This window comes from Hemiscyllium ocellatum, chromosome 20 (genome assembly GCF_020745735.1).
Source record: "Hemiscyllium ocellatum isolate sHemOce1 chromosome 20, sHemOce1.pat.X.cur, whole genome shotgun sequence".
NCBI classification, from domain to species: domain Eukaryota; kingdom Metazoa; phylum Chordata; class Chondrichthyes; order Orectolobiformes; family Hemiscylliidae; genus Hemiscyllium; species Hemiscyllium ocellatum.
In genome coordinates, this window is record NC_083420.1 from 48902635 (window position 1) to 49046813 (window position 144179).

Below are 144179 nucleotides of genomic sequence, written 5' to 3' on the forward strand. Positions count from 1 at the left end.
TTTGGACATTCAGATTCTTGAATTGGCCCATGAGACAGAGTCTCTTATTTTTCTAGGCCTGCAACAGGATTTCATTCAACTGCATGCTTGTCAATTTTATCATCAAGAAGCTTACTTTTCTTTTGGTGATCTGACCTATAATTCCCGATTCAGAGTACATTCTGAGGGTTCCTGTATTCTCAGGCATCTTGTGTACTATCACAGTAATTTCAAAGATTTTCGGAACCCTTTTGATGCAAGATATGCTGCTGCTTCACTGTGACTTTCTGGCATTACCCATCCAGTGTTATTGTGATGTCCAAGATTGAGGTTGTCAGCAGCATCTCTTAGCAGCTACATCTGAAATTTAATCTTAACTTTTAGAAGCCGACTGATTTTTCTGCTGCTCCCTATTTTCAGTCTTGGCTTTTATTTTAAAAATAGTATTGTAGATTGGTACAACACAGAAGTCCATTTGAGCTATCATGTCTGTAGCAGTTGCTGAATTAAAGTTAGCAGTTTTGAATGTGATATGCCATTAATCCCAGTCCCCTGCTCATCCCCAAAACCTCAGCAAAATTTTCCTCCAAGTATTAAGTCTATACGCTTTCACACATTGAGTTTACTTGTGCCACTCTTTAAACAGTGCATTCAACTAAAACACATTCTTCAAAAAACAAAATTGCACACAGACTGTAGAACTTTTGAAGAATCTTATATCCTTTGTAAAATTTAATGACTGTATTGGCTTAATTAATTTTGAATTAATGAGTAAGTCCTTTTGAGTAAGATCTGCTGAGTGCAAATTGTCTAAGAAAATGTTGCAGGGAGTGTGGGAAACTGATTTCTACAGAATGCTTTGAAACTAATTTCTACTTGTCTGAGGCTGGGAGCAAGGAATTGTCGTACATATTTAATTGTCAAGGATTAAAGATGTGTACACATCCGGACTGTTTGCATCCAGTTAAATCTCAGCTGAAAATGTGTTGCTGGAAAAGTGCAGCAGGTCAGGCAGCATCCAAGGAACAGGAGATTCAATGTTTCGGGCATAAGCCCTTCTTCAGGAACCTTCATAAGCCCTTCCTGAAGAAGGGCTTATGCCCGAAACATCGAATCTCCTGTTCTTGGATGCTGCCTGACCTGCTGCGCTTTTCCAGCAACACATTTTCAGCTCTGATCTCCAGCATCTGCAGTCCTCACTTTCTCCTCAAGTTAAATCTTACACAACTTCAGAAATCGGTTCAGGGAACAAGTTAATAAAAAAGTCTGGAACACATCTGCAGCAAGATTACTTTAAAAACAGTGGTAACTGGATAGGGAAACCAGTTTTTAAATAAACATAATCTGCACATTTAAGCGTATTTATGGTCTGCTGCTGCAACAAACATCTCATTGTCTGATATTTAAGGACTAAATATTCACTATATAACAACCACGTAATTTCAGAATTTGAGTTCAATGTGATGCTATATCATTACAATTGTCTTGCTATCTAATCCATAATGTTAAAAATATATTTTGGGTTGGGATGAGGTCACCAGAACTTCATCAGCATTGGGGAATTTTGTTTACTCCCTCTTTGTGAACCCTTAATGGGAATAATGTCAAAATGCTCTGGTAGTAAGTTTTATAATTGTCAGAGTAACGTTCAAACAGGAGAAGACCATTCAGCTCCTTTAGCTGGTTTATGCCATGATGTGAAAATGCAATTGAGTTGTACCTTAAATCCATTTACTTACCTTTGATCAGTACCTATTGGTACCCTTACCCAACAAAACTCTTGGTGATTGCCATCTTGAATATTTTAATCAGTTCTGATTGGCCAAACCTTAAGGGATAGGGTTATAAATGCAATTACTCTATCTTGTTATATACCTACCAATTTTAACCTGCCTCGTTTAAGTTTTAAACCATATCACTTTGTTCTTGATTTTGCTTCTCTATTTCAACCTCATTAGTTTTAAAAAAAAACTAAAGCTGTCATATTGCTTACCTGTCTTCTAAACATAAGGGAATAACAGCCAAGTTTTGCAACCCAATCTCAATTTAACCCTTTAAAGCCTTCTTTAACAAGCATATCTGCACGGTATCCATTTTACAGCCAAAATACTTCAGGGTTTGGTGCTGAAAACTGAACACAGTAATCCGTCAGGTGTGACTAAAGCTTTATACAACAAAAACAAACTGTATTCCATTCACTGAGATAAATGCAAACTCACTATTACCTTTTTGATTATCTTTTATAGCCAAGTGTCAGCTTTGGGTGGAGAGAAAGCAGAGTTAACATCGAGTCCAGTGCCCCTCCTTCAGAACTACCAATCTGGTTAAGTTTCTCCAACAATTTGGTTTTGTTTCAGATCTTCAACGTCTACGGTTTATTTATTAGCTTTTAGTGAAGTGTACTTGCACACACAAAACCCTTTGCTACATCACAGCTTTTAGTTTCTTGTCATTAAGAAAATAACTCTATTTGTCATCAAATTGAGGAGAAATGTTTTAGTCAGCTTGTAAATCTTTGGAATTTTCCATTTCTGAAGGTTGCAGAGTATTGAATGGTTGCAGTACAAAAGGCCATTCAACCCATTTTGGTACTGGCTCTCCAAAGCAAATCACATATGTCTACGCCCCAGGCTCTGCCTGTCCCTTTTTTTTTAAAATCAGATGCTCAGAACATTTAGAAAGTTACAGCACAGGAAGCCACACTGTAGCAGCTGAAAAACAGACCAGCCAACCAAATCCTATTTTTCTGCACATGGTTTATATCCCTGGAGGTTATGAGACTTCAGGAGCACATCCAGACACTTTAAGTAAGGTGAAGGTTTCTGTCACTCCTCCTTTTCCAGGCAGCAAATCCCAGACTCTCATCACCAACTGAATGAGAAATGTTTTCATCTCCCTCTAATCTAAGCCTTATACTTTATACCCAGTCACTGATCCCTCTGCAAAGACAAATACATCCTTGCCATTGACACAATTTGGGCTCTTCACAATCTTTTGCACCTCTCTTACCATAATTTTCCAGATCTGGCAACATCCATGTAAATTTCATCCATACTCTCTCCAGCAGAGCTCTATAATTTCTACAATGGGGTGCCCAAAAGTACTGAAGGTGTATTGCTATACTGCAATACGTAAGATGTGGTTTAATTTCAGCATTACCTTCCTGCTCTTATACTTTTATGCCTCAGCTAATAAAAGAAAATATTCTACATGCCTTCTGAACCATCTTATCAACCTGACCTGCCACCTTCAGGATTTGCACACCAACAAATCTGATTTCCTCTACACCCCTGAGAAGAATACCCAAGTCATTCCATGAAGATATTCAATACTGGTTGTCCAACATGCAGTGTAACTAGCCACCAAATTTTCAAACCTCGTGCTGAAATAAATCTCACCACGGCAACCACTCCTGAACGATGGTGACAGTCCTACCTGAATGTTCTGTGGTTGAACCTCACCAGAAGGGTCACAAAACACAAACACAGGAATATCTCACCCAGAGATCGAGCTCCCTGAAGCTTACACCTGTGGCTCCAGGAAACTAAGGAGGACTCAGTACAACTCAGACTCTTAATCAGAGTTACTAGCTCCAGTACACATGTAGCTAGGGCCCACTGGTGGGGATGGAAGGGTAAGACAAATATTAATGTGCAGTGCCTCATCTACTGTATTTTAATTTGTTTCATTGCAGGCACAATTCACATAACCTAAACTAAAAGGACAGAGAGAGATTATGAGCTGGTTTCAGTAAGAATGAACAGCGATTCAAAAGTTGACCACTGGCTTCTTGCAAGTCATTTTTGTCACATCAATATGAACTGGAGTGGGTCAGAGAAATTGCTGAGTTTAATCCTTGAACAATAACTAAAGTGGGACTGTTAAAACAGGTAGATATGTTCAATCTAAATTAGTTGTTTTAGGATCAAGGATTTTGGAAAGATTTTTAATCCTATTTAAATTCCATTCCTGGATATGAACATCATATATTGTCAGCTCCCACCATGCTGTTTAAGCTGCTTGTGGAAGTGCTGCAGTCTGTGCACTTATTGTGTCCCCACACTAGTATTAGGTACGGAGTTACAGGATATTTATCCAGAATCGAAAGCTACCAAACAACTGTTTTAAGGAATACAATAACAAAAAAAATTATTTTGAAATACATGCTGGCAAATTTGACAGCCATCCGTCACCGACTACGTAGACAAGCAAAAGAAATTCAGTCACCCTATTAAATCAGTGTTCAATACAATGATGAGAAAGAATCTTAATAAATTAGCCTTTTCATTTGAAACTTGATCATAAACATGCACAGTTCTGTTGTTTTAATTACTAGCAAGATAAGCATCTAAGTCTCAGAGTCAAAGAGATGTACAGTACGAAAACAGACCCTTCGGTCCAACTTGTCCATAGCAACCAGATATCCTAACCTAATCCAGTCCCATTTGCCAGCACTTGGCCCATATCCCTCTTAAACCCTTCCTCTTCATATAACCATTCAGATGCCTTTTAAATGCTGTAATTGTACCAACCTCCACCACCTCCTCTGGCAGCTCATTCCAGACATGCACCACCTTCTGTATAAAAACATTGCCCCTCATGTCCTATCCATGATTTTATAAATCTCTAAAAGGTCACTCCTCAGCCTCCGACACTCCAAGGAATGCAGCCCCAGCCTATTCAGGCTCCCTATAGCTCAAATCCTCCAAACCTGGCAACACCCTTGTAAATCTTTCCTGAACCCTTTCTAAAATTCACTTGCTATCCCTCCAAGACATCATTCTGAAATGGAGTTAATGTTGGTGTTCAACTATGATCTTATTAAGTTAAGAGCAACCTAAAAGATGTTGTATAACTTCACCTATTCCGTACTCCCACCATGTTCATCACAACCCCTCATTAATGACATTCTAGCCAGAAGAAAGCCTTTCATCAGGCACGTGGCCAATTTCTCAATTTTAACTATTCATCAATATTATTGTTTATCACCTTTATTAACCAACTGCTTAATAGTTATGGTGCTTGGATTATTCCCTTAAGTAAAATTGAGACACTCAACCTCATCAGTATAACTGATATCTTCAAAGAATTTTGAAATTTCATTAGCACTTTTCTGTATCACTAACTTCCAGAATACAGATTGTGCCGTTGTTACACATTATAGCCAATTTGACATCACCTTTTAACATTTATCAGTTGTGGTGCAGCATCCTTCTACATTACTTCTGCAACTCTTTCACTCGCCTTTCTAAATAAAGGCAACATATTGTTCTATTATTTCATCATTCAGTTATACAAAACTGAAATAGAAAGGATGCTGCAAATATTGTGTCAGTCAGGCAGTATATATGCAGAGTTAAATGTTTCAGGTCAATGATCTTTGATCCAAATGGAGTTCTGATAAAGGTCACTCACTGAACTGTTCATTCTGTCACTCTCTTCACAGATGTTACCTGGATCTGTTCAATATTTCTCACATTTTTAGGCCATTATTCAATTATTCTCTCCTGTAAAAGGTCTCCTTCATCCCGTAGTGGCTATCTCCCTAATTACTAATTCACTTCCAGTATGCTTCTAAGTCTTACAGAATACCTCCCATGTTAGCTCCAGTCTTTTCTGTGCGCATTCTTTTTAATTAACTCCATTATCCACATGTTTAGTCTTGACAATCAAGTAAACCCAATTGAAATCTTTTTTAAACAAAAATACTGGATTGCATACAGTGCTGTACTTTCCAAGCACTTGGGTTACCCTGCAAAAATTTAGATGCAATGCAAACATTTTTTAAAAAGCTGAATTCATTCATTGTCCTTCCTGTACCTTCATAGCTTCCATTTGGCAACATCAGCTAAAAACAATGTCATGTTCTACACTGGGTGTTATTGACATTACACCCAATTCCAACTTAACACCAACCACCTTTACATTACCTCTGATTATTCACGTTGTTTGTGACGAATTTAGTATTGGATGGGCAGAATTTTCCTCCAATTAAAAAGGAAGACTGAACCAATCGCCTTTAGTCCCATCACAAACATTTTTCTTGGCCACCAATTCCATCCTTTTCCCTAACATTTGAGGAAATTTCATTTCTGTTTGACCCTACCCTTGGCTGAGCTACTGAACTATACCCTCATTGCTGGGACCTCTCAAATATTCTGCATGCCTACCCAAACTCAGCTTATCTGATGCTCAATCCATGATTTTGTCATCTCCAACTATTAACAGTGACAGACGGAACAGGGCAAATGAGTTCCTGTGCACAAACCCAACTTCCTGTTGCTGCAATTATTGGTCACGCTTCTGTTAACACATTCCATTGCAAATCCCAATGTTAACATTTCTGATTACATTTTGTCACAGTTATTCGGTCTTGGTCTCTGGTTAACTCTTAGATTAGGTTTCTGAAGGTTCGTTCTGCCATGTTGTACGTATAAGAATGTACATTAATCAACACACTATGTTCAGGACACATGCAATTTACTTACATAAAAATAATAAAATGCTGCTTTATGGATGCTGAGCTGGAATGTCCGGTTTCAGACATTTTGTCACCATACTAGGTAGTGAGCCTCCGACGAAGTGCTGGTGTGATGTCCTGCTTTCTATTTGTATGTTTAGGTTTCTTTCAGTTGGTGATGTCATTTCTGGTTCTTTTTCTTGGCGATTGGTAGATGGGGTCCAAATCAATGTGTTTGTTGAGAGAGTTCTGATTAGAATGCCATGCTTCTAGGAATTCTCGTGTGCCTCTCTGTTTAGTTTGTCCTGGGATGGATGCGATGTCCCAGTCAAAGTGGTGTCCTTCCTTGTCTGTATATAAAGATACTAATGATAGTGGGTCATGTCTTTTTGTAGTTAGTTGATGTTCATCGATCGTTGTGGCTAGCTTTAGAACAGGCCCTTTGGCCCACGAGGTTGTGCCAAGGATTAATCCTAATGTAAAATAAAATAACCTAACCTACGCACCCTCAATTCACTGCTATCTATGTGCATGTCCAACAGTCGCTTAAATGCCCATAAAGACTCTGCTTCCACCACCACTGCTGGCAATGCATTCCATGCATTCACAACTGTCTGCGTAAAGAAACTACCTCTGATGTCTCCTCTATAGCTTTTTCTTAATATCTTAAAACTGTGACCCCTCCTGCCAGTCAATCCTGTCCTGGGGAAATGTCTCTGGCTATTGACTCTACCCATGCCTCTCATTAACTTGTATACCTCGATCAGGTCACCTTATTTCCTCCACCTTACGTAAGCTGCCTTCTTCTTTTTGCCGAGAAGCTCCTCTGTTCCCGTCATTCAAGGCTCCTTAATCTTACCCCTTCTTGCCCGTCTCAGAGGAACAAATTCACGCATTACTCGCAACAACTGCTCCTTAAACACAGTCTCCACGTGTCTGCTGTGCCATTTCTGTGGAACAATTGCTCCCAGTCTGTACTTCCCAACTTCTGTCTGATAGCTTCGTAGTTTCTTTTTCCCCAATTAAATATCTTCCCTTGGTTACTGCACTTTTCCTTCTCCAAGGCTATGGTAAAGGTGAGGCAGTTGTGGTCACTGTCACCAAAGTGTTCTCCTTTTATGAGATCTGACACCTGTCCTGACTGATTGCCGAGCACCAAATCCAAAGTACCTTCTCCCCTCATCGGCCTGTCCACATACTGAGTAAGGAAACCCTCTTGAACAGACCTGACAAAAACGGTTCCATCCAAGTCACCTGCACTAAGGAGGTTCCAGTCGATACTGGGAAAATTGAAGTCACCCATAACAACAATCCTGCTACATCTACATTTTTCCAAAATCTGCCAGTCTATCAGTTCTTCAATCTCTCTAGTGCTATTAGGGGGTCTGTGGAGAACCCCCAATGAGGTGGCTGCTCCCTTGCTGTTACTAACTTCCACCAATACTGACTCAGTAGACAAACCTTCCTCAACAACCTTAGTTTCTGTAGCTGTGATGCACTCTCTGATTAGCAATGCTCTCCTCTTTTTCCACCTCCCTGTTCTTTTTAAACGTTCTAAACCCTGGAATATCTAGCAACCATTCCTGCCCTTGTGAAACCCATATCTCCGTTATGGCCACAACATCATAGCCCCAAGTACTGATCCATGCTCTAAGTTCATCACTCTTACTTCTGAAACTCCTTGCGTTAAAGCAGACACAGTTTAACCGATCCCTTTGTTTCATCACGGGAGAAATCTTCCTGATAGATTCACTACATCTCCTGTCACTGCCCCATCTACAACTACCCCCCTCTCAGATGTGTAGCTCTGATTCCCAACCCCTTGCCAAAATAGTTTAAACCCTCACAAATCACACGAGCAAATCTCCCACCCAGGACATTTGTGCCCCTCCAGTTCAGGTCCCACTTTCCACAGAAGCCATCCCAATGGTCTAGGGATCTGAAGCCTTCCCTCCTGCACCAGCCTCGCAGCCACGTGTTAAGCTGTATTCGCTGCTTGTTACTCATCTCGCTATCTCATGGCACCGGTAGCAAACCTGAGATCACTACTCTATTCATTCTGCGCTTCAGGTTCCAACCTAGCTCTCTGCAGTCACTTATCAGATTCTCAATCCCTTTCCTAGCTATATCATTGATGTCAATATGTACCACGATTTCTGGCTGCTCACCCTCCCCCTTCAGAATCCTGTAAACCCGACTGGCTACATCCCGGATCCTGGCACCAGGAAGGCAACATACCTTGCAGGAGTCCCGTTCCTGACCACAAAATCTCCTGTCAATTGTTCAAACTATTGAGTCCCCTACCACTAACGCTTTTCCATTCTCCCCCTCTTCCCTTCTGAGGCACAGTGCCAGAGACCTGACAACTATGGCTTTCCCCTGGTAGGCCGTCCCCACCATTATCCAAAATGGCATATTTATTGCTGAGGGGAATGGCCACAGGGGATCCCTGCTCTATCTGTTGGTTCCCTTTCCTCCCTCTGACTGTAACCCAGCTGTCCTTATTCTGTGTTCGAGGAGTGACCACCTCCCTGTACATCCTCTCAATTTCTCCCTCAGCCACCCAGATGATCTACAGTTCATCCAGCTCTAGCTCCAGTTTCCTAACTCAGTTTTCAAGGAGCTGGAGCTCCTGTTTGTCCAATGTAGTGTTTATTACAGTCCTTGCGGGGTATTTTGTAAATGTTGTTTCTGGGCGTGTTTTGTCTGCTTGTTTGGGTTTGTCTCTAATGTCCTTTAGGGATTGAAAGCTGCCATCCTTACCTTGTCTAGCCGACATGCGACTCCAGACCCACATTAACATGATTGACTCACAACTGCCCTCCTTTCAACTATAGATGAGTAATAAAAGCTAGACTAGCTAGTGACACAAATATCCTCTGAAGAAATTTAAAAAACATTTTATGCACTTGACGGATTACCTCAAATTGATAGTAAGTATAACTGAGCAGACTCAGGATTGTTCAGCAATTGCCACCCAAAATACACAATCACATCTCACAAGAGACTTTTTTGAGTTTTCAAAGGTGCCCTGGTTGAACACAGTCTCTACTCTGCTCATTACAAAAACCAAAATGCGTGTTGTTTAACTGAGTCTGCAGGGATGTGCACCTAACCAATCTGTATCTTTTTCCAATGTTGTATAGATGGGTGCAATATTTGAAAGTTGTATTGTGTTTGCCATAAGTTTAATATGTCTCTTTTCAGCAATGTTCAATTTTTGCACAAGTTTTAGTCAAGAGATCCATTACATGGCGTCTCCAAAAGAGATTGTGACATGACAGTTTTTAAAAACAGTTACAATAAATTCAGAACCCAGCAGTATCACAGGTTATGCATCTCACACAGCACAACAAATTACTTCCATTCATTTGATTCACCTGACATTCCAAAAATACTTAGTCATTATAAGTGAGATACATTAAATCTGCATTGAACATTTAAAGGAGATGAGTCCCACAGTGCAAGAGTTAAATAAATTTATAACAGACTGGGGAATAAATTCTCTCTAATCACATGGAAACAAAATTATTTTGATCGACAACTTTATGTTCCAAGACAAGGAGAAAAACAAGGGGGAGAAACAAAGAATCAGATTACGGTAGGTAAACCTCATGGATTTGGCCTGATCCAAAATAAAATCTCTTTAGCAATATACCAAAGTGCTGCTTTTAATTAATTACCCAAATTTGTATTTTTTCTTTGATTTGTCTAGAGTCAGACAAGATAGGCATTAATTTATCACTGTACATTAAAGGCAGAGTTTTCTGACCTCCATTGCCAATCTAGATCAGACTAAATGTTGCCGTCTTACCTTTGCAGTTTTTCAGTTCAACTTCCAGGTCAGGAGCTTTCTGAACCAAAACAGCATAGAGGAATCCAGGGATACTTGCAGACAACTGGTCAAAACTGAGACCATGGCACCTTTTCTCAGGATGTAGGGTGCCAGGTGGGGTAAGGGTAACAAGTCGCTAAGGAATACTGGTGCTGGAGCTGCAAGGTAGGTGGATGATGGGTACATATGCCAGGTTAGGTGGGTGAGGGGAAGTCAAGTCTCATTTGAGGACATTGGGTTTGGGCGAAGTGTTAGGTCTAGACAGTCTGGGTTTCCTGGGAATTCAGTTTCCAAGTGAGTTTTGGTAGTTGGGCGAGGCAGTTATGTGTGTGTGTGTGTGTGTGCGCGCGTGCGCGTGCGCACACACGTGCATGTAGGAGAAATATCTTGCTAGGTCAGTTCAGTTTTATAGTCACCCAGCAGTTGGAGCAGGTTTTAATTCCTTTTTCTTCCCGAATTACTATCACAAAAACATAGAACCTCCTGATGTATCGGAGTCTAACCCAGAGTTGTGGATATTTTCGGAGATTTCAGATGCTGGGTAACTGCCCACCAAAAATGTCAACTTTCCAGGCAATTCTTGCAGTGTCAGCTGTCTCAGAACCTCTAGATGGCTCTGACACCTAATTGCTGACCTTCCTGTTGCAAAGGTAATCCACCGATCAGAAGATCTGCGACATAGTTTCCAAATTCAGCCACTAGAAAATTCTCATAGGTATCATTTTCACTGGAAAGCCTTCTGCTGGTATACAAACCAGAATTATGATATTCATTAGAGCACTAACATGAGGACATTTGAAGTACAGTGGAAGGATGTCAGGTTGGTTCTCTCCAGATTCCAATAATAAACTATCAGATTGTGTCTTATACTTCTGTAGATCTACACACTCGAATATCAGGTTAACAGGATGTTGAATCACCCATCACCAGGAACATCATGTTACACTTTGTACTCTGACAGTACAGTACTCACCTCTTTTAACACGAGTATATAGATCATTCTCCAGAAACAAGCACACTTCCTTCAACTGCTTCTTCGGCAACTTATTGCATTTGCAATATTTAAATGGTTAAAAAAAGAAGCACATTAACAGCCAAGTTTTGTAGTGTTTATTTTCTAGCAGACACACTACATAAAAGTCCCCTTAAATTAGTGTACATAATCACCCTTATTAGGGCATGTCCCTCAGAATGCCGTAGAAACTGCTTTGAAGGCAGCTTTAGCTAAGAAAAAAGGAAAAAAAGAACCCACTTCAAACCAATTCCTTTAAAAACAAAACAAAAAAAACAATTCCCAGAATGATAAAGCGGTGGAGCATTGATTTCAGTATTTTTCAGTGCCTTTCCTGATTTCCTTTTGAGGATTTTCTCACCAGCCTCTGGTCAGCTGCTGCTGGGAGGGCAGGGGGGAAGCTCTTCTCATGTGTTTTGTCTTGCTAGATCACAAGGACTTCTGTTCACATGATTCGCACACCTTGGATTGAGGATTCCAGAGACTGAAAGCAAATAAGAGTTCAAAGTAAGTGCAAGGTTGCAGCAGACAAGAACAGCCAGATAAAATTGTTGAAGAAGGAAGCACAAAATTCAGAGTATAAAATTTGCCTGTGGTGAGGGAATCCTAATTTGAAGAGAAGGATGAGCAGGTCAGCAGTATAGCATAAAGTTAAAGATGTAACAGCTCAAAGAATGAAGCTTAAATGATTATATCTGCAACCTGAACTGTCACTTGATTTCTGAATCAACACTGAAATCTAAATGAATCCCTCCCCAATATAGTTTCTTATCAATTATGTATTTACAATATTTACAGTCCCTCAAGTATACTTCAACATTCCAATTATACTACTGGATAGTTGCCCATAGAATCATTAGATCTGCCTTCTGGTCTCCACCAAATCCATTTGGACTTGTTCCAATTGTAGGATTGAGTTATTTTCTAATAACAAATAATTATGATGATGAAGCAAATGAAGAATTATTCTATATTTTGCTGAATTGTGGATACTTATTATAGACTCAGTAGGAATGAAAACTATTTGGGCCAGGTCATATTAAGGGCTTTGCTTTAATGGATGCTCAAGCTAAAACAAACTTAGGTGTTCTGGGGTAAAAAGGCTTTTACTCAAAGAAACAGCTGTGCTTTAAAATGGTAATGTACATAATAGGCTACCATGTATTCCTCTGTCTTGAAAGTCTGAGCTTTGTTTTAAGCATTAACAATTATTGTGGTTTCACATGGTTCTTGCAGGTAAGGAGAATTAATAGACTTTGAGAAAATTCACATGCATCATTTGGGATGATAATTAATCAGTCAGCGATGATACAATATAATCTAAGACAACATATCAATATGGCGGCACATTGTCTTGGTAAAGAAACATAGAATTGGTAAAGTTAGAGGCACAAGCTGTTATAAAAAGAGATGATCTTACAAAAAAGAGCATCAGCATATTAAAAAAAATAAGGAAATAGTAGAAAGTGATATGAAGATGACGAGTACTTTTAAATAAACTAATCAGGAAATCTGCATAGTCTAGCTAGCTAGCCAAACCAATGATGACTATGGCTTATTCATACATAAACAGTTCAATTAGCATTCAAGATGTTTTTGATCATGCACAGAAAATGGTGTTTATTGAGTGTTAATAAGATCTGGGTTTTAATGGTTCAATGCACAAGGAAGATCTAAGACAAAAGAATTTCAGTCAGAGGAACAGGACTCCTGCCCCCAGCCAAACCAGTGTTGTGAATTGATGTCCTAACATGGATAGGCTGAAAAGACTACTTTTATTTCTTTCATACTGGTTATGATAAACAAATTCTGTAAACTTGTGAAAACACCTGTTCCAAGAATGTGTCTTTAACTAATCAATTGGCTCTTTTAAATCCATCTATAATTGTAAATGATTTAGGTCCTACAATTAAAGTGAACCTCAACATTTTAAACAAAGCTCCCTCCCTTTGTAGGGAAGTCATTCGCCTCAACCCTAAATCAGCAAATTAATCACCACAGGACACACAAAAATTCAGACATGTGGTTTAAAACATTAATTCTTGTTCTTTCAGAAGTTGCCTGTGTGTTTAGACAGAGTGCCTTTTCTGATACTTTTAATTCAATTTCTTTGAGTAGTGATCACACTCCCAGTCAAGTTACAAGGTCAAGACCCACACAAAAGATTTGTGAACACACACTAAGTTGATCAGTGATACTAAAGTACGGAGGGACCAGGTTGTACTTGAGACAGTAATTGATTTGAGGCCATGCCTCCTTGTCAGGTAATGCAAAAGATTTCATGGCACTGCAAAGCTCAGTACCAGTGGGGAGTAGTGAACTGCCTAGTCAACCATCATCTAAACTGATTAACTGGACTGTTTTATAACTGCTTGAGGGATTCTGTGAATGAACTGATGGCTATGTTTGTCGACAAAACAAATGTTAAAAGCACCAAAGTAAGCAACTTGCTCCAAAGTGCTTTCGGACTGTCTAAAGACAGTCCACCTTTCTTCACTCCATTTTTACTTCAAAGAAGTTATTATTCGGAACATTTCAATCTCTTAGCTGTCCTTCAAAATATACTTGTCAGAATGCCAAGCAGTTCCTTTCTATCCTTTAACATCTGTAATGGATACATTTTCAACATTGTCTGTCTGTTTTAAGATTTTGGGCACAAGACAAACTTGATTCAAGTGAAAAAGAACTGCACACAAAAGTTGGATGCTTAGTGTGTCAAGGATGTCAACACAATTTTAAGGTTAATACCCGACACTTGTTAAATCAGTCCAAGTCGCTAAAGTTTATTGCAATTCTGAAGAAACTGGTAACAGTGCATTTGAAATGTTTTTTTTATCAATTCCAACTGCACGAGTTTTTAAAAAATGCACGCATTGTAAACTGCCTATGAACATTTCTTACATGAATCTACACTACTTGAAATAAATATGACTTCACCTTCAAATCCCAAATTGTCATTGCGCCATCAATACCAGTAGTGCAAAACTTCCGACAATCTCGTTTATCACCTTCATATAGCGAGACTTGGCTGGGGAGAGAATAACAGAATTCAAAAGAAATAATACACACTTTTCAGTCCAGTTAAAAATCAGGAATCTGCAAATAGCTTTTTTTTTTACTTCCAATACAGTGGGCTTGATGTTACATTTGGGCACACGGCACAAACCCCAGCCATTCAACTCAACAAATCCATATAGTAATGTTCCAAAGTGATATCACATCTCATCTCACCTTATCTAACTCAATCTATTAAGTTACTGTGAATTGTACAACACGGACTAACTAGCAGAGTATTTTAGACATAAAAATGTGCAATGAGATAGGATTAATTAATATTCTCAGAATGAAAGATAGTTTGTTTCACTGCTGCATAGACTAATACATTTAATTAAAGTTGAAAAACTTGAGCTCTAAATTAGTTTTGTAAACTTTTAAATAAAGATAATTAGCCAACTGTGCCCTCACATTTTTTAAATGTGATCTGGGAAATAGATTAAAAATGTATACACTGTGGTAGACATTTCAAGAGATGGGGTAACTGAACACCTTGAAAATTTTCAATTAATCAAGGACAGCTGGCATGATTCATGACGGGTAGGTCATGTTTAACAAATCTTAGTTTTACTTTTGGAGAGTAGTGGACGGGCAAATGTTTATGAACATTGTGTATATGAACTTGCTGAAGACATTTGATAAAGTCCCACTTAACAGACTGTTAACTAAGATAGAAGCCCGTAGAATTGACAGTAAATTATTGACATGGCTGGAAAATTGGTTGAGTGGTTGGTGATTGAAAAAACGGATAATGGGTACTCAAATTAGCAGGACGTGACTAGTGGTGTCCCGCAAGCATCTGCGTTAGGTCCTCAATTATACATGATTTATTAACATCTTAGATAATGGCAGAGAAAGTCATATATCCAAATTTGCTGATAAAACAAAGTTAGGTGGCATTGTAGACAGTGTAGATGAAAACATAAAATTACAAAGGGATATTGCTAGACTAAGTAAATGCAAAATTATGACAGTTGGAGTTCAATGTAAGTAAGTGTAAGGTTATATCTATTTTGGACCAAGAAATGATAGATTGGGGTACTTTCTATATGGTATGATGTTAAATACAGAAGATGCCTAAAGAGCTTGGGAGTTCAAGTGCATGGATCTTTAAAATGTCACAAACAGATGCAAAAAAAGTCAAGCAAGCTAACAAAATGCTGACCTTTATATCACAAGGACTGGAGTATAAGGATGGTGAAATTATGCTGCAGCTACATAAGACCCTGGTTAGATCCCACCTGCAGTACTAACAGCAGATCTGGGTACCACACCTTAGGAAGGATAGCCCATCAGACAGCACCCTGCTTCTCGGATGCCGCCTGACCGGAGCTTGGTGTAGCTTCCTCTACTCTGACCAGGCAAGCCATGCGCTTTGGCCATGCTCCTGCAAAATTAGACCTGGTTTCTCTGGAATTTCAAAGGTTAAGGGGTGATCTGATCAAAGTCTTCAAGATATTGGAGATATGGTTCATCAGTTTGCAGATGACACCAAAATTGGTGATGTAGCAGACAGTGAAGGTTACCTCCGAGTACAACGGGATCTTGATCAGATGGGCTGAAAAGTGGCAGATGGAGTTTAACTTTGATAAATGTGAGGTGCTGCATTTTTGTAAGGCAACCCAGAGCAAGGTCCTGCAGAGTGCTCCTGAACAAAAGATCTTGGATGCAGGTTCATAGTTCCTTGAAAGTAGTGTTGCTGGTAGACAGAATAGTGAGGAAGACTTCTTGCCATGCTTATAGTGCATTGAATATAGGAGTTGGAGGGCAATGCTGCGGCTGCTCTAGGACATTGGTTAGGCCACTTGTATGTTCAATTCTGGTCTCCTAGCTACAGCAAGAATGTTGTGAAACTTGAAAGGATTCAGAAAAGATTTACAAGAATGTTGCCAGGGTTGGAGGATTTGAGCAAGAGGTAGAGTCCGGGGCTATTTTGCCTGGAGCATCAGAGACTGATGGGTGACCTTGCAGAAGTTTATAAAAACATAAGAGGCATGGATAGTGTGAACAGCCAAGGTCTTTTCCCCAGGAAAGTGGAGTCCAAAATTAGAAGGCATAAGTTTAAGATGAGAGGGGCAAGATTTAAAAGGGACCTAAGGGGCAACTTTTTCTTGCAGAGGGTGGTGTATGTGTGGAATGAGCTGCCAAAGGAAGTGGTGGAGGCTTATACAATTACAACAGTTAAAAGGCATCTGGATGGGTACACAAATAGGAAGGGTTTAGAGGGATATGAGCCAAAGGCTGGCAAATGGGACCAGATTAATTTAGGATACCTGGTCAGCAGGGATGAGTTGGACCGAAGAGTCTGCTTCCAGGGTGCACAGCTCTATGACTATATTAACAGGAAAGTCAGGATAGATAAATTGTTTCCATTGCTTGGATATTCTAGAACTAGAGGACAGTGTGAGAATTAGGGGTAAACTGTGCACAAGAGATGTTAGGAAGCAATTTTACACACAAAGGGCAGTTGATGTGCAATCAGTTAATGTTAAATCTGAAAGAAGTCAACTTTTGTTAAGCAAAAGTATTAAAGGGGTATAGGCCAAATGCAAGGGAAATGGAGTTAGGCCACAGATCAGCATAGTCTCATTGAAAGACAGAGGAGGCTCGAAAATTGAATGGCTGGCTCCCAAACCGAAAGATACATTTCATTGAGAAAGAAAGATTCAGAGAAGGATAAATCTGTGGTTAACAAAGGACCTTAAAGTTAGTATGAAATTGAATGAAAAGGCATATAATGCTGCAAAGATTAACACTAAGCTAGAAGATGAAAGATGAACAAAACAGCTTCACTCTAGTGATAAAATATAGGACTGCTTTTTGAATTCCACCATTTGATTTTAATACCTGGGAACTTCACGGATGAAAACAGTTTTAAGGAAGAAAAACAGAGACTTAAAATCGTTACAGCAATTAGCTGACCACACAGGAGTCAAGCTTCACAAAATAAACATGGAACAAAAAAAACACTTTCATTAAAAGACACAAACCCCAGCCAGTTAGTCTTAAAGAAATCTTTATCTCGCTTCATATATTGGAGATGAAGGATATTACCTGCAATAAGTAAGCTTGGAAAGAATGAACTCAATTATACAAATGCGCAAACAAGCCTGTATTTCATGGACCAGTCTTTGACAGAGGAGGGGGTGGGGTGGGGTGGGGTGGGGGGGGCGTAGATAAGTGACCGAAGAACTCTCTCGCTAAGGACAAAATACCTTATGGCAACAAACATCTGACAGAAATATCTGGACACCAAAAACTTTTAGAGCTACAATATTTGCTACAGTTGAAGGTGCAAGGCAAGGTATTAATAAAACAAGAGTGGTTTCACTTTAAATCCTGCTCTTTAAGATATGTATTTTCATCTTCCTTTTGTACTGCACACTTTTTATATTTCAGCCAATGCCTACTATTGTTCATGCCACTTTGAATTCAATCATCAGGGTCCTGGCCCAGCATGTTGAACATCAGAAAAAGTTAATTGATTCCCCTAAAACCTTTTTCATGCATCCAATTACAGGGAAAATCTAGTGATCGAAAATGGATTCACGGGGTATGTCTAAATCTCTCTAACACTTCAGTTAGAAATATGGAATAGGAAAGAACTGGAGCGTCATCCAATACATTCCTGTCAATCTAGTTAATTCTCCATGGATTCAATCACAACCAGCTCTTCATGGAAAAAATGACTTGGTTACAGAACCTCAAAGATGTTTAGTAAATTCCAAAAATTAAGTTTCAACTTAAAAAGTTGACTTGAAACTGCTTCTTGTACAAATAATTGTTTGTTTTGCCTGTTAGCAGTTGAAATCCATACCATTTATGACATTGGGTGCCTGAATATTGGTCTTACAAACATATCTTGGAACAGAAGTGAAGACGACAACAATTGAGCACTCATCTTCCTATGACGCAGATCTGATTGTTTGCTCATCAAAAAAGTTAACCATAAAAATTGCAAAGGTTTCAGTCTACATATTTTTGCAAAACTTAAGTTTTTAAAAATAAATTTGAAACTTTGCTATACATTTCTACATGCAAAAGTTTTTATTGACGTCATCGATAGCATTCCCATGTCTGAGCTAGAAGCTCGGATTCAAGCCTCACTCCAGGATTTAATGGCTAAGGAACATATGCTTGTAACACGGCTAAACTGATTGAGTATCAACTTTCGACATTCACCAATTGCAAGCAGTAAGGGAGAGATTCCTGATCAGTAATGTGATGGAAAGAAAATTGGAATCATTAGTATCACTACTCAGCTCTGGAATGAAAATATGCATGCAAAAGTCAGACTCGTTAGGGGACTGGTTAATCGAGCTGGTTGGTTGTCTGGTAAGGATCAGATTGGAGCCAACTGATCAAACTGCGGATGCTGTAAATCAGAACCAAAAACAGAAAGCTCAGGAGGTCTGGCAGCATCTGTGGAGAGAAATTAGAGTTAGCATTTCAGATCCAATGTGACCCTTCCTCAGAACCGGAATTAAGTCTGATTTCTCTCCACAGATGTTGCCAGATCTGCTGAGCTTTTCCAGCAATTCCTTTTTTTTGTTCCCATTTCAGTTCAGTTGGATTCAGGACTTGTCTCCTTACCCTACTTGTACTAGACATTATGGCACTGAGAGTGCCTGCAAGCAGAGAACTGACAATCATGATAATGGACACTGATAATTTGGGTAAATCCACAAATAAGTAGTCTAAGCATTAAATAATCACAATTCTATTTAAGAGGTCCAGAATTCAAGTTAGAAAACCCTTTCTTTTGGTAATCTCAGTCGCCCCTTCAAATTTCTGTCATTTCTCTCATCTGTGTTCCTATCGAAATACACATTATAATCAAACTAGCAGATAAAAGACGGATAACACAATCTGCTCCATTTTAATACAGTAATGCCAATATTGCCAGGTATCAGTTCCATGTGTAGATAAATGAGACAATGTTGTATATTGCTTGATGCCATCTCATGGGCTCTGCTGAGCTGGAGCAACAATAAGAACAGGTGAAACTCAACATAATTGAAGTGAGGTGTTCTAGCTGATTAGGTTAGATTCCCTAACTGTATGGAAACAGGGCCTTTGACCCAACAAGTCCACACCAACTCTCCAAAGAGTAACCCATCCTGACCCACTCCCCTACCTGAAATATATACCCCTGACTAATGCAGCTAACACTATGGGAAATTTAGCATGGCCAATTCACCTGATCTGCACATCTCTTTTGGACTGTGGGAGGAAACCGGAGCACCCAGAGGAAACTCATGCAGACACAGGGAGAATATGCAAACTCCACACAGACAGTCTACCAAGGCGGGAATCCAACCTGTGAGGCAGTAGTGCTAACCACTGAGCCATCCATCTGGCAAGGAACTCGTCAAACTGCTGGAGATGATATTTCTGAACCATAAAACATCTATAAACATTTCATAGTGGATGGAGGAGATACTCAGGAGGTCAGGCAACATGGGGATAGAGAAACACACAGAATTAATATCTAGAGCCCAATATGACCCATCAGAATGTGAACATGACCTGAGTTTCCAGCATCTTAAGTATTTTGCCTTTATTAGGACCTATAAGCACTTAGACTCAGATGTACAGCATGGAAACAGACTCTTTGGTCCAACCTGTCCATGCTGACCAGATATCTCAACCCAATCTAGTCCCACCTGCCAGCACCCGGCTTATATCCCTCCAAACCCTACTCATGGATGCCTCATAACTGTTGCAATTGCACTAGCTTCCACCACTTCCTTTGGCAGCTCATTCCATACATGTGCCACTCTCTGTGAGAAAAGGTTGCCCCTTAAGTCTCTTTTATATATTTCCCCTCTCACCCTAAACCTATGCCCTCTGGTTCTGAGCTCCCCGACACCAGGGAAAAGACTTTGTCCATTTATCCTATCCATGCCCTCATGATTTTACCCCTCAGTCACCCCTCAGCCTCCAATGCTCCAGGGAAAACAGGTGTAACCTATTCAACCTCTCTGTTTAGCTCAAATCCTCCAACCCTGACAATATTCTTGTAAATCTTTTCTGAACCCTTTCAAGTTTCACAAAATCTTTCTAATAGCAAAGAGACCAGAATTGCACGCAATATTTCAACTATGGCTTAATCAATGTCCTGTACAGCCGCAACATGACCTCCCAACTCCTGTACTCAATACTCTGACCAATAAAGGAAAGCATATCAAACACCTTCTTCACTATCCTATCTACCTGCGACTCCACTTTCAAGGAGCTATGAACCTGCCCTCCAAGGTCTCTTTGTTCAGCAACACTCCCTAGGACCTTACCATTAAGTGTATAAATCGTGCTAAGATTTGCTTTCCCAAAATGCAGCACCTCACATTTATCTCAATTAAACTCCATCTGCCACTTCGCAGTCCATTGGCCCAGCTGATCAAGATCGCATTGTAATCTGAGGTAACCCTCTTCGCTGTCCATTACACCTCCAATTTTGGTGTCATTTGCAAACTTACTAACTATACCTCTTATGGTCACATCCAAATCATTTATATAAATGAAGAAAAATAGTGGATTCAGCACTAATCCTTGTGGCACTCCACTGGTCACAGGCCTCCAGTCTGAAAATCAACTCTCCACCACCACCCTCTGTCTTCTACCTTTGAGCCAGTACTGTATCCAAATGGCTAGATCTCCCTGTATTCCATGAGATCTAACCTTGCTAACCAGTCTCCTATGGGGAACATTGTTGAATGCCTTACTGAAGTCCATTTGGATCACGTCCAATGTTCTGTCCTCATCAATCCTCTTTGTTACTTCTTCAAAAAACTCAATCAAGTTTGTGAGACATGACTTCCCACACATAAAGCCATGTTGACTATCCCTAATCAGTCCTTGCCTTTCCAAATACATGTACATTCTGTCCCTCAGGATTCCCTCCAACAACTTGCCCACCACCGATGTCAGGCTCACTGGTCTATAGTTCCCTGGCTTGTCCTTACCACCTTTCTTAAACAGTGGTACCACATTAGCCAACCTTCAGTCTTCCGGCACCTCACCTGTGACTATTGATACAAATATCTTAGCAAGGGGCCCAGCAATCACTTCCCTAGCTTCGCAGAGTTCTATCCACTTTTTAAATTAAATGTATTTTGACAAGCACTATTAAAAACTCAGCTTAACAAAATATTATATGCAAATGGGGCTTCAAGGGAGTTTAGTTGCAAAACTGATAACTTGACTTTCTCAAACTTACGTGATACTGTTCTGGTGGAGAGTCTCAAGCGTGGTATTTCGATCCTCTGTGGTTGCCCTTCTATCCAGATTGTGGAAGCGCTGCATGGCAGACATGTTGCGCTGAATGCTCTGCTTTGGAATGTCTAGCTTGGAAATGTAGGTCAAAGAACCACGATCATCATACATGAACAGCATCGGACAGCAATCATGGCCCTACAGAGACACAGAAAGCTGTAGAACAAGCTATCCAATGTTATGCTTAGCATGGACAAATGTGCATTATTTTAGAATCCAAAATTAGATCCTCTGTGCTATCACGTGAATTTACTTTAATCTGTGTTCAGTAAAGCAAGTAGAATCTTATTAAAAACAGTCAGGTCAATTTGCTACACACATATTCATGTCCAACAAACTTACTTTAAAGAGAGCACCGATAAGCAATACTGCTAGTGGGATCACAGTGCTTCCTCCTCTTCCTTAGTTTTCTCACATTAGATGTAAAGGTTTTCATCTGCGCTGGGATAAGGTATCCCAAATGGTTATAGCCTTTTGGTTATAAATAGTAATGTGGAAGCCTAGACAAAAACTGTCATTGGACTTCTTGTCATGGGTGACATCCTGGCCAAGTGCAAATCAAACACCCTATATAATATGAGATGACATGATACATATATATGATACATGATGTTTCCTTCTCCTAACAATACAACAGGCTAAATCTCTTCACCCTCACTGCTTTCCTCCCTGGTCCAGAGACCAGTGATGAGTTGTATACCCTAAGGGATATAATTTTCCTTTGATTCATCCATGTCAAAGAGACCAAAGAGTCTGTTTCCATTGGATCTCACTCCAACTTTGATATCCCAGTACGAATAAGTGGACATGCTGGCAAAGACTATACTCAAGACTTTTAAGAGAGTGTGCAACTATACAATGTAGAAGCTTGAGTCATTCTCAGATGTTTGTAACATGAAGTCAGGTTGTACTCACTGCTGCCACTATGTTATTCTCAGAGACAAAAATCACACTCAAGAGAGGGAGAAATTCGGTCTTCGTTTGAGAAACCCTATAAAAAAAATACAATTTAATTATATACTTCTTTAACCAGTACTTAATCATCTATTTCCCTTCTATTCTCCATCTGAAAGAATTAACACCATTTTAGCTAAAACCATTCACCTAACTTTTCTCCTGAAGGTACAAGCCCTTATTATGATAGCAATCTGAGGACATGGCTAATCCTCTGATAACAGTGTAGCCAGGTAGGATATACTAGTTGATTATTCAGCTAAGGAAAACGTCACAAAGGCAACATTCTGCTTTTTGCTAGGCATACACACATGCATATTTTCCTACTGAGGTCACTGGTGTGTTCAGGAGCAGAAGCTCTGGCTGTTTTTTCTCCTGTCTCCAATCAAGAGGAATTGAAGATAAACGTAGACAGTCGAACCACTGTTTCAGTCGATCTTAGGTAATTCAGGACACAACAGGCACTTGCTAGTTTATATGACTAGACTACACTAGGAAAACATAATAAAGGACCTAATTGACATTTCTTTAATTTCAGCATTGAACCAAACAGATCAGTCTCATATTAAGAGTCTGTTAATATGATTCTGTTTTAATAGAATCAGAGAATCCCTAGTGTTGAGACAGGCCATTTGGCCCAACAAGTCCACATCGACCCTCCAAAGAGTAACCCACCCAGCCTCATTCCCCCACCTTATTAGTCTACATTTCCCCTGACTAATGCATCTAACCTAAATATCCCCGAACACTATGGGCAATTTACCATGGCCAATTCACTTACGCTGTACATCTTTGGAGTGTTAAGCTCTGTGATTGCATACAGATGGCAAAAAGGTTGTCTTGCTTGTATTGAACAAAGTTATATTCCTGTCAAATATTTTAATTTAAAAATAAAGTTAATTTTAATCATCACCATCAATGAGATGGAGACTCTTGAAGCAGAATCTCATTCTCTGCCCACCACTCAAGTGATGTCACTTACAAAAATTGCATCATTACAAAGATTTGGAAGATGAGACTTTATAGTAGCCTTACAGATCCTAGGAACAATATTAAAAGACAGACTGTCAATTTTCTAGCCTGCAGCACGATTATTTAATGTCCTTCATTGTGCTAAAGCTGCATTGACTATTGCTCAGAATGGAATGACTCTTGGGTTTAAGTTGATACTTTAAACAGCTTAGAAACAGGTAAATAAGAAAGAAGAACCTACTTAAAGAGTTTAAGATAAAATTAAAATTGCTTTTTCAAGTTCATATCTGGCATCAACAGGCTGTGCAAGTTTACAAGGCATTCTACTGACACCATGTGGTACAAACATGAATTACACATGAACAAACTAAAATTCAACAATGCAATTCAAAATCAATTCCAATACTTTGTTTGGGAACACGGAAACAGGAAGAAGAATAACCCTCTGCATTCAAAACAAACAGTGCAATTAATGCAGATTTACTTTGCAGAAACACATTTTCTTTCCATAATTGCCAAACTGAATTATAACAGCCCAAATACAATATCAAATTTGACTGCAGTTGAATCCTGCAATCACATGCAAAGTAACCTCAATTAATCAATGCAATGAAACACTATGAAGGATGCCAAGATTGACATTACAAGACACAATTACAGTATTGAAGTATCAAAATCGCTATGCATGTCTGAAATAAAACACAAAGAAGTGGCGATTCACAAAAAAGCTTAGATTCAAAGCCTATTTTTCTGTTGCTGTCTTTAATATTCTTCAAAATATGGTTTTGGAGGCTAGTACGATCCTTCTTTTACTGGAAAATCAGAGACACATTGGCACTTACGTCATATTTTTAGCAGCATCGACAACAGATACAGTGCTATCGTGGCTGACCCATGCCAGGCGATTTCCTGTGGCAGAGAAAGAAACACTGTGGACCCAACCACCACTACCGGCACCCCCAAATTCTGCCATCATCTGTCCAAAAGGCATTTTGGAACCCCAAGGTGTGGAAGAAGGCTTTGTGTCTACTTCTTTGATGTAAGCAGAAAAAACTCTGAAGAAAACAGAAATGGAATTGTCAGAAGGATTGCTGAAGGAGGGTTAATCACATTCTGCATAGACATATAAAAGGTAAAATGGCATCAGAAAATCTACTGATGCATTACAAAGTATTTGGTGCAAGTCAGATTTGCTTGTAAAATAATGTGCTCATAAAATGCAAGTGTTTACTGTAATGCATCCTTGCTCCTGAATGTACTAATGGTCCTAAAATCTCATTCTCATCTTTCCTAGAATTCCATGTTTGGTTCCTTTTAATTAGGATTATGCCCCTGCCATTATACCAGAAATGGTACTGGTGACTGGTTTCAACCCTGGTGACAAAGGCAAATGAACCTTCCTCATCCTTGTACACAGTATTCGAGACAGGTGGTCACACAATCATGGGGGTTTCTCTTCTTGCCCATCTAACTTCTTTTCTAAATCCCCTTCACTACCACCACTGTAGACCCCCTCCAGTGTTTCAGAGCTAAGTTTCGTTTTGTAATGCCTGTGAAGCATCCTGGGAAATATAACTACTTTAAAGGTGTTACATAAATACAAGTTGTTAATATTCCTGCTTTAAGTAAGTAGGCCAGATTGGGACTGAGATAAAATATAATATATGAGATCACTGTGCTTGTGGAAGGGCTTTTAGAAATTTTCAACTAACGTTACCTGTTAAACTAGTTTTCACTGATTAAAGGTATCAGAACCCATAAAAGTCAAATAAGAGCAATACCTGTATGAAAAATTTGCAAAATTAATTTGTCACTTCTGTTAAAATGTTTAGTCGCTACTATTTAATCTTTTCCGACTCTTGAAAAGGATGAAACAGCAGAGTCTAATGGTTACAACTAACAATATATTAAGTTTGTTGTGCACATCTTATTTGGATATCAGCATTCACTCATTCCTCCATATAGGTTTCTCAGCAGGAACTTCCCAGTTTTACAGCTGTAACACGGTCACAATTACAGCAGCACAATTCACTTGCAGAGAGACTGTATAGACACAAATGCTTGAATGGCTTACTTCTGTCTCAATAACAACAGCATCACTAAAACACTGGAGAAAATTTGCTTTGCCTTGACTCTGAAATCAACACCATGAGAAACTGACTTGTGCTGATTTAAATCTTAAACATTGTGTATCGGGGCGATTTAAACTTTCCCAATTCTAAATCTTTAAAATAAAAACTTAAAAACCCTTTAATATTTCTGATGCTATAATTTGTTTGATAACTCAAAGCACTAATTTTAGTAATATCACAAACTTTTATAATGTCAACATTTAAATTGAAAAATTAGTTTAAAATATTATTCTCTTTTTCCAACACCATCATCTTTCTGGCCAGTCCTGGTTTTGAATACATACTTAAACACAACAATGTCATGCTGCAGGTGGCAAAAATGGTAAAGGAGGATATGTCAAATGTGAAGTCTTGTGAAAGATGGAATTCCAGCACAACAAAGGGGGCATAAATTGAAAATAACTTTGAGTTGATTAAAAAAACAATTTAGGAGGAATTTCTTATAATGTCTCCAGGAGGGAGAAAGAAATAAAGAGTTAAGGGGCAGGCTAAGATAAATGGAATAGGAGGACGCTTGTGTGGATTTTAAACCACAATATAACATCGTAAGATTTAGGAGCAAAATTAGGCCACGTGTCCAGATGAGTTTGCTTATTCTATCATGGCTGATATATTTCCCAACCCAATAGCCCTGTAACCCTTGGTCTCCTTACTAAACAAGAAGCTCTCTGCCTTAAACACACAATGACCTGGCCTGTGCAGCCTTCTGTGGTGATGAGTTCCACAGATTCACTACACTGACTAGAGAAATCCTTCATTTCAGTTCTAACAAGTTGTCCCTTCAGTGAAGCTGTGCTCTCAGGTCTTAGTCTCTCCTACTTGTGGAAACATCTCTACATTCACTTTATCCAGGCTTCTCAATACTCAAGTTTCAATGAGATCCCTTTCATGCTTCCAAACTCAACTGAGCAGACCTAGAGCCCTCAACCACTCCTCACATGAGAGGCCCTTCATTCCTGGGATCATCCTTGCAAATTCCCTCTGGACCCTGTCTAGGGGCAACATATCACTTCCTTAGATTTGAAGCCCAAACCTACCTGACCAAATTAGCTGCTTCTATGTTTCCAAATGGTAAAGGGACAAGAAAGAAAAAGATGATTCCAGAAGAGGTGTAAATGAAAAAAGCAGAATTATCCATAGCTGTTTTTCAAACTGGATGAGTTTTGTTATTTAGTGTCATGTTCTGCTTTCAGTTACTGCTACCTGTAATTAAGCTGCCATGAAATCAATTAAAGAATGGTGCATCCTACCTGATCAAGTAGGAAAAGAAAAAAACTAATGCATAAGGAGAAACTAGTTAAAAAAATGAGGGAGACAAAAAAAAGAAGTTTGTATAGGTTAAGCGAGAAGAGGAGGAGCAGGAGTGAGTTCACATGTAGCATAAGTGACATCGATCAATCAGGCGGAATGGTCTGTTTCTGCGCTACACATTTTACATAATTCTATGGAAACCACAATCTTCGAGGAAAGACATAAAAAAGTACCAAAAATAGAACGCGTACTGCTGAGGGGTTGAGTGTGGGGTGCTGGAAAAGCAGAGCAGGTCGGGCAGCATCGAAGCAGCAGGGGAATGAAGGTTTCCGTTATAAACCCTTCTTCATCTTGGGCTTATGCCCGAAATGTCAATTCCCCTGCTCCTCAGATGCTGCCTGACTTGCTGTGCTTTTCCAGCATCACACTCTCGACACAGATCTCCATCATCTGCAGTCCTCCCTTTCTACTACTGAGGGTGTAAACCATAGTGAAGGAAATGAAAATCTTTAGTGAAGAAACAGGAAGACTTATGCGATGCACAGAGAAGGTGGTGCCATCAGAACAGACATATAGGACACTGAAACTGGAAGAATGGCATAAAAGCTGAGTGAGTGGAAGTATAGTGAAGGCAACTGAGAGTTATTCAGATTATCATGAATATTAGTTGATTGCCTATGTTCCTAAAAGAAGAGAGTCATTAAGGAAGGGAAATGTCAGAGATGGGTCTTGTGAACGTGAGGAAGAGTGGAAATTAGAAGCAAAGCTGATGACTTTTTCAATTCATGTTGAAAGCAACACCACATTCAATTTGGACAGCAGCTGTTGGTAATAATTTTGGTTTCTCCATTTACTTCAGAATCAATTTAAAAGGGACCTAAAGGACAACTTTTTCACACAGCGGGTGGTGTGTGTATGGAACAAGCTGCCAGAGGAAGTGGAGGAGGCTGGCACAATTACAACATTTAAAAGGCATCTGGATGGGTAAATGAATAGGAAGAGTTTAGGTGAATGTGGACCAAATGGGACTAGATTTATTTAGGATATCTGGTCGGCATGGACAAGTTTGACCGAAGGGTCTGCTTCCGTGTTGTATATCCCTGTAAATATCTTGTTTGTTTAGTTGTACCATTACTATCTCAATTTGTCATTTAAATCAGTCATATGTTACCCTCTTTCTTGTTCCTTCCTCCTCTGTCTCTGTTTAGAGCCAGCTGTAGGTTTAACACCTTCCAGTTCTGGAAGATGGTAACAACTTGAAATGCTAATGCTGTTTTGTTCAGTTTCCACAGATGTTATGAGATCTGTTGGTTGTTTACTGCATTTACTGATCTCATTTCAGATTTAAAGTAACAGATTTCAGTTATTAACTTTATTATCACTTTTCCATTCAAGGTACTCAATATATTAACTTCTAATGCTCATTAGAAATAAAATAATACTTTCTCAATCTAATGTACTTTCAAGTGAGTGGTAATACTGTATTAGATAATTATCAAGTGATGCACAACATTAGATGTTGTGTGAAAAAGTCAAAGCATCTATTTATCCGTTGTTGTGGTTGTGTTCGCCGAGCTGGGAATTTGTGTTGCAGACGTTTCGTACCGTCTAGGTGACATCCTCAGTGCTTGGGAGCCTCCTGTGAAGCGCTTCTGTGATCTTTCTTCCGGCATTTGTAGTAGTTTGAATCTGCCGCTTCCGATTGTCAGTTCCAGCTGTCCGCTGCAGTGGTCGGTATATTGGGTCCAGGTCAATGTGCTTATTGATTGAATCTGTGGATGAGTGCCATGCCTCTAGGAATTCCCTGGCTGTTCTCTGTTTCGCTTGTCCTATAATAGTCGTGTTGTCCCAGTCGAATTCATGTTGCTTGTCATCTGCGTGTGTGGCTACTAAAGATAGCTGGTCGTGTCGTTTCGTGGCTAGTTGGTGTTCATGGATGCGGATCATTAGCTGTCTTCCTGTTTGTCCTATGTAGTGTTTTATGCAGCCCTTGCATAGGATTTTGTACACTATGTTGGTTTTGCTCATGCTGGGTATTAGATCCTTAGTTCTGGTGAGTTGTTGTTTGAGAGTGGCTATTGGTTTGTGTGCTGTTATGAGTCCTAGTGGTCACAGTAGTCTGGCTGTCTGTTCGGAAATGTTCCTGATGTATGGTAGTGTGGCTAGTCCTTTGGGTTGTGGCATGTCCTTGTTCCGTTGTCTTTCCCTGAGGCATCTGTTGATGAAATTGCGCGGGTATCCGCAAAACCCTAGCCAGAGAAACAATAGCCAACCTGCTGGACATACAGAACAGACAACAGGACGGTGAACGTATCAACAAAGACGGCATACTTAAACTACTGGACCTGTGCCTCATTACACACTTCACATTCAACAATCAAATATACGAACAAATCAACGGCACATCCACGGGCTCACCCATCTCTGGACTCATAGCGGAAGCAGTAATGCAAAGGTTAGAACAAAGAATCTTACCGCAAATTCAACCCAAACTCTGGGTCAGATATGTGGATGACACCTTCGTAATCATTAAAAATACAGAAATAGAGAACACACACTGGATCATCAACACCACACTCACAGGAATCCGATTCATGAGAGAGAAAGAAAAGGACAACCAACTCCCATTCCTAGACGTGATGGCATGATGGTACAGAGAACACTGAACGGAGAATTCACCACAAAGATATACAGGAAAGCCACATACACAGACCAAGTCTTGAACTACGAAAGCAACCACCCCAACACACACAAAAGAAGTTGCATCAAGACACTATTCAAAAGGGCCACAACACACCAGAACTGCAAAAAGAGGAAGAAGAACACCTATACAATGTATTCGCCAAAAATGGATACCTGCGCAATTTCATCAACAGATGCCCAAGGGAAAGACAACAGAACGAGGACATGCCGCAACCCAAAGGACTAGCCACACTACCATACATCAGGAACATTTCCAAACTGACAGCCAGACTAGTGCGACCACTAGAACTCAAAACAGCACACAAACCAACAGCCACTCTCAAACAACAACTCACCAGGACGAAGGATCCGACACCCAGCATGAGCAAAACCAACGTAGTGTACAAAATCCCATGCAAGGACTGCACAAAACACTACATAGGACAAACAGGAAGACAGCTAATGATCCCCCACATCCATGAACACCAATTAGCCACGAAACGACACGACCAGCTATCCTTTGTAGCCACACACGCAGATGACAAGCAACATGAATTCGACTGGGACAACATGACTATTGTTGTGGTTCTGTTCGCCGAGCTGGAAGTTTTTGTTGCAAACGTTTCGTCCCCTGGCTAGGCAACATCATCAGTGCTTTGGAGCCTCCTGTGAAGCGCTTCTTTGATGTTTCTTCCGGTATTTATAGTGGTCTGCCCTTGCCGCTTCCGGTTGTCAGTTTCAGCTGTCCGCTGTAGTGGTTGGTATATTGGGTCCAGGTCGATGTGTTTGTTGATGGAGTTTGTGGATGAATGCCATGCCTCTAGGAATTCCCTGGTTGTTTTTTGTCTGGCTTGCCCTATGATAGTAGTGTTGTCCCAGTAGAATTCATGTTGCTTGTTGTCTGCGTGTGTGGCTACTAGGGATAGCTGGTCGTGTGGTTTTGTGGCTAGTTGATGTTCATGTATGCGGATTGTTAGCTGTCTTCCTGTTTGTCCTATATAGTGTTTTGTGCAGTCCTTGCATGGTATTTTGTACACTACATTAGTTTTGCTCATGTTGGGTATCGGGTCCTTCGTTCTAGTAAGTTGTTGTCTGAGCGTGGCTGTTGGTTTGTGTGCCGTTATGAGTCCTAAGCGTAGCAACTTCATCAACAGATGCCTAAGAGAAAGACCACGGAACGAGGACATGCCACAACCAAAAGGACTAGCCACACTACCATACATCAGGAGCGTTTCAGAACTGACCGCCAGACTACTGCAACCCTTGGGACTCATAACGGCACACAAACCAACAGCCACGCTCAGACAACAACTCACTAGAACGAAGGACCCGATACCCAACATGAGCAAAACTAATGTAGTGTACAAAACACCATGCAAGGACTGCACAAAACACTATATAGGACAAACAGGAAGACAGCTAACAATCCGCATACATGAACATCAACTAGCCACAAAACGACACGACCAGCTATCCCTAGTAGCCACACACGCAGACACAAGCAACATGAATTCGACTGGGACAACACTACTATCATAGGGCAAGCCAGACAAAAAACAGCCAGGGAATTCCTAGAGGCATGGCATTCATCCACAAACTCCATCAACAAACACATCGACCTGGACCCAATATACCAACCACTACAGCGGACAGCTGAAACTGACAACCGGAAGCGGCAAGGGCAGACCACTATAAATACCGGAAGAAACATCAAAGAAGCGCTTTGCAGGAGGCTCCAAAGCACTGATGATGTCGCCTAGCCAAGGGACGAAACATTTGCAACAAAAACTTCCAGCTCGGCGAACAGAACCACAACAACGAGCACCCGAGCTACAAATCTTCGCACAAACTTTGAACATGACTATTATAGGACAAGCCACACAGAACAGCTAGGGAATTCCTAGAGGCATGGCACTCATCCACAGATTCAATCAATAAGCACATCGACCTGGACCCAATATACCGACCACTGCAATGGACAGCTGGAACTGACAACCGGAAGCGGCAGATTCAAACCACTATAAATGCTGGAGGAAAGATCACAGAAGCCCTGCACAGGAGGCTCCCAAGCACTGAGGAGGTCACCTAGACAGGGGACGAAATGTCTGCAACACAAATTCCCAGCTCGGCGAACAGAACCACAACAACGAGCACCCGAGCTACAAATCTTCTCCCAAACTTTGAATATCTAATTATTCTTTGTAACCTATTTATTCCTAAAACAGTGGAAACCTTCCACAGTAGTACACATTATGACAAGAAAAAAAAAATCAAAATTAAGAGTTTAAATCAGCAATTAATGTTCATCATTATGCTTCGAGACATAATGCAGGAAATAAGAAATCTTAAGCAATTAGATGGAAAATTATGTGAAGCATATATTGCAAAAATCTCAATAGAACTGTTTGACTCCTTTAGTCTGCTGAGAATCTAAGAGTCATAAGAAGCAAGAGATTTATGGATAATGGATAATAGGCTGAAAGAAAACAAACTTAAGTTTCAGCTTTACATACAGCTGTTAGTGAAATGGTAGAAGCTATTATTTATGCCACTTTGGGAATGATATTGGGAAATTATAACAGGTCATAAGATGGTGCAACATGTATTCACAAATTGTAACAGGTATGAGATGATTTAGTTTGATGACTATGTTGCATTCACTGGAGCAGAGACGTTTAAAGGGATCTCAGAAATATTCAAAGCTTTGAAAGGGTTTGAAGAGTAATGGAAAGAGTTATTTCCTCTCTGATAAGTTTATGCCAAGAAAATAACAGGGAGACCAGGAAGATATTTATTGTATGAGAAGTGGTTACCGAAACAGGCAATGATATTTAAGAGAGAATTAGATAAAGAACAGAAAGAATTAGAAATCATACAGAAAAAGAGAACTGAAATAGGATGACAATAAATAACTGTGAAGGGAAAATCTGTAACGCAGGCAGAATGGTAGAATCATTTCAATCTTGCAAAGTTTCTATGGACATCAAGGGCAAAACTGTTCAGATTTCTAGCGACTGAATGATCTTTTCTCCTAAAGGAAAATGTTAAGTGATTATAACACTCAGAACTTGACTCTCGAAACTTGGGACATAAACTTGATTCTTAAATTGGATTGTTCTCTACATTTAAAGCTTTTCATACAAAATATGTATATGTTTCTTCAACATAGACAAGAAGTTGTAAGAAATAAACTTTGGTACAGTATTATATTATATGGCCAAATTTTAAATTAGTAAGTTATATAAAAATCTTAAATAGAACCTGCAGCATCTCTCACCTGCACTTGAAGTCACACGAGCCTGCTGCCAGTAAAACATTATTGGGATGCCAGTCGAGGCTAAGGATAGTAGAACGAATTGGCTTCTTGATGTGTTTACTCACCCACCTAAAACAGAGAACTACAGCTAATTTTGTTAACACTTAGCAGATGCATTGTTGCTTAGATAGAGCATAAATTTTACCAAAAATGAAATTAAAACCTTGAAAGTTCTATTCATGGGTCTAGAAATCCCTCTGTGGCCAGAATTCCATTGCCTTCAATATTTTAGAACAGATAACTTAAGAGGGCAAGATACAGCCAAGACCAGAGGACAGATAGGCTCAATTCCCAGACTTTAGCCAGTGCTGGGCAGGCAGTGAAGACTTGATCCACAACAGCCTCAGAGATTAGCAAATAAGTAAAATACCCTCAATTAGTAAAGCATATGTGAGCTCAGCATCTTTCTTTGAAGGCGAATGCAAGAAAACCTCTGAATAATTGCAGACATAAACCCATATCAAATCATGATGCTGTGCAGCAACACAATTTATATGCTGTAAATTATCCAAATGGAACTATTTATGAAACAAATCAGTAGGAAACCATGGTCTCATGTTGGGCAGACATGATGTCAAATTTGCAGTGATGGGGCATAATTGCAGAAGTAAAACACACAAAAGGGCTCTGTTTAAAAATAGCAGAGTTGATGACCAGAAGTCAAGTAATGAGAAGAGAAGGAAAATGAACATAATAGTGCAAAACTAAATTCTGCTAAGATACAACACATAAACTGGATCTGAAAGTATTAATGGATAACTCATTGCAATCAATAGTACAGTGTGTTCATCAGTAATAAAAGTTCATTAAATCTTCAGGTAAGCACCAAGAGTTTTAAAAAGGATATGTAGAAGGCATTTCAATAGCTGCAACCAAAAAACAGTGTAACTCCAGATTGTGTACCATAGCAAGGATATCCATAATTTGCAAACAGTACAGAAAAGGGTAACTAATTTGAAATTTTTTTTTAAGATACTGGATCCATGAATGAAGACAGAATTCCTTGGGATTATATGCAGAAGGCAGGTTTCTATGGTGGTATTAATTAAGCATTTTTAAGATAATAAAGAATTCAAGCTACCATTATACATTTGAGATTGCCACAAACTCCAGAACTGGATGTGGGCTTAAGATGGAATCTAAACTGCCCACAGAGGAAGGCGAGTTAGAAACTTTTCAGGAGAAATTGGATAGATACTTGAAGTGAATGTTGATTGAGAAGTATTCACTTAAAGGGATCAGACAAGTGGACTACAGCTTCTTTTCCATTCCTATACTTTCGAAGAACGACTAACATTAGATAAATTTTGATGAACACTTCTTAGATTGCTTAAATAGATAAGGCAGTGAGAGAGCTGCACAAATCAGGAAGGTACCATATTTGATCAGTGCCTGCTAGTAGAGTGCTATCAGAAGAGCATGGTGGCACAGTGGTTAGCACTGCTGCCTCACAGCGCCTGAGACCCGGGTTCAATTCCCAACTCAGGCGACCGACTGTGTGGAGTTTGCACATTCTCCCCGTGTCTGCGTGGGTTTCCTCCGGGTGCTCCGGTTTCCTCCCACAGTCCAAAGATGTGCGGGTCAGGTGAATTGGCCATGCTAAATTGCCCGTAGTGTTAGGTAAGGGGTAAATGTAGGGGTATGGGTGGGTTGTGCTTCGGCGGGTCGGTGTGGACTTGTTGGGCCGAAGGGCCTGTTTCCACACTCTGAGTCTAATCTAATCTAATTGTTTACACTATACACAGATTTGGTTAACAGAGGATCAAAAGACGGCAATAGATTTTGCTGCAAAGTGCACGCCTATGAATGAATATGATTTAACCGGGACACACAGTGGTCAAATATTCCACCAACACTCACTGTATTTATGAAGAATATAGTGATGGTGGCCACCTAGTATATATGAAGCCAGCAAAGGAAGGAGTCAGTATATTCAGAAGATGAGCTGGAGAGGTCAGCACAAATGAGGAGAAATATAAACAAAGTGTTTTAACAAAAATATTTAAATACTGCTCTATTTGGGAATCTCAGTGTTCTGTAATGTTGTATTTAGAGATCCTTCTGTTTACAAAGTATTTTTCCTACACAGATCTCAACAAAAAGCTAAGGAAATATATTTAAGCAGTTTAAACTATCTTTGTTTAAATTAGTTCGGAAATTAAAACTAACCTGACCCAATTTAAAAAAAGCAATGAAAATAACTCTAACTAAAAATACATTTGACATTGAGGCAATGTCACCCATCCTCTGCAGATGACCTGAATAATGAGTGAATGTACACACTGTAGCTCATCTGTAATTGCTAACAGAAAGAAAAAGGATCCAATTTTCTTCCATTCATTTTTATGTCAAATAAAGGTCCCTCTGAGGAATGCAAAACAAATTTTGATGAAGTGCCAGCACATGTAAATAATATGAATGAGTAAATACTTAACTCAGATTCACTCAATTAATGAAACATCAGTATCCAGCTACAGCTCCAATAAATTCTATTTACAGTTTTTATACCTAATGATTTAGATGAAGAAACAGAGTGCAACACTGCTGACTACAAAGTGACATGGGAAAGTAAAATGTTGGGAGGATCTAGAGTCTGCAAAAATATACAGAGACAGACTAAACAAATGGAAAAGATGGCAGAAGAATAATGCAGGGAAGTCTAAATTAAGAAAAGCATTTTGTTTAAAATGATGAGAAACTACTCCATCTTAGCTTTCAGTGGAATTTGGTGTCTGGTTCAAAGTTTCAAGAATCAAAGTTTACAGGTACCGAGGCTTAGCAAGCAATTAGAAGAGCAAAGTATATGTTGACTTTTATTGCAAGAAGGTTAAGATTCAAGATGCAAGATTTGTTGCAATTGTATAGGCCTATGATAAGATCGCACTTGACTTGGTACAGTCTTGGTCCCCAGATCGAAAGAAGATGGATCTGCCTAGAATGGGTTCAATGATGGCTCAATCAACTGATAACCAAAACAAAAGGATTGTCTTATCAAGAGAGATAGGATTCGCCCAGGATTTTGAAGATTAAGAGGTGATCTCAGCAAAACATTAAATACTGAGACAGTTTAAAGGCCAGATGCTGAAAACTGTCTTTCCTAGTTAAGATTTTCCTGCTCCTTGGATGCTGCCTGACATGCTGTGCTTTTCCAATGCCACACTCTTGACCCTTTCCTAGTTAAGAGCCTAGACTCAGGGATGATAATGACAGAATAAGGTTATGGCCAATTAAGACCGAGATGGAGAAATTTCTACATTCAGAGTGGAGTGTCGTTTGAATTTTCTCATGGCTATTGCACATCTCGACTACAGGAGAAACAAAATTGTCGCCTTATAAATATTTTTTACACAAGGATGTTTAGTGTGCATAATCCAATTCTTTAGAAGCAACATTCTTGTTTCATCAAGTACTCACCAATCATTTTCTCCTTCAAAATAGCATACGGAGATCAGCCGTGCACCACTACCTACAGCAAACTTATTTTCCTGAGGTGACCACTTCACAAATGTTGCAGCACGGTTAATTCTTAAAATGACCAATGTTGGCTTCCACACTCCGTCTTTCTGACTCCATACATAAGCATTACGGTCAGCACCACAAGTTACAATACGATCGCTCTGGGGAGCCCAGTCAATGCCTGTGCAGAAAGTACATTGATGAATTAATATGAAAAAAAGGAATAGCAATCCTAGAACCAAAACATACGACAAATAGCACATAATTTGCAAATTTTATTCATGCTGATAAACTTGTTTCACTTCAAGTATCCAAGAAAACATTGTCAAAATGCATCTGGTCAAAACAAGACAGTTTCATACTTCAGCACTAGAATTACAAATAACCGAATCTTTGTTGCTGTTCTGTTCGCCGAGCTGGGAATTTGTGTTGCAGACGTTTCGTCCCCTGTCTGGGTGACATCCTCAGTGCTTGGGAGCCTCCTGTGAAGCGCTTCTGTGATCTTTCCTCCAGCATTTGTAGTGGTTTGAATCTGCTTCTTCCGGTTGTCAGTTCCAGCTGTCCATTGCAGCGGTCGGCATATTGGGTCCAGGTCAATGTGCTTATTGATCAATCACAGGAAAGATCACAGAAGCCCTACACAGGAGGCTCCCAAGCACTGAGGATGTCACCCAGACAGGGGACGAAACATCTGCAACACAAATTCCCAGCTCGGCAAACAGAAGCACAACAACGAGCACCCGAGCGACAAATCTTCTTACACACTTTGAACCTAATCTTTGCTAGTTAATCAAATATAATCACCAAAATAGATAGCTTCCATGGTGGTGATATTTATCCAAATCTAACTTAAAAGGATGCATAATAGAACTTGACTCCAAGTATGACAAGTTTAATTATTTTTAGCTCTAAATCACCAACTACAAATTACTCACTTCCCGACTCCTCAGAGCCTGTCCACTACCTACAAGGCACAAGCTATTACTTCCTCTCCGCTTACCTCAAGGCATGTACTCCAAAATTCAAGCAGCTCAATATTGTGCTGAGACAAAGCTGCATGTTCAATTAGTAACCTTCAACTTTCACTCCCTTCACCAACAATGCACAATGGCAGTAGTATGTATCACCTACAAGTTACACTGCAGCAACTGGCCAAGACTTTTTTTTGCACCTTCCAGATCTATGACCACTACCACCTAAAAAGTGAAAGGCAGTAGACGCATGGGAATACCATTATCCATGGATTTTTTTCTAAAAAAAAAAGGTAATTTAAAAAAAAATCAATTTTAATTCTTTCACAATCAATATTACAGAATGCTTTGTTCCAGGAATTACACACTTGTAAATCACCTAAGCAATTTACATTTGAATTCCAAAAATGTTACACATTCTTCAATTGATGATGATAACCAAAAAGGAAAATAAACCACAAAAGTTCCAAACACAAAAGAATGCTCAAACTAGTCAATAACAGTTGTTCTGCTGTAATGTGTCCATTTCTGATGAAGGGCTTATGTCCAAAACGTCGAATTTCCTGTTCCTTGGATGCTGCCTGACCTGCTGCGCTTTTCCAGCAACACATTTTCAGCTCTGCTGTAATGTGTGTTTCGTTAACACAAATTCGCTATAACACGATTGACAAATTGGGGACACTGTTTCTAAAGCATGAAGTTTTAAAGTGTGTATTGGTTATAAAGTGATTCCAGCCCCATTAGTTTAAATGGTGCTGCTATTATACGATTTTCTTATAACAGGATTGTACGAGAATGGAACTACCGCGTTATAGCGGAACTGACTGTAATTGTAAGATATGCAAAGCACAGAGAAGTTAGCTGACAAAATACAAGTTGAGTTAAAAAAAAATACAGAACACTCAACATGAAAAGTTCTGTAAGTTAGTACACTTTTGTCAAAGAAAATTGAATGTCAATTCAAAGAAAAACATTTGCATGCAAGTGGTTAGAATCTGCAAGGTACTGCCTGAAATATGGTGGAGACAGGTCCAATGGAGCCTTTCAAAAAAGAGCTGAATAATGTTCTGAAAAGAGCTACAGGGAAAAGCAAATGGAGCAAGCACAGATATGACTAGTCAAATGTTGTAATCATTCTCTGATTCTACAACTTAGGATGGTCACATACACTCTATAAAACACAGCTTCCACATTTGCTAAAATATTTAATAAGCTGAGATAATTAAATATTTCAATGCCACAGATTGTTAATTGCAGTAACATCCCTAAATAGCGGGGAATTGAGCTGAAATCTTTGCACAATGTGAGGATGTAGCACAGAAAACTGGATGAAGACAGACAAGACTTAACCCTCATCTGTAAGCAGCATGTGGAAGCTTTTGACAGCATAGCTACATAATTTGGGAGAAGATTTGTAGCTCGGGTGCTCGTTGTTGTGGTTCTATTCGCCGAGCTGGGAATTTGCGTTGCAAACGTTTCATCCCCTGTCTAGGTGACATCCTCAGTGCTTGGGAGCCTCCTGTGAAGCACTTCTGTGATGTTTCCTCCTGCAATTATAGTGGTTTGTCTCTGTCGCTTCGGTTGTCAGTTCTAGCTGTCCGCTGCAGTGGCCGGTATATTGGGTCCAGGTCGATGTGTTTGTTGATAGAATCTGTGGATGAGTGCCATGCCTCTAGGAATTCCCTGGCTGTTCTCTGTTTGGCTTGCCCTACAATAGTAGTGTTGTCCCAGTTGAATTCATGTTGCCTGTCATCTGCGTGTGTGCTACTAAGGATAGCTGGTCATGTCGTTTCGTGGCTAGGTGGTGTTCATAAGCACTAGCTTTCAGAGCGCCGCTCCTTCATCAGGTGGTTGGCTTCAGCACTTGATGAAGGAATGGCGCTCCGAAAGCTAGTTCTTACAATTAAACCTGTTGGACTGTAACCTGGTGTTGTGTGATTTTTAACTGTGTCCTTCTTTGTCTGTATATATAGAAACTAGTGGTAGTGGATCATGTCTTTTGGTGGCTAGTCGGTGTTCATGTATCCTGCTGGCAAGTTTTCTGCTAATTTGTCCAATTTAGTGCATGGTATTTTGTAAATGACCTTAGTTTTGCTGGTAGCATCTAATGGACCCTTTAGATTCATCAGTCGCTGTTTAAGTGTGTTGGTAGGTTTGTGGGCTACCATGATACCAAAGGGCCTGAGTAATCTGGAAGTCATTGATGTGAGGTAATGTGGCGATAAACCCGACCCCACAACTACTAAACAGTATCTCATCCTTTTTAAAAAGTCCTTTTAGAAATCAGGAGAATTAAACAGAACAGACTTTGAAAATATAAACCAAATGGATCAAACACACCACACTTCTACAGATTATGAAAAATTCAGAAACTTGGGTCCCCCTCAGACCCATAGTCTCCCTACCTGGTACACTAACATGCAGACTAGCCAAGGAGCTCCACCAAAAACTAAAACACCTAATTGAAGATTCATGTCACTCCATCCAAGAATTCTTGAACATCAAAAGACACCAAGATAGCAGAGGATGAAATAATGGTCTCCTTTGACATTATAGCTCTTTTCACATCAATTAACATCCACCTGGCCAAAGAAACACTGGGCGGCACGGTGGCACAGTGGTTAGAACTGCTGCCTCACAGTGCCAGAGCCCTGGATTCAATCTCCGCCTCGGGCAACTGTCTGTGTGGAGTATGCACATTCTCCCCATGTCTGCGTAGGTTTCCTCCGACAGTCCAAAAATGTGCAACTTAGGTGAATTGGCCGTGCTAAATTGCCCCCAGTGTTAGGTGTAGGGGGGGAGAAATGGGTTTGGGTGGTTTGCTCTTCGGAGGGTCGTTGTGAACTTGTTAGGCCGAAGGGTCTGTTTCCACACTAAGTAATCCAATTAATCTAATCCATTACTGTGAAAACCAGGACAACAAACACCAGCAACCTCATCAGCAATGACAGCATTCTCGCGCTAGTGGACCTGTGCCTCACCACCCACTTCACATTCAATACCAAAACCTACAAACAAGTCAATGGAACACCCATGGAAATCACCAATATCAGGTCTCATAGCGGAAGCAGTAATGCAGAGACTTGAACAAGCTGCCCTCCCACCTATACAACCCAAACTCTGGGTCCGCTATGTGGATGACACCAAAACTGAACAAATTAGAGGAAACTGCGACATCACCAACAATATCCTGACAGGAATAAAATTCACAAAAGAGGAGAACGGCAACAGACTCCCATCCTAGACATAAAAGTTGTACAGTTAATGGAGAGCTTTTAACCAGCGTCTACAGAAAAACAAACACAGACCAAATATTTAACTTCAGAAACAATTTGCCCAACACCCACAAATGGAGCTGCATCAAGATATTATTTCAATGAGCTACATCACACTGCAGCACTCAAGTACTACAAACAGCAGAAGAAACATGGTCATTTATAAAATACCACGCAAGAACTGCAAAAAAATCACTAATTCAGACAAACTAGCAGGAAACTTGCCACCAGAATATATGAACACCAAAAGACACGACCCACTATCACTAGTTTCGATACGTCCAGACAAAGGAGGACACCACTTTTGACTGGGACAACACTCACAACAAATTTACGCACAAGAATTCTCAGTGGCATGGCATTCTAACCAGAACTGCATCAATAAATACATCGACTTAGATCCCATCTACCTTCCCTTGAAAAAAAAACTGAAAATGACATCACCCACCTTAAGATACCAAGACCAAAACTTATAAATAGAGAGGCAGGACATACCACCAGCGCTTCACCTAGACTCTAACTGATGAGGTTACCTAGTCATGGTGACAAAATGTCTGAAAACAAACCTTCCAGGTCAATGAGCTAACTTACTTACTTACCATCAACCTGAGCTACAAATCTTCTCTAAAATTAGAAAAGTAAATTAGATAGTGTAAAATGGGTTGCCGATTCCTTATTACTGGTTTTGCACTGTCAGTCAAATTTCAAATCCTTCACCTTACTCAATGAAAATCTTGATTTGACTGAATTATGTGTAAGCAGAAATTATTTTTTTAAAAAGAACAGAATAGATACATTATACTCAACTAATTTAGTTGTCCAAGAGCCAAAACCTAAAAAATTACATAGAAGAACTTCAGTTTGGTTATTACTTTCTGCTTGGCATTCGTAAACCTGCAATCAGACTGAAGTATTCTTAAAGAAAATTGATTAGCTGTTTGCCTCACCCATTAAACAATGAACATTAGTGTTTAGTGTGCAATCTTGCAGGTAAGTCTCAAAGGTTATTTATCTTCAAGTAGTTAAAAATCACACAACACCAGGTTATAGTCCAACAGGTTTAATTGGAAGCACACTAGCTTTCAGAGCGACGCTCCTTCATCAGGTGATTGAAGGCCGAAGGAGCGTCGCTCCGAAAGCTAGTGTGCTTCCAATTAAACCTGTTGGACGATAACCTGGTGTTGTGTGATTTTTTTTAACGGTGTACACCCTAGTCCAACACCGGTATCTCCAAATCATATCTTCAAGTATGGTTTGTCATTAAGTCTTGGACAACTTTAACAATAAAAATGCCCAACATTAGCACTTGAAAATGAAACCAATTTGGTTTGTCCCATTTAACTTTGAATAATTTTATATCAATAGGCATGGATTATCCAGCTTATTAGGGGTTAAAGTCATCTTAGCCCCAGAGGAATATAGGGTTGCTGTTGGGTGTTGGATTAATCTTAAAGTCATGACACCTCAAGTGAGGAGTGAAATTGAGAAGCAGGACCTTCTTGATTACGTAGACTGGGAAAGGAGAGATGTGAGAAGGATGTGTAAGAGCAAGAATGAAGACTTTTAAACTGAGGCAGTCAGATGTGGAACTGGTAAAGGTCAGAAAATACAAGGATGATGAGTGAATTAGATTTGAAAAGAGTAAAGATCAGGCAGAGTTTATGATGAGCATAAGACAAAATTAGGTACAAAATGGAAGGCTAACCAGGGAAGCATTAGAATGCTCAAGTCTCAAGGTAAAAAAGGTATGGATGAGCATTTCAGTCGCAACACAAGTAAAGAACAAGCAGCCATGCAATATTGCGCAGGAGAAGAACATGCAGCTTTGCTGACTGAATGTGCGGTTAGAATCCTAACTTGAGACATATTTAACTGAGGAGGTTCTGGACATTTCAATCAATTTGTATAATTAAAAAGATGGAAATGGTGTACAAGAAATGGAGTTTGTGATGAGGACCTATAACATTAATTTCCCAATATTTAGTAGCAGGAAATTTTTGTTCATCCAATGCATGTTAAATCGTGACACAGAGACAATTGAAAAGGTCAAAATATACAATTACATCCATCTACTTGTATCTTCCCTGACTTCATATTTACCTTAAAGCATCTTTCCATTCATTTATTTTTGAAAAAGAGCAGGTTTAACAATGAAGTGCATTGCCTATAATTCTTTAATTGGTATAGCCAAATATCACCCTGAATGGCTAAGATGCTGTTCAAAGATGTTGGACTCAAGGGAGGAGTGATGAAAGACACACAGGAAGGCGTAGGGTGGGAGGGGGAGTCATGACAAAATAGAGGGAATTAGCGGGGTTGAGAGACAATCAACAGCATGGGGGAGAGAAAGGTCAGAAAGGAGTCAAGGGAAGGGAAGAGATGGGAGAGTCGGCGGAGGAGTTGCAAAAGAAAGAGGGGGGTGTGGCAGAAGGGGACTTCAGGGGTTAAAAAGGGACAGTGTTAAGGGAGAGGAAGACTGCAAGGTAGTTAAGGTCGGGAGAAAGAGAAAGCAAAGTTGAGGGGATAGAGAAAAGAGTTCTTCTAATGATGACAATGGCATTAAGAGTGGGTTTGAGTATTGAAATTTAGCAAATCATTAAGTAAGGTGTCATGAAGATCAAGGCCACATTTTGTTCTTTAATTTTTACAGTCATTAAGGCAACGTACATCAGTGATTCCAAAATTTATTCTTATTGTGAACATGAGCATCTTTGCTCACATTCTCATTTAACTTTATATCTTCAATGTTAAATGTAAATCATGCCAATTTGCAATATAACAAGGACAGAGAAAGGACGTTCAGAGAACCCAAGATTTTCTGCTTTTTTTAATGCAAATTGAAATTTACACACCTGCTTCACTCAGCTCAACACCTAATTGCCTAAATCACAACAAAATGCTACTCAGTTTTAGACAGAGCAAAATCTTGCTCACTTGGTGATAGTAGAGACATAGACTTAACTTTTTGCCACTCTCCTGTTGTATAACTACCTGTGTTTAAATATAAGCAGGCAGGGATTCATTTGAATTGCCGTCAATAAGCACAGATCAAAACTCATGCCATTGGACTTAGAGCCGGTAATTATAAACTGTGTAAAGATCGGCCTAAGCTCTATCCCTCACCACTGGCTTCTGGGATAGTCCCCAGAACACATTTCCATCATTTTTGTAACAATAAATTTGTAAAAGTTTGAAAATATGCTTGATTTTAGACAAACAATCTTAACAGTTCTACTTTAAAATCAATAGTGGGAAAACCGCTACATAATCAGCTTATTGGGTTGTGGGTTCAGTTAGCTGTATGGGTGGTTTATGAGGCAGAATGATGGGAACAGTATGGCTTCAATTCCCATACCAGCTGAGGTTGCCCCAAAGAGCTCTCCTTCTCAACCTCTCCCCTTGCCTGAGGTGTGGTGACCCTCAGGTTAAATAACCACCAGCAATCTCTCTAAAGAGAAAGCAGCCCTATTGGATCTATGGCAACTTTACTTTTTACCAACTTAAGAACGTTTCCAACTTTCAGTTTAACATTTTTATCCTACATTAAGTGTTAAGAAGGAGGAAGATGATTTTAGTTAAGTTTTGTTTTGAGGAGTTTTTAGGAGCTTGGTGTTGGAGTGTGCAGAGGCCATGTTTTTTTTAGAAACATTCTTAATTGGGCTTTATAATGTTGCAGTAAAGAAATACTGGTTAACAGATGAATGAATTATAAACAGATGAATGTTGTGCTGTTGCAGGGGTCCAGGGACATAGGTACAGACAAATCTAGAAGTTAGTCAGCTAGGAAGTGGGTCCAGATTAGAGAAAGACCGCTGGACCAGAATTTAAGAAACTCATGTCTGTTTTGAAATTCAGGTACAGGCAGTCCCTAGGATTCAAACAGGCTCTGTCCGAGTTTGTTTCCAAGTCAATTTGTTCATGTGTCAGAACACAGTGCAGGACGAAATAAAATAGCCATTTGAAAGTTCAAGGAAACACTCAAGCCTGATCTTTAGAACTAATATTAATATACCCCTGCATAGGAATGCACTCTTAGGTGCAGCATTCATAAATCAGGGACCTTCTGTCATAGTGAATTTAGTTTGTTTTACGTATCTCAGGGAGACATACCAACTGAAGCAAAAAAGGCATCTGGTGAACGGGCAGAAAGTCGCTGGAGGAAAACGGGTTTCAGCTATGCGAAGAAACCTTGTTTATATAGATAGTAGCATGTCTTCGCTGGAGTTTTTGATGTTTGTACAGGTATTGCTGGCATAAAATGAATAGTATAAATCTATAGTGAAATACTTCCAACCTTTTGCTCAGTGTAATAGAGTTCATGACTAACTTGTTTAATAAACATTTTACTCTGTGTTAATGTATAGTGGCAGATTCCAGCGCATGCATTTAGTCACAAACCACCCATGTTGAAAAGAATTATGCATCCAAATCTAGGTTTCACTCAGATCTGATTTGTCCAGTATTATCAGCAGCTGAGATCTTAACAAACTGCCTTTATTAGTGTCGATATTCAGTAGCATTTTTGAATGAAGACACAGTATCAGTTTAAGAGGTTGATGCAAGTTGACATGCAATATCAATACTTAGCAACAGTTTTGCTACATTAGTTAGAAATCCCAATTCTTCAAAAAAAAATTGGGAGTATGAATATTTGGATCCAGAAATATTCAAATTGTTTTTGTACCTGTTATTCGACCATTATGCTCCTTCAGTTCATGATTCTTGATCCACTGGTTTCCACTTTTCTTATAAATATGAACCTCGTGGTTATTAGGGCTAAGTGCTATCTCTGTAGAAATCAGAAAAAACAACTAGTAAAAAAAAGCACTGGTAATCACCAATTCAATCTTTACTGATAAGAAATGTCCTGGAACTTTCAATTCAAGATTTCTCACGATAATTTAATTATTTTAATAGATCAAATCAAATGCTGTCTCCAAATTGACCTGGTAAGTTGCAGATTTATCCTAAGAGGTAAAGGTACAGTTATAAACACCTGGATTTCCAATAAGTATGTAATTGTAATAAATATTAGATCATAGGAACTCAATATTCAACTTTCCAATGATAGAGTCGAGATAATCACATAATATGGTGAAGTTCAATTTCATAGACCCAGGATCTATCATCGGAAATCATACAAGCATGGTTTGTTTTGGAATAATACTATAAAATATTGTGCAATAAAGTCTTCCCTACAGACAGGACACAAGGCTTGTGGAACAACTTTTGAGACTCAAGGTCAACTAAATGAAAGTAACCCTCTGTTTTTATTGATATCCTTGAAAGTGTAAATGCAGTTTACAAATACCATTTTGATTACAAATCATCAGAATGTACCACATGCTGCTCCAAAACTGTATCATAATGATCAATTCTAAGTGGAGTTTATCAATCATCAATGTACTAGTGGAGACTTCAGTAAAAAATTTTCAACCTTTAGCCTTTGTTGAGATAGGAAACTCAAATCCATTTCCATCTGGCCATTAGCTTTGATACATGCGCTGAAAACGTGTTGAATGGGTGGGGACAATTCGTAAACCAACAAAGTATCAGACAGTCATAGAGATGCAGGGAAACAGACCTTTTAGTCTAACCCGCCCATGCTGACCAGATATCCCAAATTAATCTAGTCCTATTTGCCAGCACTTGGTCAATATCCCTCTAAACCTTTCCTATTCATATACCCATCCAGATGCCTTTTAAATTTTGTAACTGTAGCAGCTTCCACCACTTCCTCTGGCAGCTAACTCCATGCACGCATCATCCTCTGTGTGAAAATGTTGCCCCTTAGGTCTCTTTTAAATCTTTCCCCTCTCACCCTAAGCTTATGCCCTCTAGCTCTGAATTCCCCCAACCCAGGGGAAAGACCTTGCCTACTAACTCTATCCATGCCCCTCGTGATTTTATAAACCTCTATAAGGTTACCCCTCAGCATCCTTCAGATTTAAACTTTCTCTCTCCAAAGCTGGAAATGCTGAAAAACTGAACTACCTGTCCATCATTCAAGATTATATATCCATCACAGTGTGGTGCTTTGTTTCAGGCTAACATACCAACTTCAAAAATCATCCTCTTTTCTGCCAATCTCTTGCAGAGACACCAATTTAAAGTACTTATTCAATATCTATCTAAGTTTATGATTTTATTCTAAACTAGCATTCTCTTATTGCAGGAATCCTACCTTGCTTTAACAATTATAAAGTTATCAGTAAATTTGAAGTCTATGTCCCTTTCAATTTTCCATCCCCCCCATCTCCCTGTGCCTCCATAAATGGAGATTATTTCCTCATTCTTAAATCCTCAAAAGGCTCCTTATTTTAATTAGCTTCTAACTTCTAGTTATCAGTGGGATCTTGAAGGCAATAGTTTAGTAAACTGCTTTACCTGAAAGCAACAGAAATTATTCATAAAACATTGTGCCAACAAAAGCGCAACACAGGAGTGACTGACTATTTTTCCTACAATTTAAAAGGTGACTCCACTAAACGATATTAACTGTAAGCACATAGTTTGAAACGTACTAATTCGTGCAAATGCAACAACAGCATTTTCTTAAGGAAACTGATACTATAATCTTGAGCAGTGGAAATACTCCTAATGTGTGATTAACTCACCAGGAGTCATACATTTCTCTCTAAATAAATAAAGGTTAGCTCAGAAGAGTCATACCAGACTCAAAACATTAACTCATTTTCTCTCTCCACAGATGCTGCCAAACTTGCTGAGTTTCTTCAGTATTTGTTAAAGGTTAGTGCAGAAGTAATTAAATATAGCCTTTTAACTTTTTAATATGGATTTAACAGGAATGTTAACAGTCAGTTACGCAATAATTACCTAGCGTTATCAAGGGCCTAATAGTAATTATCACTGGACAGTTAATCCAGAAACCCAGGTAAATATCCTGGACACCTGAGTTTGAATCCCACCACAGCCAATGCTGGAATTTGAATTCAATAAGAACCTGGAATTAAGAATCGAATAGTAACCACAAATCCATTGTCAATTGTCGGAAAAACCCAGCCACACTCAGTGGGCTGAATGGCTTACTTTTGCTCCTGTCTGAAGATCTTATTTACCTCTTGGATACAAGAGTTAGCCAGTACAAAGTCCATGTTTGATAAGTGCCAAAGCGTAATTGCTTTCAACATAAAAGCACCAACCTAAGAGCATAATTAATAATCTATTTTATCTTAAAAATAGGTTATTAATGCTGGTTTAGAAAAACATCTCGAAACATAACTTACGTGTCCGATCTTGATTCCAGGCATGGCAGGTGATTGGCTCAAACAAGAATTGATGACGAGACATTCTAGTGTCAAAATTTCCGTATGACTATCACAGAACCTGTAAGTTTATAGAGTGAAATAACATTTTAGTTTCAAACACAAACCTACATCATGAAATGAATGCTACTCGTGAAAGGGTTTTAATTAAATGAGTATTTAAACAATGTGTCCAAATTATTACAATGAAGGTTGTCACACAAAATATATATAAAATATCACTTGTGGCTTAAGTTCAACAGTATATAAGTAAACAGTATTGACTATAAAGGAAGAAATTTTTAAAAAAAAAAGCATGTGAAAAACAACTGTTATTTACTCACTTCACATTAAATGAAAATCCTAACCATACCCCTTTGAATACTGGACAGTTATTTTTGGAAGGAGGCAATTTTCAGCATTCAAGATTTTCTGAGTAAATTCATGATGCATTATTTCTGGTTGTAAAGCACTTTAAGATTTCCTGAGGGTCAGCTAAATTGCTTTCTCGTCTCCAACTGAATAGCAGCCCTATTGCCTCTGGAAATATCACTAAGGGGGAAAAACGATATTCATTATAGAAGCACAACTAGTCAACATCCTGCAACTTTAAAAATTTTGATAAAGCTTAAGACCACATCACTGTGAAAACTGTAGGTATGCACTTGTCTTATAATCATTGCGTTCAAAGGGTGGGTATTCTGGAATGGTTCACTTTAATTACTCCAGAGCAATCAGCCAAAGCCCCTTTACAGCCTGAAGACATCAATGAAACACAAAGAATTCAAACATTTTTCTTGTGAACTCCAAAATGTTTTGATAATTATGTACCTACCATTTCACACAAGCACAAGAATGTAGACAAGAGAGTTAATCACACTTTAGGAGTATTTTCCTTGCCCAGTGTACTTATTGGTTTCAAAGTCTGAAAAACAGTTCTACCTGTACAACTTACTTACACAACTTTTAGCACTGAAAAATAACCCAACTCCTTTTGAATTTGAAGGTGACCTGTTTCATATATTATGTAGCAGTGTGCAGACCAAAAATAGTTAAGAGCTGTTTCTATTCAATCCTTTCTGATCAAGGGTAACTAGGGAGAGAACAGGTTCTCTCAAAGATCAGCAAGGTGGCCTTTGTGAGGAGCCACAGAAAATGGGGGAGATAATAAATGAATATTTTGCATCAATATTTACTGTGGAAAAGGATATGGAAGATATAGACAGTAGGGAAATAGATGGTGACATCGTGGAAAATGTCCAGATTACAGAGGAGGAAGTGCTGGATGCCTTGAAATGGTTAAAGGTGGATAAATCCCCAGGGCCTGGTCAGGTGTACCTGGGAAGCTAGAGAAGTGATTGCTGGGTCTCTTGCTGAGATATTTGTTTCCTCTATAGTCACAGGTGAGGGCCAGAAGACTGGAGTTTGACAAACGTGGTGCCACTGTTTAAGAAGGTTGGTAAAGACAAGCCAGGGAACTATAGACTGGTGAGCCTGACCTCAGTGGTGGGCAAGTTGTTGGAGGGAATCCTGAGGGACAGGATGCACATGTATTTGGAAAGGCAAAGACTGATTAGGGATAGCCAACATGGCTTTGTGCGTGGGAAATCATGTCTCACAAACTTGATAGAGTTTTTTGAAGTAAAAAAGACTGATGATGGCAGAGCAGATGTAATCTATAGGGACTTCAGTAAGGCGGTCGACAAGGTTCCCCATGGGAGACTGATTAGCAAGGTTAGATCTCATGGAATAAAGGGAGAACTAGCCATTTGGATACAGAACTGGCTCAAAGGTAGAAGACAGAGGATAGTGGTGGAGGGTTGTTTTTCAGAATGGAGGCCTGTGACCAGTGGAGTGCCACAAGAATCAGTGCTGGGCCCTCTACTTTTTGTCACTTACATAAATGATTTGGATGTGAGAAGAAGAGGTACAGTTAGTAAGTTTGCAGATGACACCAAAATTGGAGGTGTAGTGGACAGCAAAGAGGGTTACCTCAGATTACAATAGGATCTGGACTAGATGGGCCAATGAGCTGAGAAGTGGCAGATGGAGTTTAATTCAGATAAATGCGAGGTGCTGCATTTTGGGAAAGCAAATCTTAGCACGACTTATACACTTAATGATAAGATCCTAGGGAGTGTTGCTGAACAAAGAGATCTTGGAGTGCAGGTTCATAGCTCCTTGAAGGAGGAGTCACAGGTAGATAGGTTAGTGAAGAAGGCATTTGGTATGCTTTCCTTTATTGGTCAGAGTATTGAGTACAGGAGTTGGGAGGTCATGTTGCAGCTGTACAGGACATTGGTTAGGCTACTGATGGAATATTGCCTGCAATTCTGGTTTCCTTCCTATGGAAAGATGTTGTGAAACTTGAAAGGGTTCAGAAAAGATTTACAAGGATGTTGCCAGGGTTGGAGGACCTGAGCTACAGGGAGAGGCTGAACAGGCTGGGGCTGTCTTCCCTGGAGCGTCAGAGGCTGAGGGGTGATCTTATAGAGGTTTACAAAATCATGAGGGGCATGGATAGGATAAATAGACAAAGTCTTTTCCCTGGGTTTGGGGAGTCCAGAACTAAAGTCATAGGTTTAGGGTGAGAGGGGAAAGATAATAAAAGAGACCTAAGGGGCAACATTTTCACGCAGAGGGTGGTATGTGTCTGGAATGAGCTGCCAGAGGATGTGGTGGAGGCTGGTACAATTGCAACATTTAAGAGGCATTTGGATGGGTATATGAATAGGAAGGGTTTGGAGGGATATGGGCCGGGTGCTGGCAGGTGGGACTAGATTGGGTTGGGATAACTGGTCGGCATGGACGGGTTGGACCGAAGGGTCTGTTTCCATGCTGTACATCTCTATGACTCTAAGTGAACCAATCTTCTATACAGATGACTGAGGGGCAAATCAAGTGTACTGAAGGTCATCGAACACTATATAATAGCAGGGAGTACATTACACTTTGCCGACTTCATGGATGCAGACGAACAACTAGCAGTTGCTTAGTTTGCCTCAACAGTTGAATATTAATTAGGCAGCTGTAATTAGGAACATTTCACTCTCCATATCATGGCTCATGTTTTTGACAAGTTTTGATGAAGTAATTCCATTACACTTGCACCTTTTAGCTGTATTAACTGGAATATATTTTGATCCAAAACAACAAGAGACTGATTGTTCTACATTTAAGCAAATGCTAGAACCGAATATTCTGTTTGTCAGAAAAGTATATAATAGAAATGTACAGTCAGTTCTGCTATAAAACAGTAGTTCCATTCTTGTGCAAGTCCATGTTCTAAGAAAATTGTGTAAAAGCAGCATTTAAACTAATGGGGCTGAATTGCGTTATAACCAATACATACTTTAAAACTTCATGCTTTAGCAATAATGTCCCCAATTCATCAATCGCGTTGTATCAAATTTGTGTTAATGAAACGTGCATCATAGCAGAACAACCTGTACTGTGTATTTGGGAACCATCTCAGCTGTTGTCCAAAGTCCAAATGAAGGTGCTGAGAAAACTTTAAGCTTCTTCACAAATAGAAATGTGACAGTATTAAGTTATACATTTATTTACAGAAGAAAGATATTATTAATGGCTATAAAGCACATCAGCCAAATATTTGTGAATCTTTTTTACAGCAATGTCACTGTGGCCAATTCTTCAAGCTTTCAAACATTCCCAAGTAAAATAAAATTTACTGGAGTTCTTACCATTAAAGCTACCATTTTAATGAAGTTCAACTCAACTACTAGGCTAAAAAAAGTTAATTTTGAAATCAAATCAAATATACTAATTTCCCTATTAACAATGGCAGACAACACAAGAGATTGAAGATTACCTGCATAACAGAATACATTCCATCTGAGATGCCAAATTCAACATCTGCTTTAGTGTTGGTAGTACATTCTGACTTTAAAATGTTAATGCTTATTATGAATTATTACTATGTTTTTCATATCTAGTACAGAATATTCAAGAATTTGGGACAGTGGACATCATTCACTGCAGAATATACTGAAATATTCTACATACCAGTCACTGAAGTTAATCCTTCATCTACAGTATCAGAACATTAGGATTGCTAGTGACAAACTGAATCTCAGCACTTGGATTAGACACATTTGGCACTGAATCTCATTTGAAAAGGTAACTGAAATGCTGATTAGCAAAACCACACAAATAGAAACCTCACATTCTGCCAGCTAGCTAGGATTAACACTTCCAATCAAACATTTCAAGAATTTGCTTGCTGCCAATTGTAGTTGGCTGGTTATTTGATTAACCACAATTAAAAGGTTAATTGAAATATTCATAATAGATGCATAGATAACTTCAAAATTTCCAGATGTTGAATCTGCAAGATTGACAATACTGCATCACAAATAAAACCCACTCAATTCCTGCTTCCTACACCAATTAATGACACAATAGTATGTCAGTAACAGAAGGAATAAGAGCTTTAGTGTTGCCAAAATGGTAATTTGGAAAATAAACAGCAGTTTATATTGTGCAGTTTGGATTGGATTTTTAAAAAATGGACTGCAACATAAGACACTTTTGAGATTTTTTTTATTCGCTAGAGGGACGTTGGTGTCGTTGGTTGACCACCATTTAATGATGGTCCCTATTTGCCCCTGAAAGGTGAAGGAGAGTGGCCTCGAACTGCTGCAGTCCATATACTGTAGGTAGAGCCACAATAATCTTAGGAAGGGAAAGGCAGGATTGTGACACTGAAAAATGGTGACATATTTCCACGTCAAGAGGGTGATTGGCTTGAAGGGGAACTTGCAAGCAGTGAGGTTTCCACATTTCTGCTGCACTTGTCCTAAGCCTAAATGGAAGTGGTTGTGTCTCTGGAAAGTGCTGTCTAAGAATCTTTAGCAAATTTTTGCAGTGCATCCCATAGATAGTACATACTGCTACTGAGCATACCTGGTGGAGAGAATAGATGCAGTGCCAATCAAGCTGGCTGTTTTGTCCTGGGTAGTGTCAAGCTTCTTGACAGTTGATGTAGCTGCATTCAGCCAGGCAAGGGGGAATATTCCATCACACTTTTGACTTGTGTCTTGTAGATGGCGGACAGGTTTTGGGAAGTCAGGAGGTATATTTCTAGCATCTGATCCACTGTTGTGACTAATGTATTTACATGGTGAGTCTAAGCAAATGTGAGGACTGCAGATACTGGAAATCAGAGTCTAGGTTAGAGTAGTGCCGGAAAAGCACAGTGGCCCCCTGCTCCTCGGATGCTGCCTGATCTGCTGTGCTTTTCCAGCACTACTCTAATCTAGACACATGGTGAGTCGAGTTGAGTTTTTGGTCAATAGGATGTTGATCGTGGTGAATTCAGTGACGGTAATATGGAATTTCAAGGAGCTGAGGTTGTAATGTCTCTTATTGGAGATACAGAAAGTGAAGACTGCAGATGCTGGAGATCAGAGCTGAAAATGCATTTCTGGAAAAGTGCAGCAGGTCAGGCAGCATCCAAGAAGCAGGAGAATTGACGTTTCGGGCATGAGCCCTTCTTCAGGAATCAGGATTCCTGAAGAAGGGCTCATGCCCAAAACGTCAATTCTCCTGCTCCTTGGATGCTGCCTGACCTGCTGCGTTTTTCCAGCAACACATTTTCAGCTCTTATTGGAGATGGTCAATGGCTGGCATTTTATGTGGTGCAAATGTTACTTGCCACTTGCCAGCCCAAGCCTGGATATCATCCTGGTCTTGTTGCATTTAACACTACTTCAATATACAAGGAGTCACAAATGGCACTGAACATTGTGTAATCATCAGCTAAAATCCCAACTTCTGACTTTATGATGAAATAGCTGAACGTGGTTGGGTCTAGGACACTAGCCTGAGGAACTGCTGCTGAGATGACTGACCTACAACAACCATAACCATCTCCCTATGTACCAGGTATGACTCCAACCAGCAGAGTTAGCCCTGATTCCCACTGATTCCAGTTTTTCTAGGGCTCCTTGATTCTCCTTCCACCACTTTACTAATGATCAGGAGTAGATTAATGGGGTGATAATTGGCTGTGTTGGATTTGTCCTGCTTTTTATGTACAGGACATGCCGTGACAATTTTCCACATTGTCAGGTAGATATCAAACCACCTGCAACTGTACTGGAACAACTAAGTTTGCAGCAAGTTCTACATCACATGTAACCTATTTGTAAATGAAAACATACAATGACAAGAACAGAGCAGGACTTGACCCTGCTCTATTCAATTAAATCATGGTTGATCTGCAATCAAAATTGATTTGGCCATTTTGCATTTGGTTTAGAAAGATTTAAAATGTTCAGTTGAACTAACATGACCCATATAAGTAGACAGTGAATGTTACTTCAAACAGCGTGAAGCAGAGAGGGAATGGGAACAGAATGGCTTTTAACTTGAATGATACATCAGAAATTTGGTACAAGTGGAAATGCTGCACTTTATTCTTTTTATTTTATCTTCAGACAAGTGTGTGTAGCTTGAATAATTTTGGCTCAGATGTTTTGACCTGGAGCTCAAGCTGCAACTGCAAGCTGATAGTCAGAGACAGCAAAGTGTGAATTTGAGTCAAGGTAGCATTGGAATCAAGCATGGAGTGATAGAAGAGTCTTATCTCTTGACTTCAACTAACAAGCATGAGGTCTAAGCAGACAATTAAAAATTTAAAAACTGTTTGGATGAGAACAAGGACCGTGGGATAAATAGACAAACTGACCATAACACCATTACGCAGGAACCCATTTAAATGAACTCACTGATACCACTCCAAAACTGTAGCAAAGGCATTTTTAAACATAAATACATGTATCTATAGTAGAAATGCAACTATAGGCAGTTTCTTTTGCAGCAACGTAAATAAGAATATTGAGCAGATTAGATTTGAAAATTTTAACAGACTGCAGCTCCCATTTATGGTGGATTAAAAACTATTCAAATTGGTTAAAGTAATGCTTCAACCCTTGTAGCCATCAGAGGTCACCTGGTCTACTCAATGTGACCCAAATCAAGCAGGGAAGTTATTCCCATGAAAATATTGCCTATGTAAAAGTCAACCTCATGGCTTCTGATTGGGTTTTCAAAACTAATTTTGTCAATTTTTAAACTAGTATATACACTATATTTAAGACTTGCATTCTGAATGAATAGTCTTTGCTAATTTCACTTAAGATTGGTCCAGCTCTAACAATTAGACGGTACACTTTTAGCACTTAAACTAACCAGTTTAAAATATCTATCTTGTCTATTCATCTTAATATGAAACCTTTAATCAAAGAGAAATAATCAGAGTATATCTGCAAATTATTAAAAACTAATTCATGGAATAAATTGAATAATTTTAAACTCAGAATACAGATCTATAGAATTTCATGCTAAAAACAAACGTTAGATAATCTAAGATCCAGCCACATGTTTATGCAGACTTCCATTATTTCATACCATTTCCTAACAAGAAAAACTTTGAGAGACACTTTGAAGGAAGCATTGTCAAATATCAATAGAGTATAAAAACCACTGAATGAACATCCATGTTGTACTTTGTGGTTTTCTTGACAGTTAATGGGCTTTGATTTAACTACTGTGCAACAATACAAAGAATACAATCTTATTTTTGCTAAGGCAGATTGTTCTGAAACACAGATTAACAGTGATAATATGAAAAGGTTGAAGTGCATCTCTAGAGGTTAGTGCCACCCTGAGTGGAAATACTTGGGGACCATTTGTCATTGAATTGCAGTCAGCAATTTGTCTTTTAAGTAATGCCGGTAGTCTTTGAATGCGCAGTCAGGTGGATTTAAATATTGACCCAACACTCTGCTTCCTGTCTCTTTTAATCTAGAATGCAATATATTATTTATAGAGATTTTCACTTTTAACTTAATTGAAACATTGCATGCAATGAAGAAAAAGACAGTGGACATAAAGGACTCAAGGCTCATTTGCTCATTCACTGCCATTATATGTAGTAAGGCTTTTAGAGTATTTAGTATAATATCCATAGGTGATGGAGAAAAAGAAATCACCAATAGATCTCAAGACTGAATGATAAATTCATTCACCTGTAACTGCCCCAGTAACAAGCAGATTTATAATACAGTAGGACAAAAATCTGGAGTTGTACTATGAAGTGCTTTCCACAGCCCAAGCAGACAATGAAAAATTCACATTACTATAACATTTTATTAATAGAGAAAGAAACAGAGCTAAATCTAATATCTTTGGGTAGGATTTGACACTTCTGGAAAAATGATAGGATTAATGTCAATTTACAATGTTGCTCTTCCCAATATTCCAGCCTTTTGTTGGTAAGTATTACCCATTACCTAAATGGATTCAAGAAAGCAGGAAGATGAGGCTTGCACCCTATTGGCACATAATCACATTTTCTAATGTTCAATGTCGAAAGCATTTCAGCATATTGCTTTTACATAAGAACTAGGAATAAGATTAGGCCGTCCAGCCTGTCGAGCCTGTTCCGCCATTCAATAAGCTCACGGCTGATCTTTTCGTGGACTCAGCTCCACTTACCCGCACTCCCACCATATCCCTGAACTTTATTTTTTTTAAAAAATCTATCTTAGATTTAAATGCATTCACTGAAGTAGCATCAACTACTTCCTCGGGCAAGGAATGTCATAGATTAACAACCGTCTGGTTGAAGATGACATTAACAGGATGCTGGGTAGCAGCACTTTAATAGCAAGATCAAATGCATTAAAAGGCCTGAGAAAATATACTGCTCACAAGATAATTAAAATCAAGTAATATTTTCAATTGATTAAAAAAAATTGAAATATAGATTACAATATAATTTTTTGACTGAGCACAGACAAGTGTGGGAAAGTAAGGATTTGTATTTGTAAAGTGCATTTTGAACCCTGTGGGTGCTCCAAAGTGCTTTACAGCCAATGAATGACTTCCACAGTGCCATTGCTATTGTTTTAGTCAATAAAGGTGCAGCTTGCAAACATCAAAACTGTACAAACAACAATGAGATAATCACTGGTTTATGTACTTTAATGCAATTTGAGGGATGAATGCACTAGAACATCAAGATCTTGATAAAGGCCTCTGTTGTATTCTGGAAAGCCAATTGGTGAAGGTTGAATCAGAGCAAATCTTTTACAATTTTAAGTATCTACTTAGCTTCAAACATACACCTAAGTCAACACAGTTTCAGTCGTTGTCTATTGACAGGGGACACTGAATGCCCAGTTAATGGTCACCACTTGCATGCAATTAAACAGTTTACATGAAATTAACAGATGCCAGCTCTAAAATTAGACTTCATTTGTCCAATCATGACTTTTAAAATTAAATCAAAAACCTCCAGTATTGGAACAATACATTTCAAGATCATTCAGGATGTTCAACAGTTTGTGACGTAAGAAATGCATGCACAGGCAATTGCTTTGTAGCCACCCATTTTAAGAGATGTCCTTCTTCTCCAGCATGTTTGAAACCAGAAACATCAATCCATAATCTTTGCTCACTCATGCCTATTGTAGGTTATATAATTATTGATTACCTATTCAACATTAAACAGATGTTCTACCTTCTGTACATCAAGTGTACATCTAACAAATGGAATCTGCTATCCACTGCCACCACAGAGAGTTATTTTGCAGCTGAAGTACGTTTATCTTTCCGAGATAAAAAAAATTCCCAATTTCACACATAGAACTATATAACAAGCTACACTCGAAATTCAATCAGATGATCAGTATGCAAAGCATCATAAAAATGACTCGCTTTATATTCTTTGGGTCTTGCGAGGATGGAGAATTAACCATTTATTCCTTCATACTCAAAATGAAAGTTTATATGTCACTAAAACATTATAGACTTCATGTTGTTTCATCACAGTATTCGAGTTTAACATAGTAAAACTAAATAGTGGTCTAGACTGAGTGACCAACCAGTTTGACTGATCAAACAAGCTTTATAGTTGCTCTTTCTTCTCTTTAAATACAATTTTAACTTTCTTCACGGGCCTAGAATGATTAACTAGAATGGGTGTAACAGTCACTGAACAGGATTATTGATTTAAGATTAACCAGGGTATGGCTGGACTAACATCTAAACAAATATTTTTAACAGCCCCACAAGTCTGACTCCCATTTCATTCCAATTTTACTAACTACTTGAATTACAATCCCATCAGAAATTACATTGAATCATGAAGATGCTTGTAAGTTTTCTTTTATGATACCAACAAAACACTGTGGAATATGCTTTTAATTTAACATAACCTATTTCAGTAAAATAAATGTGATCAAAAAATACCACACCCTGAAATTGGAACACATGCACTTTTTTTAAGCTTTTTCTTCTGCTTTTGTTGCCTCTTTAGGGGTGTTGCAGAAACATCTCTCAGACATCACATTTAAAATACCAATCAACCAATGTGGTGATAATTATTTCAAGTGTCACAACCACTCACATCATCATCATCCAGTTCCTCGGGAAACATCACAAGCTACCTTGTTACTTCTTTTAAATGCTCACAGTCTTTGATTTTGTAAAATTATGAATTGATCTTACTTGATTGCCTTATGCAATAAACACACTCTCATCATGATGATCCTCTTATAAGAACATTTCTGTTCACCATAATCCTCTTACTATAAAGCAAATCTCCTAAGTAGTTTTTTCCTCTCAAAATACCTCAGGTCTCTGAATTTTCTGAGACCTCAGACTTGATGAAATCCCATCTCATGACATGTAAAGCAATAAAATGTATAGAAAAAAACTGATGTAATTGCACATGCTGAAGCAAGCGCATTACACGACATGGAAGTCAATTTGGGATTTCATTTATAGGCAATAGATAAGGGTTGTATTCTTTGACCACCTAAAGTACGAAATGTCCATTTCAGGAAGGTTGGCTGATCAGCTAGTATTTTATGCAACTTACTGCATGATTCCTGTCACAGACTACTGCTGAAAAAATTTTCAGCTACAATATATTCATGATCATGTTGTTTTTACTTTCACATTTCTGAACTGGTTATAGGCAACTTTTAAAAATTATTTATTAGAAACTTGCTGATTCCCCAAGTCTGGCCCCTATCCATGGATGCATGATTTTGTCCAATAATAACCCTTTTATTTTTGCCAAGTATTATTGTAGTAAGATAAAATCTGGTTGCCAGGTTTACAAAATGGAGACTTCAATTATTTCTTTGTCACATTTTTAGTTCTATAGCAATTACCCAAAGTCACGTGCTAGTGGAAGGCTTACCTTCCTCCATAACCTTTTACAGATATAACACTTCTCACGAATCATTATTAGCCTTATAGTCTTCTGACATCATGCCTCCCTCTTTTAACAGGATTTTTAACTTTTGAGAAGTAGGATGGGAAAGTTGTTTATGGATCTTTAAGATAATTATCCTTTTTTCTTTGATGATCACTTTTTGATTCCATTAATACTTGCCTAATACTCAAATATGAAACATCAGGTTTTGTTCAAGGAATATAATTGCTTGACTGGGTAGTCTGACGATTCATTATTGCCACAGAGATAGAAAGGGACAAGGCCATGGAAAAATTCAAAAACAAGGATGAGTGTTTTAAAATCAAGACAGTGCTTGACAGATATGAAAGGGTCTCAGAAAATAGCCAGCAGAGTTGAAATGACAAAGATTATAGAGTGTAGAATGTAGATGATTAGCCAGGTGTGCAATAGGATAATCAAGTCTGGAGGCAATAAAACATGATTGAGGGTTTCAGCAGTGGATTTAGATAGGGACACAATCAAACAGTGTTACAGAGATGGAGAAAGCCAGTCATAGTGATGGTACGAATGAAGTAGGAAGCTCACCTCAGTCAGATGGGATATCAAGGTTGTGAACAGACGGGTTTAATCTCAGGGAGACACATGGAACTGGTAGTCTGAAACAGAGTTTGGAGTAGGGATCAAAAACAACGGCTTCAAATTTTCCCAATGTTTGACTGAGAAGATTACTGTTCATCCAGTACTGAATGTTGGATAAGCAACCTGATAATTCAGTAATACTGGTGGGCATTAGAAAAGGTTCTGGCGATGCATAGCTGGGTATTTGAAAATTAATGCTGTACAGGTACTAGACAGTAATCATACCCTAATGGTTAATGCTTTTCTGCTATTTTGTAAAATGGTCATTAAGATTTTAGTTTTCTGATTGAAATTCTTTTCAATTTTGATTTTCAGCTTAATACAACTGTTCCCTGCTACCATGTTACATTCTAGAAAGGCAACGTGTAACAGACAGAACCAGAGCTTGGTTTCAAGCACTTTTAAACTTTAACATTATAAGCACATAGCTCCTAACCGGAGAGTGAATAAGACAAATCCCAAAACTACAGTTTCAATTTGTGATTATTTTGATCGTTTAGATTCAAGTTGTCAACATAACAGAACTATTTGCCCCTTTTGAAAGGGATGCCATGAATGTATTGCAGCAAAAAAATATTCAAAACAAAGATCAAAGTAACCTTCCCAGGTGTGAGGATGCCATCCAGTCAAAAAATGCCTGAAGCATACCGGTGGACATCTGGGCCTGCATGTAGCCACAGTAGAGAGGCAGGTAGTAAGACCGATTGACCCCCCTCTACTGAATCTCCAATTAAAGCCAACCATCTGCATGTAATAAAATACAACTAATATATAATAAACATGTCCATAGTATCTAATTTGCCTACATTAACAAAATAGTTGTTCCTTTAACATTACATTTCCATAACATTCCCTCTTCCACTGAACTATCATTTTGAATTCTATAACCAAGCTGTGTAAAACATACAAAGTGCATAGAAGTTGCTTAAACTCAGCAACACAACTTGGATTTTTCCTAGTTCCTACAGGAAACATGAAAACAACTGCAAGTTGTCACTCAGTTTGTTCAAAACATGAAAGAAAATATGCAAAGCTTTTTAGCCTTTGGTCACAATCAACTCTTTTTTGCAGTGATTCTTATCTTTGACAAGAACACTTTACATTCCTTCTCTTATCTTATTGTTCCCCACCCTATTCAGACTTCAACCGAATGACTCAGTCTCATTACCAAAGATATCAGTGGTTGACACAATACAACTTTAAATTCAGAAAACAAATATCCATTCTAAACCAATGAAAAGTGCAACATTCTAATAATTGGCATTTCAGGACCTACAATTAACTTCAACTCTAAATTCAAGAAAATATCAGAATTTTCTGGAAGCATCATGTCACAACTGCTCCTTCATTCACTTTTATACAGCATAAAGATTATTAAGGGCTCCCTAAATTATGTACTGTTGCATTTTAGCGAAATAATTGCAACTTTTTCTGAATTTACAGCAAATAAATGCAATGACTTAAAAATTTATCCATTTGGTTCAGTGGTATGTTTTCCAAAAATATGTCACAGTTCTAGTCTCCTTCCTATTGGAAGGATGTTGTGAAACTTGAAAGTGTTCAGAAAAGATTTACAAAGTTGTAGCCAGGAGGATTTGAGCTGTAGGAAGAGGTTGAATAGGCTGGGGCTGTTTTCCTTGGACAGTCTGAGACTGCGGGGTGACCTTATAGAGGTTTATAAAATCATGAGGGTCATGGATAGGATAAATAGACAAAGTCTTTTCCCTGGGGTCAGGGAGTCCAGAACTCTGGGGCATAGATTCATAGTGAGAGGGGAAAGATATAAAAGCAATCTCAGGGGCAACTTTTTCACAGATGGTGGTACGTGTATGGAATTTGCTGTCAGCAGAAGTGGTGGAGGCTGGTCCAATTGCAGCATTTAAAAGGCATCTGGATAGATATATGAATAGGAAGGGTTTGGAGAGATATGGAGCGGGTGCTAGCAAGTGGAACTAGATTAGGTTAGGATGTCTGGTCGTCATGGACGAGTTGGACCGAAGGGTCTGTTTCCATGCTGTATATTTCTATGACTCTATGTCACAGATTCAAGCCAGGGAGTTGAACACAATTGATGAGAAAAAGTGTTGCATAACTCTGTCATCGTTCAGGTAAGATAAATCTAAGGCCTCAAAGAACAAAAGTCTTTCAGTGCCTTAGCCAACATGCATCCCTTGATCAACACTATTAAAACAGGCAATTTATCTAGCTGCTATTTATTATTGGGGTCAGTTGATTCCAGAATAGATGGCCAGCATGTTGTTCAGAATACGGTGCAAGTTCAATTTTCATTACAGCTGAAGTTGACTTATGACCTAACGCAATGTATCCCTGAGAGTGGAATCCAATGGTAAACCACCACTGACAGAAACAGCCAAAAAAGAAAATTGGCTTACCAAGCAACAGCAATGAGTCAAGGATCTGCCTTTAGGCAGGGCACGATTGGAATGAATCCTTATTCACCACTGCCATCAAATTGATGGAATGGATGGATAGGTGGCAGATGTGATTTAAAGCAAATATCTGAGGTGATGTACTTTGGGAGGAAGGAAAAACAATTGAAAGACAATGTTTTTCCAAATGGACTTTAGGAGTAGAGGTATATGTGTACAGACCACAGAAGGTGGCAGCACAGTGGAAGAGAGCAATAAATAGAGCATACAGTGTCCTTAGCTTTACTAAAGGGGTACAGTGTACAAGATCAAGACGATGATGTGGAAATTATACAACATACTTATTAGTACAGATCTGGGAAACATAGATTAAATTAGATTACTTACAGTATGGAAACAGGTTCTTCGGCCCAACAAGTCCACACCAACCCTCTGAAGAGCAACCCACCCAATTTACCCCTTCACCTAACACTACGGGCAATTTAGCCTGGTCAATTCACCTAACCTGCAAATTTTCTTTGGACTGTGGGAGAAAACCCACGCAGACACGAGGAGAATGTGCAAACTCCACACAGACTGAGGCGGGAATTGAACCTGGGTCTCTGGCGCTGTGAGGCAGCAGTGCTAACTACTGTGCCACCGTGCTGCCCATACTATAGGAAGGATTTGAATACACCTGAGAGACTGAAGTGATTTATAAAAATGGTTCCAGAGATGAGAATTAACAGTTAGGAGGTTAGATTGAAGAGGTTGGTACAGTTTCCCTCAGAGAAGAAGGCTAAGAGGAGATCTGACAAAGATTTTCAAAATTATGAGGTGCTTGATAGAGCAAATAGTAAGAAACTGCTTGTTCTTACAAACATAATAACTGTAGAAGCCACAGATTTCAAATGATTTGCAAATTAAGCAAATGTGATGCAAGAAAATCTTTTTATCTCAGAATATGGAATAGATGCCTAGAAGTGGTGGAAGCAGGTTCAACTGAGACAAGAGAATAATAGATGATTACTTGAATATAAATAATGTGCAAGAGTCTGAAGAAACTGCACAAAATTGATAGTCCATACTGATGCTAATTCAAAAAGTCAGTGTAGATAAAATGGGCTGAATGGCTCTTTCTACACCAACGTCCACAAATTAGCTGCCTTGCTTGCCTACAGTACACTTCCTGTGTCTCAATATAATTAAGTGGCTGTGAAGTACCACAGTATCCAAAGGTTGTGAAAGGTACTATGAAAGTATAAGCTCTTCCTAGTATCTAAACTATACCACATTTAGGTCCATGCAAGCGGCCAGCATTAGTCATACAGATATACAGCATGGAAACAGATCCTTTGGTCCAACTTGTCCATGCCAACTTGATATCCTAAATTAATTTAGTCCCATTTGGCCCATATCCCTCTCATCCTCTATAGGGTCACCCCTCAGCTTCCGACACTCCAGGGAAAATAGTCTATTCAACCTCTCCCTATAGCTCAAACCCTCCAACTTGAGCAATATCCTTGTAAATATTTTCTGATCCCTTTCAAGTTTCACAACATCCTTCCTATAGCAGGAAAACTAGAATTACCCACAATATTCTTAACCAAACAACCTAGTGGCCTAACCAGTGTCCCTTACTGCCACAGCATAACTTTCCAATTCCTATATTCCTAATAAAGTCAAGCATACCAAATGCTTTCTTCACTATCCTAATTATGTGACTCTACTTTCAAGGAACTATGAACCTGCACTCCAAGGTCTCTCTGTTCAGCAACATTCCCAGGAACTGACCATTAACCACACAAATCCTGTCCTGATTTGCCTTTTCAAAAGGCAGCACCTTATTTTTTTTAAATTGAACTCCATCTGCTACCCCTCAGCCCATTGGCCCAAAATCCTGTAGTACTCAGAGGTAACTTTCTTCACTGTCCGCTACACCTTCATTTTTTGGTGTCATCTGCAAACTTACTAAGCATTCCTCTTAAGTTGACATCCAAATATCACTTAAATTATTAAATGCATCTCTCAGTATTTTGCATTTGACATTAAAAACCCACAAGATATGGCCATTTAAGCTTACATGTTCCTAACAAAATAATCTAAATTCGCCAAGTCAATGTCACTAGGATTGGATAACGCAGAATTGTTTCACTCTTGCACCAAGAGGCTCAATGTTCTCTTTCTTGACAAAGTCTAAATCTGTAAGGATATAGTTGCTTAAAAAATTCACATGCTTGTGCCCCTTGTGGCAAAACCTCACATAGAGATCGTGAGTTACAAATGATTAAAAGATTTCACACAAATTGCTTCTCAAAGTGTACTTGTTCTGGCCAGTCAAAAGAAAATACTACAGAACCACCTTCTAGCTCACAAAATATGTTAGCACTGAGGACCATCAACAATCTGATTAAATCTTGTGTCAGGTGTACAAAAACAGGATGTCAGGTAAGACGCTTGAAACTCCTAAAATTTTACATTTTCTCTACTTTCAAGTTAAAACTCTAACATGCACAAATTAACTTCGGCCCACCCCGAAGGTTATTGTTTTAAGGGGGAAAGAAATGAAAATCAACAGAAAGCGATTACTCTCTCTTTCCCCCCCGTTTGTTTTAACACTTGCACTGCTCCAATAACTCCAGTATACTACAGAATTGTTACACACTCGAGCTTCAGCTTGGGCTGGCATGGCAAACCCACTTTGATGAACTCCAGTGGCAAATGTGTATCTTTGACCATCTGGCGGTGTAGTAACTGTGAGTATTGAACTGTACAGGTTACTGGGGCGTGTTCACTTTTGTGGTATTCCCCCCGGTTATGCTGCCAGCCCGAGCTCCAAGACACAGCTCACCCCCTGGTGCTCTCCCACACCGGGCCTGACCCTTGGTTACGGGGGCAGGTCGTGGCAGGGAAACGGGGGCAGGTCAGTAGGTCACGGAGCAGCTTCCTGAGTGTCAGCGGTCATTCTCCAGCCGGGCTTCCCACGGTGTGTGACCGACAGACCGAGGCCCGCCGACCATTCACCCCGCCCCTTCCCTCCCCCCCCCACCTTCCGCCGGCTCTGTCGGTTTGCCGGCTTGTTCCCGGCCTAGGCCTCAGCGGCGTCTTCACCCAGTTGAGGCCCGGCTTCCTTGCTGTCGGATCCGCGGCCCGGTTTCCCTTTCCCAGCCGTTACCTGGCGCGGGCTGTCGGTGTCGGGTTTGAATTCGCGGACTCTGGGCAGTCGACACGAATTCGGTCACCAGGCGGAGACGGGACTGTCGGGATCCGGGAGCGGCAGCCGCGAGCACGCACCAACGCGGGCTCTGGCCGCGCGCGCGCATCCCTACGGGCCTGCGTGCGCGTGCACACGCACACGCACACGGGCGCCCGCTGAACTCGGCGGCGCGCCTGCCAACGGTTGTTGGGGTGTCCTCTCGCGCGGGTTACCTGTCCGGTCTCGTCTAGTTACAGAACAGGCCGCAGTCGCTTGTCCATTAACCTTTACCAAGAATCAATGTCCTTTTTGTCAGATGCAACGAGTACCTGAAGCAAAGAAATGTTGATGAATTAAATAATCTTGTCATCTGTGCCAGTGATGACCGCATGCCCCTGAGGCCCCCAGTGTATTTCCCACACTCCTTTTTCCAGCATCACTCTGGTATGGGCACAGCTATGGATGAGAGGTGGGCAGATAAATGCCAACCCAAACACCCCAGTTGGCTTCCAACCTGGACACCTGGTCACCTTGTAAGTGACGCTAATTTGTTTCTGAGTTTTAAAATTTTAATACGTTTCGATGTTTGCACAATTCAACGTGGTGACATAAAATCTTAAGGCACTGTTTCTCTTTCATCTATATTTTCTGAGGGACTGTGTATGCAAGGTCAGTTGTTCAGAATAGTGGTAAGGGCAAGCCAGGGAATTATAGACCAGTGGGCCTGATGTCGGTGATGGGCAAGGTGTTGGAAGGAATCCTGAGGGACAGGATGTACATGTATTTGGAAACGCAAGGACTGATTAGGGATAGTCAAAACAGCTTTGTGCATGGGAAATCATCTCATAAATTTGAGTTTTTTGAAGATGTAACAAATAAGATTGATGAGGGTAGAATGGTTGACGTGATCTATATGGACTTCAGTATAAGGCATTCAACAAGGTACATCTCTATGACTATGTACACGGGAATTTCCATGTGAGACTGGTTAATAGGGTTAGATCTCATGGAATACAGGGAGAACTAGTCATTTCGATACAGAACGGGCTCAAAGGTAGAAAACAGAGGGTGGTGGTGGTGAGTTGTTTTTTCAGATTGGAGGCCTGTAACCAATGTAGTGCCACAAGGATAGGTGCTGGGTCCACTACTATTCGTCATTTATATAAATGTTTTGAATGTGAGCTTAAGAGGTATAGTTAGTAAGTTTGCAGATGACACCAAAATTGGAGGTGTAGTGGACAGCGAAGAAGGTTCTCTCGAACTACAATGGGATCTTGATCAGATGAGCTAATGCGTTGAGGAGTGGCAGATGGAGTTTAATTTAGATAAATGCAAGGTGTTGTGAAAGCAAATCTTAGCAGGGCTTATATCGTTAATGGTAAGATCCTAGGGAGTGTTGGCTGAACAAAGAGATCTTGGAGTGCAGGTATAGTTCCTTGAAAATGGAGTTGCAGATAGCTAGGATAGTGAAGAAGGCGTTTAGCATGCTTCCTTTATTTGTCAGAGTACTGAGTACAGGAGTTGGGAGGTCATGTTGCAGCTGTACAGAACATTGATTAAGCCACTGTTGGAATATTGTGTACAATTCTGGTCTCCTTCCTATTGGAAAGATATTGTGAAACTTGAAAGGGTTCAGAAAAGACCTACAAGGATGTTGCCAGGGTAGGAGGATTTGAATAAGCTAGGGCTGTTATCCCTGGAGCGTTGGAAGGTGAGGGGTGACCTTATAGAGGTTTATAAAATCATGAGGGACAATGGATAGGATAAATAGACAAGGTCTTTTCCCTGAGTTGGGGGAATCCAGAACAGAGGTTTAGGGTGAGAGGGGAAAGATATAAAAGAGACCTAAGGGGCAACTTTTTCACATAGAGGGTTGTGCATGTGTGGAATGGGCTGCCAGAGGAAATAGTGGAGGCTGGTACAAATGCAACATTTAAGAGGCATTTGAATGGGTACATAAATAGGAAGGGTTGGAGGGATAGGGCCCGGGTGCTGGCAGGTGGGACTAGATTGAGTTGGGATATCTGGTTTGCACGAACAAGTTGGACTGAAGGGTCTGTTTCTGTGCTGTACATCTCTATGACTCTATGTACACGGAAACTTTCTTAGACTATGAAGGCTGACCTTACTTGGCAGAATGTATTATGTTTGATATCTTCCTCCAATCATGGGCTTATGGTGGCAAAGTGGGATGGGAGAGCAAAGTAGTCTCTCTAAACTAAACTAAATATTCCTCTTTCTCACACAGCCTCTGTGGATGAATATTTCTTACTGCATCAAAACTGTAGGTTGGTGCTGTCACACATTTTCATCATAGATTGCCTCTTCTCTTTCATATTTGTGATGAAGGACTCCAGCCCAAAATGTTGATTTTCCTGCTCCTCGATACTGCCTGACTTGCTGTGCTTTTCCAGCAACACACTCTCAATCTGATCTCCTCTTTCATTCTCCACCGACACATTGTCAGAAGTCACACGATACAAGGTTACAGTCCAACAGGTTTATTTGAAATCACAAGCTTTTGGAGCATAACCCCTTTGTCAGGTGAAGTGACAAACGGGCTAAGCTCCGAAAGCTTGTGATTTCAAATAAGCCTGTTGGACTATAACCTTGTGTCGTGTGACTTCTGACTTTGTCCATCCCAGTCTAACACCAGCACCTCCACATTACTGAGACATTGGCTGCCTTTTATTTGCATTTCCTGAGAGAGAAAACTAAAGAATTGTCACATCGGAATGAAAAGATGTAAGGACGAAAACTGTTGGGAAATGGAAAATTAGAACTTTTGCTCTGGATTCCGAGTCATCTTCAAATGTGAAAACTCAAAAGGGGGCTGAGAAATAGAAGCTAGTATTTGGTTCTGCCTTCCAGAGGCAGTTAATTAAAGTCATAATTCTCATGGAGTTTGCTCTTTAACAGGATTGGAGTAAGTTTTGACAGTTCATTAGAGACCACAGGGTGGGAGCAGAAGTGGTAGCGAAGTGAAAGCTTAATTTAAATCTGTGCTGCAGCCATTGCTGTAGCTAATGTTTAAATTTTGAGGAGCCCAACAAAAGTGTTTTCGTGATGTTTAAAGTGAAAAGTGGGAAGATGTCATTGAATAGCTGGCACTTGGGAAGAGCAGTCCCTTAATTATTAGAAAACAACTTGTAGGTGATGTTTGATGCTGTGAGAGAGGGAAAGGTCATCTTTCAAGACAGTGGCAGTGATGGGCAGTGAGTTCCCCCCCACCAAAGGATAACTTTAAGAAAATAGCAGGATTCAAGATATGAATGAAGTTGGTCCTGGCAAATTGGAAACAAATGATGCAGATGGTGATGAAAGCGGAAGCCGTACATGGTACTACCCTGCTCAGAAATATGGCAGGCAGAAGGTGTATGGTGAAACCTCAGTACTGCAGTGTCTTTTGCTCTCCTAGGCTGGTTCTTTTGACTTTTCTTGTTCTTATGACTCTTGTCTTTAACAGATGTAACTGTCCACTCAATGACTCTCTCCCACTCCCTGCACACCTTAAATGGGAATTCATGAAACTGAGGAAGCACCTGAAAACAAGACTGTTCACTGGCACAGATACTTTCATCTTGATGTGTCTTGGCACATGTTTAGATAGTGCAGAAAGTGTCAGTGGCAGCTGTTCGGAATTCCCTTGCAAGGAGGGACAACAGACACAAAGACATGATTAGACTAGTAGAGATTCAGAGCCTTGTATATCACTGGAGAGAAGGGTCTGCTTGTAATTGAACCATGAGATGTGCTCCCACATATGAGAATTTCTTGAGATGGTGTAGGAACATATGCTGAGAATAAAGGAGTTCGTGCAGCTTATGTGCACCACTATGGCTCAGGACTATGCTCCTCCATACATGAAATGACTAATCTCCTTGGGAGTCATTTACTGCATAATTGAGTAGGATGCATGCTAAATTGTAATCAGTGGCATGGAGGAGAATGAAAGTGCTACCCTTTACAAGTGTCTTAACTATCCCTGGCCTTTTTGGCTTTTCAAACAGCGGAAGGGCTAAGTTGAATAGTTGACCCATGAAATAATACAGTCGAAGCAGCCTCCACAGATCTCCATCGGGACACCTCTATGACAATGATCATTCCCATATATGCATCTCAGTCATAGGCCAACTGTTGTCACCTCTTCTGAGGCTACAAGAGAACTTTGACAAGGATTGGCCAAGTGTGAAAACCATTGCATGACAAAGTACTGATCGCAACACTGGGTGTTGTCTTACCATCTCTGTGCACTATTTCTCTCATCATTTTATAAACTTCAAGGTACATACCTGAGACTTCTTTTATTGGCAACATGGCAAATAAAGTGAAATGAGGTGATGAAGAGATCAAGAAGAGGGCAAACTGTTTGGATACTTGTACATCATTTATAATTCAGGGACCCTTAATTTAAATGGATATGTTAATACAGTAGCTTGAGAGTGACTCCGGGTCCCTTGCCTATCGTCCTGGGAGAGAGGGATTTCTTTCAAAGTCCCTTAAGCAAACGATCTATCACGTACATGGCATTTAGAGATACATTTGCGTCCTGCCCATGCCTGGCTACCTTTTTGTGAAACCGGGAGTTTGACATCTTCCCATTCTGCCTCCACTTGCTACTTCTGTTCCATCTCCTGTTCCTCTCCATTCTCTCACTTATTTCCAGGATCTTATTGCCCTCAAGGTCTACTGTGCCCTGGAGGGCCACATTATGAAGAGTGCAAAATACCATTCCATATCAGCCAAAAAAAATAGATTCAGTCCTAAAACTATCCCAGTTAATATTTGGGTTATTAAAATCCTCTCCTATTGCTGCCTTACTATTCTCACACTTATCCAAAATTTGATTGCATATTTGATTCTGTATCTTTCTTTGACTGTTTAGGGGCCTCTTTTCCACACTCAACAACATGTTTACCCCACTTGTATCGTTTGCTTCTACCCGTAAGGCCTGATTTGACAATCCTTCCACCATATTTGGAATACTGCATTCAATCCTAATCTCCCCGCTGTAGGAAAGATGCTATGAAACTTGAAAGAATTCACAAGAATGTTGCAGGGTTTGAAGGGTTTGAGCTATAGGGAGAGGCTGAATAGACCGAGGCTATTTTCTCTGGAGGATCGGAGGCTGAGGGGTGAACTTAGAGGTTTTTAAGATCATGAGGGGCATGATAGGGTGAATAGCCAAGGTCTTTTTCTGAGGATAGGGGAGTCCCAAACTAGAGGGCATAGATTTAAAGTGAGAGGTGAAAGTTTTAAAAGGGACCGAAGGGGCAACTTTTTTCATGCAGAGAGTGGTGCATGTATGGAATGAGCTTCCAGGGCAGGAAGTGGTGGGTGCAATTATGTCATTTAAAAGGCATCTGTACGGGTATATGACTAGGAAAGGTTTAGGGAGATATGAGCCAAATGCTAGCAAATGGGTCTAGATTAATTTAGGATATCTCGTAGGCATGGACGAGTTGGATTGAAGGATCTGTTTCTGTGTTGTACTTCTTATGACTCCATGAGAGAAACCCCAGTAGGAGCATATTCAAAATGCTACCAATTGGTCCAAGCATCTCAATGCAACTTCAGGAGCTTAATGGGCAGAGCATTCACAAAATTAGTATTTTTGGGCCCTATCTGCCTAAATTTCCATCCCGGCAATGATCAAAGATTCAACTTTAATGTGTACAACTACAGTTCTTGTATAGGTTGTAAGAGCCCATAAACCCCTTCCAACAGTTCGGGACCTTTCAGCTGGTATAAACATGGTGATAGGTATGGAAGGAGAGCATTCAATACAGGGCTTGTCAGACTGTCGGTCACCCTAAGAATCAAACTTCGAAAAATCTCTGCTAAATCCCTCTCTGATCCCAGATTTACTTGAACAAGTTTCAGAAGACTATACAAAATGGCAAAGAACTACGGATGCTGAAAATCAGAAAAAAAAAGATATTGTTGGGAAAACTCACCAGCTCTAGTTCTGAAGAAGGGTCACCGGATCTGAAACATTAACTCTGCTTTCTCTCCACAGATGCTGCCAGACCTGTTGACTTTTTTCAGCAATTTCTGTTTTTGTTCAAGAAGACTATATTGACTGGAATACACATACCACATTGTTTTTTCTCATCGACTCACTTTTTCTAACTACTATCTTCTGCCTCATTGGACTTAAAAAAATTAATTGCCCTACTTCAAAGAAGAGCAGGGCATTATCCTCAGTACATTGTTCAGAGCCAACATCAACTTTATCTGTCCTTTTTTTTTGCTGTTTATGACCAGAAACTGGCAGCCATGTTTCCCAAGTTACAATGGTGTCTATACTTTGGAAGTCCTTCATTGAATGAAAAGTGCTTGAAATGTCTGTTGATCATGAAAGGCACAATATAACTGCAAGTATTTCTGCAAATGGGTAAATCGAACACTTAAATAATTTACTTACCTCTTGATTCTGCCCAACCAAGCTAATTCATACAATTTATTCCTAACACCTCAATCTAATTACACCAAATCTCCTATAACCCTCCTTTTTTCAAGAGTATATTTCCTCAGCTCTCTAAATCTGTTGTTATATATAAAAGCCTTTTAAAGTAATTATCAATAAAGTAATTATTTTCAGAATTTATTTCAGTGACTCTATATCACTGGAGAAGGGGAATCACTGGGAGGGCAAAAATTGGACCAAACCTTCTAAATGCAGACTAAACAAAGTTTTATACAAAGATTTATTTTATTAAATTGATTTACTGAATCACTTTAGAGTCTAGATTAAGTGGTGCTGGAAAAGCACAGCAGTTCAGGCAGCATCCGAGGAGCAGTAAAATCGACGTTTTGGGCAAAAGCCCTTCATCAGGAATACAGGCAGAGAGCCTGAAGGGTGGAGAGATCACTTTAGAGCACAGTAATGAATACTAAGTATAACCCATTCTGCTCACTTTCAGAAAATTGCAAGTACATTTGTTAGTTTCAGATTCAATATCACCATTCCTTTCTGAACCAAAAAACAAATTACCTTTGCTGGAAAGTGCTAACCAAAGTTCACAAATTAAAAAAAAGAAGAAAATTATTTCATAAATTAAAAAATAGTGTGGGAAAAAAATTTGACAGTTAAGGTAAGTTGTTTTGCTTGTTGGTTTTGTGTATGAAACAACATAAATGCTTCTAATTCCCTCCTGGTCATTTGATATTCTTTATGTAATCCATCCTTTTGGCATTTGTTACCTTATTCTTATGTACAGTAAAATCTTCATTATCTAGCATGCAAGTGGAATGGGTGGTTCTGATTAATTAAAATGCTAACAGAGTTACATTTATAGAAGGACTATAGTGCAATAATTGTGGCATAAACTTTCAAAGCATAGAATATTAAATAACATGCAGGAATAAAGAACAGTGTTCATTTTACTTCTAATTTTCAACAGTATTTTAAAATGTAAAGTATTAAAAAATACTGTTTATAGGTATCCAAGCAAAATTAATCTTCAGCGTGTCCTACAACTGTATATAAGATGAGATGGCATTGGAAAAGGGCCCGAGTACAAGTCCTTGGACGCTTTATTATATAAATCCCTAACATTAGCTTGCTAATTTGCCTTCTGCCTTTTTCCCATGTAAAAGTACAGTGCAGAATGCGCAATTACATATTTTATGCAGGGCATGTCTGCCTTTCACCAAATGTAATCAATGTATCAAAAGCTGAAGTAGAACTAGCTAAGTTATTTTCTCCTCTTCAATGAAATTTTCTTCAGAATACTTTTCAGTCTCTTTTGGTTTTTGAGTATTCACAAAACACTCAATTATTTTCATATCTCTAAACAATATGTGTCATTTCAGCATCCTTGATGGTTTTAACCCACTCTCCTTCACTTTTGTGATATTTGCTGATTGGTTGTGTAAAAAGAATATCAATAACCATTTGCATAATTTCGGATAATGTATTTGTTCTAAGTCATATATAAAATCCAACAAATTTCTTTATCAGAAGAGCCTTTCACAAATATAGCACTGGGAAACCATTGTTTTCAAGCTCTCCTCAATGCTGAATTTTTCACTGATTTCAAAGCAAGGCCATGTTGAAAATTGCAGCTGAATGTAAAATTTGTTCAGCGAAGTATGAGTTGTGTTAAGTTTTTAAAATGTTTATTTCACTGTGAGACTTAGCACATTCTCTTACCATATCTTGTAACGCTCGCCGCATTAACTATCTACAGTGTTCCTATGGTGTCACTCATGTCTAATTCCAGCCCCATCCTATCATGGTTGTTCCCAGAACCAACTCGCCACTCAGCAAGTATTTATATATACGTTATGCTAGAACCAACTCGCCATTCAGCAAGTATTAATATATATGTTATGCCAAAAAACTGGTACCCCTTGCAGTTGCACCATCATTGAGAGACTATTTTTCACCTCTACAAACGTTACCAATCCAGTGTTGCCATTCACTGGCAATGTCATGGTACAGCAGCTGCAAAGTCATGCTGCTGCTGCAAGGGAGTATCAGACAGTCATGCATGACTGGCTGATACTTCCTTGCACCTGAAATCTCATTTGCTCACCTCAGTTGCAATTTAACCACGCCACACACTTCCAACTGTCCATTGTTATATCGTGTTAGAACATCTCTAAGTCCATGCTACCCTGTTGCAGCTTGTCATTGTCCAGTATAGGAATAACATATACTCAGAAGCAGTTGGACACATTCAGACATGAGCTTTTGTTTTACAGAAAGCGTAAGCAAACACAAACAAAAATCAAGAGAGACTGGCATTCACCCCAACAGTGCAAACTAGATTTCAGTGTGTGACAATGCTGTCACTTTAATAAGGTTATTTTGTCCGTGCTTTTTCAAGAGAAGTTGTAAATGCAAAGATGCCAAAATGTCTCGAAAGACTCTAGTTTAACAATGGCAGGAGAGTGGCCAGTTCTCCCAGTTCAGGTTTTTTTCTTGTTTGGTTTAGTTGTAACAATGAGAAGCTGCTGGTTTAACTGTAGCAGAAGCTGTTGCAGTGCAAAAGATTCTATGCTTCAGCAGATGATCCCTGGCTAAGTTTTCTCTCTGAAATCTGTCTTGCCTCTAAGAAACTGTGTTTGAATGTACCTTTTGCTAAGGGGTGCGTTTATGGGATTTTATGGGAATTGAAACAGCTCCTTAGGTAAATTGCTGTGTCAGGTCAGTTATGTTTTCCAGTATTTAAATTATTCTAGATTCTGTTTTCTTTTGTTCATGGTTTCAACTGCAGTGTTTAAATAAATTCTACTTTGCTTAAAGCCACTACGCATCTGCATTTAAAATAAAAGTTAGGGTCTGGGCTACCTCCTTAAAATATTTTGAAGGAGTCTGTCCTGTATTATGAGCACCAAATATTTTTTAGTCCACAATTGTCTGCTGCACCCAGCTTTCACTGACTAGAACGTGGCTCAAAGAGGGTCGGTTTGGTTTATAGTGTCCAACACACTTGAGCTCTGTTATGTACAAGGGTAGGTTCCTCCTCCCCAATGTCTTTGTCCTTCTCAGAAGACTGCTTTCATTACCCCGGATCCTCAGCATCCAATGCAATGCCTGAATGTCTATGCCATTTGAACAGAGCACAGCCTATTAGGATTATGCAGCATACTCTGTCAACTACGCTGGAAAGCCCTTCCAGACCATTCCAAGCAACAGAATTACATCTTCAGCAGCCCTATATTCTCGTGCTCCACAGCCGGGTTGAGGCATGGGAAGCATTATATCTGTGTTTCACATTAGTCAGAATATTAATGAAGCAAGTAATGCTGTCAACAAGGCATTTAAAATGTCAATCACCCTTAATGAGGAACTTAATGCTACCTAGTGAGAAACATTGCCATACTGATGGTGAAAAACATAAATGATGATGCAACATGCTTCCAACGTTGAGATCAGCCTTGCTGGACTTTTCATCCAATTCTGCCTGACAACTCACCATAGCCCCCATCACCATCACCTTTTATGTGATAAGTTAAAAATCGCACAACACCAAGATTATAGTCCCACAGGTTTATTTGGAAGCACTAGCTTTCAGAGTGCCGCTCCTTCATCAGTTGGTTGCTTTATGCTATAAATAGATTGAAGATTTTCTAAGTGCCTTCTTGATTGATTAATGTTCTTGTGAAATTTCTTTTGGAGTAACATTTCATGTATTGGATGACACCCTTATCAGTTGTTTACATAGTTTGACTTTATACTGTATATACTGGGAGACAGACAACTAGTAAAAATATTACCACTTACTAACTCGGATTCATAACTGTGAGCTTAAGTATTGTCTAGCAATAGACTATCTTCACATTCTCTGGGGCTCCCCGTTTTTAAAAAAATGTTCTTTCCCTGTGCCGCAAAAACAAGATGAAGTGATTTTAAAAAAATGTACTGAATCATTACTCTGTATATGTTTAGTTATAGTAATTGTGCAAAACCTTTAAGTAACTTGGGAAACTTAAACGTTCCAGCCACCAAAAGTTTTACTTTATGCGAGCAGCAGCATTTGTACAAATGAGAACTGTACCTCTCTCTTTATTCTATTTAAAACCAGTAGAACCAGATTCACTTCTACCTGCCAGTGTTGAATTAAGCAACCATCTGCAACATAAGCTAGTTTTGTCTGTATTATAAACAGAGTATGTTCAGAAATTAATGTTAAAAAATTCACAGCATTTTCCTGTGAATTCATGCTGAACTGAAGTTTGTTCACCAGATACATCTAACCTTTTAATGCACTTAGTTCAGTCAATTTCATTTCCTCATGATTTGTTTTGCCTCTTTTATGAGCATGGGGCTGGAATTAGGGAGACCCTCTGTACTTTTCGATGAAATCCATTCACACAGAATAGCATCCACTACTCCATATAAACTCATATGTACAGTGTCCTTCAATACCTTTATTCGATTTGAAACAATTAAAACATCTTATTTCATTTTTTTTTGATTCCTGATATTGTATATCATCAACAAGCTAACATTATATTCTTTTGTCAAAACATTCTCATTCTTGCCCTTTTAAAAGCATCTACAGATGTCAATTTTCTGCTTTAGTGTTAATAGAACTCTGTTCTGTTTCTCACCATGGCTTTCCAAATTATTGGATTGCATAATAGTTGAATGGAGTTTATAATTAATGCGTTATAAAAATTATCATTCTGTTTACACACAAGAAGGACCTCCTTTACTGAAAGTTTGCATCATCTTACTGAGCTAACCTGGGAAATGTTTGTATTCCAAATAACTTCTGAATACTTTCTGATTGGTCAAGTGACAATTTGCATTTGAGCAAATTCTGGTTTGTGGAGAATCACAGCTCACAAGAGTGCCAAATAACATATTTACTGTTGTATCTCTAGAGCAAGTTTACTTTTTGTCAGATGTAAAGCTACAAAGGAGCCCAGCTAGCTTTGTGACACAGACGATGGATTTGAAAATAAAAACTGCAACAAGGTCAGAGATATAAAATCTCTCATTATAGATACTAATACTAATAGAAATTTTATGCTAATTAGAAATTCAATATAACAAAAGAAAAATATAACTTCAATACAACTTCAATTCAGCCATATTTCACTGTGGCAAGACATCGAATGGAATATGCCATTAGTCAGGTTGAAGTCAAATTCTACTGAAGCTGGAAATCTGACAATTACACAACCTGCTGGGAATACTAGCAGGTCAACCACCAGCTGCATAGAAAGAAACAGAGTAAACATTTCAGGACAGTGATCTTTCATCAGCGTTCTGCTGCCTGGCTGAGTCTTTCCAGGATTTTCTGCTCCATGCCATTAGTTAGACTTATGCCTATACTGTACATCGCAAAACTACTTTGCTCACAAAGTTGATGGAAGAGTAAGCTGATAAAGGCCTGGAGACAAAAACATGTCAATGACAGAATCAATGAAATTTAAGACTTGGGAAATAAATGGCAATAGGACCAAGATATTTGGTGAATTAAAGGGAATTTAATGTTAAATCAGGCATAGAAAATTAAACAATTGAGAGAAAGAAATGTTGAATTAAGAGAGAAAGAATGACAACAAAGTAAAAATAACAACAATTTTAATTTCATATCGATGTTTTTAATATTTAAAATATGTCACAACCCGAAAGAATGAGACACTATGTTCTTTTCAACAAACCATCACACTTCACTCCAATTAAAATGTGACTATACCAGAAACAAATAAGGGTCTAAATACAAGGTTTTTTTAAAATTTAAACGAAGAGTAAATGTATTACTTGCTAACCCTGGGAAAATAATGAAGCATGACATTAAATGCACACAGTCGTAGGTACAAAGTTAAAAAGGGGATAGTGTCCTGTTTAAAAAAAAGGTTTAAAAATCAGTTTAAAGTCCTTTTAGTGTTCTTTATGTGTGAGGGTTTAACCTGAGATCATAGTTTGTTGGGAATATCCTGGATCAATTGCAAATATTGCAGGCACCTTTCAGTTGTTGGTGTTTAAATGTTTTTCTGCCAGTTTATATCTTCATTATAGGTGCCTTGTCTTTTGAAAGGCTGAAAGCTAGATATTTCTCCAGTTCATTCTAGTAACAAATCCATTTCACCAGCTCTGACAAAAGCAGTTTCCTGAAATGTAGCTAGTTTGTGCATTCCAATGTCTGAATTGCTTATTTTGTGATTTTTCTTTCAAAATGCTAACATGAACTTGTCATAAAGGCGTAAGTAAAATAGGGAATTCAGGTCTGGTTGACAGGCTTCAGACTAATTTGATAAAAATGTTAATTTCAATTCACACTGGTTCTTGTTTATTGATAGTTTTATAAAACGTGGCTCAGTGTGTGGCCAGGTAACTACTGCAGCCATTTTCAATTGTGTTTTCCCTTTTGGAAACCATGAAAGTGTAATTTATTAAAAACAGATGAGCAAAGTTAAAAATGATAGTATGTATATTATCACTATCATTGTCACATCCTATGTTACTGTAACAAAGATGACCATTCCTCCTCAAACTCACTGCAACCTTTGATGTAGTTGACCGCACCATCCTTCTTCAATGCCTTTCCATTGTTGATGAGTTGGATGGGGCTGTTCATACCTGATTCCTTTCTGAGATACTTTTTTGATTAGTAGGGGAATTGAAGACCTCAGGGAAAGGGCAGGAGATGGATGTGAGGAATGTTGAATCAGCCATGATCTTATTGAATGATGGAGCAGGCTTGAGGAGCTGAATGGCCTATACCTATTCCTGTTTCTTAGGTCTTATCTAACCATTCATTGCCAGAGAAAGCCATTTGTTCCAGCTTCTTTCCTTACTTTCACAACATTATCTCTGGTATTCCCCCATGGATCTTTCTTTTGCCTACTCATGTTTCTCATCTACATGGCGGTCTTTTGTGATATCATCTGATTTAGACATGTCCTGAAAACATCCAGCTTTACCTCATCACCATCTCTCTTGACTTCTTCACTGTTATTATCTAATTGTTTATCCAACATGCAGTAATGGATGATTAGAAATATTCTCCAATTAACTATTGGATGACAGAAACCATTGGTTTTGATTTCATCTCCAAACTCAGTTCTCTATCAGTCAGTTCCATCCTTTCTCCTACTAATAGTCTGATATTTCCCCAAAGTTTTAGTAATCTAATCCAAGATTTTCTTATATGCTTCAATGTTATACATTGTAATATATCACTTCTTTGACATTTTCTTATATAAATCATGTTATTTAAATATATGTTGTGTTCACACCTATCTATCTTCATCTGAAGTTGTCATACAATTTAGACATAAATAACAGAGTGCCATTAACCTCATCATTTTAAAAAAATATTTTATGGCAAGTGAGCATCTCTGGCTAAGCCAGCATTCATACCCATCCCTCAAGGGCAGTTAAGAGTCAACTGCAATGTGCGGGTCTGGAGTTACATCTAAGCCAGACAAAGTAAGGATGGCAGATTTTCTTCCTTGAGGGACATTAGTAAACCAGATGTGTTTTTTTAAACAATCAATAATAGTTAAATCGTACAAATAACTTTTTAAAAAAAAACATGCAGACTCTTTATATTTTACCATCTGCCAAGATTCAAACCCGTATACTCAGAACATTAGCTTGGGGATCTGAGGTACTAGTCTTGTGACATTACTACTATGCCACCTTGATTATCTTGAAACAATGTAGTGTAAGAATCTGAAAGGGTTAAGGCTTGATTGAGTGGTGTAGACATCATTCACTGTGATGATGTCACAAGAAATTGGTCAAAGTTCAGAATGAGCTTGTAAAAGACAAACCTGAGGCTAGTGTGCTCCTAATTGTCTCTATAGTAATGTAGCTTTTATTCATGTAATCTGTATATATTTGAACTAATGCAATAAACATTCTCTGATTAACTCAACAAGACTCTTGTGGTAAAACTAGAAAGAAAGTTATCCTCATCCACACTTATACCAATTCAGACTTCAAGAAACCCGGAATGATTGTAACGAGGTCAGCCAGGTGGACGTCATTGAATATCAATTCGCTGATTGGATCAAATTAACAGCTCCAATCAGGGAGTCCTGACTGAGATATAAACAGACCATCAGCAGTTTTACTCATTCTGAGAGATGTTTCTGAGAGAGTTGGATTAGTATCAAAGACACTCTATGTGTAAATAAAGGGTGAGTTGGTGACAGGATACTGGCTCTGGGGTTATTTCAGAACCTACACACACACCACATCGTTTGCAACTGTGTGGTGAGCAATGGTGTGATGACAACAGTAGGCCCTGTCATAATTTGGTGAGTAGCAGTGACCAGTATTATTTCCTTCAGCTAAATTAGACATCAGACCTTCAAATAAGAGAACAAGAAACATGCTAGTGACCCAAAATACTTCAAGACAACAAATACTGATTGTTTTTGACTGTGAACTCCACAAACATCATGGCAACACTCAACACAGAATAGCACTTCAGTAGATGACACAAAAAACATTTCAGATCTGACAGAAGACATGCAAGAATAGGAGAAATTACAACACAAGACTAAAGTACATGCTGCATTGTGTGGGGTGCTATTTGAAAGTGGTCTGGAGTTGACATAATAAGTCAAACAGACATTGTGGAAAAAATAAAAATTTACATTGTGTAGCAATTCAGGCTACAAAAGCAGTAATTTCATAAAGAATGTGGCATCACAGATCAGTTGTTACCCTATAGTACACAGATACCATAAGGCAAGGCTGGAAAAATGAAACTCCGAAGGCTATCAGAGAAAACACATGAATTCTGGAAGTGGAGTGTCAAGGAACTCACTAAACAAGTCAGTTAAAGCAAATTATTTTGGAAAAATTTAAAGAAATATGTGATTTTGGTCTAGCACAGAAATTTTCTTTTGGGTGACAAGGAGAACAGTGAGATTTGATCTTAGTGAGGCTTTGAAGGGTGGGAAAACCTCCAATAAATCTACACAGCAGGGTTTACTGTCCACTACAGATCGGTGCATTGGGAGAACTACTATTACGGCAGAGTAACAATCTTTAAAGATAAAATAACCAATCACATTAGGAAGCTACGAAATCATTGGAAATAGTATTGCCTGGAAGGTTTAATTTCAGAGATGCACCAAATAGAACACAAAATTGGGAAGAAAACAATTCTTGACGTGTGGAATTGCTTTTAAACTGGGTATTAAAAGCAGATACTGAACAAGTAAATATATCCCTCTACCCAACTGGAAATATAGCAAATGATGTTATTGCTCACCAGGTGGCAAATTAAATAAACACATTCAAAGAGGATTTGAAAGCCACTGACATTTATTTCAATCTTCAAGCTAATAATATTTTTGAAAGATCAAGATTCAATATAGGTGTACAATAATCAGCTGAATCTTTGGATGACTCTATTAATATACTCTGCAGGTCAGTGGAGTACATAACTATGGTGATTTAAAGTCAGAATTTAAACATTGATAATAGACAAGAAGACAAAGCTTTTAGTTTTGTACTCATCAGGACTATGAGGCAAGGAATAAACTTGAGAGAAAAAAAGACACCAATTTATGCAGCTTACGAAGAGAATATCATTGGTTGGGCCATTATTGGCATGGATATGTAGTAAGAAGAGTTTACTGTCAATCTTAATTCTGACAGGTAGATTCTGATTGGTTAGGGTGATGCCATGGGAATGCAGTAGAGATTGGCAGAATCTATAACCCTTTTTCACATAAAAGATGCAATACATGTACAAATTTTGCCTACATAAAATAAGGGCCAATACAATCTACTGGGGAGAGAGACACACCATCTCCCTTTCAGCAGTTTGAAAGCTTCTGTCAATATTGTTTATACCTACAAGCTGTTTAACTACCTCCCAGGAACCAATCAGATAGTTGTTGTCAGGTTGATGGAATGTTGAATCTAAAACTCATCATAACTCCTCTTTGTGTACACTTCCTTGTGTCTTCCAGTTTACAAAAAGCTTTCCCCACAGCTTGAACAAAGAAACGGTGTACACACGACTTACAACAAATTTTAGGTGCTTGTTTTTTACAAGTACACAAAATGTCTAACTACCTACCTTCCAAAAATGTATCCCAACAAAAATATTGTCAAAACAGGCCAGAACACCTCTCCAGGTAATACAATTGAGAAAATTAACAAGCTGGTTTTACCAATAATTAATTCACCGAGGGAGAACGAGGAACCCTAAACATTCAATAAATTGTGGTAATAAATCTACTTCAGCTCAGATCAACAGGTAGAATGACAACCACATTCCATTGTTACAAATTAAAGATGTGGTCCATACAGCTTCATGGAAGTCACCACTAAGATGTGACAGACAACTTACGAAGATCCAATGTACCACAAAAAAAAATGCCCACCATATCAGGGACCACACCTATAGGAATAGAATAGACTTACATCAATGAGAATAACAGAGCTGAGGGGTGGTCATCAATGGTTAGTACCACCTTGGTTGGTGGGGTGAACAGTGCATCACAATGGTTAGCATAACTGAGCTATAGGTCTGGGGCACAGAGGAAAAAGTGGGAGATCAAGACTGAAAGAAATTTATTTGGTAAGTGTTGATGCTCGGAATGGCAAGGTTGACAAAGAGTGCAAGGTAGAACGCGTTGGGAGGTCTATCTAGATTGACAGACTTTGTGAAGCACTACCTGTATTGCATTCCATCCTCATGAGGTTATGTTGGAGCTGTACAAAACCTTGGTTTGGCCACAGCTGGAGAACTGTGTGCAATTTTGGTCACTACACTATATAAAGGTTGTGATTGTACACTGGAGGGAGTACAGAAGAGATTCACCAGGACATTCACTGGGATGGAACAGTTTAGCAATGAAGAGAGGCTGGATAAGCTTAGGTTATTTTCTTTCTTTTTCCCTTTTTTTCTTTTTTTGAAAACTCCACAGAAGCTGACATCCTGTCACCAAGTCACCCTTTATTTATAGGATGAGAGTCATTGACACTGACTCAGCTCCCTCAGAGCCAGCTCTCAGAATGAACAGGATGTCTGACATTCCTGTTTATTTTCTTTTTTTCCTATTTTTCTTTTTAATTATTATTGTATACCCCCACACTACCACCTAACTGCGGTAGTGCTTATTTTTTTCCCCCAGCACCCATGTTGTGTGTGTGCAGGTGTGGGACACAGTGAAAGACACAAGGTGCACAAATCTTTAATCGGTTTCCACCACCAGGAAGAAAGGAAACACCTGAGTGCCCAGTGACAAGCAGTGCCCTTCACATCAAAGGGCAATGCTGTGTGATCAAACAGTGAAGGGGAGGGCAGGGATTAAATCAAAATAGAGTTGGAGGGGGAAAGGTTGTTTTCTTTAGAGTGGAGAAGGTAGTTGAGGGAGGATCTGATTAAAGTGTGTCAGACAATGAGGAGAATGGACAAGACTATAGATAACAGCTGTTCCCCTCAGTTGAAGGGTCGTTAAGAAGGGGCTTAATTTTAATGTGAACTGTTTAGATGGAGAAACTTTTTTCATCTAGAGGCTTGTGTGGAATCTGGAATGCAGAGTCTGGAAGGATAATTGAGGCAGGAAGCCTTGCAATCTTTAATTGGATGATCCAGCTGACCTCATTGAATGTAAGATCCTTGTTTGAGGCTGTTAATCTGGTCCAATTAGAGAGCTCTGGCTGACATTAAAAAAAGTTTAATGTCAGGGTCACTGATACGCTGGTGCCTGACTTTTTAAGAAGCAGTATGATAGTCAAATACTGCTCACGTAAATAAAGGGTCTTTTGGGATAAAGGCTTTTATGGAGTTTTGGGATAATGGCTTTTATGGAGTTTTTGCATAGATTAGACAGGGTAGTTAAAGAGGATCTATTTCTGCTGAATGGTGGCAGGTGTGGGAGGGGGTTGGGGAGATGTTTAAGTCTGAAAATTAGAGCCATGCCTTTCAGGAGTGTGATTAGGAAAAAAACAATCATATATAAAACATAGAACAAGTTTTGAAACTGTTCTCTGCAAAGAACAATTCTATATATTCTAATTTTAAACAATAGACTCATACATTTTTTGTTGACTGAAAATATTAAGGTGGGAAAGGTGGACATATCAGATTACTTTATAGATGAATGATAATCTTTTTGAATGATTGAATAGGCTCCTGAAATTAAATGGCCCCTATTCCTATCTCTATTCCAAATGTTGTGCTTGCTGGAAGTCAGTCATCTCAGCCCCAAGACATCATTGCAGCAATCTTCAAGGTAGTGTCCTAGGCCAAACCATCTCCAGCCACTTCATCAATTATCTTCTCATAGAGTCAGAAGTGGGAATGTTCATTGATGATTTCACAGTCTTCATTTCCATTCCCAATGTCTCAGCTAAGATCAGTGCTGATTGTATCAGGCCTCTACTCTTCACTTGTACCAGGTCAGCAAAGCCGTCAACCCGATGTTATTTCAAAAATCTATCTACCTCCTCTTTAAATACTTTAATTGATCTCATCTCTAGAACACTCTGGGGTAGTGAATTCCAGACGTTTACTACCTACTGGAAGTTGAAATTTATTTACATCTCAATTTTAAATGAATGTCAATTTACTTGTGAACTATATCCCCTAGTTCAAGAATCCCCCTATCGTGGAAACATTTTCACAATATCTACCCTGTTAAGCCCCCTCAGAATCTTATAAATTTCAGGGAGATTATCCCTCAATCTTATAAACTGTTAAGGTTAAAGGCCTAAGTTGTTTAACTGCTCTTGATATGTAAACCTTTTGATTCTTGGGATCAGCCAAGTAAATTTCATTTGAACAGCCTCCACTAACCATGTATCCATTTTTAAATCGGGGACCAAATCTGTACACTGTACTTAATGTGTTCGAGTAAAAAGTGAGGTCTGCAGATGCTGGAGATCAGAGCTGAAAATGTGTTGCTGGTTAAAGCACAGCAGGTCAGGCAGCATCCAAGGAACAGGAAATTCGATGTTTCAGGCCAGAACCCTTCATCAGGAATACAGGGCTTCGGCCCGAAACGTCAAATTTCCTGTTCCTTGGATGCTGCCTGACCTGCTGTGCTTTAACCAGCAACACATTTTCAGCACTGTACTTAATGTGAACCCACACCACCATCCTGAATAATTGTGACAAGACTTCCCTGTTTTTAAGCTTCAAACCCAAGCTACAAAGGCCAAAATTCCATTTGCCTTATTAATACTTGTTGCACTTGCATGTTAACGTTGTGTGTTTTGTGCAAAAGAACACAGAGATTCCTCTGCACTTTGGAGTTTCTCACTATTCAAATAACCCCTTTGCAACTGGCAAGTTTTTATTCACTCACTCAACCTATCCATTTCTCCTTGAAATTCTTTATACCCTCAATATAGCCCTCATCAGCAGATTTGGATGCACTGCACTCTGTTCCCTCTTCCAAGTTGTTAAGGTAGCCAGTAAATAATTGAGGCCCAAGGACTGATCCTTGTGTAGTCTTTCTTACCTGAAAGACACCTGCTGTCTCTATGTGTTAATAATCCTCAATCCATGCTAATACATTGCCGCCAATTCAGTGATCTCTGATCTTGTGTATTAATCCTTTATATCGCACCTCACTGAATATCTTCTGAAAGTCCAAATGCACTGTAGTCACTGGTTCCTCTTTATGAATTTTAATTGTTGACATCTTCAATGTACTTCAGCAATTATGTCAAAAATTATTTCCCTTTCACAAAAGCACACTCCCTCTACTTGATTGCATTATCCTTTGCTAAATGATGTGCTAGTTCTTCCTTAATAATGGACTCTAGCATTATCCCATTTTCCCATATAAGTGCCTGGCAATAACCATTTCTGACAAGAAAGCATCCAAACACTTCTAAGTAATCAACAAACAGCATTATCATTGTTGAAACTCACCACCATTCACATCCTGGGTGATGGAGTGGGGAGGTCATCATCGATCCAAACTGGATCAGCCACACAAACATTGTGGTTACAAGGACAGGTCAGAGACTGAGTATTCTGGGGAGAGAAACTCACTTTCTGATACACCAGAGCCTTTCCACTATCTATAATGGATAATTATGGAATACTCCCCTCATGCCTGCATGTGTGCAGCCTTAAAAGTAAAAGAATCTCAATATCACCCAGGAGAAAACAGCTGGATTGATTGACATTCCATCATTCAGTGCCATCTGTGTAGATAATGTGTATTATCTACACAGTGCACTGTAGGAAAATACCAAACCTTTTTCAACCTCTACCACCTTGAATGACAAGGGTGGGAATAACATGAAAACATCACCACCTCCAATTTCCCTTCCAACTCATGCACAAACCTGAAACAGAATTACAGAACATTTCTCGTCATTGTCAATTGATCAAAATTTTGCAGCTCCCTACCTAACAGCATTGTGGGAGTATCCACACCACATATGCAGCAGTGGTTCAAAAGGTTGGCACACCACCCCTTCTCAATGATAATTACGCATGTGCAATACTGTAGTCAGTGCTAGGAACATCTAAATTCTATGAATGAACAATAAAAAATAAGTTTCTACAATTACTTACATTCATCCCGGAGAATCACTCTTCCCTTCACTCTGCAGGAGACAATTTTTCTTCAATATAAAATTTTGAATTTGTCTGTTAATTCAATTTGGCCATTATTTGCTTATTGGTTTTCAATGTGTATTCATCCCATATGTTCCAAAATAGATCTTTGAAGGTATTCCAGTTGTCATCTAATGAAACATTCTTTAAGAAACCTTACCCATTTTCCCAAATTTCTCTAAATTTTCCTTCAAATTCTTCCTTCATCTGAGTCATAAAATGGATATTGTGTTTTTGAGGGGTTTTAAAAAATCTATGTAATGCTCTAGTTAATGCAACCTGTCCTGAAGATCATAATTATAATTATACTGTATAATTACAGAATCATCTACATTACAACATATTAGGATTAAAAGATTGTAATTTTCACAATTTTCAAAACCCATGTGATGCTAGTCTTCATTTATATTTCTAGTGCATTACATTTTTTCATGAGCATATGGCGTTGTCAAATTATTTTGTTTACAAAATAAAACAAGGAAAGAAATTGCATTCATTACAGGCAGTAACCAGACGGTATTTTGTTGGAATCTCCTAGATACCATAGAAATTAGTAGTGTTTTGGTTTCAATTACCTGGGCACTGTGTGATGTTTACTGTCACGCTGGGCTGTATGGATATCATTGAAACAGGACATTGAAGTCTTGAACCAGTTGGGGCAAAATAAATCATGCTGTGCTTTGTTCAGACTAAAGACTCACCGTTCAGAACTTACTGTATCAGGTACTGATGGCAGAAAGGATAAAAGTGGAATATGAAGCCATCTCACTTTTAATTAAGGAAGGAAGAAATACTGTTGTAATTACATGGGACCATATTTTACAGTATTCCATGAACATACTTGCAGGCAAAGACGTTTGATGACCTTTTGGAGACTTTCCTAATGCCTTGCCACCTCCTGTAACTTTGTCACAATTCAGGAGTCAGGTGAGACCTGGTTCAATGTCCCTTACCCTAGTTGAGGCCCTTTAAAGGCCAAATGAAGGCATTCTCCACGTCTGACAAGAACAGGTTGCAAATGCCTGCCAAATTGTACTTCTTCAATAGGCTCCCTTCCAGCCCTATCCTAGCACAATGCATCTCAAACAATGGGCTGGCAACAGAAGCAGAACTCCTTTCCAGATGAGGTCAGAAAATCCTCAGAGCCTTAATTACGAGGGTACTCATTGGGAAAAAACATTGAGAACCCCACAGTGGTGAACAGGAACCCCCAACACCAACAAAGCTTTGCTCCAAGAATATATTTATCACATTGGAATGGGCAATAAACAAATAACTAATGCCTGTAAAAATGGTATAGCAATTAACGTGGGGGATTTTAACTTACATGTTAATTGGTCACATGGTCATGGTCGCCTTGAGGAGGTGTTCATTGAGTGTATCCATGATAGTTTTCTTGAACAGTATGTAGTGGAACTGACAAGGGAGCAAGTTATCCTAGATCTGGTTCTGTGTCATGAGACAGGAATAATTAATGACCTCATAGTTAGGGATCCTCTTGGAAAGAGCAGTCACAATATAGTTGAATTTAGAGTACAGATGGAGAGTGTGAAGATAAAATCCAAATCCAGGGTCCTGTGCTTAAACAAGGGAGACTACAATTGGATGAAGGAGGTATTGGCTAAAGTAGACTGGAAACAAAGACTTTATAGTGGGACAGTTTATGAGCAGTGAAGGACTTTCAAAGCAATCTTTCAAAGTGCTCAACAAACGTATATTCCAGTGAAAAGGAAGGACTGTAAGAAAAGGGGTATTCTGCCATGAGTTTCACAGGAAATAAGGAAGGCTATCAAACTGAAAGTGTAGGCATACAAAGTGGCCAAGATCAATGGGAAACCTGAAGATTGAGAAAGATTTTCAGGTCAACATACAGCCACAAATAAGCTACGAAGAGAAGTAAGATGGAACATGAGAAAAAACTAGCACAGAATACAAAGACAGATAGCAAAAGTTCCTATAAATATATAAAAAGAAAAAGAGAGGCTAAACTAAGTGCTGGTTCTTCAGAGAACGAGAAACGTAATTGGATATGATGAAATGGCCTAGGCATTGAATAGGTCTTTTGTGTCAGTCTTCACAATGGAGAACATTAATAACATGCCAATAATTGACAAAGAGACTAAGGTAGGTGAGGACCTAGAAACAATCATTATCATGGAAGAGGTAGTGTTGGGCAAGCTAATGGAGCTAAGGATAGACAAGTCTCCTGGCCCTGATGGAATGCGTCCTGGGGTACTAAAAGAGATTACTTGTGGTAATTTTCCAAAATTTGCTGGACTCTGAGATAGTTCTAGCAAATTGGAAAACAGCAAATGTGACACCACTGTTTAAAACAGGCGATAGACAGAAGATGGGGAATAATAGACTGGTTAGCTTAACTTCTGTAGTGGGGAAGATGCTTGAGTCCATTATCAAGGAAGAAATAGCAAAACATCTAGATAGAAATTGTCGTATTGGGGAGATACAGCATGGTTTCATGAAGGGGAGGTCATGCTTAACTAATCTTTTGGAATCCTATGAAGATATTACAAACATGGTAGACAACGAGGACCCAGTAGATTTCCAAAAGGCCTTTGACAAGGTGCTGAACAAGAGGCTGCTGCATAAAATAAAAATGCATAGTATTAGGGGTAAAGTATAAGCACGGAGAGAGGATTGGTTGACTAACAGGAAGCAAAGAGTGGGGATAAATGAGTACTGTTCTGGTTGGCAATCAATAACTAGTGGTGTGCCTCAGGGATCAGTGTTGGGACTGTAATTATTAACAATTTACATAGATGATTTGGAGTTGGGGACCATGTGTCGTGTGTCAAAGTTTGCAGATGACATTAAGATGAGTGGCAGAGCAAAGTATGCGGAAGACAGTGAAACTTTGCAGAGTTATATAGATACTTTAAGTGAGTGGGCAAAGGTCTGGCAGATGGAATACAATGTTAATAAATGTGAAGTCATCCATTTTAGTAAGAGTAACAGTAAAAAGGACTATTACTTGAATGGTTAAAAAGCTGCAACATGCTGCTACACACCTGAGTGTCCTCGTGTATGAATCACAGAAGGTTGGTCTGCACGTACAACATGTAATTAGGAACGCAAATGGAATTTTCCTTCATTGCTAAAGGAATTGAGTTTAAAAGCATGGAAGTTATGTTGCAGCTGTATCGGATGCTGGTGAGGCTATACCTAGAATACTGTGTGCAGTTTTGGTCTCTTTACCTGAGAAAGGATGTACTGGCACTCGAGGGGTTGCAGAGGAAGTTCACGAGGTTGATTCTGGAGTTGACGGGTTGGTTTATGAGGAGAGACTGAGTAGACTGGGATTATATTCATTGAAATTTAGAAGAATAAGGGCAATTTTATAGAAACATACAGAATTAGAAGGGAATAGGTAAGATAGACATAGAGAGGATATTTCCACTGGCGGGTGAACGTAGGACAAGAGGGCATAGACTCAAAATTAGGGGGAGCAGATTTAGGACTGAATTGAGAAGGAACTTCTTCACCCAGTGGTTTGTGATTCTATGGAATTCCCTGCCCAGTGAAGTGGTTAATGCTATGTCATTCTGTAAATGTTTTTAAAGCTAAGATAGATTTTTTTAAACAGTAAAGGAATTAAGCATTATGATGAGTGGGCAGGTAAATGGAGCAGAGGCCACGAAAAGATCAGCCATGATCTTATGAAATGGCGGAGCAGGCTCGAAGGTCCAGATGGCATATTCCTATTCCTAGTTCTTATGTAATATAGAGCACTGAAACAGGCCATTCAGCAAATAATTCCATAATTATATTTAAACTCCTCCCATTTTATTTCTGCGTCATTATAGCCTTTCAACTTACCTTTAAATGTCAGTTTTCTCTAGTGATTACACCTAATTTCATTTTAAAAGAATAGCAAAAAATTGTACTTTCAACTTCTTGTAATAAAACACAGGGTTTTGGTAAACCACTATTGAACAAAGACATTTCTCTTTAGTTCCTCCTTGGAAATACTCGTAACTAATTTTTAATTATGGATTCTCTCATAAGTGGCAATAGTCTCTCAACATTTATCCTGTCCAACCGGTTGTAATTTTGTTAGATAAACCTTTCAATCATTACTATTATGAAGTTGAAAGTGTGTATTGTCCCTTTAAGAGAAAGAAAGAGGGTGCTCTTCTGAGCTAAGATTTTGACAGCACATGTGTCTGTGACTAGCTGACAGTCACAGAGAATCTGTGAGAGTCATAGAGTTGTACAGCATGGAAACAGACCCTTCGGTCCAACTTGTCCATGCCAACCAGATATCCCAACCCAATCTAGTCCCACCTGCCAGCACTGGCCCCTATCCCTCCAAACCCTTCCAAATCACATACCCATCCAGATGACTTTTAAATGTTTAATCGTACTAGCTTCCACCGCTTCCTCTGGCAACTCATTCCATACATGTACGACCCTCTGCGTGAAAAAGTTGCCCCTTAGGTCTTTTTTTATATCTTTCCCCTCTCACCCTAGACCTATGCCCTCTAGTTCTGGACTCCCCTACCCCAGGGAAAAGGCTTTGTCTATTTATCCTATCCATGCCCGTCATGATTTTATAAACCTCTATAAAGTCACCCCTCAGCCTCCGACGCTGAAGGGAAAACAGCCCCAGCCTGTTCAATGTCTTCCTATAGCTTGCTGAGAATTGAAAGTATGTAACAGTTGGTGGTAGGGTTATTAACAAAAGCTTGGGTTTGTTTGTTTTTGAAGTTAAGGCAATCGGATTTTCATTTAACCAATTAATTTAAAATATGCCCAGGATAAATTTGGTTGTATTGACAACATTGGACTAATGAGATGGCAGGAGTAATGGGATTTATAAAGGAGGGCAGTTTGAAAATTGCTCAGAGTTAACTGACCATTTAAACTGAAAAGCTCTCAAAGAAATCTCTAGAAAGACACCATCTATTTTAAAGGTACCAAGGCATCTGATAGCTAAAAATATACACAGTAAAAAAGGAGACCCAGGAGATGACAGCAGATTTGAGAAGGGGAAGGAAGGCTGAAGGAAGAAAAGACCATTTGTGTGGACTTTAAGAGATTAAGTGTGAATTTACCATTGTTATTAATTGTGTTATAGGAACAACATATTAATAGAATTGTGGTCAGCTAAGGGATAGTGGTTAGAGGAAAGAATGTTCGGTTTGTTAATAATTTTGCTAGTGTTCACGGTTAGAATCAAATAAATAAATTGTTATTTTTTTCTTGATATAGTGGAAATCAGGGATCTTTTTTCATTCATACATTTTTTAACAGATTACAAGGTGAGACAATCTTCTCTGGGTGTTTTATTTTAATTAGCAGAGGGTTTGACCTACAAGTCATAACATTTATTGATAACTTTAATATTTCAGTTCTGGTCCCAGAAGATTGTAAGATTTTTTGTAAGATTTTCTCTGCACATTTTGCAGAGCATGGGCATGGCACTTCTTCATAGAGACATAGAGTTGTACAACACAGAAACAGAGCCTTCGGTACAACTCGTTCATGGCAACCAGATATCCTAACCTAATCTAGTCCCACCTGCCAGCATCCAGCCCATATCCCTCCAAACCCTTCCTATTCATGTACCCATTCTGATACCTTTTAAATGATGCAATTGTACCAGCCTTCACCACTTCCTCTGGCAGCTCATTCCACACACGCACCACCCTCTGCACGAAAACGTTGCCCCTTAGGTCTCTTTTATATCTTTTCCTCTCACCCTAAACCTATGCCCTCTAGTTCTGGGCTCCCCCACCCCTGGGAAAAGAACTTATCTATTTACTCTATCTATTTTATAAACCTCTGTAAGGTTACCTAATCCTCTATAAGGTCACCCCACAGCCTCCGACATTCCAGCCCTCGCCTATTCAGCTTCTTCCCTATGGCTCAAATCCTCCAACCCTGGCAACATCCTTGTAAATCTTTTCTGAACCCTTTCAAGTTTCACAACATCTTTCCAATAGGAAGGAGACCAGAATTGCATACAATATTCCAAAAGTGGCCTAACCCATGTTCCGTACAGCCGCAACATGACCTCCTAACTCCTGTACTCAATACACTGACCAATAAAGGAAAGCATACCAAATACTTCTTCACTATTCTATCCACCTGCGACTCTACTTTCAAGGAGCTATGAATGTGAAAAGAAAGTTGTTAGTCACAGGGAAAATGGAATCCTCAGTAATACAATTTGCTAACTCTGACCAGCTTTATATTTGTTTGTAGCACATCAACGAATGAACCTAGGAAATTTTCCTAAGTCTAATATTGTGGAGCAACTCCTTCTTCTAGAACATTGTTTCTATTTAATACTCCATCAAAATGAACATTGCATGCTGACTGATCAGCAGTGGTGTTTTAAATGAGCCATTGGACCTCAATTTCCTCCTCAGGACATAAGGAAAAGGAACAGGATCAGACATGGCCTCTTACATGGAAATGTTGGGTCGAAAGTCCTGTTTCCATGAAATGTACCTCTAGGACTCTTGAGCCTGGTGCTATTCAGTAAGACCTAAATTATGTTTCTTTAAAGCGTATAATTTCATTGTAAAGGTTATTGTAAAGGTTGCATTGTTAAGGCCAGGAAATAGAAGTAACTGTCAGCACAAATAGGAATGTAGACCTCAGACTGAAGATGCAGGGGGAAGAAATTGCTACACAGCAGCGCACATGTTTGCTACCTTATCTCCACAATAAGCTAAGCTTTGTTGAGAACCCAGTCCTGCCTTGGATTGTCTCCTTGGGCTCACCACTCCTCCTGATGGGAATGGACAGGTCAATGAGTAGTTAGCTAAGCATCACATGAGGCGAAGCCAAGTTTTTGAGGTGGCATCCAAGAGGAATGAGAGAGAAGTGGTTATAAGAAAGTCACTGATCGCAAGGCTGACAGGGCAAATTTTCTAATCAGCACAAGGGTATTTCTGCAAAATTGGACTGGAAGGGGTGGGGTGTTGGACTAAGACATGTAGGGTGTGTATGACCCTGAAGTCCAAAGAGTTGGAGTAATCAAGAGGCTGGATACAGGGGCTACACCTGTGGTATTGAACCAATGGCTGGGGGCAAACTATGAAAACAGTTCAAAGAGGTGAGTTGTTTGAGGGCAAAATTCTGGTGGATGATATAGAGGCAAGCAGCTCTCTCAGCAGTGTTGTGGAATGTGAAGTGTCAGTGTGTGATCTCTTGAGTGGATTTGGATAGTGATATATAATTCTGGCCTAATCCCATCCTGTAAAAATATTGCAGAGAGGATATGATGGGAGGCAGGAACTGAAGCAACATGCTGGCTGGCCCGAGAACCCAGCATTGAAGATGGACCAAAGAAGTTGAATCTTTTCAAAGATCTTCTTGTGCAAATTTTGATATCACCTCAACTTTTACCATTTGCCTAGATCCATGGTGCAAGAAGAGAATGTGGATTCAAACATTCTAACCATTATGGCTCACTTGAACCTGCTAATCACTCATTTGATTGTCTTTTGTGTAGTTGCCAAGATGGCAGCTTTTCAGCAGGTAAGTGTGTAATGAACTTCCAACAGCAGGTGGCAGTGGTGATAAAGGGCATTGAGCAAAGGCGATGACATTCATTGCAGCTTCCACCAGCAGGTGACAACAGTGAGGGAAGGTGGCTGGAGTGGTTGAGCATAATATTGCTGGGAAGATGTCTTTGGAGGAAGGACTGATGGGAAAGGAAGAGAAAGCTGATAGATAAAGAGTTTCCCAGCCAATGTAACCCACAGACTTTGATCCATGTATATATTGTTAATAGTTACTCATTTATCCTTTCATTTGTAATTGACTAGCAGGGAAATAAAATTTTGCTTCCTGAGTTTTGACCCTTCTTTTACATTATCGTAAACATAAAATAAATGTCCCTACATCCATTGCAACTTTCAAAGCCAACCATGGGACATGCCTATATATTTAGCTTTCTGAACAAATCATGATGCACAAATGTATAAAGTGTGCCTTAAGAGTACAACCTTTACATGGTTTAATAAAAAGACACCAATGAAAACTGAAATATTTAAAAGATTAATTCAATTTTGAAAAATACCTGTGTCACCTTTGAACTCTCATGACTTGGAGGGAGCTCGTAAATTTGTGACCAAATGCAGAGTTTCCTTGTTTCACCAGGATTTTCTTTAAATGGGTGCAGATATTTAAGGTATTTTCTGGGCTTGACTGGGTTAGGATTGGAGCCACGTAGTTGACTCCTGTTTCTACTTTGCTAGTAACCACCAGATATAGTCAGAAATGATAACCCCTTTTGACTTCTACACACTTTGCTAAACTCTGTAGAATTGTAATCTTTACAGAAACTGGTCCGAAGTGACTCTTCTGGTTTCCACCAGGTTCATTTCTTTGCTGCATTGTGATCTCCAGTTTCCACCAAAAGTTATTTCTTTCAATCTTCACAGAATCATTGAACTGGTTTTTAGCAAAATGACTCATGCCAGTGAATCCTTCTCCTTAATATATCAGATTTAACTTTCCAATATCATAAAATGTCTCCCTATCCCATCTCTTCAACCAGAATATGCATCCACCTGGATATTACCTGGTAGCTAAGCGATGGCAAGGAGAAAGTGAGGTGTTCAGATGCTTGAGATCAGAGTCAAAAAGTGTGGTGCTGGAAAAGCACAACTGGTCAGGCAGCATTTAAGTTGCAGAAGAGTCAACATTTCGAGCATAAGCTTTCATCAGGACTCTCCTGTTTCTCAGATGCTGCCTGACCAGCTGTGCTTTTCCAGCATCATAAGTTTTGAGCTAAGAGTTTGCACCTATTACCTCATTGTCTGCAAAAGCTGCTGTTTTTCTGTGTCTCAGGGATTCATTATTTCAGTCCTTGGTTCTGAATTAGTAATTGTGAGAGTGGAATTTTGCACAAATCCAGGTCAGTTACACCTGCCTTTTTGTTCAGGTATTACACTAGCAAGGGACGGATGGATGGGACCAGGGAGATAGTGAGAAAAGAGATCAGTCTGAGACTACTGCAGTTAGGGAAGGGAATGAGTCAAACAGTCAGGAACAAAGCGGAGAAGGAAATAGGACTGTTAGATTATTTATTTCAATTTGAAAAGCCTGACAGGTAAGGCAGATGAACTCAGGTCATGGTTAGGCACATGGAACTGGCACAATCATAGTACTAACAGAAATGTGGCTCAGGAATGTTAATGTTCCAGGATATAGATGCAATAGGAAGGATAGAAAGGGCAGGGGGAAGATTGGTGTTTTTTGATTTGGGATAACATTATGGCTGTACTTAGGGAGTACATCCAGAGAAGTTATTTGGAGGGAACAGAGCAATAAGAAGGGTTGATCACCTTATTGTGGTTGTACTATAGACACCCCATGGTCAGCAGGAAATTAATAAGCAAATTTGTAAGGACAGCTCAATTATCTGAAGAATATAGGGTGGGGTAATGGTAGAGGGTTTTAACTTTCCAAACATCTAAGGATGTCAGGAATAAATTTTAGGAGTATAAGGCAGGGCAGGTGACTGAGATGTTAGTGGGGGAGCACTTTGGGGCCACTAATCATAAATTTGTTAGTTTCAAAACAGTGATGGAAAAGGATGAACCGGATCTAAAAGTTAAAGTTCTAAATTGGAGGAAGGACAAATTTGACAGTATTAAATAATTACTTTCAGAAGTTGATGGGGGGCTGATAGTCCCAGGTAAAGGCATAGCTAGAAAGTGGGAAGACTTCAAAAATGAGATAACGAGAGTCCAAAGAAAATGTGTTCTTGTTAGGGTGAAGGGCAAGGCATGTAGGCAGAGGGAATGTGGGGTGATTGGAGAAATTGCAGTTTTGGTCAAGAAAAAGGAAGCGTATGTCAGGTATAGACAGCACGGTTCCACTGAATCCCTAGAAGAAGATAAAGGCTGTAGAAGTATACTTAAGAGGGAAATCAGGAAGGTTAAAAAATGGGGACGAGATACCTTTGCCAAATAGGGTAAGGAGAATCCAAAAGGATTCTATAAATACATGAACGACAAAAGGTTAACTAGGGAGAGAATAGGGCCCCTGAAAGATCAGTAAGCTGCATATATGTGGAACCACAGGAGATGGAAGAGATACTAAATGAGTATTTGGTGTCACTGTTTACTGTAGAAAAGGATATGGAAGATAGAGAACTTGGGAGTAAATACTGATATCTTGAAAAATGTCCATATTACAGTGATGATGCTGGATGTCTTAAAATGTATAAAGACATAAATCCTGGAAACCTGATCAGGTGTACCCCAGAACACTGTGGGAAGCTAGGGAAGTGATTGCTTGGCCTCTTGCTGAATTGTTTGGATCAATGATAGGCAACCACCAATCTTCCAGCACCTTGATGTGGCTAACGTGGTGCCACTATTTAAAAAAGGTGGTAAGGAAAAGCCATTGAACTGTAGACTGTTGAGCCTGATATCAGTGGTGGCTAAGTTCTTGGACGGGATCCTGTGAGACACTATTTATATGTATTTGCAAAGACAAGGATTGATTAGGGATAGCCAATATGGCCGAGTGTGTGGGAAATAGTGTCTCACTAAATTAATTGAGTTTTTGAAGCAGTAACGAAGAGGATTGGTGGAAGACAGTGCAGTGGGTGTGACCTGTAAGGACTTCAGTAAGGCAGTTCAACAAGGTTCCACATGAGAGACTGATGAGTAAGATTAGATCACATGGAATATAGGGAGAACTAGCCATTTGGATACAAAACTGGCTTGAGGGTAGCAGAGGGTGGTGGTGGTGGTGGTGGAGCTTTACTTTTCAGACTGGAGGCTTGTGACCAGCGGTGCACTACAAAGATCAGGGCTGGGTCCACTGCTTTTAGTCATTTATATAAATGATTTGGATGTGAACATATGTTTGCAAAGAGGAACCTTCTGAGGGCACATTAATAACAAGATTTTTCTTTCAATTATTTTATATTGTTATGAGCCCACCGTATGGTAATACTGATGCAGTCAGTTCCCAAAGTGAAACTGTCTTGATTAACCATTTGTTTAATTTTAGCTATTTGCTTCTGTAGTGGTCAGTCATTGAATATCTTTGCAAAAGTCTGCCAAAGCTTAATAAAAGGGCTTCAACATTTATTGTACACAAAATAAAAATATAAATAATAAACATTACAAACTATATAATGACTATTGTAAATATAAATTTAAAGATTCAAACATTTTACTCTCACAACAAGGACAGATATCCAAACCTCAGTAAAGGATCAACCAGTTTCCACTTCAAGGTTCTTTGTTCAGTTGGTTGTACTTGGTTTAGGGAGCTTTCTTCCTTCTGACTTCTAAACACTTTTGAAGCAAATATGCATTTACTATACCATTAGCATCGAGCAGTTTTCCTTCTGGAATTCTCTTCTGAGCCATATTACTTCCCCCCCCAGCCTGGACTTTGGGAGATTATTAAACATTTTTCTCCAACCAAACATACCCACAAAGCCTGACTTTCTGAATGGTTGTCTCACCATGATACTGGATTTGTGTTGGAAGGCAACAGCAGTTTTTTTCCTACACTGATGTGTTGATCTCAAAAGATGGCAAGCCACCCCTGAATTTTTAATGTTCTAGATAGAACTATTGGTTTTCAAAAAGTACTCTCAGCACCTTGACTAGAAATGTCATGCCAATATAAACCATAAAGAAACAAGATCCTTGAAAATGCAGAGATAATCTAAATGGTGTTGTGGTTCTGTTCACCGAGCTGGGAATTTGTGTTGCAGACGTTTCGTCCCCTGTCTAGGTGACATCCTCAGTGCTTGGGAGCCTCCTGTGAAGCACTTCTGTGATGTTTCCTCCAGCATTTGTAGTTGTTTGAATCTGCCGCTTCCGGTTGTCACTTTCAGCTGTCCGCTGCAGTGGTCGGTATATTGGGTCCAGGTCGATGTGCTCATTGATTGAATCTGTGGCTGAGTGCCATGCCTCTAGGAAGCGGCAGATTCAAACCACTACAAATGCCGGAGGAAAGATCACAGAAGCACTTCACAGGAGGCTCCCAAGCACTGAGGATGTCATCTAGGCGGGGGACGAAATGTCTGCAACACAAATTCCCAGCTCGGCGAACAGAACCACAACGCGCACCCGAGCTACACATCTTCTCCCAAATCTAAATGTTATACTTTCTCATTTCTTAATTTGTTGCTTTGTGATCTGTAGCAGTCATTTTAGTCCAAGAAAGTCCATTTTAAAATTAGACAATAAAGAATAATTTTGTTTTGTAAACAATATGAATTTTTCATGTATTATTGACATGACAATAAGTCTTCATAATTTTAATTTCCCTATCAAACATGGATCCAGAAGATATCAAAGAAGAAAACAAACTGCAGTTTTTTTTTATTTTCAAGGTACGTGTCATGGTACAAAGTCCAAAAGTAGTCATAGAAAGTTACTGAAAAATTGACCTAACCTTGTACTCACGTAACTGAAGGCTTTTATTCTAAAAGCATTCTTGCATCATAGTAACATAATATGAACTCAAACTCATGATTGGACAGAAGATCCTGACTGGGTCAAACTACAATCTTCTTAAATAAAAGCTGAAAATAATGGAAGTTGATTGGGTCACTTCTGGTCACTTTTTGCTCCTTCCCATTATAAGCCAAAAGTAGCAGGAAGTTCTGGAAACATCAAGAACATCAGAGTATAGTCTATTCTACTTTAATTATCTCTCCACCCTGATTGTGGATGAGAGAATATCTAAGGTTTAACAACAGCTTGCATTCTTGAAATCCTGTTTGAGTTTCCACACTGATGTCCTTTCCACCAAACATTCATAATTTAGAGTTCTGATGAAAGGTCATTGGTCATAGGTGTTATGTCTGATCTACTGAATATTTACAGCATTTTCTGTTGTTATTTCAGATTTCTACCTTCTTTGGTATTTTGTTTTCGAATCATTGTTTAGTTTGTTATTAAATAGTTGTTGTACTCAACAAAGCAACAATGAAAGGAAAATACAGGAAGAAGAAAACGTCAGAAAGAATGCTAGACCTAAGGAGCAACTTATGGAATGGTCTGCCAGAAGTGGTGGTGGAGGCTGGTACAATTACAGCATTTAGAAAGCATCTGAATGGGTATATGAATAGGAGGGGTTTAGAGGGATATGGGCCAAATGTTGGCAAATAGAACTTGATTAGGCTGGGATACCTGGTCGGCATGGACAAGTTGGACCAAAGGGTCTGTTTCTGTGCTGTACACCTCTATGACTATGACTCTAAATAGGATGAAAAATGAGAAAAAAAATTGGAATCCAGTTGCTAATCCTTTTAAGCAGTTACAATGACAAGACCTCAGAAGCACTTCATTGACTGTGAACTGATTAGGAAATCCTAATATTATAAATTGATTTTAAAAAGCTGCCAGTTTTTTCCCCTTTCTCTTGCATTTTCTTCTCTTTTAATCTTCTCTCTCCTTCACTTTCCTTTTCCTTCTCTCACATTTATATAGGACTTTTGACAACTCCCAGATACTGCACAATACTCCAACTGCATTTAAATATTTCTGAGGTGTAGTCACAGCAATTGCTTTGAAAGGTTAGGAACTAGATTTTAATCAGTTGTGAAATACAAAACATCAAGACAAAATCAATCCAAAGTATTTAGTTATAATGAGTTGGAAATTAGTGAACACTTTCATGAGATGGACTGAGACTTTTGAGAAAGTAACTCACCAACACATCTCAACAGCTACAAATGCTGGCCTATTTATAAATGGATGTTGTAAAGGAATGCAAAAAAAACTTATTTAAAGTAATAAACTTTTAATAATAACAATGTGCGTGTAAGGAGAGTCCTTATGCTTCAGTTTCTACTTGCAAGTTGGGAGAAGGAGCACAGCATTACGGTCTGACATTCCAAAGTATTGGCGAGGGATGGAACGGTAAGCGTCTTTGATGGTTGTGTAGCAATGGTCAAGGATGTCTGGACCTCTGGTGGGACAGGTGATGTGTTGATGGTATTTTGGAAGCACATTTGTGAGATTGGCCTGGTTGAAGTCACCAATTACAATAAACAAGGCCTCTGGGTATTCCATCTCAAGGCTATTTGTAGTGATGTATATTTCATGAAGTGCATTCTTCACTTCTGCATCCGGTGGGATATAAACTGCTATTATAATAGCGGAAGTGAACTCCTGTGGCAGACAAGGAGGACAACACTTCACCATTAGATACTCTAGGTGCAGAGAGCAATAACTCACCAGGTTCACAACATCTGAGCACCAAGAGGTGTTGATTAGGAGGCACACTCCACCACCTCTTGCCTTGCCCATGGCTGGTGAACGGTCCATCCGGTGAATTGAGAAACCCTCAGGTTGTAAGGTACAGTCAGGTGTAGCTCGAGTGAGCCATGTCTCTGTAAAGCAAAGCACACAGCAGTCTCTCAATTCCCTTTGGACTGAGAGTCTACTTTTTATTTCATCCAGCTTGTTTTCAATGGACTGGATATTTGCTAGGAGTATGGTGGGTAGGGGGGATTTGAAACCACGTTCTTTCGCTCTCGTCTGCAGGCCAGCACGTCTCCCACGTTTCCTGAGTTTTGGGCCCTTCAGTTGTTGAGGGAGGTCTATTGTTCCAGAAGGTATGTGGGTGCATCCAGTGGGGTCCTGGGTACTAGTTGTGGCCTTGAGGGTTTCAACGGGATCAGGTAGGTCAGGCCTTTGAGAAGTTGGTAAGTGTATAGTCTCTCTGGGTATGTGATCATTACTCCATCGTTGACAGTCCAACCCTATCAGTTCATTCGGACGTGCACTCCAGGTGGTACTGTTTGTTTCTGTAGGTTGAAGGATCACCTGATCTGAAAGTAGATTTAAGAGACCATTTTTAGTAATTCTGACAGACTTAGAATTTAGGTTTAAAAGAATAGAATGATTATAAGAGATATAAAGTAAAGGTCTGCTAGGGACAGCTCACAAAGAGTTGCCACTCTCTAGTGCCATCTTGGCAACATGGTGATTTCTGGCAATCTGCACTCCCCTCTGCATCCTTCTCCACTCACCATGTGGTCAGGGGTTTTGTGGTGATCCCGAAGCTGGAACAGGTAAGCAGCCACTGGTCACAGCAGCACTGCAGGCAATGGTTGTTGCCAGCCTTTTGGCTGACCAGCAGTTGTAGGGGCCAGAAGTTTGGCCCCTCTGTTGGTTTGACATCCTGACATTGGCCAGTTAGACATTTAAGCAGCATTGAGCTTTCCCCACAAAAGCAACATAGAACTCCCTTCCCTTCTCCAACAAGTGGGTTCCCGCTTATAGCGCAATATTATAGCCGGAGGCAGGCCTGAAGGCACTTTAATATACCAAAGAGAACAGAAAAATATTGTGTAATAGAAATGGACACTGTCACTGTATTGTTAAATCTTCCACTGAACTAACCAAAAGATTTTGTGGTTGGTATAATTTTGGTCTGTTAATTTAGAATTAGACTATGCAGATAGGGATCAGAGAAAGTTAGATGTGCTGGAAATTGAAATGAAGGTAAACAATCAAATATATAAGTGGACAGATTCTGACATTTTACTTATTTGTTGAGTAATTTGGCACTGCCCGTTATGAACCAGACCAGACTCTCTCAAAATATTTTATGGAGCCTAGCTCCTGTCCTTTTCTTATTTTGAAGGTAAATGTGTTTTCTGATGGTCAAACTACTCGATGTTAAGCAAAACAGAATTTATTTAAATACTATAGTTAAAATACAAGTAAAAGAAAAGCAACATTTAAGAGGCATTTGGATGGGTATGAATAGGAAGGGTTTGGAGGGATATGAGCCGGGCGCTGGCAGGTGGAACTAGATTGGGTTGAGATATCTGGTCGGCATGGACGGGTTGGACCGGAGGGTCTGTTTTCATTCTGTACATCTCTATGACTTTATCAGAGCAATTTAGAATAATTTAACCATTGTAAAACTTAACCTAATAATAGATACTGTACCTATTACTAATTAACTGGTCCAATATAGTAACATCCCATCAACATACCCCTTGGCAAAAAGGTAAATTCAGACATAGATTCTTACATATAGTTCTCCAATCCAGGAGGAAACAACATCGAGAGAGATTTCAGCTCCCACCCTACTTGGGCCCAAACATGAAAAACTTAAAAGACTTGTAAATTGTTGACTTATGCTGTCTTCAGTAGCCACTTCAGAACCTCTACTTTTAATCTCTCTTCAAAAACAAACCCAGGATAAAATAATCTTTTTAAAGTGACATCATAAAGTGACCATACACTTAATCTCAAAAATAAGTTGCAAAAGGATACGTACTTTGCAGATAAGACAGTAGTTCTGTTTCTTACCAAGAATTATTTTTAAAAATAATAACAATTTTGCAACATTTAAATTCTGCAATGTAATTGAAGTGTGAGAGATTTACTTCAACAGATATGTTCAAAATTACTTCCCTCCTACCCTCATCATCATTTTTAAATATAGAATTGAACCACTTATGCAGCAAGTTACTACACAAAAAGAATATATTAGAGTGATGTGCTGAATTTACCAAAAAACAACCGTGTAAGTTTCAGCGAGTTTCATGGAGGGATTCCCTCTGTGAGCTATCTCATGCAGTTCCCCACTGCTTAAGTATTTACCATGCCTTTATGATGACACGTTTGCCATATTATGCACTCACCAGCAGCATGAGTACTCACCACCACCACCAGGCCCAGCTGGTACGTGTGCCATCAGTGCCATATCTAATTGCAATCTGTGAACAGATCAACCACACAAAGCCAGGAACTGCTAATTCCAGTGTGTTGCTGTGTACTTTTAAAGGACATGGCTGAGAAAGGGAAGTCGGTACCCTGCCCTGTTGACAGGAATGTGGAGAGTCTACTGAATTGAGTGGCAGGGAGGAAGGTCACCCCCTGCTCTCAGGACTGCCAGAGGAGACCATGGCACCAGATCCTGCCAGCCCTGGCCTGAAGTTGCCACCTGGGTGAGTGCAACGTTCATGGTCTGAAGGAATGCCCAACAATGCAGGAAGAACATTATCTGCGCTGTAAGGGTATGTGCTACCTTCCACTCACCCTAACTCTGCCAATGCAACCACCTCTCATCAAGGTTCATAGTCCACCACTGTCATCATTGTTTTAGCAATTTTGATCAACTGCTCCCACCCAAACCCAACACCTCCCCCAGTCTACTAGTTTTGCATGGCCTCTGCACATCCTGCGCACTCTCTCATGACCTTTCCTCCATCTGCACCAGCACTAATAGCTGTCTCACAATGCTCTTCCTGTCATTTCAGGAGAAAATAGCCCACATTAGGGCAGAAAGAGCCAAGATGAATGGAAGGGCACCCAACATTTATCTCCCCACCCTGTCCGAGAAGATCCTTGCCTTAGTGGAAGAAGATTGTGACCACTCGTGCTTATATCAAGACCACCATGTCCCAGTGACCAAATAAGATTTACTCAACTGCTGTGCTGCTCTCCCATTCTCAGTACCACGAATACCGTCAAATCCAGAAAAGGTGCAGCACTGTAATGTGGTTAAACAGGATTTTGACTGAATCTAGAGGCACCTTTTTTAATACGCTGACTGGACATTCTCGAAACAGTTCTGATGGTATCAGTACGATTAATTCTTAACAGAAAAATATTAAATAAAAACATGCCATGTTTGCCAAGTTGATCAAAGTATCTTAACGACACTTGAATATTACTATTGACTTCAAAGAGTGTCAAGCGGTTGCTAATTCCTTATTACCCATTTTGTACCTCCTTTCACCTTACACAATGAGAAATGTGGTTTTGTTGAATCATGTATAAGCAGCAGCATTTCACCAGAAAATGTTTATCAGCATTGTTTTAAAGAATAGAATAGATACATACTCAATTAAGTTGTCCCTGAACCAAAACCCAAATCTTATACTGAAGAATTTCAGTGTGTTTATTCTGCTTGACATTAATAAACCTGCAATCAGATTGAAGTATTCTCAGGTGTTAGTCTTACCAATTGCATAACCTATTAAACAATAAACTTTAGTTTTGAACATGCGATCTTGCTGATAACTATAAATCACTTTTCAGGCTTAAGTATGTTTTATGATTAAGTCTTGAATAATTTTAACAATAAAATGCCCAACATTACCATTTGAAAATTCAAGTGATTTGATTTGACTCATTTAACTTTGAATAATTTTATATTAATGGGTATGGATTATACAATTTACCAGGGGTTTGAGTGATTATAATCCAAGAGGAACATAGTGCTCTTTCATTAGATATACAACTGGTGGTGGTTTAATTTGAAAGTTACCATTCCTTAATCATGGGGTAAAAGAAAGAAGGTGGGGCCTTCACAATTACACAGATTGAGATGGGGGACGTCAGATAGATGTGTTCTGGTTCTGTTCGCCGAGCTGGAAGTTTTTGTTGCAAACGTTTCGTCCCCTGGCTAGGTGACATCATCAGTGCTCTGGAGCCTCCTGCGAAGCGCTCCTTTGATGTTTCTTCCGGTATTTATTGTGGTCTGTCCTTGCCGCTTCCGGGTGTCAGTTTCAGCTGTCCGCTGTAGTGGTTGGTATATTGGGTCCAGGTCGATGTGTTTGTTGATGGAGTTTGTGGATGAATGCCATGTCTCTAGGAATTCCCTGGCTGTTCTCTGTCTGGCTTGCCCTATGATAGTAGTGTTTTCCCAGTCAAATTCATGTTGCTTGTTGTCTGCGTGTGTGGCTACTAGGGATAGCTGGTCGTGTCGTTTCGTGGCTAGTTGATGTCCACGTATGCGGATTGTTAGCTGTCTTCCTGTTTGTCCTATATAGTGTTTTGTGCAGTCCTTGCATGGTATTTTGTATACTACATTGTTTTGCTCATGTTGGGTATCGGGTCCTTTGTTCTAATGAATGGTTGTCTGAGCGTGGCTGTTGGTTTGTGTGCCGTTATGAGTCCTAAGGGTCGCAGTAGTCTGGCTGTCAGTTCTGAAATGCTCCTGATGTATGGTAGTGTGGCTAGTCCTTTTGGTTGTGGCATGTCCTCGTTCCGTGGTCTGTCTCTTAGGCATCTGTTGATAAAGTTGCGCGGGTATCCGTTTTTGGCGAATACCTTGTATAGGTGTTCCTCTTCCTCTTTTTGCAGTTCTGGTGTACTGCAGTGTGTTGTGGCTCTTTTGAATAGTGTCCTGATGCAGCTTCGTTTGTGTGTGTTGGGGTGGTTACTTTCATAGTTTAGGACTTGGTCTGTGTGTGTTGTTTTCCTGTGTACCCTTGTGGTGAATTCTCTGTTCGGTGTTCTCTGTACTATCATGTCTAGGAATGGGAGTTGGCTATCCTTTTCTTCTTCTCTCGTGAATCGGATTCCTGTGAGTGTGGCGTTGATGATCCGGTGTGTTTTTTCTATTTCCGTGTTTTTGATGATTACAAACGTGTCATCGACATATCTGACCCAGAGTTTGGGTTGAATTTGTGGTAGGGCTGTTTGTTCTAACCTTTGCATAACTGCCTCTGCTATGAGTCCCGAGATTGGTGATCCCATGGCTGTTCCGTTGATTTGTTCGTATATCTGATTGTTGAATGTAAAGTGTGTAGTGAGGCACAAGTCCAGTAGTTTAAGTATGCCGTCTTTGTTGATAGGTTCCGCCTCCTGTTTTCTGTTCTGTATGTCCAGTAGTTTGGCTATTGTTTCTCTGGCTAGGGTTTTGTCAATCGAAGTGAACAGTGCCGTCACGTCGAATGAAATCATGGTTTCTTCTTTGTCTGTGTGTCTATATGTTGTAACCACCCCAACACACACAAACGAAGCTGCATCAGGACACTATTCAAGAGAGCCACAACACACTGCAGTACACCAGAACTGCAAAAAGAGGAAGAGGAACACCTATACAAGGTATTCGCCAAAAATGGATACCCGCGCAACTTTATCAACAGATGCCTAAGAGACAGACCACGGAACGAGGACATGCCACAACCAAAAGGACTAGCCACACTACCATACATCAGGAGCGTTTCAGAACTGACAGCCAGACTACTGTGACCCTTAGGACTCATAACGGCACACAAACCAACAGCCACGCTCAGACAACAACTCACTAGAACAAAGGACCCGATACCCAACATGAGCAAAACTAATGTAGTTTACAAAATACCATGCAAGGACTGCACAAAACACTATATAGGACAAACAGGAAGACAGCTAACAATCCGCATACATGAACATCAACTAGCCACAAAACGAGACGACCAGCTATCCCTAGTAGCCACACACGCAGACAACAAGCAACATGAATTCGACTGGGAAAACACTACTATCATAGGGCAAGCCAGACAGGAAATTCCTAGAGGCATGGCATTCATCCACAAACTCCATCAACAAACACATCGACCTGGACCCAACATACCAACCACTACAGCGGACAGCTGAAACTGACACCTGGAAGCGGCAAGGACAGACCACAATAAATACCGGAAGAAACATCAAAGAAGCGCTTCGCAGGAGGCTCCAGAGCACTGATGATGTCGCCTAGCCAGGGGACGAAACGTTTGCAACAAAAACTTCCAGCTCGGCGAACAGAACCACAACAACGAGCACCTGAGCTACAAATCTTCGCACAGATAGATGTGTGAAAACAAGAATGAATACTTCTAAATTGAAGCTGTCAGATGGGAAGCTGGTGAAGGTCAGAAAATAAAAGGGTGATGAGTGAATTCGATTTGAAGTGAGTAAATTCAGGCATCAGAGTTTAGGATGAGCACAAGATAACACTAGGAATAAAATGGGAGGCTAGCCAGGGAAGCATTAGAATAATCAAGTCTAGAGTTAAGTAAAGTATAATGAGCTCTTCAGTAGCAACACAGATAAGGGGGACAAGCAGTCATGTAATGTTGCGCTGCTGGAAATGTGCACCATGTTGACTGTTAGAATGTGCGGTCAGAATCCTAACTTGGGATACACCTAACTGAGGAGGTTCTGAACATTTCTATCAGTTTGTATGGAAACATAGAAAATAGAAGCAGGATTTCCCCCTTATTCTTAGATTGTGACTCCTAGTTTTGGACTCCCCCAATATCAGGAACATTCTTCCTGCATCTAGCCTGTCCAGTCCCATTAGAATTTTATATGTTTCTTTAAGATCCCCCTTCATTCTTCCACATTCCAGCAAATACAAACCCAGTCAATCCAGTCTTTCCTCATATGTCAGTCCTGCTATTCTGAGAATCAGTTTGGTGAACCTTCATTCGACTCCCTCAAAAGCAAAAACATCCTTCCTCAGACTAGAAGACCAAAACTGCAATCAATACTCAAACTGTGGCCTCAGCAAGGCCCTGTATGACTGCAGCAAAACATTGTTACTCTGGTACTCTCATCCTCCTACTAAGAAGGCCAACACTAAGAAGCTTTCCTCACCGCCTGCTGCACCTTCACGCCAACCTTCAGCGACTGTTCCACCATGACACCCAGGTGTCGGTTCACCTCACCTTTTCCTAAATTGCTACCGTTCAAGTAATAATCTGCCTTCCTGGTTTTGCAACCAAAGTGGATAACCTCACATTTATCAGCATCATATTGCAGCCAGTCGATTCAAGTCACCCTGCAGCCCCTTAGCATCCTCCTCACAGCACACACTGCCACCCAGCTTAGTGTCATCTGCAAATTTGGAAATGTTGCATTCAATTCCTTCATCCAAATCATTAATGTATATTGTGAACAAGTGGGGTCCCAGCACTGAGCCCTGCGGCACTCCACTAGTCACTGCCTGTCACTCCGAAAACGATCAGTTTATTCCACCACTCTGCTTCCGATCTGCCATTCAGTTTTCTATCCACATCAATAACTTACCTCTGGTACCATGAGTTTTAATTTTCCTTACTAATCTCATGTGGAACCTCGTCAAAAGCCTTTGAAGAGTCTCCAAATACACAATATCTACTGACTCAGCCTTGTCCACTCTACTGGTCACATCCTCAAATAATTCCAGATTTGTCAGGCATGATTTTCCTTGAGTGAATCCATGCTGACCAGGACCAATTCTGTCACCACTTTCTAAATGCTCACCTTACGTACAGAATACAATCAACTATTACTCTCCGATCTGTACCATACACCAGTGCTATGCAACCACATGCTTCGCTATGTTTTCATTATTGAAATCCAGTTTATTTTTTATCAACTTGACCCATCTGGGTCCAATAAACATCTCCAAAATCTTGGCTGCCGCTCATTTACACCCTTAATAACTGATTTCCGCATTTTTCCCACCACTGATGTCAGGCTAACCAGCCTATAATTCCCCACTTTCTCTCTCCTTTTTAAAAGGGTGGGAGTACGTTAGCTATCCTCCAGTCCATTGGAAATCTTCCAGAGTCTACAGAATGCTGGAATGTGATCACTAATGCATCCACTATTTCTAGGGTCACTTGCAGATTCCACATTGTCCAGGCAAATGTCCTTCCTTACCACTGTGTTAACCTCCTTAACTAGCAACGCTACCCACATCCCTTTCCTTTCCAGCTATCTTTCCTGAAAATTCAATACCTCTGGAAGTTGAGTTCCCATCCTTGGTCACCCTGAAGCTAGGTCTCTGTGATCCCATTTACATCATATCCATTAATAACTGTTTGCACAGTAAATTCATCCACCTTGTTACAAATGCAATTATTAAGTATAATCAACAAGAATGGAAATAGTGTACAAGAAATGGGAATTGTAGTGAGGATCAATAATGTTAACTTCAGTCTGCCCAATATTTAGTTGCAGGAAATTTTTGTTCATCTGACACGTTAGATAAATAATAACAAATCAGAGACAACTGAGAGATCAACATATACAATTATAGCCATGTACTTGCCTGACTTCACATTTACCTAAAGCATCTTTCCATTCATTTATCATTGAATAGAGAGCAGTTTTTAATGATATGGTTTTAAGTAGTGTAGACAAATATGGCTCTAAACAGCTAAGATGCTGTTCAAAGATGTTAGACTCAAGGGAACAATGAAGGAACATGCACTGTAAGGATGAGAGTTAGGGGTTGGTCAGGGAAGAAAAGAGGGAATTGATGAGGTCGAAAGAGAGTTAGCAGCTTTGAGGAAAGAAAGAGGGATTGGAGGGACTCAGGAGTCAAGGGATAGAAAGAAATATAGTCAGGGTGAAATCCAAGATGATGACAGCATAGACAGTGTCTGGGCTCCTCACCCAGGGCCTTTCCATTCCGTCTGATTTTTCTTGTTCTTTTTAAACCTTGGAGCAGCAGGGACATCATAGGAGTTGTATTTGGAGGCCTGTGACCAGCAGTATGCCACAAGGATTGGTGCTGAGTCCACTGCTTTTCATCATTTATACAAATTGTTTGTATGTGAATACAGGATGTATGCTTAGTAAGTTTGCAAATGACACCAAAACTGGTAGCGGACAGTGAAGCAGCTTATCGGACTGTGGTCAGATGGGCCAATGGGCTGAGTAGCATATGGAGTTAAATTTAGATAAATGTAAGATGCTGCATTTTGGAAAGGCAAATCAGGGCAGGACTCATACACTTAATGGTAAAGTCCTGGGGAATATTGCTGAACAAGGAAATCTTGCAGTGCAGGGTCATAGGTGCTTGAAGGTGGAGTCACAAGTAGACAGGATAGTGAAGGTGGCATTTGGTATGCTTGCCTTTATTGATCAGTGCATTGAGTTATAGGAGTTGGAAGATCATTTTGTAGTTGCACATGACATTGGTTGGGTCACAATCCTGCTATAGGAAGGATGTTGTGAAACTTGGAAAGATTCAGAAAAGATTTACAAGGATGTTTCCAGGGTTGGAGTGTTTGAGCTATAGAACAATGCTGAATATGCTGGGGCTATTTTCCCTGGAGTGGAGGCTGAGGGGTGATCTTATAGAGGTTTAAAAAATCAACAGGGGCATGGATAGGGTAAATAGACAAGGTCTTTTTCCTGGGGTGGGGGAGCCCAAAACTAGAGGTTTAGGTGAGAGGGGAAAATTTTAAAGGGACTAAGAGGCAACTTTGTCAACCAGAGGATGGTGCACATATGGAATGAGCCGCCATAGGAAGTGGTGGAGGCTTGTACAATTACATTTAAAAGGCAATTGGATGGGTATATGAATAGGAAGGGTTCAGAGGGATGGGGTCAAACAATGACAAATAGGACTAGATTAATTTAAGATAGCTGGTTGCCATGGACAAGCTAGATCAAAACGGTCTGTTTCCAAGCTGTACAGCTCTGATGATGCTATGAGTGGTTGAGGGTTGGAGCAGAGTGAGCTGGAGTCATGAAGTGAGGAATTGCCAATAGGTTGGATGCCTGAGCAGAGCGGGAAGGTTGCTGGACTGGAGCGTGGTGCGGGTGGTCAGCAGTTTTCAAGTCTGGTCAGACCACGTGTAGAAGCCCTCTGCATTGATCTACTGTGGGGCCTTTATAGAAAAATTGTAACATTTATCTTTTTAACTTAAAAAAAACTTACAATATGAATAACTAAGTTAATGTAACTTTTTTTATTCCTCTATTTCGTACACATGACAATAAACCTAATTCTGAAGAAAAAGTGTGGAAGAAGCCGAGAGAGAGTTGGGGGAAAGAGAGTGAGTTAAGGCAGAGGAAGAGAGCAAAGGAATTAAGGTGAGAAACAAGATTGAGTAGGGGGAGTAAAAGGAGATTGAGGAAAGAGAACTATTCTAATAATGACAATGGCAATAAAAGCAATTGATTATTGAAATTTAGCAAATCATTAACTAGTACAGTGTCATGAAGATAGAAGGCCAAAGGTTCAACATTTTGGGATTTGAGGGTGCAGAGTATATATGATTTAAGGGAGTGTTTCAAAAACATACTTAAAAGAAACTAGCATGCCCACACAAAACAATACTTTGCTCTGCATGAAACACTGCTCCTGTTGCTGCAAAACAGAATTTTCAAGGAACTGACCGGTGTAAAATAAGCAACATGTTTTCTTCTACGTAGTCACTTAGGTAAGATATGTCAACAAGTTCAAAAATTAATTCTTTTGAACATGAGCAGCCTTACTCACGTTCTCATTTTAACTTTATATTTCCAGCGTTAAGTGTAAATCATGCCAATTTACAACATAATGTGGACAAAGAAGGGAGGTGCAGAGAACCCATGATTTTGTTTCACAAATAGTAATTTACATACCTAGGAGAAAACTACTGCAGATGCTAGAATCTGAACTGAAATAGATTTCAACACCTTCAGATTATAAATGCAGTCTCATTCCTTCCCTTTCTTTTAGCTTTACTTATTCCATGCTCAATCACTATGGAGTGAGTGAGGACTACAAATGCTGGAGATCAGAGTCGATGAGCATGGTGCTGGAAAAGCACAGGTGGTCAAGCAGCATCTGAGGAGGAAATAGGTCTAGGTTTTGGGCATTAGCCCTTCATCAGGAAGCTGTGATGAAGGGCTTATGCCAGAAACATCGACTCTCCTGCTCCTCGGATGCTGCCTGACCGGCTGTGCTTTTCCAGCACCACACTCACTCTCTGTCACAATGTCCTCTCTCCCCTCCACCATTCCATCGGGACTGTCTGTTCTTTCAAGTTTGGCAGTTAGACACACCATTGTTCTGCCATTCTCACAGTCCAATCACTTAATCTGAACTACCAAAATCCTTTTTCCCCACAGCACTCCACCCCGCCATTGTATAAATGCTGCCCCCTCCACACTTCACGTCAGCTCTGATGAAGAGTCATGTAAACTCAAAATGTTAGCTTGGTCTCTCCATGAATGCTACCGGTCCAGTGGGGATTTCCGGCATTGTTTGTTTTCAATTTGCATACTTACTACATAAGACATAGGAGCAGAAATTAGGTCATTAAGCCCCATAGTGTCTGCTCTGCCATTCAATCATAACTAATAGATTTCTCAACCCAATTCTCCCGCTTTGTCCCCATAACGCTTGATCCCCTTGATACTCAAGAACCTATCTCAGTCTTAAATGCACTGAATGACCTGGCCTCCACAGTCCTCTGTGGCAATGAATTCCATAGATTCACCACTTGCTGGCTGAAGAAGTTTCTCCTTATTTCGGATCTAAAAGGTCTTCCCTTTACTCTATGGCTAGGCCCTCGAGTCCTAGTCTCTCCTACCAATGGAAACATCTTCCCAACATCTACTCTATCGAGGCCATTCAGTATTCTGTATTTTCAATTAGATTCCCCCATATCCTTCTAAACTCCATCGAGTGTAAACCCTGAGTCCTCAAATGTTCCTCATATGTTAAGCTTTTCACTCCTGGGACCATTCTCATGAACCTCCTCTGAACACGCTGCAGGGCCAGTTCATCCTTCCTAAGATATGGGGCCAAAACTGTACATAATACTCCAAATGTGGTATGACCAGAGCCTTATAGAGCTTCAGAAGTACATAACTGCTTTTATATTCAAGTCCTGTCAAAATAAATTCCATCGTTGTATTTGCCTTCCTAACTACTGACTAAACCTGCAAATTTACTTTTGAGAGAATCCTGGACTAGAACTCGCAAGTCTCTTTGCACTTCAGACTTCTGAATTTTCTCCCCATTTAGAAAATAGACCTCACACTTTGCCATGTTGTACTCCATTTGCCACTTCTCAGCTCAACAGCTAACTTTCTAAATCACAAAAAAAACTACTCAGTTTTGGTAGTAACAGAATCATACTCAACTTTTTGCCATTCTCCTGTTGTATAACTAGATTTATAGAGATATACAGCATGGAAACAGACGCTTCAGTCCAACTCATCCATGCCACCCTGATATCTTAGATAAATCTAGTCCCATTTGTAACACCCAATTAAAAATGCATGCAAACAAATGAGCCTTGCATACTCCACAAAACCAAAACTAAATTAAAACCATCTCCCTTCTCTTGAAAACTTAATGTTAAATAAAAATTAAACTGGAAGTTGTAAATTGTTCTTAAGTTGGTAAGAAGTACAGTTGCCATAGATCTGCGAGACCACAGGGCTGCTTTAACCTACAAGGGTCACCACACCTCAAGCAAGGGGAGAAGTTGAGAAGGAGAGTCCTTTGTACCATATCCCTATAAATCCTTCCTATTCATGTACCTATCCAGATGCCCTTTACATGATGTAATTGTACTATGTTGTTTAAATGTGAACAGGTGGTAATTCACCTGAATTATTTTCATTAGGCTCAGTTCAAAACCCGTGTGGTTAGGCGTGGAGCATGCTGCTTGTAATGTGTAACTCTGCCAGTAATTATAAAGTCTGTAAAGACTGGCTTAAGTGTGATTGGTCATCATTTGCCTTCTGGAGATGTCCCCAGAATACATTTCAACAAATTGTAAGAATAAATTTATAAAAGTTTGAAAATATGTTTGATTTTAGACTAATCATTATAACAATTCTACTCTAAAATCAGTAGTGAGAAAACCACTACATAATCAACCTGTTTAGGTATGGGGTCAGTTAGCTGCATAGCTGGTTTGCAATGCAGAATGATGACAACGGTATGGCTTCAATTCCTATATTGGTTGAGGTTACCACAAAGGACTCTCCTTCTCAACTTCTCCCCTTGCTTGAGGTGTGGTGACCCTTGTAGGGTAAAGCAGCCCTGTGGTCTTGCAGATCTATGGCAACTGTACTTCTTACCAACTTAAGAACGATTTACAACTTCCAGTTTAATTTTTATTTAACATTAACTTTTCAGGAGAAGGGAGATGGTTTTAATTTAGTTTTGGTTTTGTGGAGTATGCAAGGCTCGTTTGTTTGCATGCATTTTTAATTGGGTGTTACAATGCTTGCAGTGAAGAAATACAGGCTAACAGATGAAAACTGTGCCATTACCTAGTGACATGGGTATAGGAACACAAAGAAAAATTGAAAGGTCAAACAGCTAATAAGTAAGTCCATGCCAGAAAAGACAACTCAACCTGAGTTTAAGAAACTTGGGTCTATTTTGAAATTAAGTTGTAGACCCTGGCATATGAATGGACTGTTTGCAAGTCTATTTGTTTGTGAGTCAGAACACAGTGCATGACCAAATAAAATAGCCATTTGCAAGTACAAGGAAACGCTCATGTCTGATCTTTAGAATTAATATTAATACACCCATGTGGGATCACATTCCTATGTGCAATCACTTGTAAATTTAGGATCTTCCGACATAGTGAAAACAAACTAAATGCACTACCTCAGGGAGATATACCAGCTGACATTAAAGAAGACAACTGGAGAATTTACAAACATTTTCTGGAAGAAAACAGATTTCAGCAATGTGAAGATGTTTTTGATGTTTGTTTGGATATTGCTGGGATAGAACGAATAGTATATCTGTAATAAAACACTACAAACCTCTTTGTTCAGTGTAATAAAGTTCATGACTTGTATATTTAATAAACATTTTACACTGTGTTAAATGTAGAGTGGCAGACTCCTATGAATGCAGTTAGTCACAGACTACCACATTGAAAAGAATTAGGCCTCCCAACCCAGATTTCACTCAGAGTTCTGACTTGTCCAGTGCTAACATCAACAGGGATCATAACGGACTGCCTTTATTAATGTGGATATTTAGGAGCATTTTTGATCAAGATACACAATGTCAGCTCAAACGATTTCTTCAAGATGACACACAATATGAAAAATTAGCAGTTTTCCTACATTACTTTGCAATTCCAATTCGTCAAAAACAAATTTGCAGTATTAATATCTGGACCCAGAAGCAATCAAACTATTTTTGTACCTATTATTTGACCATTATGCTCCTTCAGTTCATGGTTCTCAATCCTCTGATTTCCACTTTTCTTATAAAGATGAATTCCATGGTTTTTGGGGTTAAATACTTTCTCTGTCAAAATGAAAAAAAACACTTAAAAGTTCATGTTAATCACCTACTCACACTTTACTGTTAAGAAGGATTCCAGAACTTTCAATTCAAGATTTCTAAGGATAACTTTAGTAGACCAGATCAAATAGATTCCTTTATTTCAAAGAACTGCTCGGTTCATTCTCAAAGTTGCAGGTTTATCCTAAAAGAAGAAAATAGAGTTATAAACACCTGGATTTCCAATAAGTATGTAACTGTAAGCAATATCTGATGATAGGAAGTAGATACTCGACTTTCCAATGATAGCAATCTAGATAATCACATAATATGTTTAACTACAATTTCACAGAGTCATGATCTATCATGTGAGATTAAACAGACATTGGTGTTTTACTCCAAAACAAATAATGTAAAGTACTACTTCAGTATCTATCACAGTTTATGATTTTAATTCTGAATTGATTAGATTAGATTAGATTACTTACAGTGTGGAAACAGGTCCTTCAGCCCAACAGGTCCACACCGACCCGCCGAAGCGCAACCCACCCAGACCCATTCCCCTACATTTACCCCATCACCTAACACTATGGGTAATTTACCTAACCCGCACATTTTTGGACTGTGGAAGGAAACCAGAACGCCTGGAGGAAACCCAAGCAGACACGGGGAGGATGTGCAAACTCCACACAGTCAGTCGCCTGAGGTGGGAAATGAACCCGGATCTCTAGTGCTGTGAGGTAGCAGTGCTAACCACTGTGCTACCGTGCCGCCCATTGGTATTCTCTTATTGCGGGGATCCTACCTTGATTTAACAATTCAAATTTACTGATTGACTATATACGTTCCTTTTGATTTTTCCTTCTCATACATCCTCCTAGCCTTCGTATCTTAACTGGTTGATATTTTCTCATTCTTAAAAAATGTCAAACATCAAATTTTAATTCGTTTCTAATTTCCAATTATCAGTAGGCTTTTGAAACTCAGTAAATGAAAAAAAAGATACAAAATATTGTGCCAAACAAAAAGTGTACCACATAAGTGAATAACTTTTTTTAACCCCATAATTTGAAAGTTACTCCATTGAGCCACATTAATTGTCAGGGCATAGTTTGAAAGGTGCCAGTGTGTGCAAATGCACCAGCATTTTCTTAAGGAAATATACTATAATATTGGACAGTGAAAATACTCTTAATGTGTGATTAACTCAACAGGATTCATACATTTATCTCTAAATAAATAAGTTAGCTCAGAAGAATTATACCAGTCTTGGAAACATTAACTCTGTTTCCCTATCCACAGATGCTGCCAGAGCTGAGTTCTTTCAGCATTTTCTGTACTTCAGGTTAGCGCAGAACTAATTAAACACGGCCTTTAAACATTCACATTAAGCCCATATAACAAAGTCAACGTGCAATAATTATCTGGTGTAATCTGGTATTTTCACAATTCAAAGGGAGAGAATGTAGCTAAGTGTGAAGTGATTCACTTTGGTAAGAGTAACAAGAGGATGGAGTACTGGGCTAATGGTCGGATACTTGGTAGTGTGGATGAGCAGAGGGATCTTGGTGTCCATGTACACAGATCTCTGAAAGTTGCCACCCAGATAAATAGTGTTGTGAAGAAGGCATATGGCGTACTGGCTTTTATTTGTAGAGGAATTGAGTTCCGGAGTCCTGAGGTCATGTTGCAGTTGTATAAGACTCTGATGCGGCTGCATCTGGAGTATTGTGTGCAGTTTTGGTCGCCATACTATAGGAAGGATGTGGAGGCACTGGAACGGGTGCAAAGGATAGAGGTGTACAAGATGATTAGGGGTTTAGATAGGGTTGACCATGAGAACTTTTTGCACGTATGGAGTCAGACATTACAAGGCATTAGCTTTAAATTAAGGGGTGATAGGTATAGGACTGATGTTAGGGGTAGTTTCTTTACTCAGCGAGTCGTGAGTTCATGGAATGCCCTGCCAGTAACAGTGGTGGACTCTCCCTATTTATGGGCATTTAAACGGGCATTGGATAGGCATATGGAGGATAGTGGGCTAGTGTAGGTTAGGTGGGCTTGGATCGGCTCACATCGAGGGCCGAAGGGCCTGTACTGCGCTGTATTATTCTATGTTCTATGATGGCTGAGTGGTATTATTGCTGGACTGTTAATGTAGATACCCAGGTAATGTTCTGAAGACCCGGGTTTGAATCTCACCATGGCGTTTGGTGGAATTTTTATTGAATAATAATCTGGAATTAAGAATCTAACAGTAACTTTGAATCCAATGTTGAAAAAAACCCAAAAATCTCACTGAATGTCACAGCAGAATTGATGGGCTTAATGGCCTACATTTACTCCAGTCTGATGGTCTTACTTACTTTTGGATTATGAGATTTAATCAGCACAAAGCCGATAGTTTACAAGTGTCAGTGTAATATTGCCTTTAATATAAAAGCAGCAATCTATGAAAATAACTAAAAATCTTTCCATTTTATTTTAAAAGTTGGTTGTTAAGGCTGGTTTAGAAAAACATCTTAAATGTAACTTACGTGTCCGAACTTGATTCCAGGCATGGCTTGTTAATGGCTCAAACAAGAATTGATGGCGAAACATTCTAGTATCAGAATTTCCATATGAAAGTCACAGAACCTGTAAGATTTTATGAAGTGAAAAAATGTTTGTTTTCAACACAAACCCATTCCAAGAAATGAATGAATATACATCTTTTAGTCTGTCTATTGACAGGACACTGAATGCCCAGTTAGTGTCTACCAGAATTTACATAAAATTAACAGATTTCCCCCCATTCTCACTACAACTTAGATTTTAGTTGTATAGTCGTGACTTCTAAAATAAATTAAATCAAAAACCTCTCTTCTTTGAGACATTATATTGTAAGATGCGTCTCATTCAGGATGTACCACAGTTTATGTAAAGAGAAATGCATGCACAGGCAATTGAAACATCCTTCCTCTCCAGCACAGTTCAAGCCACCAACATCAATCTGAAACCTTTTCTCACTCATACTTATTGTAGGTTGTTTAATTATCGATTACCAATTCAACGTTAAATGGATGTTCTATCTTCTGAATATCAAGAGTATAGAATCTCACTTATAATTTTAACAAATGGCCAGTTATCTATAGCTGAAGTACTTTTCATAACCCTTTTATTTTTCCAAGCTACAAAGAAACTTTTCCCGATTTCACTCATAGGGAAAAAAAATCAGTGAGACTAGATATCTAATCGTATTATCGCTATGCAAAGCACCTAAAAATTACTAGCTTTACAGTCTTTGGGACATGCAAGGATGGAAAATTAATCATTTATTTCTTCACACTTAATTTTAATGTTTTATATGCCATTAAGATATACTAGACTTCAGGCTGCTTCATTGCAGTACTCAAGCCTAACATACTAAAACTAAATTGTTGGTCTAGTCTGAGTGACCAGTTAGAGTCAGAGATGTGCAGGATGGAAAAATACCCATTGGTCCAACTTTTCCATGCTGAACAGATATCCTAAATTAATCTAGTCCCATTTGCCAGCAGTAGGCCTATATCCCTTCAAATACTGGAGACAGTGAGGACTACAGGTGCCAGAGAGTCAGAGTGGATAAAGTGTGGAGCTGGAAAAAGCAGAGCAGGTCAAGCAGCAGAGGAGATAAGGGAGACAATGTTTCCTAATAAAACACTGTCAACTCCCCCTCTCCTCTGATGCTGCTTGACCTGTTGTGTTTTTTCCAGCTTCACTCTTTATCCACTCCCTCCAAATCCTCCCTATTATATACCCATCCACATGCATTTTAAGTGTTGTAATTGTACCAACCTCCAGTTACTTGATTGCCTTGTCTGATAAATTCTCTATATCATGATGCATTATTTTTCTCTGTTCCTCATAATCCACTTATTACACAACATATTGGTTAGACCTCAGCTAGAGTATTGTGTACAATTCTGGGCACCGTATTATTGGAAGGATACCAGCACAGAGACTGAAGCAATTTAAGTTTCAGTTAAGAGGTTAGATTGAAAAGTTAGGATATTTCTCAGAGAAAAAGGCTAAGAGGATATCTGACACAACATCAAGTTATAGTCCAACACTGACGAAGGAGCAGTGCTCTGAAAGCTAGTGTGCTTCCAGTTAAACCTGTTGGACTATAACCTGGTGTTGTGTGATTTTTAACTTTGTACACCCCAGTCCAACACCAGCATTTCCAAATCAGGATATCTGACAACAGTCTTCAAAATTATGAGTTGTTTAATAAATAGTGAGAAACTGTTTGCTCTCTAATATAATAAAAAAACAACTAAAGGCAACAGATTTCAAGTGATTGACAAAAGAAGCAAAACCATTATGCAAAACATTCCCGCTCACGACATTGCTGAACACTCGAGCTTCAACATGGGCCAGAATTAATTTCGGTCACGTGTGAAGTGACAAGTGTCACCAGACTCTCCGGCACAATCTAAGACTCGTAAATATAAAAGAAAAAGCTAAATCCGCGCACCCACGGTCACCATGACATTCCCTCCCGGTGCAGTAAAGCAAGCGGGCCCCAGAATCACCAACACTTCCAGGGAGAGGGACAGAGCTTCACCCGCCGCCCCCTGACCATCTGGCGGTGTAGTAACTGTGAGTATTGAACTGTACAGGTTACTGGGGCGTGTTCACTTTTGTGGTATTCCCCCCGGTTATGCTGCCAGCCCGAGCTCCAAGACACAGCTCACCCCCTGGTGCTCTCCCACACCGGGCCTGACCCTTGGTTACGGGGGCAGGTCGTGGCAGGGAAACGGGGGCAGGTCAGTAGGTCACGGAGCAGCTTCCTGAGTGTCGGCGGTCATTCTCCAGCCGGGCTTCCCACGGTGTGTGACCGACAGACCGAGGCCCGCCGACCATTCACCCCGCCCCTTCCGCCGGCTCTGTCGGTTTGCCGGCTTGTTCCCGGCCTAGGCCTCAGCGGCGTCTTCACCCAGTTGAGGCCCGGCTTCCTTGCTGTCGGATCCGCGGCCCGGTTTCCCTTTCCCAGCCGTTACCTGGCGCGGGCTGTCGGTGTCGGGTTTGAATTCGCGGACTCTGGGCAGTCGACACGAATTCGGTCACCAGGCGGAGACGGGACTGTCGGGATCCGGGAGCGCGCACCAACGCGGGCTCTGGCCGCGCGCGTGCACACGGGTGGGTGCTCAGTTCGGTGGCGCGCCTGCGAACAGTCCTTCACCTCCATAGAGACAGATGTGCAGCATGGAAACAGACCCTTCAGTCCAACCCATCCATGCTGACCAGATAGCCCAACACAATCTAGTCCCACCTGCCAGCACCCGGCCCATATCTCTCCAAACCCTTCCTATTCATATACCCATCCAAATGCCTCTTAAATGTTGCAATTGAACCAGCCTCCACCACATCCTCTGGCAGCTCATTCCATACACGTACCACCCTCTGTGTGGAAAAAGTTGCCCCTTAGGTCTCTTATACATTGTTTCCCTCTCACCCTAAACCTATGACTTTAGTTCTGGACTCCCTGACCCCAGGGAAAAGACTTTGCCTATTAACCCTATCTATGCCCCTCATAATTTTGTACACCTCTATAAAGGTCACCCCTCAGCCTCCGACGCTCCAGGGAAAACAGCCCCAGCCTGTTCAGCCTCTCCCTATAGCTCAAATCCTCCAACCCTGGCAACATCCTTGTAAATCTTTTCTGAACCCTTTTAAGTTTCACAACCTCTTCCTACTAGGAAGGAGACAGTACTGCATACAATATTCCAACTGTGGACCAACCAATATCCTGTACAGCCTCAACATGACCTCCCAACTCCTGTACTCAATACTCTGACCAATAAAGGAAAGCATACCAAACACCTTCTTTACTATCCTATTTACCTGCGACTCCACTTTCAAGGAGCTATGAATCTGCACTCCAAGGTCTCTTTGTTCAGTAACACACCCTCGGACCTTACCATTAAGTGTGGACGTACTGCTAAGATTTGTTTTCCTAAAATGCAGTACCTTACGTTTATCTGAATTAAACTCCATTTGTCACTTCTCAGCCCATTGGCCCATCTGATCAAGATCCTGTTGTAATCTGAGGTAACCTTCTTCGCTGTACCTCTTATGCTCACATCCAAATCATTTATAGTAATGAAGAAAAGTAGAGGACCCAACACCAATCCTTGTGGCCCTCCACTGGTCATAGGCCTCCAGTCTGAAAAACAACCCTCCACCACCATCCTCTGCAAACAGTCTCTGGAGTCTTCACCTCATAAGAGTCATAGAGATGTACAGCATAGAAACAGATCCTTCGGTCCAACCTGTCCATGCTGACCAGATATCCCAACCCAATCTAGTCCCACCTGCCAGCACCCAGCCCATATCCCTTCAAATCTTTCCTATTCATATACCCATACCCTTTGAGCCAGTTCTGTATCCAAATTGCTAAATCTCCCTGTATTCCACGAGATCTAACCTTGCTAACTAGTCTCCGATGGGGAACCTTTTTCTCCACCTTACTGAAGTCCATGTAGATCACATCTACCGCTCTGCCCTCATCAATCCTCTTTGTTACTTCTTCAAAAATCTCAATCAATGTTTGTTTGTGAAACATGATTTCCCACACACAAAACCATGTTGACTATCCCTAATCAGTCCTTGTCTTTCCAAATACATGGACATCCTGTCTCTCAGGATTTCCTCCAACACCTTGCCCACCACCGACGTCAGGCTCACTGGTCTGTAGTTCCCTGGTTTGTCCTTGCTACCCTTCTTAAACAATGGCACCTCATTAGCCAACCTAAGTCTTCTGGCACCTCACCTGTGACTATCGATGATATAAATATCGCAGCAAGGGGCCCAGCAATCACATCCCTAGCTTTTCAGAGTTCCCGGGTACACCTATTCAGGCCCTGGGGATTTATCCACTTTTATGCATTTCAAGACATCCAGCACTTCCTCGTCTGTAATATGGACATTTTTCAAGATGTCACCATCCATTTCCCTACATTCTGTAACTTCCATGTCCTTTTCCACCGTAAATACTGATTCAAAAACCTGTCTGGCCTCATCTAGTTACAGAACAGGCCGCAGTCGCTTGTCCATAAACCTTTACCAAGAAACAAAGTCCTTTTTTGTCAGATACAATGAATGGAAACATCTCATGAAGCAAAGAAATGTTGATGAATTAAATAATTTTGTCACCTGTGTCAATGATGACTGCATGCCCCAGAGGCCCCCAGTGTATTGGCGAATTTCCCACACTCCTTTTTCCAGCATCTCTCTGGCATGTGCACAGCTATGGATGAGAGTCATAGAGATATACAACACAGAAACACTCCCTTCGGTCAAACTCATCCGTGCTGACCAGATGTCCCAAACTAATCTAGTCCCATTTGCCTATCAACCTATCCTATTCATATAGCCGTCCAGATGCTTTTTAAATGCTGTAATTGTACCAGCCACCACTATGAAAAAGTTGCCCCTTCGATTCCTTTTATATCTTTCCCCTCTCACCCTAAACCAATGCCCTCTGGTTCTGGACTTCCTCCACTCCAGGGAAAAGACTTTGTCTATTTATCTTTATGCAAAGTATCTACAGCTGGACATGAAATGCCTCATTAATGCATATGAGGTTGTCTCCTTTCCTGCAGTCAAATTATATTGTTCTTAGAGCTCATAAAACACAAATTATGTTGTTAAATAATTAGTGACAGCTTATTCAGGTTGTTGCTGTGAAGTGGGATTTGCGCAGATTGTGTTGCTTTGGTGGTACAGACTCATTGGGGTCTTCTGTACTGTCTGATTCTACATGTGTCTGAGTTTCTGTACAAGCACACAATATATTTTCTCAACAGTAACTGCACACAGCAAACAGAGCAGCTGTCTCTACATCATCCACCCATTGTCCATTCAATCCTTCAGCTCATCAGGATCAACACAAGGCTCTCTCCTTCCTCCTCAGGTACATGCAGAGCATATCCTGCAGATCACATGAACCAAATGTCTTTATTGTCTAACATTGCATATCAGAGGCCACTCCTCACACTTTGCTCTGAACACATTTACCAGTTAGTGTTTTCAGTCTCCTTAAAGTAATCCACTGTGATGTCGTGGATTGAGCAGACTGCCTTCCGCATCCGTCTGGACTATTCTGCAGCACCTTTTCTCGAGGCTTTGAATTCTCCTTGGACTCAACTCATCAAATTCTAAGGATTTCAAGACCTCCTGTTTGGTGGGTAGATAAGTGCCAACCCAACCACCACAAGTGGCTTCCAACCTGGACAATGGTGGCTTCACCTTGTAAATGATGCTAATTTGTTTCTGAGTTCTAAAATTTTAATACATTTCGGTTTACTTATAAAGACAAAATTCAACGTGATGACATAAAATCTTAAGGCATTGTTTCTCTTTCACCTATCTTTTCTGAGGGACCGTGTATGCAAGGTTAGAATTATGTACACTGAAACTTCTTTTGGCTATCAAATTCCATAGATTATGAAGGCTGACCTTACTTGGCAGAATGTATTATGTCTGATACCTTCCTCCAACTATGGCTCCGTGTTGTTTGTAGTGGTGGGATGGGAGAGGAAAGTGGTCTTACTAAACTAAACCTGTCTCTTTGCTTGCAAATCCTCTGTGGAAGAATACATCTGACTGCATTAAAAGTATAAGTTAGCGCTGTCACACATTTTTCACCATAGATTGCTTCTCCTCTTTCACTCCTCACTGAGATATTCACTGCCCTTCATTTGCATTCCTTGAGAGAGAAAGTGAAATAATTCTCAGCTCTGAATTTGAAAATATAAGATTAAAACCCCAGGCAAATTGAAAGTGGGAACCTTTGCTCTGGATTTTGAGTTATCTAAAGTGAAAACCCAAAGGGAGCTGAGAAATAGAAGCTGGTAGTTTTGGTTCTGACTCCCAGAGGAAGTTGATTAAAGTCACTATTCTCAAGGAGACTGGCCTTTAACAGAATTGGAGTATGTCTTTGAGTTCATTAGAAGCCACAGGATGAAAAGCAGAAGTGTTAAATGAAGTAGAAGCTTAATTTTAAATCCCTGTGATAGCTACTGCTGTGGCTGATGTTTATGTTTGGAAGAACCCAAAGTGAGGTTTAGATTGAAATGTGTGAAGATGTCATTGAATAGCTGAAGGCTGGCACTTGGGGAGAGCACTCCTTCTGTTGGAGGTGATGTTTTGATGTTGTAAGGGATAGGAAAGTCATCTTCCTGGAAGTGTCAGTGAGGGGCAGTTGGCTCCTTCCCACTGAATGATAATGTTAACTAAGAAAATAGCAGGATTCAAGATGTGGATGAAGTTGGGCCTGACAACATGGAATCCAACGTTCAGATGGTGAGATACTGTTTGATATGTGGAATTAAAGAGTAATAAAGGTTGAAGTCCAACTGAACTTCAAACGGTCACTACAGCTGGTTTTTTGTCATTAGAAAATTTGGCAAGTGGTACATATGAGCTGCAAGGTATCCAGATGGAAGTGGGCATCCTCACCTGTCTGACTGAGCTTGGGGAACACCACTTGAGTTGAAACCAAAAGGGAAAATGCTGGAAAATCTCAGCAGGTCTGGCAGCATCTGTAAGAAGAGAAAAGAGCTGACGTTTCGAGTCTAACTGACCCTTACTCAAAACTTGACCACTTGAGTTGAGTTAGAGTGCATACCCTGGGAACTCCACCTACCTGTTGTTTGGAACAGTTAAATAGCTTAGCAACATCCAAATCCAAATCCGAGTCAATCAAAATAAATGCTTAAATTGTCATTATCTGTGGCGGCAGAATCAGACTTTAACAAGATTCGATCTGGACTCCAACCCTTATATTTGTGTAAGCTAGACTGAGAGCATATACTGGGGAGCAGTTACAGATTAATGGTATGATCATGGTTCCAGTCTCCTATGAGAAGCAGTTGGTGCAGTTACCACTGATGGCAGTGAAAGGCTCAAGCCCAAGCTTGATGGTGGATTTGGTTGAGAAAAATTAAACTTGTCTCCATATTTTTTGATTAGGACTTCACTCAGGCAGATATTTTCTAATCAAATATACAGTCGTTTTTCAGGACGGTCTAGGGACTATCAATGGAGCTCAAGCTACCTTGCATGTTGACCAATTTTGCAAAGCCCACCCAATGCCATTTGCCTTACAGCCAAAAGTAGAGGCAGAAATCAGGAGGCTGGAAAGCGAAGGAATCCTCAAACCAGTACAGTTTGTGGAATGGGCAGCACTGATCATACCAATCGTGAAGCCTGACAATCCCTTGTGGTGATTTTAAGCAAATCCTGTTCTTGCAGAGAGGATTTGTACGCCAAACTGGTGGGGAGGGCTGTTCTTCACCAAGCTGTCCTTAATGAGTCATGCATGTTTACCATTGCAACTAGATGAGAAGTCCCAGAAGTATGCTGCAATTAATACCCATAAGGGTTTGTATACAAGACTGCCACTTGCATTAACCTGTGCCACTTTCCAGCAGATCATTGAGAACATTTACAGAGCGCCACTTATCTGGATGACTAATGACTGGGAAGACCAATAAAAAGCACTTGGTGAACTTGGTTAAAAATCACACAACACCAGGTTATAGTCCAACAGGTTTAATTGGAAGCACATTAGCTTTCGGAGTGACGCTCCTTCATCAGGTTAGCTGTTAACAATGGTGATAGCTAGACAATATGTTGAAGGTGTTTACCCCCCCCCCTGTGTTCTCTGTTTATGACCTGATGTTTAGATTGATTCTAATCTTAAAAAGTGAGATAAGAGTTTTACATAAATTCATGCAGTTTTTGAGCTCAGAGTTCTACATGAATGTGTGCAGTTTTTGAGCAAAGTGCAATGTAACTCTGCAAATACAAATTCACCCCACAAAATATGTGTGCATGTGCGTCATTGTGTCTGTGTGTGTCTGTCTCTCTGGGGTGGGGGTTGTGAGTGTGAGAAAGTGTGTGTGTGTGTGTAGTGAGTGCAGAGTGTCTTAAGTCTGTGAGGGGGTGCATGTGTGGGAGTGTGGGTGTCTATGTGCATGTCTGTGTGTACCTGTGTCCGTGTGTATGTGAGAGTGTGTGTAGTGCAATGGTGATCACCTGTAATGTGACATGTTTGTTAACTGCTAACCCGAGAATGCAACTTTTTTAAAAAAAAAGGTTTTGTGATTTACACATGAAAGAAGTGAAACTATCACTGTATCCTAACAGATGAAAGGCTTAACAGGCAATCAATTTTTCAATGTATAATTTTAGTTACATCACACTGCAAATTTTTGCTATAAATTCTGTGTTATGATCGAGCCCTCCACTATCCCCTGATGCAGGAGCATCGCTCCGAAAGCTAGTGTGCTTCCAATTAAACCTGTTGGATATAACCTGTTGTTTGTACACCCCAGTCCAACGCCGGCATCTCCAAATCACAATTAGTGAACTTGGACATAGTGCTTAAACATTTCTGCCTGGAGGGTGTAACCTGAGAAGGGAGAAGTGTGTTCCAGGCATCCCAAGTCACCAACTTGTGCTCCAGAGTAGAAAGGACTATGTTAGACCAGTTGTAAGATAAAGTGAGGGTAATCAAAAATGACCCAGCTCCCACGTCTGTACTGCAAATTAGGTCTTTCCTTGGATTGGTAAATTATTATGGAAAATTCATACATAACCTGCTCTCCATTTTGGCACCCTTATATCTGCTAATGAAGAAGGGTCAGCCATTGGAAATGGTCACAAAACCAAGAAGTAGCCTTTAGGAAAATGAAAGGCAGCTGTCATCATCTAAGGCGTTGGCCCAACATGATCCCAAGCAAGATGTGGTGCTGAAATCTGATGCCTCCCTGTACAATATCAAGGCGGTATTAGCTCACCGGTGGCCCAATGGAGGGAAATGTCCAACAGCATATGCTTCCGAGACTTTGGTTAATGCAAAGCTCAAGTACGCCCAGATAGAGAAGGAAGGTTCAGCGATCATCTTTGGTCAGATAAAGTTCCACCAATACCTTTTTTACAGATGTAAACTTGCAATGGGGACAGGCTTTAATCCTCTGCTAGGGCTACCTGAAGATGTCAAGGCCATTCCACACAGCTCTGGTCGATTTCAGCGATGGTCCTTCATTTTTAACGTGCACAATTGTAAGTTAGAGAAGTTTCTGGGATGTCTTGGGCCAACTCCCAGTGACAGAAACACTGCTGATGGTGCTTCCCCAGGAGACCCTGTTCTGGTTTTAAACTTCCTGTAAACCTTTCTGGTCAACACTGACAGTATCCAACTGTGGATACAAGATCCTGTCCTGTCAAAACTAAAACAGCTGATGGTGATGGGGGAAGCAAAAGGACAATCACAAGCTGGATTGAAACCTTTCTGGACCTGACCAGATCACAGTAGAGGACAGCATCTGACTATGGGGAGCAAGAATGATTGTCCCAAGTCAAAATTGCTGCCAGTTACTTACTGAACTCCACGAGGGTCATTCAGGAGTTTCCAAAATTAAAAGTTTGGCAAGAAGTCTGGTGTCCAGGATTGGATGCCGACATTGGGCACTGCTTCACAAATGTGACTAAGTGCCGACAAGGATAGAAATTACTGCCAGTAGCTCCTCCACATTCATGAGAATGGCTGGATAAACCCTGGACTTGATTACATGTCATTATGCCAATTCTTTCATGTGCTGTATGATTTTAGTCATTGTAAATGGCCATCCAAAGTGTTTGGATGTGCATAGAGTTCGTGTTAAATATGGGGATGATTGAAACATTGCGAACATCTTTTGCAATATGTGGACTCTTGAGGTGTTTGTTACAGACAATGGGCCATCATTTACCCGTCGGGAAATCAAGTATTTTCAAAAGTTGAACAGCATCAGCGTGTAAGGACAGCTCCATAGCATCCATTGTCCAATGATCTGGCTAAAAGAGCAGTCCAAACTTTTGAAGGCAGGCTTAAAGAAAGAGCCTACATCTTCATTTGATACCAAACTGTCCCAATTCCTATTTGATTATAAGATCACCCCTCCTGTAACTACAAGGACAGCTCCAGCAGGGTTGCTAATGGGGAGAAGACTTCACACCTGGCTGAAATTTATCTTCCTGGACCTTGAGGTGAGGGGAAGGATGATAAACATCAGGAATGCCAGTGCCGAACACAAGACTCCTCTGAGCAAGAGAAGCAGTTTACTTCAGGGCACAAAGTTTGGTATCAAAACCACGAAAATTGCCCTGCATTTAAAAGAGAGGCATGGTCAACATGAAGTCTTGTCCCATGACATACAAATTGTGGGTAGGTGAGGTGATCCTAAACAAGCACGTGGACCACATGAAAGCTGCAACTTCACAAATGGGACAGAAGCAAAACATACTCAGCCCCTCAGATTATCTGGCAAAGCTGTCTGAACATGGAGTTTATCCCCACAGCTGAGCATCGAAGAAACCTCCTGAGGAAGAGTTGGACACAGCTGATGTCACAGCCCTGACGCTGTAACTGCCTGAAGAAAAATAAGAATTTCTTTGTAGACCTTCCAGCCATAAGGTAGAGTTGGAAGAATGGCACCTAGTACAAAAATACCCAAGAAGAAGCTACAGCAGAAGGAACAGGCCTACATCCCAGAACTTAGAGGGGAAGGGATGCAGTGATTGGAGAAATGTCAGCTGGATGGATAAATAACAATACAGCACAGAAACAGACCCTTTGGCCCTCCAGGCCTACACTAACATATTTTGCCCTTCCATATTAAAACTGTCTTCACTTACTGGATCCATAAACCCTCTATTCCTTTCCTGTAGTTGTATTTGCCCAGATGCTGCTTGAATGCTGTTACTGTGTCTGCCTACACCACCTTCTCTGTCAGTGTGTTCCAGGCACTTACCACCCTTTGTGTGAAAAGCTTGCCGTGCACATCTCTTTCAAATTTTCCCTGCCTGCACCTTGAATCTGTGTCCCCTAGTAATTGACCCCTCTACCCTGGGGAAAAAGCCTCATACCTTCCATTCTATCTATGCCATTCACAATCTTTCAAAACTCTATCAGGTCACCCCTCAACGTCCTGCATTCCAGTGAAAACAAATCCAGTCTATCCAATCTAACTTCGTAGAAAAAAACCCCCATATCATGCAACATCCTGGTGAATCTTTTCTGTACCCTCTCCAAAACATTCGAATCCTTCCGGTAGTGTAGTGACCAGAACTGTATGCAATATTCCAAATGTTGCCTACCTAAAGTTCTATAAAGCTACAACATAACCTGCTTATCCTTATACTTAATACCCCTTCCAATCAACGCAAGCATGCCATAGGCCTTTTTTTTTAAAAAAAAACCATCTGCGCTGCCATCTTCAGTGATTTGTGGACCGGCACACACAGATCACTCTCCATATCAATAGACCTAAGGATTCTACAATTCACCGCAATCTCCATCTGTACTTGCCCCTCCAAGATGCATCACCTCACGTTTGTCCTGATTAAACTCAATCTACCCACGCCTCCAGCTGATCTATATCCTGCTGTATCCTCTGATAGTCCTGCTCACTATCATCCACCAGTCTTTTGTATTTTATCAACTTACTAATTAGACCCGCCACATTTTCCTCCCGATCATTTATGTAGACCATGAGCTGCAGAGGTCCCAGTACTAATCCCTGTGGAACACCACTAGTCACAACCCTCCATTCCTTAAAGCATCCTTCAGCCGCTACTGTCTCTCTCCTATGACTAAGCTAGTTCTGTGTCCATCTTGCCAACTCACCCCTGATACTATGTGATTTCATCTTTTGCACCAGTCTACCAAGAGGATCTCCCAGAATATGGGCTCCCTGCTGGGACTGTTAATTTGTCCCATCAGGGGCCCCTGGCTGACCCTCTGAGACAGTACTACAGTCAAGGATTGTTCATTTGTGAATAAAGGGTGTCTTGGTGATAGGATACTGGCCTTTATGGAGTTATTTCATCAAAAGAATTAAAAAGTTAGAAAGGAACTATTTTGGCTGATTTGGAGGGTATCTAAATCTAAAGGCGATAGCCTGAAAATTACTCATCCCTTTCAAGAGTGTGAATATAAAACAATTCCATATATAAAACGTAGAATTAGTTGAAACTATTCTCTGCAAAGAACAATTGATGCTAGATCAAGTTTTAACTTTAAACAATAGACTCATACATAACGAAAAGTATTAAGGTGGACATATAGAGGGTGCCAGTATATCTGTGGGGAAGATCAGAACCAGAACAGGTCCTTGATAATGTAAGCAAGCTTTACAGATGAGTGATAATCTCATTGAATGACTGAACCGGCTCCTAAAATTAAATGACCTATTCCTAGTATATTCTAAATAGTTGTGCTTGTCAGAAGCCAGTCATCTCAGCCCCAAGACATCATTGCAGGTAATCTTCACGGTAATGTCCTAGCTAAATTATCTAGAGCTGCTTCACCAATCACTTTCACATAAATGCAGAATGGGAATGTTCAGCTAATGGAGAAATCTATTACTGCATGCAGCAAGATTTGGATAACATTCAGGCTTTGGGCTGATCTTTGGTAAGCAATATTCACACCATACAAGAACCTAAGAAATAGGAGCACGAGTAGGCCATTCGGCCCCTCAAGCATACCACCTCATTCAATAAGATCAGTGCTGATCTACATCAGGCCTGTACTCCTCATTCGTGCCAGCTCAGCAAAGCTATCAACCTTATGTTATTTCAAAAATCTATCTACCTCCTTTTTAAATACTTTCAGTGATCTCATCTCCAGAAGTCTCTAGAGTAGAGAATTGCAGGCATTTACTACCCTTTGGAAGGTGAAATTCACTTACATATACATTTTATGTGAATGTCAACTTATTTTGTAAATATATCCCCTAGTTCAAGAATCCCCCGCTTGTGGAAATATTTTGACAACATCTACCCCATCAAGCCTCCTCAGAATTTGTTTCAGGAAGATTGCCCCTCAATCTTCTAAACTCTCAATGTTAAAGGCCTGACATGTTTAACTATTCTTGGTATGTCAGTCTCTTGACCCTAGGAATCCACCTTGTAAGTTTCCTTTGAACAGCTCCCAATGACAGTATGTTTTCTTTTAAATAAGGAGATCAAATCTAATAAATGTGCAGTCTCACCAACACCCTGAATAGTTGCAACATGTACTCTCTGTTCTTAAGCTCCAAACCCTTTGTAACAGAGGCGAAAATTCCACTTATCCTCTTAATTACTTGTGCACTTCATGTTAAATTTTTGTGTTTTGTGCACAAAAACACAGATTCCTCGGCACTTTAATTGTTTTGGAGTCTGTCTCTAAATGACATTTTGCCTTTGATTTTCTCACCAAAATGACTTCACACTTTCTTACATTAAACTCCCATCTGGCAACTTATCTAGTCACTGAACCTATTCATATCCCTTTGCAGATTCTTCATGTCCTCAGTGGAACTTACCCTCTGACTTATTTTTGTTTCATCAGCACATTTCGATGTGTTGCACTCTGTTCCCTCCTCCATTAATGTAGATAGTAAATAGTTGAGGCCCTAGGATTGATCCTTGTGGTAGTCCACTAACTATGTCTTTCTAACCCAAAAAAGACTCATGCTGACTTATGAGTGTTAATTAATCAATGCTAATACATTGCCCCCTATACAGTGATTTCTTATCTTGTGCATTAATCATTTTTGTGGCACCTTACTAAATGTCTTTTGAAAATCCAAATGCACTATATATACTGGTTCCCCTTTATGAAGTCAAATAGTTTTTATCCTCAAAGAAATCTGGAACGTATTTCAAAAATAGTTCCCTTTCACAAGAGCACATTGCCTCTACTTGATTGCATTATCCTTTTCTCAATGATGTGCTATTTCTTCCTTTAGTTATGGATTCTACATTATCTCATTTTCCCATATAAGTGTCTGGCAATGACCCTTTCTGACCAGGAATGCATCTAACCACTTATCCTTGATACTCAACGAACAGCATGATCATTGTTGAATCCTCCCATCCTTTACACGGGGCAGGGAGGTCATCATCGATCTGAATTGGATTAGCCACAGAAACTCTGGTTACAAGAACAGGTCAGAGACTGGGGTATTCTGGGGGCAATAACTCACTTCCTGACACCCCAAACCTTTCTACTATCTATAATTGTGGAATACTCTCCTTTTATTTCAATGTATGTATCCTCAAATGTGAAAGTATCTCAATATAACCCAAGTGAATATCAATCAATCCAGTTGTTTTCTATCATTCACCATCACTTTAAACTTTCATTTTATCCACCCCTGGCATACTGTGGGATAGTCTGTACCATTTACATGATGTACTGTAGCAACATACCAAACCTCCTTCAATAGCATCTTTAAAATCTGCAACTACTAACAGCTGGAACAAGAGTGGGAATAATGTGAAAACATCACCACCTCCAATTTCCCTTACAAGCCATGCGCAACACTAAAACAGAATTACATAATATTCTCTTTATTCTCATTGGATCAAAGTCCTGCAGCTCCCTACCTAACAGTATTATGAGAGTATCTACACCATATATGCAGCTTTGGCTCAAGAAGTTGGCTAATCACCCATTTCCAATGATAATTACAGATGTGCAATAATGTAGTCACTGCCAGAGGTACTTATGTTCCCTGAATGAATAACAAAAAAAACCATTTTTTACAGTTTCTTACATTCATTCCAGCGAATCAATTCTTCCTTCACTCTGCAAGAGGCAATTTTTCGTCACTATAAAATTTTGAATTTCTGTTAATTCAATTTGGGCTATTGTTTGCTTTTTGGTTTTCGGTATCTATTCCTCCCAAATGTTCCATATTGGATCTTTGAAGGTATTCCAGTTGTCTTCTAGTGAAACATTTTTAAAAATAAACTTTGTCCATTTTCCCAAATTTCTCCAATTTTTTCCTTCAAATTCCTCCTTCATGTGAGTCATAAAACAGACACTATTTATTCTGCTTTCTGAAGGTAATTATTTTTAAAATTCATGTAATGCTGTCATTATCCTCAGTTAGTTAATTAAACTAACTTTCATGAGGATCACAATTATACTGTATAATTACAGGATCATCTACATAACAGCATATTAGGGTTAAAATATTTTAATTTTCACAATCATTAAAGCCCACGTGATGTTACTCTTCATTTTTATCTCTGGTGTATTCCATTTTTCAGGAGATTTTGCTTTCAAAATAAAACGTCAAACCCCAAAAGGAAACAAGGAAGGAAACTGTTTTCATCTCAGATAGCAACCAGACGGTATTTTGTTGGAATCTCCTGGTTCGATACCATAGAAATTAGTGTTTTGGTTTCAATTACCTGGGCTCTGCGTGATGTTTACTGTCATGCTGGGCTGTATGCATATCATTGAAGCAGGCCATTGAAATCCTGAACCAGTTGGGATAAACTAAATCGTGCTGTGTTTTGTTCAAACTAATGACTCACCATTCAGAATTTACTATATCAGGTTCTGATGGCAGTAGGGAAAACAGTGTAGGAAGCCACTTTGAAGTCACCAAAATGACTTCACACTTTTTTTCTTAAATTAAACTCCATCTAGCAACTTTTTATCTAGTCACTGAACCTATCCATATCCTTCATGTCGTCAGTGGAACTTACCCTCCGACTTATTTTTGTTTCATCAGCACATTTTGATGCATTGCATTCGGTTTCCTCCTCCATTTAATATAGGTGGTGAATAGTTGAGGTCCTAGGAGTGTTAATTAATCAATGCTAATACATTGCTCCCTATTCAGTGATCTCTTATCTTGGGCATTAATCACTTTTGTGGCACTTTACCGAATGTCTTCTGAAAATCCAAATGCACTATATTTACTGGTTCCCCTTTATGAACTCTAATTGCTTTTATCCTCAAAGAAATATGGAAAATATTTCAGAAGTGTTTCCCTTTCACAAAAGCACAATAAATAAGGAAGGAAGACCTACTGATGTAATTACAAGGGACAGAATTTTACAGTTCTCCATCTATAGGTTTGCAGGCAAAAAGGTTCCATAATGCTGTGTTAGTGACTTTCTTGTTGCCTACCCACTTGCTGTAATCTTGTCACAATTCAGGAGACAGGGGAGAGCAGGTTCATTGGCCCTTATCCTGATTGAGGGCCTTAAGAGGCCAAATAAAGGCCGCACCCATTTCTAACAACAAAAGGTTGTAGATGGCCGGTAGGGTAACCTGCTCAGCGCTCAAGGGAAAAAGGGACAAGTGTACTTCTACCAAAGCTTCCCTCTCAGCCCTATTGTCACACTATGCATCTAAATCAACTGGCTGGCAGCTCTCAAACAGAACTCCTTTCCAGATGAGATCAGAAAATCCTCAGAGCCTTAATTAACAGGGTAGTCATTGGGAAAAATGTTGAGTACCCTGCTGACCTTTCCAGTGGTGGGCAGGAATCCCCACCAACAATAACATTTTGCTCAAAGAATATACAGCACTGAAACAGGTCTTTCAGCACAACAAATCCATTCTTGTATTTAAATTCTACAGGAATCTCCTCCCATTTTGATTTGTCTCATCACAGCCTTTCAACATACCTTTAAATTCCTATTTTCTCATGTGATCACCTCTATCTTTCTTTGAAAAGAACATAAACAATTTGCACTTACAACTTCTTGTGATGAAACACAAGATTTTGTTAAAACTACTATTCAGCAAAGGCATTTCTCCTTACTTGCTTCTTGGATCTACTGGTATCTAATTTTTATTTGAGTTTACTTTTTTAATTTCTAGTTTTGGATTCTCTCAAGTGGCAATCATCTCTCCAATTTACCCTGTCTAATTGACTCACAACTTTGTTAGATTAGCCTTTCAATCTTTCCTGATAACTTTAATCTTTCAGTTCAGGTCTCAACCTTGTAAGTTTCTTTTGTCTTCTGCAGTGTATTGGAATGACAGTTTTACCATAATGTCTTTATAAATGTGAAAAAAAAAGTTGTCACTCACAGGGGATGTGCAATCCTCAGAAATGCATTTTGTAAGTCTTACCAGCCTTGTATTTGCTTGTAGCATATCAATGGATGAACATGGGAAACTTTTGTAAGTCCAGTACCATGGAGCAACTCGTTCTTTTAGTATATTGTTTCTATTTAATATTCCATTTAAATGAACATTGCATGCTGAGGTGATCAGCAGTCGTATTTTAAATGATACAATGGACCTTAATTTCCTTCTAGGGAAAAGGGAACTGGAACAGACCATTTGGCCTCATGCATGGAAATGTTGGGCCCAAGTACTGTTTACATACAATGTACCTCCAGGGCTCTCAAACCTCATATGCTATTCAGTAATAAATTATCTTTGCTTGAAGCAAAGGATCTCGTTGTCCAGATTATTGTAAAGGTTGCATTCTTAAGGCCAGGAAAGAGACTACCAGATGGGGAGGTATTGGCACAGATTTGGATGTAGACATCAGATTGAAGAGACAGGAGGAAGAAATTGCTATTCAGCTAGCACAGATCCCAGGCTTTGCTATCTTATCACCACAGTAAGCCTAGCTTGGACCATTTCCTTGGGCTCACTACCCCTGATGTGGATGGCTAAGTCAATGAGTCGTTAGCCAAACATCACAAGTCAAGGGTTTGAGGTGGCATCCAAGAGGATGGAGAGAAATAATAAGGACACTGATTGCAAGACTGACAGGACAGAGTTATTTCTCTCAAATTGGATTTTGGGGGGTGGGGAGGGTTCAAATAAAACATGTACAATATGTAGGACCCTGAACCTCTTCAGTATCCAGCTACTCGGTGACTCTATGTTGTTGAACCAATGTTAGGGGAATAACCTCAGGAAATAATTCAGAGCAGAGTTGTTCGAGGTCAAAAGTAGGATGGATGATGTGGGGAGAAGCAGATCACTTAGTGGTATTGTGGAACATAAACATAAAGGAGGACACATAATTAGGGCATTTTCTGGGCTTGAGTGGGTTAGGATTGGAGCCACATAGTTGACTCCTGTTTTTACTTTGCTACGAACCATCAGATATAGTCAGAAGTGATAACTCAATTCTACTTTTACACATTATACTAAACTCCCTATAGAATGGTAATCTTTACAGAAACGGGTCCAAAGTTATTCTCTGTTTCCACCAGGTTCACTTTTTCCTGTTTGCTTCATTGTGATCTCCAATTTCCACTGAAAGTTGTTTCTTTTAATCTTCAAGAATCCTTGAACTTATTTCTGGCAAAATGATTCCTTGTCATCACCACGTCAGACTGAACCTTCCAATATTGTAAAATTTAAACTGGTCCCATCTTTTCAACCAGAATATGTGCTTACCTGCATTCTACCTAGTAGCTAAGAGTTGGCACCCTTTACCCTGTTGTCTTCAAAAACTGTTGCTTTTTGATCTCTCTCTCTCTCTCTCTCAGGGACTCCCTTTCAGTCTTGAGTTCTGAGTCAGTAACTGTGAGAATGAAAGTTTGCACAAACCCAGGTCAGTTGCACATGCCTTTTTATCCAGGTATTAAATCTGGCACTTGGACTTCAATAGGGCTTGATCTGGGCATACAATCCCAGGGCACACTGTTTACATCAGTTTATGATCAGACAGAACAAATTGCATATCACCTGCTCCATTTTATCATGAATTAAAAAGAAATAGTTTAGACCATTATGACCTTATAAAACTGTGCATTTGTTAGAGGTGTTAGGTGTAGATCACTCAAATACTAATGTAAAAGCTCAAATCAGCTGTTGGGTACTTTATCTTTCAGTAAAAAATGAGGTCTGCAGATGCTGGAGATCACAGCTGCAAATGTGTTGCTGGTCAAAGCACAGCAGGCCAGGCAGCATCTCAGGAATAGAGAATTCGACGTTTCGAGCATAAGCCCTTCATCAGGAATAAAGCAAGCAGATTAATTTAATTTCTGCATTGCTGGTTTAAAATGTAGTCTCCATTATTTATTGTTGAACTGTATCTTATAATGAATAAACAAATAAATTATTTTAAAGGCTTTCATTTTTGAGTTTTCATTTTGAGTCTTACTTTGTTGATCTATCTGATCCTCGTTGGAATGCTTTCTTCTGACAACTGATAGAGATTGTCAAAGCAATCTCAGCACAGTAGAGGGTGCACTGTAGCTAGAAATGTTACCAACTCTATTGTGGAGGAAGAAGTGACTTCAAATAAAACAACACTGCAGTTAATGGAAGTGGCCAGTGGTAGTTGAAACAATAGTTTAAATTTTCCAACATTTCCTAGATTTGGGAAAGATTAAAAGTAATGAATTATTGAAAAATAAAGGAGACAGAAAGCGGGAAACAACAGACCTGTTAAGCAGCCACAAGCTATTATTAAACATGATATAGCATAGCATTTAGATAAATTTCTAAGACAGTTATGGACCACGTGGTTTTGTGAAACTCAAATCATGTTGAACTAATGTATTTGGAATTCTTTGAGGAAGTAACACATACTTTAGAGGGTGATCTAATGGATGTACTCAGATTGCAGGAAACACTTGATAAGTGGCATATCAAATATTATTATGGAAAATAAAAGCTCATTGCTTGAGGATAATATATTGGCATGGATAAAAGGTTGGCTGTCTACCAGGAAACTGTAGGCGCAAATTGCATTTTCTAGTTGCAAAATGCAATGAATGGTGTCCTACAAGCATCGTTTTTGCGACCTTACATTTTTACATTTCATATAAATAACTTTGAAGAAACCAAATATATGATTGCTAAATTTGTTGTTGACACAAGATAACTAGGAAACTAAGTTTTGAGGAGAACGTAATGAGGCTACAAAGGGATATCGATAGATTAAGTGAGTGGGCAAAGACCTAGCAAGTATAATGTTGTGGAAAAATAAGGAATTATCCACTTTGACAAGAAGCAAACAAAAGAAGCATATTACCTCAACACTTCGAGAAATGCACAGGTATTCAAACCCCAGTGAAGGCTCAACCAGTCTCCACTTTAAAGTTCCTTGTTCAATTGGCTGTAATTGATTTTTGGAGCTTCTCCCTTTTGACTTTGAAATAGTTTCAGAGAAAACAAGTGAATTCACCACGCCACCAGCTTCCAGCAATTTGAATTTTTTTTCTAAGCCATTCAGGACCTTTCCCCCAGCCATGACATTTTAGAGACTGCTAAACATTTTGCTCTGACTGTACGTGCCCTCACTGTCCACATGACTGATTTTCTGTATGGTTCTGTCTCACTGTGATACTGGACTCTTAATAGAAAGCAACAGTTTATCTTCTACCCTGATGTGTTGATCTCCAAAATAGCTGTGCTGGTTTCCAATCACGTCACTTACTAATTGACATCATGGTCTGCCTGCTTTGGATAACTCCAGTGGATGCTAATGGTGGAAATGCTAAGTCTATCATGAACTTGCCTTCATTGCTCAGACCATTGAGTATAGGAGTTGGAATGTCATGTTGATGTTGTTTAGGATGTTGGTGAGGCCACTTTTGGAGCACTGGTCATACTGCTATAGGAAGAATATTATTAAATTGAAGAGGGTTCAGAAAAGAATTACCATGATACTGCTAGGACTGGAGGGTTTAAGGATAATCTGGATAGACTGGGACATTTGTTCACTGGAGCATATAGGAGCTTGAGGGGTGACCTTACAGAGGTTTATAAAATCATGAGGGGCATAGACAAAGTGAACAGCAAAGGACCTTTCCCTCGGGTGGGGGAGTTCAAAACTACAGGGCATATTTTTTAAGGTGAGAGGATAATGATTTAAAAGGGACTTTGAAGGGCAACGTTTTCTCACAGAAAGTGATTCAAACGTGGAATGAACTGCCAGAACAAGTGGTAGATGCAGGTACAGTTACAACATTTAAAAGATGTTTGGACAGGTACATGAACAGGACAGGTTTAGAAGGTTATGGCCAAACACAGGCAAGTGAGCCAGATTCAGTTTGGGAAGCTTGGTCAGCATGGACAAGTTGCACCGAAGGATCTGTTTCTGTGCTGTATAGCTCTATAATGTGCCCCTTGTGACTCTTACCTAAAATGTGCATGAAATTTGCTCGTTTACTATTGTGAACCTCTAAGGCCATTCCTCAAGCTTAAATAATGGATAGAATGCATCAGATTTTGTTTCCCAAGTCTTGACTCTGCAAAACAAATAGAATGCACTTAATATACAGGTTCCTAGATAAGTAGAAAATTGAAATGGAAATGAAACTGTGGCATTGGCTCTCATATTTACTACTATCATAAACTCCTGTAATTCCCTGCCAACCCTGTGCCTGGTTTGCTCACAAAATGTAGTCAACCAAGAGGCTGAGATAAAGTTTAATTGAAATTGGCTAAAAACTAAGTAAGCCTGAACACCTAGCAGTGAGACACAAAGTCTAAATTACCAGAAGGCTTTTAATATTATGCATAGAACTACCTATTTTTTAAATGTTCTTTCAGCACCATGGATAGAAATCTCATGCCAATATATGTCATAAATGAACAAGATATTTGAAAATGCAGAGATAATCTAAATTTTATACCTTGACATTTCCTAAGTTCTAATTTGTTGCTTTGTTTTTTAAAAAAATGCAATTTTACCATATGCCTTGGGAAAACATGGATGAGCCAGTAAAATCTGGATCCAGGAGATATTATCAAATAACAAAACATACTTTGCTTTTTTATAAACCTTGAAAATATGTCATGGTACAAGGTCAAACGAAGTAGTGTAAAAATGACTTAAACTTGTACTCAAGACTACTTTAATTCTAAAAGCAGTAATGCAAGTTAGATAACATGATATAAACTCAAATTAAAATCATGATGAATGGTCTGAAGATCCTGACTGGGTCAAAATGTAATCTTCTTGAATAAAAGCAGAAACTAGTGAAAATGGTTAATTTGCATCTTTCAGAGAAAGATTAGTTAATGCTGAATGAAACCCTGATATTAATCAGACCTCTGTATTCTAGATGTACACAATCTCTCAAAGCTCAAGTTAATCATGCTATAATGGGTGAGTTCCCAGTCTGATTTAAGTCCATTGCTGAGGTTGTGGGCAGTTGAAGGTAATATAATTTCCAGCTCATGGTTTTGAAAGAATGCACTAGGATTTTCACTTATTTCCAAATTAAAGGAAATTGATAAAAAATTGTATAAATATAAATATTTATATTTACATCATCTGCATTTTGAATCACTATTTCTGACAGATGAAATTTGGTGCAGATGTGACATGATTCATTTTGGTAGAAAGAAGCCATAGGCAGAATAGGTTTTAGATTTTTAGTTTAAAGGTTTATTGTCATTGTTGTGGTGTCTTTTATGTTATCCTGATGGGAGAGGTGGTTTTGGTTTACCATCTCTTTTAAGACACTTCCTCTGAAAAGGTGTAAGCCTGGTTTATTGACTGAAGTCACTAGAGGAGTCCTTTAAATTAATGATCTTCTAAATCAAAGGCAAAAGATCCATGATTGAGTCAAAACTAATACCTTGTAGAAGCTGGAGATGTAATAGGTCCAAAGTAGAGCACGTGAACCAAAATGGACAGGAACAGGGACAGGCAGAGACAATTCAACCCATTAAATCCTCCCCAGCCATTTAATATAATCATGGCTGATCAAACACTTCAGTATCTTTTATCCACCTCATTACAATAACTTTGTATAGCATTGGTAGTCAAAAATCTTTCAATCTCTACTTTAGGCATTCTCAAAGACTAAGCTTCCATCGTCTCCTGTGTAGAGAATTTCAAAGATTCATGACACTCAGAAGAAAAAAAAATTCTCATCTTACACTTAAAAGACATCCCTCTTTATTAAATAATGCTGCTGGTCTAGACTTCCAATCATAATTTTTAGATGAAGGATTAGAGTAACCATTGAAAGAAGGACCGCTCTGCATCTGATTACACCAGTGCTCCGATATTGTCTGTTCTCCATATACTAATTATATCCAGGAGATATCCTGACAAGCTAATGGAAACAGTAAACCTGAAAGTACTCCTCCCATACACATTTGCCACTTCCTGTCATAAACCAACCAGAAGTAGTGTGAAGTTATAGAAGCCTCAAGAACATCAGATTACAGTCAATCCTATTTTAATTATCTCCCCACAACTTCTTAAATTTGTCCACCCTGATTGCGGATGAGAGAAAATCTCAAGTTTAAACACACCGCTTACTTTCTTGAAATCCAGTTTGAGTTTCTGTCCAGATGTTCTTTCCACCAATCATTCACAAACTGAGAGTTTTGATGAAAGATCATTGATCATAGGACTTGTGTCTGATAGAGTCATAGCAATATACAGCACACAAACAGACCCTTTGGTCCAACTTGTCCATGCTGATCGAATATCCTAAATAAATATAGTCTCATTTGCCAGCGTGTGGCCCAAGAACTTATAAACCCTTCTGATTCATTTAAATGTTGTAATTATACCAGCCTCCTCCACTTCTTCCCTTTTAGACCCCTTTTAAATCTTACCCCTCTCACCCTAAACCTATGCAGCCTAGTTTTGGACTTGCCCACCCCAGGGAAAAGACCTTAACTATTTACCTTATCCATCTGCTGAAAACCTCAAGCATTTTCTGTTGTTATTTCAGATTTCTACCTTCTGCAGTATTTTGATTTTGTTTATTGGGTACAATAACCATTTGATAACAAAGCAACAATGATCAAGATAGGAAAATAGAGAGGAAGGAGAAAAACGACAGAAAGGAGGCTAAATTAGGATGAAAAAACGAGAACATATGGGAAAGAAAGTTTGAAATCCAATTGCTGATCCTTTTAAGTAGTCACAATGACAATACTTCATTGACTGTGGACTGATTTGAAATGTCCTCAGATTATGGAAGTTGATTTATAAAAAAGAATCTCCCTGTTACTTTTATTCTGTCTGTCTTTTGCTTGCATTTTCTTCTTACTACCTCTTTCTCTCTTTCAGCCTTTCCCCTCCTTCTTCCTCTTTTCTCTTTCTCTCAACTTTTTCACTTTTCCATAGAACTTCCACAACTTCCAGATGGTGCACATACTCCACAGGCATTTAAACATTACTGAACTGTAGTCATTGCATTGCTTTGACATATCTCACTATCAAAAGAGCTGGGATACTTTGGAGAGGGTGCAAAGAAGTTTTACCAAGATGTTGCCTGGTCTGGTGGGTTTTAGTTCTGATAAGAGGTCGCACAACCTTGGATTGTTTTCACTGGAAAGATGGAGGCTGAGGGGTCAACCTGACAGAGATAGGCTGGATAGTCAGATTTTTTTTTCCCCAGAGTGGAAAAGAGCACAGGTTCAAGGCGAGATGTTTAAGGGAGAAGAGCAAGGAAAATTTATCACACAGAGGGTGGTGGATGCCTAGAACACACTGCCTGTGGAAGAGGGCACATTAGCAAAATTTAAGGTGTGTCTTGATAGATACATGAACATGAGGCCAACAAAGGGAAAAACCACACATGGGAAATACATAGCAGGTCCAAATAAGGGTTAGGAATCAATGCAGCTTTGTGGGCCAAAGGATATGATCCTGGCCTATGTTGTATTATTGTATTGAATAGATTTGAATCAGAATAAGTTTGAAATACAAAATATTAGCGGACGAAATCAATCCAGCACGGCATTTAGTTATAAGGAATTGGAAATTGCTGAATACTTTCACAAACAAAAAAATGAAATTGCTGGAAAGGCTCAGCAGATCTGGTAGCATCTGTGGAGAGAAATCAGAGTTAACGTTCCGGGTTCAGTGACCCTTCCTGAGGACTGATGGTAGCTTGGAAAAAGTTGATTTTTTTTTAATGCAGAAGGTCGGATAGGGAGTAAACAATAGGTGGAAATAGAGCCAAAAGAGTAAGAAGAACAGGTAGACAGACAAAGGATTGGATAACAATCAGCCTGGGAGAATGAAACAAAAACAAAAGTTGCTGGAAAAGCTCAGCAGATCCATCGACATCCGTGATGAGAAACCAGAGCCAACGACCTGGGTCCAGTGATTGAAATAGGAGGACATCTGGAATACTTGTGAGTGGAACGCCTCCTTGTCAGAGCAGATGCGACAGAGACAGAAGAATTGGAAAAACAGGATGGAGTTTTTGCAGGATACAGGGTGGGAGAAGGTGTAGTCCAGGTAGCTATGGGCGTCTTTGGGTTTATAGTAAATGTTGGTCCTTAAACTGTTGCCTGAGATGGAAATGGAGTGGTCAAGAAAGGGGAGAGAGGTATCCAAGATAGACCAAGTAAATTTGAGGGTATGCTGTAAGTTGTTAACGAATTTGATGAACTGCTCTAGTTCAGCCTGGGTGTAGGATACAGCACTAGTGCAGTCATTGTACAGGTGTACATTCTGAAGAGGGACTGTTCAACATAACCGACAAAGAGGCAAGTGCAGCTTGGGTCCATGCCAGTGCCTATGGCCACCTCCAAGATTTGGAGAAAGTGGGAAGAATTGAAAGAAAAGTTATTGAGGGTAAGGTCTAATTTGGTGATGTGGAAGAGGGTATTGGTGGGTAGGGACTGGATGGGTCTGCAGGCCATCATTGTGGGTATGGACATGCATCTGCTGTGACAAGGAGACGTTCCACTCCCAAGCATCCAAGCTATCCTCCTATTTCAAATAATGTTTTCTTCCCTCCAGTGACAACCCTTCACTGCACCTCCTCCAGTCCCGCTCCACAGCTGTAAACCACCCCCCCTCCAAACATAATAAAGATAGGGTCCCCTTGTCCTCACTTTCCACCCCACCAGCCTCCACATCTAATGTATCGTCCTCAAACACCTCCGCCAACTCCAATTAGACTCCATTGCCCAGAACAACTTCCCCACCCTTCTCTGCCTGCTGCAAGAACCGTTCTCTTTGCCACTCTCTGGTTTGTGCCACATCCCCACCAACCCTTCCAACCCTCACACCGGTACCTTCCTCTGCAAGCGAAAATGATACACCTGTCCGTACACCACTTCGCTCACCTCCATTCAGGGCCCTAAACAATCCATCCAGGTGAGACAGAGTTTCAACTGCCTCTTCTCTAACTTCATGTACTGCATACCAGTGCTCCTAATGAGGTCTCCTCTACATCGGTGACTAGGTGTCCGTTTTGCCGAGCATTTTCACCAGGCCAGAAATGGCCAGCCTGACCTCCTAGTCACCGCAAAGTTCAATTCCCCCTTCCATGCCTTCTTTGACGTATTCCATCCTCGGCCTCCTCCATTACTGCAGTGAATCAGACTG

At 39.7% G+C, this 144179-nt stretch overlaps 2 protein-coding genes across 5 annotated transcripts; both read right to left on the reverse strand.

The window, feature by feature from the left end:
- Positions 1–11361: 11361 nt before the first annotated feature.
- Positions 11362–65452, reverse strand: LOC132825499 (actin-related protein 2/3 complex subunit 1A-B). 2 transcript variants are annotated; one of them, XM_060840832.1, is made up of 11 exons: positions 65309–65452; positions 59711–59781; positions 47872–47971; positions 45309–45413; positions 36337–36559; positions 32884–32991; positions 24384–24596; positions 22531–22606; positions 21560–21753; positions 14224–14314; positions 11362–11770 (listed from the first exon to the last, which is right to left on the reverse strand). In XM_060840832.1, the coding sequence occupies exons 3-11, from the start codon at positions 47933–47935 to the stop codon at positions 11732–11734; spliced, it is 1113 nt and encodes a 370-aa protein (XP_060696815.1). In that variant the 5' UTR covers positions 47936–47971; positions 59711–59781; positions 65309–65452; the 3' UTR covers positions 11362–11731. The 2 variants fall into 2 exon arrangements, with proteins under 2 accessions (XP_060696815.1, XP_060696814.1); XM_060840831.1 differs by lacking the exon at positions 59711–59781.
- Positions 65453–100093: 34641 nt separating this feature from the next.
- LOC132825498 (uncharacterized) lies at positions 100094–120220 on the reverse strand. Of its 3 annotated transcripts, none has more exons than XM_060840828.1 (4): positions 120096–120220; positions 117609–117708; positions 114991–115095; positions 100094–101146 (listed from the first exon to the last, which is right to left on the reverse strand). In XM_060840828.1, the coding sequence occupies exons 2-4, from the start codon at positions 117670–117672 to the stop codon at positions 100161–100163; spliced, it is 1155 nt and encodes a 384-aa protein (XP_060696811.1). In that variant the 5' UTR covers positions 117673–117708; positions 120096–120220; the 3' UTR covers positions 100094–100160. The 3 variants fall into 3 exon arrangements, with proteins under 3 accessions (XP_060696811.1, XP_060696812.1, XP_060696813.1); XM_060840829.1 differs by lacking the exon at positions 120096–120220 and adding an exon at positions 119790–119978; XM_060840830.1 differs by lacking the exon at positions 120096–120220 and adding an exon at positions 119570–119752.
- Positions 120221–144179: the final 23959 nt, after the last annotated feature.

Coding starts and splice junctions, on each gene's coding strand:
- LOC132825498 (XM_060840828.1), bottom strand. CDS start 117,672: ATGTTTCGCCATCAATTCTTGTTTGAGCCATTAACAAGCCATGCCTGG. Junction 115,096..117,608: donor CTGGAATCAAGTTCGGACAC/GTAAGTTACATT, acceptor TCATTTTGACAG/AGAAAGTATTTAACCCCAAA. Junction 101,147..114,990: donor GCATAATGGTCAAATAATAG/GTACAAAAATAG, acceptor ATCTACTTTCAG/ATCAGGTGATCCTTCAACCT.
- LOC132825499 (XM_060840831.1), bottom strand. CDS start 47,935: ATGTCTCGTCATCAATTCTTGTTTGAGCCAATCACCTGCCATGCCTGG. Junction 24,597..32,883: donor TCGTGTGACTTCAAGTGCAG/GTGAGAGATGCT, acceptor TGTTTTCTTCAG/AGTTTTTTCTGCTTACATCA. Junction 14,315..21,559: donor CTCCACCAGAACAGTATCAC/GTAAGTTTGAGA, acceptor TTCTCTCCCCAG/CCAAGTCTCGCTATATGAAG.